Here is a 138818-nt window from a genome sequence, read left to right as displayed (position 1 = left end):
CAGGAAAGCAGGTATTCTCAATGTTGTTGTTCCTGTGCATAGGCTGCCGAGGGAAGTTGAAGAGCAGCAACAGCTTTCAGGGCTGTCACCTTCGTTCTGGGAGAAACAGCCTGACGTTTGCTATTTCAGAAAGAGGCTCTGCCGAGAACGAGAGCGATGAGAAGTTACATCTCTCGGAAAGCAGGCATCCGCAGTGCTGTTGTTCCTATGCATAGGCTGCTGAGGGAAGTTGAAGATCAGCAACAGCTTTCAGGGCTGGCACCTTCGTCCTGGGAGAAACAGCCCGACGTTTGCTATTTCAGAAAGAGGCTCTGCCGAGAACGAGAGCGATGAGAAGTTACGTCTCTGGGAAAGCAGGTATCCGCAGTGCTGTTATTCCTGTGCATAAGCTGCCGAGGGAAGGTGAAGAGAAGCAACAGCTTTCAGGGGTGGCACCTTCGGTCTGGGAGAAACAGCCCGACGTTTGCTATTTCAGAAAGAGGCTCTGCCGAGAACGAGAGCGATGAGATGTTACATCTCTCGGAAAGCAGGCATCCGCAGTGCTGTTGTTCCTATGCATAGGCTGCCGAGGGAAGTTGAAGATCAGCAACAGCTTTCAGGGCTGTCACCTTCGTCCTGGGAGAAACTGCAATACGTTTGCTATTTCAGAAAGAGGCTCTGCCGAGAACGAGAGCGATGAGAAGTTACGTCTCTGGGAAAGCAGGCATCCGCAGTGCTGTTGCTCCTATTCATAGGCTGCCGAGGGAAGGTGAAGATCAGCAACAGCTTTCAGGGCTGGCACCTTCGTCCTGGGAGAAACAGCCCGACGTTTGCTATTTCAGAAAGAGGCTCTGCCGAGAACGAGAGCGATGAGAAGTTACGTCTCTGGGAAAGCAGGTATCCGCAGTGCTGTTGTTCCTATGCATAGGCTGTGGAGGGAAGGTGAAGAGCAGCAACGGCTTTCAGGGCTGGCACCTTCGTCCTGGGAGAAACAGCCCGACGTTTGCTATTTCAGAAAGAGGCTCTGCCGAGAACGAGAGCGATGAGAAGTTACGTCTCTGGGAAAGCAGGTATCCGCAGTGCTGTTGTTCCTATGCATAGGCTGTGGAGGGAAGGTGAAGAGCAGCAACGGCTTTCAGGGCTGGCACCTTCGTTCTGGGAGAAACAGCCCGAAGTTTGCTATTTCAGAAAGAGGCTCTGCCGAGAACGAGAGCGATGAGAAGTTACGTCTCTGGGAAAGCAGGTATCCGCAGTGCTGTTATTCCTGTGCATAGGCTGCCGAGGGAAGGTGAAGAGAAGCAACAGCTTTCAGGGGTGGCCACTTCGTCCTGGGAGAAACAGCCCGACGTTTGCTATTTCAGAAACAGGCTCTGCCGAGAACGAGAGCGATGAGAATTTACGGCTCTCGGAAAGCAGGTATCCGCAGTGCTGTTGTTCCTATGCATAGGCTGTGGAGGGAAGGTGAAGAGCAGCAACGGCTTTCAGGGCTGGCACCTTCGTCCTGGGAGAAACAGCCCGACGTTTGCTATTTCAGAAACAGGCTCTGCCGAGAACGAGAGCGATGAGAATTTACGTCTCCAGGAAAGCAGGTATTCTCAATGTTGTTGTTCCTGTGCATAGGCTGCCGAGGGAAGTTGAAGAGCAGCAACAGCTTTCAGGGCTGTCACCTTCGTTCTGGGAGAAACAGCCTGACGTTTGCTATTTCAGAAAGAGGCTCTGCCGAGAACGAGAGCGATGAGAAGTTACATCTCTCGGAAAGCAGGCATCCGCAGTGCTGTTGTTCCTATGCATAGGCTGCTGAGGGAAGTTGAAGATCAGCAACAGCTTTCAGGGCTGGCACCTTCGTCCTGGGAGAAACAGCCCGACGTTTGCTATTTCAGAAAGAGGCTCTGCCGAGAACGAGAGCGATGAGAAGTTACGTCTCTGGGAAAGCAGGTATCCGCAGTGCTGTTATTCCTGTGCATAAGCTGCCGAGGGAAGGTGAAGAGAAGCAACAGCTTTCAGGGGTGGCACCTTCGGTCTGGGAGAAACAGCCCGACGTTTGCTATTTCAGAAAGAGGCTCTGCCGAGAACGAGAGCGATGAGATGTTACATCTCTCGGAAAGCAGGCATCCGCAGTGCTGTTGTTCCTATGCATAGGCTGCCGAGGGAAGTTGAAGATCAGCAACAGCTTTCAGGGCTGTCACCTTCGTCCTGGGAGAAACTGCAATACGTTTGCTATTTCAGAAAGAGGCTCTGCCGAGAACGAGAGCGATGAGAAGTTACGTCTCTGGGAAAGCAGGCATCCGCAGTGCTGTTGCTCCTATTCATAGGCTGCCGAGGGAAGGTGAAGATCAGCAACAGCTTTCAGGGCTGGCACCTTCGTTCTGGGAGAAACAGCCTGACGTTTGCTATTTCAGAAAGAGGCTCTGCCGAGAACGTGAGCGATGAGAAGTTACATCTCTCGGAAAGCAGGTATCCGCAGTGCTGTTGTTCCTATGCATAGGCTGCCGAGGGAAGGTGAAGAGCAGCAAGAGCTTTCAGGGCTGGCACCTTCGGTCTGGGAGAAACAGCCCGACGTTTGCTATTTCAGAAAGAGGCTCTGCCGAGAACGAGAGCGATGAGAAGTTACGTCTCTGGGAAAGCAGGTATCCGCAGTGCTGTTGTTCCTATGCATAGGCTGTGGAGGGAAGGTGAAGAGCAGCAACGGCTTTCAGGGCTGGCACCTTCGTCCTGGGAGAAACAGCCCGACGTTTGCTATTTCAGAAAGAGGCTCTGCCGAGAACGAGAGCGATGAGAAGTTACGTCTCTGGGAAAGCAGGTATCCGCAGTGCTGTTGTTCCTATGCATAGGCTGTGGAGGGAAGGTGAAGAGCAGCAACGGCTTTCAGGGCTGGCACCTTCGTTCTGGGAGAAACAGCCCGAAGTTTGCTATTTCAGAAAGAGGCTCTGCCGAGAACGAGAGCGATGAGAAGTTACGTCTCTGGGAAAGCAGGTATCCGCAGTGCTGTTATTCCTGTGCATAGGCTGCCGAGGGAAGGTGAAGAGAAGCAACAGCTTTCAGGGGTGGCCACTTCGTCCTGGGAGAAACAGCCCGACGTTTGCTATTTCAGAAAGAGGCTCTGCCGAGAACGAGAGCGATGAGAATTTTTGCGGCTCTCGGAAAGCAGGTATCCGCAGTGCTGTTGTTCCTATGCATAGGCTGTGGAGGGAAGGTGAAGAGCAGCAACGGCTTTCAGGGCTGGCACCTTCGTCCTGGGAGAAACAGCCCGACGTTTGCTATTTCAGAAAGAGGCTCTGCCGAGAACGAGAGCGATGAGAAGTTACGTCTCTGGGAAAGCAGGTATCCCCAGTGCTGTTGTTCCTATGCATAGGCTGCCGAGGGAAGGTGAAGATCAGCAACAGCTTTCAGGGCTGGCACATTCGTCCTGGGAGAAACAGCCCGACGTATGCTATTTCAGAAACAGGCTCTGCCGAGAACGAGAGCGATGAGAAGTTACGTCTCTGGGAAAGCAGGTATCCACAGTGCTGTTGTCTCGTTGCATAGGCTGCTGAGGGAAGGTGAAGAGCAGCAACGGCTTTCAGGGCTGGCACCTTCATCCTGGGAGAAACAGCCCGACGTTTGCTATTTCAGAAAGAGGCTCTGCCGAGAACGAGAGCGATGAGAATTTACGTCTCTGGGAAAGCAGGCATCCGCAGTGCTGTTGTTCCTGTGCATAGGCTGCCGAAGGAAGGTGAAGAGCAGCAACAGCTTTCAGGGGTGGCACCTTCGTCCTGGGAGAAACAGCCCGACGTTTGCTATTTCAGAAAGAGGCTCTGCCGAGAACGAGAGCGATGAGTAGTTACGTCTCCAGGAAAGCAGGTATTCTCAATGTTGTTGTTCCTGTGCATAGGCTGCCGAGGGAAGTTGAAGAGCAGCAACAGCTTTCAGGGCTGTCACCTTCGTCCTGGGAGAAACAGCCCGACGTTTGCTATTTCAGAAAGAGGCTCTGCCGAGAACGAGAGCGATGAGAAGTTACGTCTCTGGGAAAGCAGGCATCCGCAGTGCTGTTGCTCCTATTCATAGGCTGCCGAGGGAAGGTGAAGAGCAGCAACAGCTTTCAGGGCTGGCACCTTCGTTCTGGGAGAAACAGCTCGACGTTTGCTATTTCAGAAAGAGGCTCTGCCGAGAACGTGAGCGATGAGAAGTTACATCTCTCGGAAAGCAGGTATCCGCAGTGCTGTTGTTCCTATGCATAGGCTGCCGAGGGAAGGTGAAGAGCAGCAACAGCTTTCAGGGCTGGCACCTTCGGTCTGGGAGAAACAGCCCGACGTTTGCTATTTCAGAAAGAGGCTCTGCCGAGAACGAGAGCGATGAGAAGTTACATCTCTCGGAAAGCAGGCATCCGCAGTGCTGTTGTTCCTATGCATAGGCTGCCGAGGGAAGGTGAAGAGCAGCAACAGCTTTCAGGGGTGGCACCTTCGTCCTGGGAGAAACAGCCCGACGTTTGCTATTTCAGAAAGAGGCTCTGCCGAGAACGAGAGCGATGAGAAGTTACGTCTCTGGGAAAGCAGGTATCCGCAGTGCTGTTGTTCCTATGCATAGGCTGTGGAGGGAAGGTGAAGAGCAGCAACGGCTTTCAGGGCTGGCACCTTCGTTCTGGGAGAAACAGCCCGACGTTTGCTATTTCAGAAAGAGGCTCTGCCGAGAACGAGAGCGATGAGAAGTTACGTCTCTGGGAAAGCAGGTATCCGCAGTGCTGTTATTCCTGTGCATAGGCTGCCGAGGGAAGGTGAAGAGAAGCAACAGCTTTCAGGGGTGGCCACTTCGTCCTGGGAGAAACAGCCCGACGTTTGCTATTTCAGAAAGAGGCTCTGCCGAGAACGAGAGCGATGAGAATTTTTGCGGCTCTCGGAAAGCAGGTATCCGCAGTGCTGTTGTTCCTATGCATAGGCTGTGGAGGGAAGGTGAAGAGCAGCAACGGCTTTCAGGGCTGGCACCTTCGTCCTGGGAGAAACAGCCCGACGTTTGCTATTTCAGAAAGAGGCTCTGCCGAGAACGAGAGCGATGAGAATTTACGGCTCTGGGAAAGCAGGTATCCGCAGTGCTGTTGTTCCTATGCATAGGCTGTGGAGGGAAGGTGAAGAGCAGCAACGGCTTTCAGGGCTGGCACCTTCGTTCTGGGAGAAACAGCCCGACGTTTGCTATTTCAGAAAGAGGCTCTGCCGAGAACGAGAGCGATGAGAAGTTACGTCTCTGGGAAAGCAGGTATCCGCAGTGCTGTTGTTCCTATGCATAGGCTGTGGAGGGAAGGTGAAGAGCAGCAACAGCTTTCAGGGCTGGCACCTTCGTCCTGGGAGAAACAGCCCGACGTTTGCTATTTCAGAAACAGGCTCTGCCGAGAACGAGAGCGATGAGAAGTTACGTCTCTCGGAAAGCAAGTATCCGCAGTGTTGTTGTTCCTATGCATAGGCTGTGGAGGGAAGGTGAAGAGCAGCAACGGCTTTCAGGGCTGGCACCTTCATCCTGGGAGAAACAGCCCGACGTTTGCTATTTCAGAAAGAGGCTCTGCCGAGAACGAGAGCGATGAGAAGTTACGTCTCTGGGAAAGCAGGCATCCGCAGTGCTGTTGTTCCTATGCATAGGCTGCCGAGGGAAGGTGAAGAGCAGCAACGGCTTTCAGGGCTGGCACCTTCGTTCTGGGAGAAACAGCCCGACGTTTGCTATTTCAGAAAGAGGCTCTGCCGAGAACGAGAGCGATGAGAAGTTACGTCTCTGGGAAAGGAGGTATCCGCAGTGCTGTTGTTCCTATGCATAGGCTGCCGAGGGAAGGTGAAGAGCAGCAACAGCTTTCAGGGCTGGCACCTTCGTTCTGGGAGAAACAGCCCGACGTTTGCTATTTCAGAAACAGGCTCTGCCGAGAACGAGAGCGATGAGAAGTTACGTCTCTGGGAAAGCAGGTATCCCCAGTGCTGTTGTTCCTATGCATAGGCTGCCGAGGGAAGGTGAAGATCAGCAACAGCTTTCCGGGCTGTCACCTTCGGTCTGGGAGAAACAGCCCGACGTTTGCTATTTCAGAAAGAGGCTCTGCCGAGAACGAGAGCGATGAAAAGTTACATCTCCAGGAAAGCAGGTATCTCCAGAGCTGTTGTTCCTGTGCATAGGCTGCCGAGGGAAGGTGAAGAGCAGCAACGGCTTTCAGGGCTGGCACCTTCGTCCTGGGAGAAACAGCCCGACGTTAGTAATTTCAGAAAGAGGCTTTTCCGAGAGCGAGATCGATGAGAATTTACGGCTCTGGGAAAGCAGGTATCCGCAGTGCTGTTGTTCCTATGCATAGGCTGTGGAGGGAAGGTGAAGAGCAGCAACGGCTTTCAGGGCTGGCACCTTCGTTCTGGGAGAAACAGCCCGACGTTTGCTATTTCAGAAAGAGGCTCTGCCGAGAACGAGAGCGATGAGAAGTTACGTCTCTGGGAAAGCAGGTATCCCCAGTGCTGTTGTTCCTATGCATAGGCTGCCGAGGGAAGGTGAAGAGCAGCAACAGCTTTCAGGGCTGGCACCTTTGTCCTGGGAGAAACAGCCCGACGTATGCTATTTCAGAAACAGGCTCTGCCGAGAACGAGAGCGATGAGAAGTTACGTCTCTGGGAAAGCAGGTATCCGCAGTGCTGTTGCTCCTAGTCATAGGCTGCCGAGGGAAGGTGAAGATCAGCAAGAGCTTTCAGGGCTGGCACCTTCGTTCTGGGAGAAACAGCCCGACGTTTGCTATTTCAGAAAGAGGCTCTGCCGAGAACGAGAGCGATGAGAAGTTACGTCTCTCGGAAAGCAGGTGTCCGCAGTGCTGTTGTTCCTATGCATAGGCTGCCGAGGGAAGGTGAAGAGCAGCAACAGCTTTCAGGGCTGGCACATTCGTCCTGGGAGAAACAGCCCGACGTTTGCTATTTCAGAAAGAGGCTCTGCCGAGAACGAGAGCGATGAGAATTTACGGCTCTGGGAAAGCAGGTATCCGCAGTGCTGTTGTTCTTATGCATAGGCTGTGGAGGGAAGGTGAAGAGCAGAAACGGCTTTCAGGGCTGGCACCTTCATCCTGGGAGAAACAGCCCGACGTTTGCTATTTCAGAAAGAGGCTCTGCCGAGAACGAGAGCGATGAGAAGTTACGTCTCTGGGAAAGCAGGCATCCGCAGTGCTGTTGTTCCTATGCATAGGCTGCCGAGGGAAGGTGAAGAGCAGCAACAGCTTTCAGGGCTGGCACATTCATCCTGGGAGAAACAGCCCGACGTTTGCTACTTCAGAAACAGGCTCTGCCAAGAACAAGAGCGATGAGAATTTACGGCTCTGGGAAAGCAGGTATCCCCAGTGCTGTTGTTTCGTTGCATAGGCTGCCGAGGGAAGGTGAAGAGCAGCAACGGCTTTCAGGGCTGGCACCTTCGTTCTGGGAGAAACAGCCCGACGTTTGCTATTTCAGAAAGAGGCTCTGCCGAGAACGAGAGCGATGAGAAGTTACGTCTCTGGGAAAGGAGGTATCCGCAGTGCTGTTGTTCCTATGCATAGGCTGCCGAGGGAAGGTGAAGAGCAGCAACAGCTTTCAGGGCTGGCACCTTCGTTCTGGGAGAAACAGCCCGACGTTTGCTATTTCAGAAACAGGCTCTGCCGAGAACGAGAGCGATGAGAAGTTACGTCTCTGGGAAAGCAGGTATCCCCAGTGCTGTTGTTCCTATGCATAGGCTGCCGAGGGAAGGTGAAGATCAGCAACAGCTTTCCGGGCTGTCACCTTCGGTCTGGGAGAAACAGCCCGACGTTTGCTATTTCAGAAAGAGGCTCTGCCGAGAACGAGAGCGATGAAAAGTTACATCTCCAGGAAAGCAGGTATCTCCAGAGCTGTTGTTCCTGTGCATAGGCTGCCGAGGGAAGGTGAAGAGCAGCAACGGCTTTCAGGGCTGGCACCTTCGTCCTGGGAGAAACAGCCCGACGTTAGTAATTTCAGAAAGAGGCTTTTCCGAGAGCGAGATCGATGAGAATTTACGGCTCTGGGAAAGCAGGTATCCGCAGTGCTGTTGTTCCTATGCATAGGCTGTGGAGGGAAGGTGAAGAGCAGCAACGGCTTTCAGGGCTGGCACCTTCGTTCTGGGAGAAACAGCCCGACGTTTGCTATTTCAGAAAGAGGCTCTGCCGAGAACGAGAGCGATGAGAAGTTACGTCTCTGGGAAAGCAGGTATCCCCAGTGCTGTTGTTCCTATGCATAGGCTGCCGAGGGAAGGTGAAGAGCAGCAACAGCTTTCAGGGCTGGCACCTTCGTTCTGGGAGAAACAGCCCGACGTTTGCTATTTCAGAAAGAGGCTCTGCCGAGAACGAGAGCGATGAGAAGTTACATCTCTCGGAAAGCAGGTATCCGCAGTGCTGTTGCTCCTAGTCATAGGCTGCCGAGGGAAGGTGAAGAGCAGCAACAGCTTTCAGGGCTGGCACCTTCGGTCTGGGAGAAACAGCCCGACGTTTGCTATTTCAGAAAGAGGCTCTGCCGAGAACGAGAGCGATGAGAATTTACGTCTCCAGGAAAGCAGGTATCCCCAGAGCTGTTGTTCCTATGCATAGGCTGCCGAGGGAAGGTGAAGAGCAGCAACGGCTTTCAGGGCTGGCACCTTCATCCTGGGAGAAACAGCCCGACAATTGCTATTTCAGAAAGAGGCTCTGCCGAGAACGAGAGCGATGAGAAGTTACGTCTTTGGGGAAGCAGGTATCCCCAGTGTTGTTGTTCCTATGCATAGGCTGCCGAGGGAAGTTGAAGACCAGCAACAGCTTTCAGGGCTGCCACCTTCGTCCTGGGAGAAACTGCAAGACGTTTGCTATTTCAGAAAGAGGCTCTGCCGAGAACGAGAGCGATGAGAAGTTACGTCTCCAGGAAAGCAGGTATTCTCAATGTTGTTGTTCCTGTGCATAGGCTGCCGAGGGAAGGTGAAGAGCAGCAACAGCTTTCAGGGCTGGCACCTTCGTCCTGGGAGAAACAGCCTGACGTTTGCTATTTCAGAAAGAGGCTCTGCCGAGAACGAGAGCGATGAGAAGTTACGTCTCTGGGAAAGCAAGTATCCGCAGTGTTGTTGTTTCGTTGCATAGGCTGTGGAGGGAAGGTGAAGATCAGCAACGGCTTTCAGGGCTGGCACATTCGTCCTGGGAGAAACAGCCCGACGTTTGCTATTTCAGAAAGAGGCTCTGCCGAGAACGAGAGCGATGAGAAGTTACGTCTCTGGGAAAGCAGGTATCCCCAGTGCTGTTGTTCCTATGCATAGGCTGCCGAGGGAAGGTGAAGAGCAGCAACAGCTTTCAGGGCTGGCACCTTAGTCCTGGGAGAAACAGCCCGACGTTTGCTATTTCAGAAACAGGCTCTGCCGAGAACGAGAGCGATGAGAAGTTACGTCTCCAGGAAAGCAGGTATTCTCAATGTTGTTGTTCCTGTGCATAGGCTGCCGAGGGAAGGTGAAGAGCAGCAACAGCTTTCAGGGCTGTCACCTTCGTTCTGGGAGAAACAGCCCGACGTTTGCTATTTCAGAAAGAGGCTCTGCCGAGAAAGAGAGCGATGAGAAGTTACATCTCTGGGAAAGCAGGTATCCCCAGTGCTGTTGTTCCTGTGCATAGGCTGCCGAAGGAAGGTGAAGAGCAGCAACAGCTTTCAGGGCTGGCACCTTCGTCCTGGGAGAAACAGCCCGACGTTTGCTATTTCAGAAAGAGGCTCGCCGAGAACGAGAGCGGTGAGACCTTACGTCTCTGGGAAAGCAGGTATCTCCAGAGCTGTTGTTCCTGTGCATAGGCTGCCGAAGGAAGGTGAAGAGCAGCAACGGCTTTCAGGGCTGGCACCTTCGTCCTGGGAGAAACAGCCTGACGTTAGCAATTTCAGAAAGAGGCTCTTCCGAGAGCGAGAGCGATGAGAATTTACGGCTCTGGGAAAGCAGGTATCCGCAGTGCTGTTGTTCCTATGCATAGGCTGTGGAGGGAAGGTGAAGAGCAGCAACGGCTTTCAGGGCTGTCACCTTCGTTCTGGGAGAAACAGCCCGACGTTTGCTATTTCAGAAAGAGGCTCTGCCGAGAACGAGAGCGATGAGAAGTTACGTCTCTGGGAAAGCAGGTATCCCCAGTGTTGTTGTTTCGTTGCATAGGCTGCCGAGGGAAGGTGAAGAGCAGCAACAGCTTTCAGGGGTGGCACCTTCGTCCTGGGAGAAACTGCAATACGTTTGCTATTTCAGAAAGAGGCTCTGCCGAGAACGTGAGCGATGAGAAGTTACATCTCTCGGAAAGCAGGTATCCGCAGTGCTGTTGTTCCTATGCATAGGCTGCCGAGGGAAGGTGAAGAGCAGCAACAGCTTTCAGGGCTGGCACCTTCGGTCTGGGAGAAACAGCCCGACGTTTGCTATTTCAGAAAGAGGCTCTGCCGAGAACGAGAGAGATGAGAAGTTACATCTCTCGGAAAGCAGGCATCCGCAGTGCTGTTGTTCCTATGCATAGGCTGCCGAGGGAAGGTGAAGAGCAGCAACAGCTTTCAGGGCTGGCACCTTCGTCCTGGGAGAAACAGCCCGACGTTTGCTATTTCAGAAAGAGGCTCTGCCGAGAACGAGAGCGATGAGAAGTTACGTCTCTGGGAAAGCAGGTATCCGCAGTGCTGTTGTTCCTATGCATAGGCTGTGGAGGGAAGGTGAAGAGCAGCAACGGCTTTCAGGGCTGGCACCTTCGTTCTGGGAGAAACAGCCCGACGTTTGCTATTTCAGAAAGAGGCTCTGCCGAGAACGAGAGCGATGAGAATTTTTGCGGCTCTCGGAAAGCAGGTATCCGCAGTGCTGTTGTTCCTATGCATAGGCTGTGGAGGGAAGGTGAAGAGCAGCAACGGCTTTCAGGGCTGGCACCTTCGTCCTGGGAGAAACAGCCCGACGTTAGTAATTTCAGAAAGAGGCTTTTCCGAGAGCGAGATCGATGAGAATTTACGGCTCTGGGAAAGCAGGTATCCGCAGTGCTGTTGTTCCTATGCATAGGCTGTGGAGGGAAGGTGAAGAGCAGCAACGGCTTTCAGGGCTGGCACCTTCGTTCTGGGAGAAACAGCCCGACGTTTGCTATTTCAGAAAGAGGCTCTGCCGAGAACGAGAGCGATGAGAAGTTACGTCTCTGGGAAAGCAGGTATCCCCAGTGCTGTTGTTCCTATGCATAGGCTGCCGAGGGAAGGTGAAGAGCAGCAACAGCTTTCAGGGCTGGCACCTTTGTCCTGGGAGAAACAGCCCGACGTATGCTATTTCAGAAACAGGCTCTGCCGAGAACGAGAGCGATGAGAAGTTACGTCTCTGGGAAAGCAGGTATCCGCAGTGCTGTTGCTCCTAGTCATAGGCTGCCGAGGGAAGGTGAAGATCAGCAACAGCTTTCAGGGCTGGCACCTTCGTTCTGGGAGAAACAGCCCGACGTTTGCTATTTCAGAAAGAGGCTCTGCCGAGAACGAGAGCGATGAGAAGTTACATCTCTCGGAAAGCAGGTGTCCGCAGTGCTGTTGTTCCTATGCATAGGCTGCCGAGGGAAGGTGAAGAGCAGCAACAGCTTTCAGGGCTGGCACATTCGTCCTGGGAGAAACAGCCCGACGTTTGCTATTTCAGAAAGAGGCTCTGCCGAGAACGAGAGCGATGAGAATTTACGGCTCTGGGAAAGCAGGTATCCGCAGTGCTGTTGTTCCTGTGCATAGGCTGCCGAAGGAAGGTGAAGAGCAGCAACGGCTTTCAGGGCTGGCACCTTCGTCCTGGGAGAAACAGCCCGACGTTTGCGATTTCAGAAATAGGCTCTGCTTAGAACGAGAGCGATGAGAATTTACGGCTCTGGGAAAGCAGGTATCCGCAGTGCTGTTGTTCCTATGCATAGGCTGTGGAGGGAAGGTGAAGAGCAGCAACGGCTTTCAGGGCTGGCACCTTCATCCTGGGAGAAACAGCCCGACGTTTGCTATTTCAGAAAGAGGCTCTGCCGAGAACGAGAGCGATGAGAAGTTACGTCTCTGGGAAAGCAGGCATCCGCAGTGCTGTTGTTCCTATGCATAGGCTGCCGAGGGAAGGTGAAGAGCAGCAACAGCTTTCAGGGCTGGCACATTCATCCTGGGAGAAACAGCCCGACGTTTGCTACTTCAGAAACAGGCTCTGCCAAGAACAAGAGCGATGAGAATTTACGGCTCTGGGAAAGCAGGTATCCCCAGTGCTGTTGTTTCGTTGCATAGGCTGCCGAGGGAAGGTGAAGAGCAGCAACGTCTTTCAGGGCTGGCACCTTCGTTCTGGGAGAAACAGCCCGACGTTTGCTATTTCAGAAAGAGGCTCTGCCGAGAACGAGAGCGATGAGAAGTTACGTCTCTGGGAAAGCAGGTATCCCCAGTGTTGTTGTTTCGTTGCATAGGCTGCCGAGGGAAGGTGAAGAGCAGCAACAGCTTTCAGGGCTGTCACCTTCGTTCTGGGAGAAACAGCCCGACGTTTGCTATTTCAGAAAGAGGCTCTGCCGAGAACGAGAGTGATGAGAAGTTTCGTCTCCAGGAAAGCAGGTATTCTCAATGTTGTTGTTCCTGTGCATAGGCTGCCGAGGGAAGGTGAAGAGCAGCAACAGCTTTCAGGGCTGTCACCTTCGTCCTGGGAGAAACAGCCCGACGTTTGCTATTTCAGAAAGAGGCTCTGCCGAGAACGAGAGCGATGAGAAGTTACGTCTCTGGGAAAGCAGGCATCCGCAGTGCTGTTGCTCCTATTCATAGGCTGCCGAGGGAAGGTGAAGATCAGCAACAGCTTTCAGGGCTGGCACCTTCGTTCTGGGAGAAACAGCTCGACGTTTGCTATTTCAGAAAGAGGCTCTGCCGAGAACGTGAGCGATGAGAAGTTACATCTCTCGGAAAGCAGGTATCCGCAGTGCTGTTGTTCCTATGCATAGGCTGCCGAGGGAAGGTGAAGAGCAGCAACAGCTTTCAGGGCTGGCACCTTCGGTCTGGGAGAAACAGCCCGACGTTTGCTATTTCAGAAAGAGGCTCTGCCGAGAACGAGAGCGATGAGAAGTTACATCTCTCGGAAAGCAGGCATCCGCAGTGCTGTTGTTCCTATGCATAGGCTGTGGAGGGAAGGTGAAGAGCAGCAACGGCTTTCAGGGCTGGCACCTTCGTTCTGGGAGAAACAGCCCGACGTTTGCTATTTCAGAAAGAGGCTCTGCCGAGAACGAGAGCGATGAGAAGTTACGTCTCTGGGAAAGCAGGTATCCCCAGTGCTGTTGTTCCTATGCATAGGCTGCCGAGGGAAGGTGAAGATCAGCAACAGCTTTCAGGGCTGGCACATTCGTCCTGGGAGAAACAGCCCGACGTATGCTATTTCAGAAACAGGCTCTGCCGAGAACGAGAGCGATGAGAATTTTTGCGGCTCTCGGAAAGCAGGTATCCACAGTGCTGTTGTTTCGTTGCATAGGCTGCCGAGGGAAGGTGAAGAGCAGCAACGGCTTTCAGGGCTGGCACCTTCATCCTGGGAGAAACAGCCCGACGTTTGCTATTTCAGAAAGAGGCTCTGCCGAGAACGAGAGCGATGAGAAGTTACGTCTCTGGGAAAGCAGGCATCCGCAGTGCTGTTGTTCCTATGCATAGGCTGTGGAGGGAAGGTGAAGATCAGCAACGGCTTTCAGGGCTGGCACCTTCGTTCTGGGAGAAACAGCCCGACGTTTGCTATTTCAGAAAGAGGCTCTGCCGAGAACGAGAGCGATGAGAAGTTACGTCTCTGGGAAAGGAGGTATCCGCAGTGCTGTTGTTCCTATGCATAGGCTGCCGAGGGAAGGTGAAGAGCAGCAACAGCTTTCAGGGCTGGCACCTTCGTTCTGGGAGAAACAGCCCGACGTTTGCTATTTCAGAAACAGGCTCTGCCGAGAACGAGAGCGATGAGAAGTTACGTCTCTGGGAAAGCAGGTATCCCCAGTGCTGTTTTTCCTATGCATAGGCTGCCGAGGGAAGGTGAAGATCAGCAACAGCTTTCCGGGCTGTCACCTTCGGTCTGGGAGAAACAGCCCGACGTTTGCTATTTCAGAAAGAGGCTCTGCCGAGAACGAGAGCGATGAAAAGTTACATCTCCAGGAAAGCAGGTATCTCCAGAGCTGTTGTTCCTGTGCATAGGCTGCCGAGGGAAGGTGAAGAGCAGCAACGGCTTTCAGGGCTGGCACCTTCGTCCTGGGAGAAACAGCCCGACGTTAGTAATTTCAGAAAGAGGCTTTTCCGAGAGCGAGATCGATGAGAATTTACGGCTCTGGGAAAGCAGGTATCCGCAGTGCTGTTGTTCCTATGCATAGGCTGTGGAGGGAAGGTGAAGAGCAGCAACGGCTTTCAGGGCTGGCACCTTCGTTCTGGGAGAAACAGCCCGACGTTTGCTATTTCAGAAAGAGGCTCTGCCGAGAACGAGAGCGATGAGAAGTCACGTCTCTGGGAAAGCAGGTATCCGCAGTGCTGTTATTCCTGTGCATAGGCTGCCGAGGGAAGGTGAAGAGCAGCAACAGCTTTCAGGGGTGGCACCTTCGTCCTGGGAGAAACAGCCCGACGTTTGCTATTTCAGAAAGAGGCTCTGCCGAGAACGAGAGCGATGAGAAATTACGTCTCCAGGAAAGCAGGTATTCTCAATGTTGTTGTTCCTGTGCATAGGCTGCCGAGGGAAGTTGAAGAGCAGCAACAGCTTTCAGGGCTGGCACCTTCGGTCTGGGAGAAACAGCCCGACGTTTGCTATTTCAGAAAGAGGCTCTGCCGAGAACGAGAGCGATGAGAAGTTACGTCTCTGGGAAAGCAGGCATCCGCAGTGCTGTTGCTCCTATTCATAGGCTGCCGAGGGAAGGTGAAGATCAGCAACAGCTTTCAGGGCTGGCACCTTCGTTCTGGGAGAAACAGCTCGACGTTTGCTATTTCAGAAAGAGGCTCTGCCGAGAACGTGAGCGATGAGAAGTTACATCTCTCGGAAAGCAGGTATCCGCAGTGCTGTTGTTCCTATGCATAGGCTGCCGAGGGAAGGTGAAGAGCAGCAACAGCTTTCAGGGCTGGCACCTTCGGTCTGGGAGAAACAGCCCGACGTTTGCTATTTCAGAAAGAGGCTCTGCCGAGAACGAGAGCGATGAGAAGTTACATCTCTCGGAAAGCAGGCATCCGCAGTGCTGTTGTTCCTATGCATAGGCTGCCGAGGGAAGTTGAAGATCAGCAACAGCTTTCAGGGCTGGCACCTTCGTCCTGGGAGAAACAGCCCGACGTTTGCTATTTCAGAAAGAGGCTCTGCCGAGAACGAGAGCGATGAGAAGTTACGTCTCTGGGAAAGCAGGTATCCGCAGTGCTGTTATACCTGTGCATAGGCTGCCGAGGGAAGGTGAAGAGAAGCAACAGCTTTCAGGGGTGGCCACTTCGTCCTGGGAGAAACAGCCCGACGTTTGCTATTTCAGAAAGAGGCTCTGCCGAGAACGAGAGCGATGAGAATTTACGGCTCTCGGAAAGCAGGTATCCGCAGTGCTGTTGTTCCTATGCATAGGCTGTGGAGGGAAGGTGAAGAGCAGCAACGGCTTTCAGGGCTGGCACCTTCGTCCTGGGAGAAACAGCCCGACGTTTGCTATTTCAGAAAGAGGCTCTGCCGAGAACGAGAGCGATGAGAAGTTACGTCTCTGGGAAAGCAGGTATCCGCAGTGCTGTTGTTCCTATGCATAGGCTGTGGAGGGAAGGTGAAGAGCAGCAACGGCTTTCAGGGCTGGCACCTTCGTTCTGGGAGAAACAGCCCGACGTTTGCTATTTCAGAAAGAGGCTCTGCCGAGAACGAGAGCGATGAGAAGTTACGTCTCTGGGAAAGCAGGTATCCCCAGTGCTGTTGTTCCTATGCATAGGCTGCCGAGGGAAGGTGAAGATCAGGAACAGCTTTCCGGGCTGTCACCTTCGGTCTGGGAGAAACAGCCCGACGTTTGCTATTTCAGAAAGAGGCTCTGCCGAGAACGAGAGCGATGAGAATTTACGGCTCTGGGAAAGGAGGTATCCGCAGTGCTGTTGTTCCTATGCATAGGCTGTGGAGGGAAGGTGAAGAGCAGCAACGGCTTTCAGGGCTGTCACCTTCGTCCTGGGAGAAACAGCCCGACGTTTGCTATTTCAGAAAGAGGCTCTGCCGAGAACGAGAGCGATGAGAAGTTACGTCTCTGGGAAAGCAGGTATCCCCAGTGCTGTTGTTCCTATGCATATGCTGCCGAGGGAAGGTGAAGATCAGCAACAGCTTTCCGGGCTGTCACCTTCGTTCTGGGAGAAACAGCCCGACGTTTGCTATTTCAGAAAGAGGCTCTGCCGAGAACGAGAGCGATGAAAAGTTACATCTCCAGGAAAGCAGGTATCTCCAGAGCTGTTGTTCCTGTGCATAGGCTGCCGAGGGAAGGTGAAGAGCAGCAACGGCTTTCAGGGCTGGCACCTTCGTCCTGGGAGAAACAGCCCGACGTTTGCTATTTCAGAAAGAGGCTCTGCCGAGAACGAGAGCGATGAGAAGTTACGTCTCTGGGAAAGCAGGTATCCGCAGTGCTGTTGTTCCTATGCATAGGCTGCCGAGGGAAGGTGAAGAGCAGCAACAGCTTTCAGGGCTGTCACCTTCGTCCTGGGAGAAACAGTCCGACGTTTGCTATTTCAGAAAGAGGCTCTGCCGAGAACGAGAGCGATGAGAAGTTACGTCTCTGGGAAAGCAGGCATCCGCAGTGCTGTTGCTCCTAGTCATAGGCTGCCGAGGGAAAGTGAAGATCAGCAACAGCTTTCAGGGGTGGCACCTTCGGTCTGGGAGAAACAGCCCGACGTTTGCTATTTCAGAAAGAGGCTCTGCCGAGAACGAGAGCGATGAGAAGTTACGTCTCCAGGAAAGCAGGTATTCTCAATGTTGTTGTTCCTGTGCATAGGCTGCCGAGGGAAGTTGAAGAGCAGCAACAGCTTTCAGGGCTGTCACCTTCGTCCTGGGAGAAACAGCCCGACGTTTGCTATTTCAGAAAGAGGCTCTGCCGAGAACGAGAGCGATGAGAAGTTACGTCTCTGGGAAAGCAGGCATCCGCAGTGCTGTTGCTCCTATTCATAGGCTGCCGAGGGAAGGTGAAGATCAGCAACAGCTTTCAGGGCTGGCACCTTCGTTCTGGGAGAAACAGCCCGACGTTTGCTATTTCAGAAAGAGGCTCTGCCGAGAACGAGAGCGATGAGAAGTTACGTCTCTGGGAAAGGAGGTATCCGCAGTGCTGTTGTTCCTATGCATAGGCTGCCGAGGGAAGGTGAAGAGCAGCAACAGCTTTCAGGGCTGGCACCTTCGTTCTGGGAGAAACAGCCCGACGTTTGCTATTTCAGAAACAGGCTCTGCCGAGAACGAGAGCGATGAGAAGTTACGTCTCTGGGAAAGCAGGTATCCCCAGTGCTGTTTTTCCTATGCATAGGCTGCCGAGGGAAGGTGAAGATCAGCAACAGCTTTCCGGGCTGTCACCTTCGGTCTGGGAGAAACAGCCCGACGTTTGCTATTTCAGAAAGAGGCTCTGCCGAGAACGAGAGCGATGAAAAGTTACATCTCCAGGAAAGCAGGTATCTCCAGAGCTGTTGTTCCTGTGCATAGGCTGCCGAGGGAAGGTGAAGAGCAGCAACGGCTTTCAGGGCTGGCACCTTCGTCCTGGGAGAAACAGCCCGACGTTAGTAATTTCAGAAAGAGGCTTTTCCGAGAGCGAGATCGATGAGAATTTACGGCTCTGGGAAAGCAGGTATCCGCAGTGCTGTTGTTCCTATGCATAGGCTGTGGAGGGAAGGTGAAGAGCAGCAACGGCTTTCAGGGCTGGCACCTTCGTTCTGGGAGAAACAGCCCGACGTTTGCTATTTCAGAAAGAGGCTCTGCCGAGAACGAGAGCGATGAGAAGTCACGTCTCTGGGAAAGCAGGTATCCGCAGTGCTGTTATTCCTGTGCATAGGCTGCCGAGGGAAGGTGAAGAGCAGCAACAGCTTTCAGGGGTGGCACCTTCGTTCTGGGAGAAACAGCCCGACGTTTGCTATTTCAGAAAGAGGCTCTGCCGAGAACGAGAGCGATGAGAAATTACGTCTCCAGGAAAGCAGGTATTCTCAATGTTGTTGTTCCTGTGCATAGGCTGCCGAGGGAAGTTGAAGAGCAGCAACAGCTTTCAGGGCTGGCACCTTCGGTCTGGGAGAAACAGCCCGACGTTTGCTATTTCAGAAAGAGGCTCTGCCGAGAACGAGAGCGATGAGAAGTTACGTCTCTGGGAAAGCAGGCATCCGCAGTGCTGTTGCTCCTATTCATAGGCTGCCGAGGGAAGGTGAAGATCAGCAACAGCTTTCAGGGCTGGCACCTTCGTTCTGGGAGAAACAGCTCGACGTTTGCTATTTCAGAAAGAGGCTCTGCCGAGAACGTGAGCGATGAGAAGTTACATCTCTGGGAAAGCAGGTATCCGCAGTGCTGTTGTTCCTATGCATAGGCTGCCGAGGGAAGGTGAAGAGCAGCAACAGCTTTCAGGGCTGGCACCTTCGGTCTGGGAGAAACAGCCCGACGTTTGCTATTTCAGAAAGAGGCTCTGCCGAGAACGAGAGCGATGAGAAGTTACATCTCTCGGAAAGCAGGCATCCGCAGTGCTGTTGTTCCTATGCATAGGCTGCCGAGGGAAGTTGAAGATCAGCAACAGCTTTCAGGGCTGACACCTTCGTCCTGGGAGAAACAGCCCGACGTTTGCTATTTCAGAAAGAGGCTCTGCCGAGAACGAGAGCGATGAGAAGTTACGTCTCTGGGAAAGCAGGTATCCGCAGTGCTGTTATACCTGTGCATAGGCTGCCGAGGGAAGGTGAAGAGAAGCAACAGCTTTCAGGGGTGGCCACTTCGTCCTGGGAGAAACAGCCCGACGTTTGCTATTTCAGAAAGAGGCTCTGCCGAGAACGAGAGCGATGAGAATTTACGGCTCTCGGAAAGCAGGTATCCGCAGTGCTGTTGTTCCTATGCATAGGCTGTGGAGGGAAGGTGAAGAGCAGCAACGGCTTTCAGGGCTGGCACCTTCGTCCTGGGAGAAACAGCCCGACGTTTGCTATTTCAGAAAGAGGCTCTGCCGAGAACGAGAGCGATGAGAAGTTACGTCTCTGGGAAAGCAGGTATCCGCAGTGCTGTTGTTCCTATGCATAGGCTGTGGAGGGAAGGTGAAGAGCAGCAACGGCTTTCAGGGCTGGCACCTTCGTTCTGGGAGAAACAGCCCGACGTTTGCTATTTCAGAAACAGGCTCTGCCGAGAACGAGAGCGATGAGAAGTTACGTCTCTGGGAAAGCAGGTATCCCCAGTGCTGTTGTTCCTATGCATAGGCTGCCGAGGGAAGGTGAAGATCAGGAACAGCTTTCCGGGCTGTCACCTTCGGTCTGGGAGAAACAGCCCGACGTTTGCTATTTCAGAAAGAGGCTCTGCCGAGAACGAGAGCGATGAGAATTTACGGCTCTGGGAAAGGAGGTATCCGCAGTGCTGTTGTTCCTATGCATAGGCTGTGGAGGGAAGGTGAAGAGCAGCAACGGCTTTCAGGGCTGGCACCTTCGTTCTGGGAGAAACAGCCCGACGTTTGCTATTTCAGAAAGAGGCTCTGCCGAGAACGAGAGCGATGAGAAGTTACGTCTCTGGGAAAGCAGGTATCCCCAGTGCTGTTGTTCCTATGCATATGCTGCCGAGGGAAGGTGAAGATCAGCAACAGCTTTCCGGGCTGTCACCTTCGGTCTGGGAGAAACAGCCCGACGTTTGCTATTTCAGAAAGAGGCTCTGCCGAGAACGAGAGCGATGAAAAGTTACATCTCCAGGAAAGCAGGTATCTCCAGAGCTGTTGTTCCTGTGCATAGGCTGCCGAGGGAAGGTGAAGAGCAGCAACGGCTTTCAGGGCTGGCACCTTCGTCCTGGGAGAAACAGCCCGACGTTTGCTATTTCAGAAAGAGGCTCTTCCGAGAGCGAGATCGATGAGAATTTACGGCTCTGGGAAAGCAAGTATCCGCAGTGCTGTTGTTCCTATGCATAGGCTGTGGAGGGAAGGTGAAGAGCAGCAACGGCTTTCAGGGCTGGCACCTTCGTTCTGGGAGAAACAGCCCGACGTTTGCTATTTCAGAAAGAGGCTCTGCCGAGAACGAGAGCGATGAGAAGTTACGTCTCTGGGAAAGCAGGTATCCGCAGTGCTGTTGTTCCTATGCATAGGCTGCCGAGGGAAGGTGAAGAGCAGCAACAGCTTTCAGGGCTGTCACCTTCGTCCTGGGAGAAACAGTCCGACGTATGCTATTTCAGAAAGAGGCTCTGCCGAGAACGAGAGCGATGAGAAGTTACGTCTCTGGGAAAGCAGGCATCCGCAGTGCTGTTGCTCCTAGTCATAGGCTGCCGAGGGAAAGTGAAGATCAGCAACAGCTTTCAGGGGTGGCACCTTCGGTCTGGGAGAAACAGCCCGACGTTTGCTATTTCAGAAAGAGGCTCTGCCGAGAACGAGAGCGATGAGAAGTTACGTCTCCAGGAAAGCAGGTATTCTCAATGTTGTTGTTCCTGTGCATAGGCTGCCGAGGGAAGTTGAAGAGCAGCAACAGCTTTCAGGGCTGTCACCTTCGTCCTGGGAGAAACAGCCCGACGTTTGCTATTTCAGAAAGAGGCTCTGCCGAGAACGAGAGCGATGAGAAGTTACGTCTCTGGGAAAGCAGGCATCCGCAGTGCTGTTGCTCCTATTCATAGGCTGCCGAGGGAAGGTGAAGATCAGCAACAGCTTTCAGGGCTGGCACCTTCGTTCTGGGAGAAACAGCTCGACGTTTGCTATTTCAGAAAGAGGCTCTGCCGAGAACGTGAGCGATGAGAAGTTACATCTCTCGGAAAGCAGGTATCCGCAGTGCTGTTGTTCCTATGCATAGGCTGCCGAGGGAAGGTGAAGAGCAGCAACAGCTTTCAGGGCTGGCACCTTCGGTCTGGGAGAAACAGCCCGACGTTTGCTATTTCAGAAAGAGGCTCTGCCGAGAACGAGAGCGATGAGAAGTTACATCTCTCGGAAAGCAGGCATCCGCAGTGCTGTTGTTCCTATGCATAGGCTGCCGAGGGAAGTTGAAGATCAGCAACAGCTTTCAGGGCTGGCACCTTCGTCCTGGGAGAAACAGCCCGACGTTTGCTATTTCAGAAAGAGGCTCTGCCGAGAACGAGAGCGATGAGAAGTTACGTCTCTGGGAAAGCAGGTATCCGCAGTGCTGTTATACCTGTGCATAGGCTGCCGAGGGAAGGTGAAGAGAAGCAACAGCTTTCAGGGGTGGCCACTTCGTCCTGGGAGAAACAGCCCGACGTTTGCTATTTCAGAAAGAGGCTCTGCCGAGAACGAGAGCGATGAGAATTTACGGCTCTCGGAAAGCAGGTATCCGCAGTGCTGTTGTTCCTATGCATAGGCTGTGGAGGGAAGGTGAAGAGCAGCAACGGCTTTCAGGGCTGGCACCTTCGTCCTGGGAGAAACAGCCCGACGTTTGCTATTTCAGAAAGAGGCTCTGCCGAGAACGAGAGCGATGAGAAGTTACGTCTCTGGGAAAGCAGGTATCCGCAGTGCTGTTGTTCCTATGCATAGGCTGTGGAGGGAAGGTGAAGAGCAGCAACGGCTTTCAGGGCTGGCACCTTCGTTCTGGGAGAAACAGCCCGACGTTTGCTATTTCAGAAAGAGGCTCTGCCGAGAACGAGAGCGATGAGAAGTTACGTCTCTGGGAAAGCAGGTATCCCCAGTGCTGTTGTTCCTATGCATAGGCTGCCGAGGGAAGGTGAAGATCAGGAACAGCTTTCCGGGCTGTCACCTTCGGTCTGGGAGAAACAGCCCGACGTTTGCTATTTCAGAAAGAGGCTCTGCCGAGAACGAGAGCGATGAGAATTTACGGCTCTGGGAAAGGAGGTATCCGCAGTGCTGTTGTTCCTATGCATAGGCTGTGGAGGGAAGGTGAAGAGCAGCAACGGCTTTCAGGGCTGACACCTTCGTTCTGGGAGAAACAGCCCGACGTTTGCTATTTCAGAAAGAGGCTCTGCCGAGAACGAGAGCGATGAGAAGTTACGTCTCTGGGAAAGCAGGTATCCCCAGTGCTGTTGTTCCTATGCATATGCTGCCGAGGGAAGGTGAAGATCAGCAACAGCTTTCCGGGCTGTCACCTTCGTTCTGGGAGAAACAGCCCGACGTTTGCTATTTCAGAAAGAGGCTCTGCCGAGAACGAGAGCGATGAAAAGTTACATCTCCAGGAAAGCAGGTATCTCCAGAGCTGTTGTTCCTGTGCATAGGCTGCCGAGGGAAGGTGAAGAGCAGCAACGGCTTTCAGGGCTGGCACCTTCGTCCTGGGAGAAACAGCCCGACGTTTGCTATTTCAGAAAGAGGCTCTTCCGAGAGCGAGATCGATGAGAATTTACGGCTCTGGGAAAGCAGGTATCCGCAGTGCTGTTGTTCCTATGCATAGGCTGTGGAGGGAAGGTGAAGAGCAGCAACGGCTTTCAGGGCTGGCACCTTCGTTCTGGGAGAAACAGCCCGACGTTTGCTATTTCAGAAAGAGGCTCTGCCGAGAACGAGAGCGATGAGAAGTTACGTCTCTGGGAAAGCAGGTATCCGCAGTGCTGTTGTTCCTATGCATAGGCTGCCGAGGGAAGGTGAAGAGCAGCAACAGCTTTCAGGGCTGTCACCTTCGTCCTGGGAGAAACAGTCCGACGTATGCTATTTCAGAAAGAGGCTCTGCCGAGAACGAGAGCGATGAGAAGTTACGTCTCTGGGAAAGCAGGCATCCGCAGTGCTGTTGCTCCTAGTCATAGGCTGCCGAGGGAAAGTGAAGATCAGCAACAGCTTTCAGGGGTGGCACCTTCGGTCTGGGAGAAACAGCCCGACGTTTGCTATTTCAGAAAGAGGCTCTGCCGAGAACGAGAGCGATGAGAAGTTACGTCTCCAGGAAAGCAGGTATTCTCAATGTTGTTGTTCCTGTGCATAGGCTGCCGAGGGAAGTTGAAGAGCAGCAACAGCTTTCAGGGCTGTCACCTTCGTCCTGGGAGAAACAGCCCGACGTTTGCTATTTCAGAAAGAGGCTCTGCCGAGAACGAGAGCGATGAGAAGTTACGTCTCTGGGAAAGCAGGCATCCGCAGTGCTGTTGCTCCTATTCATAGGCTGCCGAGGGAAGGTGAAGATCAGCAACAGCTTTCAGGGCTGGCACCTTCGTTCTGGGAGAAACAGCCCGACGTTTGCTATTTCAGAAAGAGGCTCTGCCGAGAACGAGAGCGATGAGAAGTTACGTCTCTGGGAAAGGAGGTATCCGCAGTGCTGTTGTTCCTATGCATAGGCTGCCGAGGGAAGGTGAAGAGCAGCAACAGCTTTCAGGGCTGGCACCTTCGTTCTGGGAGAAACAGCCCGACGTTTGCTATTTCAGAAACAGGCTCTGCCGAGAACGAGAGCGATGAGAAGTTACGTCTCTGGGAAAGCAGGTATCCCCAGTGCTGTTTTTCCTATGCATAGGCTGCCGAGGGAAGGTGAAGATCAGCAACAGCTTTCCGGGCTGTCACCTTCGGTCTGGGAGAAACAGCCCGACGTTTGCTATTTCAGAAAGAGGCTCTGCCGAGAACGAGAGCGATGAAAAGTTACATCTCCAGGAAAGCAGGTATCTCCAGAGCTGTTGTTCCTGTGCATAGGCTGCCGAGGGAAGGTGAAGAGCAGCAACGGCTTTCAGGGCTGGCACCTTCGTCCTGGGAGAAACAGCCCGACGTTAGTAATTTCAGAAAGAGGCTTTTCCGAGAGCGAGATCGATGAGAATTTACGGCTCTGGGAAAGCAGGTATCCGCAGTGCTGTTGTTCCTATGCATAGGCTGTGGAGGGAAGGTGAAGAGCAGCAACGGCTTTCAGGGCTGGCACCTTCGTTCTGGGAGAAACAGCCCGACGTTTGCTATTTCAGAAAGAGGCTCTGCCGAGAACGAGAGCGATGAGAAGTCACGTCTCTGGGAAAGCAGGTATCCGCAGTGCTGTTATTCCTGTGCATAGGCTGCCGAGGGAAGGTGAAGAGCAGCAACAGCTTTCAGGGGTGGCACCTTCGTTCTGGGAGAAACAGCCCGACGTTTGCTATTTCAGAAAGAGGCTCTGCCGAGAACGAGAGCGATGAGAAATTACGTCTCCAGGAAAGCAGGTATTCTCAATGTTGTTGTTCCTGTGCATAGGCTGCCGAGGGAAGTTGAAGAGCAGCAACAGCTTTCAGGGCTGGCACCTTCGGTCTGGGAGAAACAGCCCGACGTTTGCTATTTCAGAAAGAGGCTCTGCCGAGAACGAGAGCGATGAGAAGTTACGTCTCTGGGAAAGCAGGCATCCGCAGTGCTGTTGCTCCTATTCATAGGCTGCCGAGGGAAGGTGAAGATCAGCAACAGCTTTCAGGGCTGGCACCTTCGTTCTGGGAGAAACAGCTCGACGTTTGCTATTTCAGAAAGAGGCTCTGCCGAGAACGTGAGCGATGAGAAGTTACATCTCTGGGAAAGCAGGTATCCGCAGTGCTGTTGTTCCTATGCATAGGCTGCCGAGGGAAGGTGAAGAGCAGCAACAGCTTTCAGGGCTGGCACCTTCGGTCTGGGAGAAACAGCCCGACGTTTGCTATTTCAGAAAGAGGCTCTGCCGAGAACGAGAGCGATGAGAAGTTACATCTCTCGGAAAGCAGGCATCCGCAGTGCTGTTGTTCCTATGCATAGGCTGCCGAGGGAAGTTGAAGATCAGCAACAGCTTTCAGGGCTGACACCTTCGTCCTGGGAGAAACAGCCCGACGTTTGCTATTTCAGAAAGAGGCTCTGCCGAGAACGAGAGCGATGAGAAGTTACGTCTCTGGGAAAGCAGGTATCCGCAGTGCTGTTATACCTGTGCATAGGCTGCCGAGGGAAGGTGAAGAGAAGCAACAGCTTTCAGGGGTGGCCACTTCGTCCTGGGAGAAACAGCCCGACGTTTGCTATTTCAGAAAGAGGCTCTGCCGAGAACGAGAGCGATGAGAATTTACGGCTCTCGGAAAGCAGGTATCCGCAGTGCTGTTGTTCCTATGCATAGGCTGTGGAGGGAAGGTGAAGAGCAGCAACGGCTTTCAGGGCTGGCACCTTCGTCCTGGGAGAAACAGCCCGACGTTTGCTATTTCAGAAAGAGGCTCTGCCGAGAACGAGAGCGATGAGAAGTTACGTCTCTGGGAAAGCAGGTATCCGCAGTGCTGTTGTTCCTATGCATAGGCTGTGGAGGGAAGGTGAAGAGCAGCAACGGCTTTCAGGGCTGGCACCTTCGTTCTGGGAGAAACAGCCCGACGTTTGCTATTTCAGAAACAGGCTCTGCCGAGAACGAGAGCGATGAGAAGTTACGTCTCTGGGAAAGCAGGTATCCCCAGTGCTGTTGTTCCTATGCATAGGCTGCCGAGGGAAGGTGAAGATCAGGAACAGCTTTCCGGGCTGTCACCTTCGGTCTGGGAGAAACAGCCCGACGTTTGCTATTTCAGAAAGAGGCTCTGCCGAGAACGAGAGCGATGAGAATTTACGGCTCTGGGAAAGGAGGTATCCGCAGTGCTGTTGTTCCTATGCATAGGCTGTGGAGGGAAGGTGAAGAGCAGCAACGGCTTTCAGGGCTGGCACCTTCGTTCTGGGAGAAACAGCCCGACGTTTGCTATTTCAGAAAGAGGCTCTGCCGAGAACGAGAGCGATGAGAAGTTACGTCTCTGGGAAAGCAGGTATCCCCAGTGCTGTTGTTCCTATGCATATGCTGCCGAGGGAAGGTGAAGATCAGCAACAGCTTTCCGGGCTGTCACCTTCGGTCTGGGAGAAACAGCCCGACGTTTGCTATTTCAGAAAGAGGCTCTGCCGAGAACGAGAGCGATGAAAAGTTACATCTCCAGGAAAGCAGGTATCTCCAGAGCTGTTGTTCCTGTGCATAGGCTGCCGAGGGAAGGTGAAGAGCAGCAACGGCTTTCAGGGCTGGCACCTTCGTCCTGGGAGAAACAGCCCGACGTTTGCTATTTCAGAAAGAGGCTCTTCCGAGAGCGAGATCGATGAGAATTTACGGCTCTGGGAAAGCAGGTATCCGCAGTGCTGTTGTTCCTATGCATAGGCTGTGGAGGGAAGGTGAAGAGCAGCAACGGCTTTCAGGGCTGGCACCTTCGTTCTGGGAGAAACAGCCCGACGTTTGCTATTTCAGAAAGAGGCTCTGCCGAGAACGAGAGCGATGAGAAGTTACGTCTCTGGGAAAGCAGGTATCCGCAGTGCTGTTGTTCCTATGCATAGGCTGCCGAGGGAAGGTGAAGAGCAGCAACAGCTTTCAGGGCTGTCACCTTCGTCCTGGGAGAAACAGTCCGACGTATGCTATTTCAGAAAGAGGCTCTGCCGAGAACGAGAGCGATGAGAAGTTACGTCTCTGGGAAAGCAGGCATCCGCAGTGCTGTTGCTCCTGTGCATAGGCTGCCGAGGGAAAGTGAAGATCAGCAACAGCTTTCAGGGGTGGCACCTTCGGTCTGGGAGAAACAGCCCGACGTTTGCTATTTCAGAAAGAGGCTCTGCCGAGAACGAGAGCGATGAGAAGTTACGTCTCCAGGAAAGCAGGTATTCTCAATGTTGTTGTTCCTGTGCATAGGCTGCCGAGGGAAGTTGAAGAGCAGCAACAGCTTTCCGGGGTGGCACCTTCGTCCTGGGAGAAACAGCCCGACGTTTGCTATTTCAGAAAGAGGCTCTGCCGAGAACGAGAGCGATGAGAAGTTACGTCTCTGGGAAAGCAGGCATCCGCAGTGCTGTTGCTCCTATTCATAGGCTGCCGAGGGAAGGTGAAGAGCAGCAACAGCTTTCAGGGCTGGCACCTTCGTTCTGGGAGAAACAGCTCGACGTTTGCTATTTCAGAAAGAGGCTCTGCCGAGAACGTGAGCGATGAGAAGTTACATCTCTCGGAAAGCAGGTATCCGCAGTGCTGTTGTTCCTATGCATAGGCTGCCGAGGGAAGGTGAAGAGCAGCAACAGCTTTCAGGGCTGGCACCTTCGGTCTGGGAGAAACAGCCCGACGTTTGCTATTTCAGAAAGAGGCTCTGCCGAGAACGAGAGCGATGAGAAGTTACATCTCTCGGAAAGCAGGCATCCGCAGTGCTGTTGTTCCTATGCATAGGCTGCCGAGGGAAGTTGAAGATCAGCAAGAGCTTTCAGGGCTGGCACCTTCGTTCTGGGAGAAACAGCCCGACGTTTGCTATTTCAGAAAGAGGCTCTGCCGAGAACGAGAGCGATGAGAATTTACGGCTCTCGGAAAGCAGGTATCCGCAGTGCTGTTGTTCCTATGCATAGGCTGTGGAGGGAAGGTGAAGAGCAGCAACGGCTTTCAGGGCTGGCACCTTCGTCCTGGGAGAAACAGCCCGACGTTTGCTATTTCAGAAAGAGGCTCTGCCGAGAACGAGAGCGATGAGAATTTACGGCTCTGGGAAAGCAGGTATCCGCAGTGCTGTTGTTCCTATGCATAGGCTGTGCAGGGAAGGTGAAGAGCAGCAACGGCTTTCAGGGCTGGCACCTTCGTTCTGGGAGAAACAGCCCGACGTTTGCTATTTCAGAAAGAGGCTCTGCCGAGAACGAGAGCGATGAGAAGTTACGTCTCTGGGAAAGCAGGCATCCGCAGTGCTGTTGCTCCTATTCATAGGCTGCCGAGGGAAGGTGAAGATCAGCAACAGCTTTCAGGGCTGGCACCTTCGTTCTGGGAGAAACAGCCTGACGTTTGCTATTTCAGAAAGAGGCTCTGCCGAGAACGTGAGCGATGAGAAGTTACATCTCTCGGAAAGCAGGTATCCGCAGTGCTGTTGTTCCTATGCATAGGCTGCCGAGGGAAGGTGAAGAGCAGCAACAGCTTTCAGGGGTGGCACCTTCGTCCTGGGAGAAACAGCCCGACGTTTGCTATTTCAGAAAGAGGCTCTGCCGAGAACGAGAGCGATGAGAAGTTACATCTCTCGGAAAGCAGGCATCCGCAGTGCTGTTGTTCCTATGCATAGGCTGCCGAGGGAAGTTGAAGATCAGCAACAGCTTTCAGGGCTGGCACCTTCGTCCTGGGAGAAACAGCCCGACTTTTGCTATTTCAGAAAGAGGCTCTGCCGAGAACGTGAGCGATGAGAAGTTACGTCTCTGGGAAAGCAGGTATCCGCAGTGCTGTTGTTCCTATGCATAGGCTGTGGAGGGAAGGTGAAGAGCAGCAACGGCTTTCAGGGCTGGCACCTTCGTTCTGGGAGAAACAGCCCGACGTTTGCTATTTCAGAAAGAGGCTCTGCCGAGAACGAGAGCGATGAGAAGTCACGTCTCTGGGAAAGCAGGTATCCGCAGTGCTGTTATTCCTGTGCATAGGCTGCCGAGGGAAGGTGAAGAGCAGCAACAGCTTTCAGGGGTGGCACCTTCGTCCTGGGAGAAACAGCCCGACGTTTGCTATTTCAGAAAGAGGCTCTGCCGAGAACGAGAGCGATGAGAAATTACGTCTCCAGGAAAGCAGGTATTCTCAATGTTGTTGTTCCTGTGCATAGGCTGCCGAGGGAAGTTGAAGAGCAGCAACAGCTTTCAGGGCTGGCACCTTCGGTCTGGGAGAAACAGCCCGACGTTTGCTATTTCAGAAAGAGGCTCTGCCGAGAACGAGAGCGATGAGAAGTTACGTCTCTGGGAAAGCAGGCATCCGCAGTGCTGTTGCTCCTATTCATAGGCTGCCGAGGGAAGGTGAAGATCAGCAACAGCTTTCAGGGCTGGCACCTTCGTTCTGGGAGGAAACAGCTCGACGTTTGCTATTTCAGAAAGAGGCTCTGCCGAGAACGTGAGCGATGAGAAGTTACATCTCTCGGAAAGCAGGTATCCGCAGTGCTGTTGTTCCTATGCATAGGCTGCCGAGGGAAGGTGAAGAGCAGCAACAGCTTTCAGGGCTGGCACCTTCGGTCTGGGAGAAACAGCCCGACGTTTGCTATTTCAGAAAGAGGCTCTGCCGAGAACGAGAGCGATGAGAAGTTACATCTCTCGGAAAGCAGGCATCCGCAGTGCTGTTGTTCCTATGCATAGGCTGCCGAGGGAAGTTGAAGATCAGCAACAGCTTTCAGGGCTGGCACCTTCGTCCTGGGAGAAACAGCCCGACGTTTGCTATTTCAGAAAGAGGCTCTGCCGAGAACGAGAGCGATGAGAATTTACGGCTCTCGGAAAGCAGGTATCCGCAGTGCTGTTGTTCCTATGCATAGGCTGTGGAGGGAAGGTGAAGAGCAGCAACGGCTTTCAGGGCTGGCACCTTCGTCCTGGGAGAAACAGCCCGACGTTTGCTATTTCAGAAAGAGGCTCTGCCGAGAACGAGAGCGATGAGAATTTACGGCTCTGGGAAAGCAGGTATCCGCAGTGCTGTTGTTCCTATGCATAGGCTGTGCAGGGAAGGTGAAGAGCAGCAACGGCTTTCAGGGCTGGCACCTTCGTTCTGGGAGAAACAGCCCGACGTTTGCTATTTCAGAAAGAGGCTCTGCCGAGAACGAGAGCGATGAGAAGTTACATCTCTCGGAAAGCAGGTATCCGCAGTGCTGTTGTTCCTATGCATAGGCTGCCGAGGGAAGGTGAAGAGCAGCAACAGCTTTCAGGGCTGGCACCTTCGTTCTGGAAGAAACAGCCTGACGTTTGCTATTTCAGAAAGAGGCTCTGCCGAGAACGTGAGCGATGAGAAGTTACATCTCTCGGAAAGCAGGTATCCGCAGTGCTGTTGTTCCTATGCATAGGCTGCCGAGGGAAGGTGAAGAGCAGCAACAGCTTTCAGGGGTGGCACCTTCGTCCTGGGAGAAACAGCCCGACGTTTGCTATTTCAGAAAGAGGCTCTGCCGAGAACGAGAGCGATGAGAAGTTACATCTCTCGGAAAGCAGGCATCCGCAGTGCTGTTGTTCCTATGCATAGGCTGCCGAGGGAAGTTGAAGATCAGCAACAGCTTTCAGGGCTGGCACCTTCGTCCTGGGAGAAACAGCCCGACTTTTGCTATTTCAGAAAGAGGCTCTGCCGAGAACGTGAGCGATGAGAAGTTACGTCTCTGGGAAAGCAGGTATCCGCAGTGCTGTTGTTCCTATGCATAGGCTGTGGAGGGAAGGTGAAGAGCAGCAACGGCTTTCAGGGCTGGCACCTTCGTTCTGGGAGAAACAGCCCGACGTTTGCTATTTCAGAAAGAGGCTCTGCCGAGAACGAGAGCGATGAGAAGTCACGTCTCTGGGAAAGCAGGTATCCGCAGTGCTGTTATTCCTGTGCATAGGCTGCCGAGGGAAGGTGAAGAGCAGCAACAGCTTTCAGGGGTGGCACCTTCGTCCTGGGAGAAACAGCCCGACGTTTGCTATTTCAGAAAGAGGCTCTGCCGAGAACGAGAGCGATGAGAAATTACGTCTCCAGGAAAGCAGGTATTCTCAATGTTGTTGTTCCTGTGCATAGGCTGCCGAGGGAAGTTGAAGAGCAGCAACAGCTTTCAGGGCTGGCACCTTCGGTCTGGGAGAAACAGCCCGACGTTTGCTATTTCAGAAACAGGCTCTGCCGAGAACGAGAGCGATGAGAAGTTACGTCTCTGGGAAAGCAGGCATCCGCAGTGCTGTTGCTCCTATTCATAGGCTGCCGAGGGAAGGTGAAGATCAGCAACAGCTTTCAGGGCTGGCACCTTCGTTCTGGGAGAAACAGCTCGACGTTTGCTATTTCAGAAAGAGGCTCTGCCGAGAACGTGAGCGATGAGAAGTTACATCTCTCGGAAAGCAGGTATCCGCAGTGCTGTTGTTCCTATGCATAGGCTGCCGAGGGAAGGTGAAGAGCAGCAACAGCTTTCAGGGCTGGCACCTTCGGTCTGGGAGAAACAGCCCGACGTTTGCTATTTCAGAAAGAGGCTCTGCCGAGAACGAGAGCGATGAGAAGTTACATCTCTCGGAAAGCAGGCATCCGCAGTGCTGTTGTTCCTATGCATAGGCTGCCGAGGGAAGTTGAAGATCAGCAACAGCTTTCAGGGCTGGCACCTTCGTCCTGGGAGAAACAGCCCGACGTTTGCTATTTCAGAAAGAGGCTCTGCCGAGAACGAGAGCGATGAGAAGTTACGGCTCTCGGAAAGCAGGTATCCGCAGTGCTGTTGTTCCTATGCATAGGCTGTGGAGGGAAGGTGAAGAGCAGCAACGGCTTTCAGGGCTGGCACCTTCGTCCTGGGAGAAACAGCCCGACGTTTGCTATTTCAGAAAGAGGCTCTGCCGAGAACGAGAGCGATGAGAAGTTACGTCTCTGGGAAAGCAGGTATCCGCAGTGCTGTTGTTCCTATGCATAGGCTGTGGAGGGAAGGTGAAGAGCAGCAACGGCTTTCCGGGCTGGCACCTTCGTTCTGGGAGAAACAGCCCGACGTTTGCTATTTCAGAAACAGGCTCTGCCGAGAACGAGAGCGATGAGAAGTTACGTCTCTGGGAAAGCAGGTATCCCCAGTGCTGTTGTTCCTATGCATAGGCTGCCGAGGGAAGGTGAAGATCAGGAACAGCTTTCCGGGCTGTCACCTTCGGTCTGGGAGAAACAGCCCGACGTTTGCTATTTCAGAAAGAGGCTCTGCCGAGAACGAGAGCGATGAGAATTTACGGCTCTGGGAAAGGAGGTATCCGCAGTGCTGTTGTTCCTATGCATAGGCTGTGGAGGGAAGGTGAAGAGCAGCAACGGCTTTCAGGGCTGGCACCTTCGTTCTGGGAGAAACAGCCCGACGTTTGCTATTTCAGAAAGAGGCTCTGCCGAGAACGAGAGCGATGAGAAGTTACGTCTCTGGGAAAGCAGGTATCCCCAGTGCTGTTGTTCCTATGCATATGCTGCCGAGGGAAGGTGAAGATCAGCAACAGCTTTCCGGGCTGTCACCTTCGGTCTGGGAGAAACAGCCCGACGTTTGCTATTTCAGAAAGAGGCTCTGCCGAGAACGAGAGCGATGAAAAGTTACATCTCCAGGAAAGCAGGTATCTCCAGAGCTGTTGTTCCTGTGCATAGGCTGCCGAGGGAAGGTGAAGAGCAGCAACGGCTTTCAGGGCTGGCACCTTCGTCCTGGGAGAAACAGCCCGACGTTTGCTATTTCAGAAAGAGGCTCTTCCGAGAGCGAGATCGATGAGAATTTACGGCTCTGGGAAAGCAGGTATCCGCAGTGCTGTTGTTCCTATGCATAGGCTGTGGAGGGAAGGTGAAGAGCAGCAACGGCTTTCAGGGCTGGCACCTTCGTCCTGGGAGAAACAGCCCGACGTTTGCGATTTCAGAAATAGGCTCTGCCGAGAACGAGAGCGATGAGAATTTACGGCTCTGGGAAAGCAGGTATCCGCAGTGCTGTTGTTCCTATGCATAGGCTGTGGAGGGAAGGTGAAGAGCAGCAACGGCTTTCAGGGCTGGCACCTTCATCCTGGGAGAAACAGCCCGACGTTTGCTATTTCAGAAACAGGCTCTGCCGAGAACGAGAGCGATGAGAAGTTACGTCTCTGGGAAAGCAGGCATCCGCAGTGCTGTTGTTCCTATGCATAGGCTGCCGAGGGAAGGTGAAGAGCAGCAACAGCTTTCAGGGCTGGCACATTCGTCCTGGGAGAAACAGCCCGACGTTTGCTACTTCAGAAACAGGCTCTGCCAAGAACGAGAGCGATGAGAATTTACGTCTCTGGGAAAGCAGGTATCCCCAGTGCTGTTGTTCCTATGCATAGGCTGCCGAGGGAAGGTGAAGAGCAGCAACGGCTTTCAGGGCTGGCACCTTCGTTCTGGGAGAAACAGCCCGATGTTTGCTATTTCAGAAACAGGCTCTGCCGAGAACGAGAGCGATGAGAAGTTACGTCTCTGGGAAAGCAGGTATCCCCAGTGTTGTTGTTTCGTTGCATAGGCTGCCGAGGGAAGGTGAAGAGCAGCAACAGCTTTCAGGGCTGGCACCTTCGTCCTGGGAGAAACAACCCGACGTTTGCTATTTCAGAAACAGGCTCTGGCGAGAACGAGAGCGATGAGAATTTACGTCTCCAGGAAAGCAGGTATTCTCAATGTTGTTGTTCCTGTGCATAGGCTGCCGAGGGAAGGTGAAGAGCAGCAACAGCTTTCAGGGCTGTCACCTTCGTTCTGGGAGAAACAGCCCGACGTTTGCTATTTCAGAAAGAGCCTCTGCCGAGAACGAGAGCGATGAGAAGTTACGTCTCTGGGAAAGCAGGTATCCGCAGTGCTGTTGTTCCTATGCATAGGCTGCCGAGGGAAGGTGAAGAGCAGCAACAGCTTTCAGGGCTGGCACCTTCGTTCTGGGAGAAACAGCTCGACGTTTGCTATTTCAGAAAGAGGCTCTGCCGAGAACGTGAGCGATGAGAAGTTACATCTCTCGGAAAGCAGGTATCCGCAGTGCTGTTGTTCCTATGCATAGGCTGCCGAGGGAAGGTGAAGAGCAGCAACAGCTTTCAGGGCTGGCACCTTCGGTCTGGGAGAAACAGCCCGACGTTTGCTATTTCAGAAAGAGGCTCTGCCGAGAACGAGAGCGATGAGAAGTTACATCTCTCGGAAAGCAGGCATCCGCAGTGCTGTTGTTCCTATGCATAGGCTGCCGAGGGAAGTTGAAGATCAGCAAGAGCTTTCAGGGCTGGCACCTTCGTTCTGGGAGAAACAGCCCGACGTTTGCTATTTCAGAAAGAGGCTCTGCCGAGAACGAGAGCGATGAGAATTTACGGCTCTCGGAAAGCAGGTATCCGCAGTGCTGTTGTTCCTATGCATAGGCTGTGGAGGGAAGGTGAAGAGCAGCAACGGCTTTCAGGGCTGGCACCTTCGTCCTGGGAGAAACAGCCCGACGTTTGCTATTTCAGAAAGAGGCTCTGCCGAGAACGAGAGCGATGAGAATTTACGGCTCTGGGAAAGCAGGTATCCGCAGTGCTGTTGTTCCTATGCATAGGCTGTGCAGGGAAGGTGAAGAGCAGCAACGGCTTTCAGGGCTGGCACCTTCGTTCTGGGAGAAACAGCCCGACGTTTGCTATTTCAGAAAGAGGCTCTGCCGAGAACGAGAGCGATGAGAAGTTACGTCTCTGGGAAAGCAGGCATCCGCAGTGCTGTTGCTCCTATTCATAGGCTGCCGAGGGAAGGTGAAGATCAGCAACAGCTTTCAGGGCTGGCACCTTCGTTCTGGGAGAAACAGCCTGACGTTTGCTATTTCAGAAAGAGGCTCTGCCGAGAACGTGAGCGATGAGAAGTTACATCTCTCGGAAAGCAGGTATCCGCAGTGCTGTTGTTCCTATGCATAGGCTGCCGAGGGAAGGTGAAGAGCAGCAACAGCTTTCAGGGGTGGCACCTTCGTCCTGGGAGAAACAGCCCGACGTTTGCTATTTCAGAAAGAGGCTCTGCCGAGAACGAGAGCGATGAGAAGTTACATCTCTCGGAAAGCAGGCATCCGCAGTGCTGTTGTTCCTATGCATAGGCTGCCGAGGGAAGTTGAAGATCAGCAACAGCTTTCAGGGCTGGCACCTTCGTCCTGGGAGAAACAGCCCGACTTTTGCTATTTCAGAAAGAGGCTCTGCCGAGAACGTGAGCGATGAGAAGTTACGTCTCTGGGAAAGCAGGTATCCGCAGTGCTGTTGTTCCTATGCATAGGCTGTGGAGGGAAGGTGAAGAGCAGCAACGGCTTTCAGGGCTGGCACCTTCGTTCTGGGAGAAACAGCCCGACGTTTGCTATTTCAGAAAGAGGCTCTGCCGAGAACGAGAGCGATGAGAAGTCACGTCTCTGGGAAAGCAGGTATCCGCAGTGCTGTTATTCCTGTGCATAGGCTGCCGAGGGAAGGTGAAGAGCAGCAACAGCTTTCAGGGGTGGCACCTTCGTCCTGGGAGAAACAGCCCGACGTTTGCTATTTCAGAAAGAGGCTCTGCCGAGAACGAGAGCGATGAGAAATTACGTCTCCAGGAAAGCAGGTATTCTCAATGTTGTTGTTCCTGTGCATAGGCTGCCGAGGGAAGTTGAAGAGCAGCAACAGCTTTCAGGGCTGGCACCTTCGGTCTGGGAGAAACAGCCCGACGTTTGCTATTTCAGAAAGAGGCTCTGCCGAGAACGAGAGCGATGAGAAGTTACGTCTCTGGGAAAGCAGGCATCCGCAGTGCTGTTGCTCCTATTCATAGGCTGCCGAGGGAAGGTGAAGATCAGCAACAGCTTTCAGGGCTGGCACCTTCGTTCTGGGAGGAAACAGCTCGACGTTTGCTATTTCAGAAAGAGGCTCTGCCGAGAACGTGAGCGATGAGAAGTTACATCTCTCGGAAAGCAGGTATCCGCAGTGCTGTTGTTCCTATGCATAGGCTGCCGAGGGAAGGTGAAGAGCAGCAACAGCTTTCAGGGCTGGCACCTTCGGTCTGGGAGAAACAGCCCGACGTTTGCTATTTCAGAAAGAGGCTCTGCCGAGAACGAGAGCGATGAAAAGTTACATCTCCAGGAAAGCAGGTATCTCCAGAGCTGTTGTTCCTGTGCATAGGCTGCCGAGGGAAGGTGAAGAGCAGCAACGGCTTTCAGGGCTGGCACCTTCGTCCTGGGAGAAACAGCCCGACGTTAGTAATTTCAGAAAGAGGCTTTTCCGAGAGCGAGATCGATGAGAATTTACGGCTCTGGGAAAGCAGGTATCCGCAGTGCTGTTGTTCCTATGCATAGGCTGTGGAGGGAAGGTGAAGAGCAGCAACGGCTTTCAGGGCTGGCACCTTCGTTCTGGGAGAAACAGCCCGACGTTTGCTATTTCAGAAAGAGGCTCTGCCGAGAACGAGAGCGATGAGAAGTTACGTCTCTGGGAAAGCAGGTATCCCCAGTGCTGTTGTTCCTATGCATAGGCTGCCGAGGGAAGGTGAAGAGCAGCAACAGCTTTCAGGGCTGGCACCTTTGTCCTGGGAGAAACAGCCCGACGTATGCTATTTCAGAAACAGGCTCTGCCGAGAACGAGAGCGATGAGAAGTTACGTCTCTGGGAAAGCAGGTATCCGCAGTGCTGTTGCTCCTAGTCATAGGCTGCCGAGGGAAGGTGAAGATCAGCAACAGCTTTCAGGGCTGGCACCTTCGTTCTGGGAGAAACAGCCCGACGTTTGCTATTTCAGAAAGAGGCTCTGCCGAGAACGAGAGCGATGAGAAGTTACATCTCTCGGAAAGCAGGTGTCCGCAGTGCTGTTGTTCCTATGCATAGGCTGCCGAGGGAAGGTGAAGAGCAGCAACAGCTTTCAGGGCTGGCACATTCGTCCTGGGAGAAACAGCCCGACGTTTGCTATTTCAGAAAGAGGCTCTGCCGAGAACGAGAGCGATGAGAATTTACGGCTCTGGGAAAGCAGGTATCCGCAGTGCTGTTGTTCTTATGCATAGGCTGTGGAGGGAAGGTGAAGAGCAGCAACGGCTTTCAGGGCTGGCACCTTCGTCCTGGGAGAAACAGCCCGACGTTTGCGATTTCAGAAATAGGCTCTGCTTAGAACGAGAGCGATGAGAATTTACGGCTCTGGGAAAGCAGGTATCCGCAGTGCTGTTGTTCCTATGCATAGGCTGTGGAGGGAAGGTGAAGAGCAGCAACGGCTTTCAGGGCTGGCACCTTCATCCTGGGAGAAACAGCCCGACGTTTGCTATTTCAGAAAGAGGCTCTGCCGAGAACGAGAGCGATGAGAAGTTACGTCTCTGGGAAAGCAGGCATCCGCAGTGCTGTTGTTCCTATGCATAGGCTGCCGAGGGAAGGTGAAGAGCAGCAACAGCTTTCAGGGCTGGCACATTCATCCTGGGAGAAACAGCCCGACGTTTGCTACTTCAGAAACAGGCTCTGCCAAGAACAAGAGCGATGAGAATTTACGGCTCTGGGAAAGCAGGTATCCCCAGTGCTGTTGTTTCGTTGCATAGGCTGCCGAGGGAAGGTGAAGAGCAGCAACGTCTTTCAGGGCTGGCACCTTCGTTCTGGGAGAAACAGCCCGACGTTTGCTATTTCAGAAAGAGGCTCTGCCGAGAACGAGAGCGATGAGAAGTTACGTCTCTGGGAAAGCAGGTATCCCCAGTGTTGTTGTTTCGTTGCATAGGCTGCCGAGGGAAGGTGAAGAGCAGCAACAGCTTTCAGGGCTGTCACCTTCGTTCTGGGAGAAACAGCCCGACGTTTGCTATTTCAGAAAGAGGCTCTGCCGAGAACGAGAGTGATGAGAAGTTTCGTCTCCAGGAAAGCAGGTATTCTCAATGTTGTTGTTCCTGTGCATAGGCTGCCGAGGGAAGGTGAAGAGCAGCAACAGCTTTCAGGGCTGTCACCTTCGTCCTGGGAGAAACAGCCCGACGTTTGCTATTTCAGAAAGAGGCTCTGCCGAGAACGAGAGCGATGAGAAGTTACGTCTCTGGGAAAGCAGGCATCCGCAGTGCTGTTGCTCCTATTCATAGGCTGCCGAGGGAAGGTGAAGATCAGCAACAGCTTTCAGGGCTGGCACCTTCGTTCTGGGAGAAACAGCTCGACGTTTGCTATTTCAGAAAGAGGCTCTGCCGAGAACGTGAGCGATGAGAAGTTACATCTCTCGGAAAGCAGGTATCCGCAGTGCTGTTGTTCCTATGCATAGGCTGCCGAGGGAAGGTGAAGAGCAGCAACAGCTTTCAGGGCTGGCACCTTCGGTCTGGGAGAAACAGCCCGACGTTTGCTATTTCAGAAAGAGGCTCTGCCGAGAACGAGAGCGATGAGAAGTTACATCTCTCGGAAAGCAGGCATCCGCAGTGCTGTTGTTCCTATGCATAGGCTGTGGAGGGAAGGTGAAGAGCAGCAACGGCTTTCAGGGCTGGCACCTTCGTTCTGGGAGAAACAGCCCGACGTTTGCTATTTCAGAAAGAGGCTCTGCCGAGAACGAGAGCGATGAGAAGTTACGTCTCTGGGAAAGCAGGTATCCCCAGTGCTGTTGTTCCTATGCATAGGCTGCCGAGGGAAGGTGAAGATCAGCAACAGCTTTCAGGGCTGGCACATTCGTCCTGGGAGAAACAGCCCGACGTATGCTATTTCAGAAACAGGCTCTGCCGAGAACGAGAGCGATGAGAATTTTTGCGGCTCTCGGAAAGCAGGTATCCACAGTGCTGTTGTTTCGTTGCATAGGCTGCCGAGGGAAGGTGAAGAGCAGCAACGGCTTTCAGGGCTGGCACCTTCATCCTGGGAGAAACAGCCCGACGTTTGCTATTTCAGAAAGAGGCTCTGCCGAGAACGAGAGCGATGAGAAGTTACGTCTCTGGGAAAGCAGGCATCCGCAGTGCTGTTGTTCCTATGCATAGGCTGTGGAGGGAAGGTGAAGATCAGCAACGGCTTTCAGGGCTGGCACCTTCGTTCTGGGAGAAACAGCCCGACGTTTGCTATTTCAGAAAGAGGCTCTGCCGAGAACGAGAGCGATGAGAAGTTACGTCTCTGGGAAAGGAGGTATCCGCAGTGCTGTTGTTCCTATGCATAGGCTGCCGAGGGAAGGTGAAGAGCAGCAACAGCTTTCAGGGCTGGCACCTTCGTTCTGGGAGAAACAGCCCGACGTTTGCTATTTCAGAAACAGGCTCTGCCGAGAACGAGAGCGATGAGAAGTTACGTCTCTGGGAAAGCAGGTATCCCCAGTGCTGTTTTTCCTATGCATAGGCTGCCGAGGGAAGGTGAAGATCAGCAACAGCTTTCCGGGCTGTCACCTTCGGTCTGGGAGAAACAGCCCGACGTTTGCTATTTCAGAAAGAGGCTCTGCCGAGAACGAGAGCGATGAAAAGTTACATCTCCAGGAAAGCAGGTATCTCCAGAGCTGTTGTTCCTGTGCATAGGCTGCCGAGGGAAGGTGAAGAGCAGCAACGGCTTTCAGGGCTGGCACCTTCGTCCTGGGAGAAACAGCCCGACGTTAGTAATTTCAGAAAGAGGCTTTTCCGAGAGCGAGATCGATGAGAATTTACGGCTCTGGGAAAGCAGGTATCCGCAGTGCTGTTGTTCCTATGCATAGGCTGTGGAGGGAAGGTGAAGAGCAGCAACGGCTTTCAGGGCTGGCACCTTCGTTCTGGGAGAAACAGCCCGACGTTTGCTATTTCAGAAAGAGGCTCTGCCGAGAACGAGAGCGATGAGAAGTCACGTCTCTGGGAAAGCAGGTATCCGCAGTGCTGTTATTCCTGTGCATAGGCTGCCGAGGGAAGGTGAAGAGCAGCAACAGCTTTCAGGGGTGGCACCTTCGTCCTGGGAGAAACAGCCCGACGTTTGCTATTTCAGAAAGAGGCTCTGCCGAGAACGAGAGCGATGAGAAATTACGTCTCCAGGAAAGCAGGTATTCTCAATGTTGTTGTTCCTGTGCATAGGCTGCCGAGGGAAGTTGAAGAGCAGCAACAGCTTTCAGGGCTGGCACCTTCGGTCTGGGAGAAACAGCCCGACGTTTGCTATTTCAGAAAGAGGCTCTGCCGAGAACGAGAGCGATGAGAAGTTACGTCTCTGGGAAAGCAGGCATCCGCAGTGCTGTTGCTCCTATTCATAGGCTGCCGAGGGAAGGTGAAGATCAGCAACAGCTTTCAGGGCTGGCACCTTCGTTCTGGGAGAAACAGCTCGACGTTTGCTATTTCAGAAAGAGGCTCTGCCGAGAACGTGAGCGATGAGAAGTTACATCTCTCGGAAAGCAGGTATCCGCAGTGCTGTTGTTCCTATGCATAGGCTGCCGAGGGAAGGTGAAGAGCAGCAACAGCTTTCAGGGCTGGCACCTTCGGTCTGGGAGAAACAGCCCGACGTTTGCTATTTCAGAAAGAGGCTCTGCCGAGAACGAGAGCGATGAGAAGTTACATCTCTCGGAAAGCAGGCATCCGCAGTGCTGTTGTTCCTATGCATAGGCTGCCGAGGGAAGTTGAAGATCAGCAACAGCTTTCAGGGCTGGCACCTTCGTCCTGGGAGAAACAGCCCGACGTTTGCTATTTCAGAAAGAGGCTCTGCCGAGAACGAGAGCGATGAGAAGTTACGTCTCTGGGAAAGCAGGTATCCGCAGTGCTGTTATACCTGTGCATAGGCTGCCGAGGGAAGGTGAAGAGAAGCAACAGCTTTCAGGGGTGGCCACTTCGTCCTGGGAGAAACAGCCCGACGTTTGCTATTTCAGAAAGAGGCTCTGCCGAGAACGAGAGCGATGAGAATTTACGGCTCTCGGAAAGCAGGTATCCGCAGTGCTGTTGTTCCTATGCATAGTCTGTGGAGGGAAGGTGAAGAGCAGCAACGGCTTTCAGGGCTGGCACCTTCGTCCTGGGAGAAACAGCCCGACGTTTGCTATTTCAGAAAGAGGCTCTGCCGAGAACGAGAGCGATGAGAAGTTACGTCTCTGGGAAAGCAGGTATCCGCAGTGCTGTTGTTCCTATGCATAGGCTGTGGAGGGAAGGTGAAGAGCAGCAACGGCTTTCAGGGCTGGCACCTTCGTTCTGGGAGAAACAGCCCGACGTTTGCTATTTCAGAAAGAGGCTCTGCCGAGAACGAGAGCGATGAGAAGTTACGTCTCTGGGAAAGCAGGTATCCCCAGTGCTGTTGTTCCTATGCATAGGCTGCCGAGGGAAGGTGAAGATCAGGAACAGCTTTCCGGGCTGTCACCTTCGGTCTGGGAGAAACAGCCCGACGTTTGCTATTTCAGAAAGAGGCTCTGCCGAGAACGAGAGCGATGAGAATTTACGGCTCTGGGAAAGGAGGTATCCGCAGTGCTGTTGTTCCTATGCATAGGCTGTGGAGGGAAGGTGAAGAGCAGCAACGGCTTTCAGGGCTGTCACCTTCGTCCTGGGAGAAACAGCCCGACGTTTGCTATTTCAGAAAGAGGCTCTGCCGAGAACGAGAGCGATGAGAAGTTACGTCTCTGGGAAAGCAGGTATCCCCAGTGCTGTTGTTCCTATGCATATGCTGCCGAGGGAAGGTGAAGATCAGCAACAGCTTTCCGGGCTGTCACCTTCGTTCTGGGAGAAACAGCCCGACGTTTGCTATTTCAGAAAGAGGCTCTGCCGAGAACGAGAGCGATGAAAAGTTACATCTCCAGGAAAGCAGGTATCTCCAGAGCTGTTGTTCCTGTGCATAGGCTGCCGAGGGAAGGTGAAGAGCAGCAACGGCTTTCAGGGCTGGCACCTTCGTCCTGGGAGAAACAGCCCGACGTTTGCTATTTCAGAAAGAGGCTCTTCCGAGAGCGAGATCGATGAGAATTTACGGCTCTGGGAAAGCAGGTATCCGCAGTGCTGTTGTTCCTATGCATAGGCTGTGGAGGGAAGGTGAAGAGCAGCAACGGCTTTCAGGGCTGGCACCTTCGTTCTGGGAGAAACAGCCCGACGTTTGCTATTTCAGAAAGAGGCTCTGCCGAGAACGAGAGCGATGAGAAGTTACGTCTCTGGGAAAGCAGGTATCCGCAGTGCTGTTGTTCCTATGCATAGGCTGCCGAGGGAAGGTGAAGAGCAGCAACAGCTTTCAGGGCTGTCACCTTCGTCCTGGGAGAAACAGTCCGACGTTTGCTATTTCAGAAAGAGGCTCTGCCGAGAACGAGAGCGATGAGAAGTTACGTCTCTGGGAAAGCAGGCATCCGCAGTGCTGTTGCTCCTAGTCATAGGCTGCCGAGGGAAAGTGAAGATCAGCAACAGCTTTCAGGGGTGGCACCTTCGGTCTGGGAGAAACAGCCCGACGTTTGCTATTTCAGAAAGAGGCTCTGCCGAGAACGAGAGCGATGAGAAGTTACGTCTCCAGGAAAGCAGGTATTCTCAATGTTGTTGTTCCTGTGCATAGGCTGCCGAGGGAAGTTGAAGAGCAGCAACAGCTTTCAGGGCTGTCACCTTCGTCCTGGGAGAAACAGCCCGACGTTTGCTATTTCAGAAAGAGGCTCTGCCGAGAACGAGAGCGATGAGAAGTTACGTCTCTGGGAAAGCAGGCATCCGCAGTGCTGTTGCTCCTATTCATAGGCTGCCGAGGGAAGGTGAAGATCAGCAACAGCTTTCAGGGCTGGCACCTTCGTTCTGGGAGAAACAGCCCGACGTTTGCTATTTCAGAAAGAGGCTCTGCCGAGAACGAGAGCGATGAGAAGTTACGTCTCTGGGAAAGGAGGTATCCGCAGTGCTGTTGTTCCTATGCATAGGCTGCCGAGGGAAGGTGAAGAGCAGCAACAGCTTTCAGGGCTGGCACCTTCGTTCTGGGAGAAACAGCCCGACGTTTGCTATTTCAGAAACAGGCTCTGCCGAGAACGAGAGCGATGAGAAGTTACGTCTCTGGGAAAGCAGGTATCCCCAGTGCTGTTTTTCCTATGCATAGGCTGCCGAGGGAAGGTGAAGATCAGCAACAGCTTTCCGGGCTGTCACCTTCGGTCTGGGAGAAACAGCCCGACGTTTGCTATTTCAGAAAGAGGCTCTGCCGAGAACGAGAGCGATGAAAAGTTACATCTCCAGGAAAGCAGGTATCTCCAGAGCTGTTGTTCCTGTGCATAGGCTGCCGAGGGAAGGTGAAGAGCAGCAACGGCTTTCAGGGCTGGCACCTTCGTCCTGGGAGAAACAGCCCGACGTTAGTAATTTCAGAAAGAGGCTTTTCCGAGAGCGAGATCGATGAGAATTTACGGCTCTGGGAAAGCAGGTATCCGCAGTGCTGTTGTTCCTATGCATAGGCTGTGGAGGGAAGGTGAAGAGCAGCAACGGCTTTCAGGGCTGGCACCTTCGTTCTGGGAGAAACAGCCCGACGTTTGCTATTTCAGAAAGAGGCTCTGCCGAGAACGAGAGCGATGAGAAGTCACGTCTCTGGGAAAGCAGGTATCCGCAGTGCTGTTATTCCTGTGCATAGGCTGCCGAGGGAAGGTGAAGAGCAGCAACAGCTTTCAGGGGTGGCACCTTCGTTCTGGGAGAAACAGCCCGACGTTTGCTATTTCAGAAAGAGGCTCTGCCGAGAACGAGAGCGATGAGAAATTACGTCTCCAGGAAAGCAGGTATTCTCAATGTTGTTGTTCCTGTGCATAGGCTGCCGAGGGAAGTTGAAGAGCAGCAACAGCTTTCAGGGCTGGCACCTTCGGTCTGGGAGAAACAGCCCGACGTTTGCTATTTCAGAAAGAGGCTCTGCCGAGAACGAGAGCGATGAGAAGTTACGTCTCTGGGAAAGCAGGCATCCGCAGTGCTGTTGCTCCTATTCATAGGCTGCCGAGGGAAGGTGAAGATCAGCAACAGCTTTCAGGGCTGGCACCTTCGTTCTGGGAGAAACAGCTCGACGTTTGCTATTTCAGAAAGAGGCTCTGCCGAGAACGTGAGCGATGAGAAGTTACATCTCTGGGAAAGCAGGTATCCGCAGTGCTGTTGTTCCTATGCATAGGCTGCCGAGGGAAGGTGAAGAGCAGCAACAGCTTTCAGGGCTGGCACCTTCGGTCTGGGAGAAACAGCCCGACGTTTGCTATTTCAGAAAGAGGCTCTGCCGAGAACGAGAGCGATGAGAAGTTACATCTCTCGGAAAGCAGGCATCCGCAGTGCTGTTGTTCCTATGCATAGGCTGCCGAGGGAAGTTGAAGATCAGCAACAGCTTTCAGGGCTGACACCTTCGTCCTGGGAGAAACAGCCCGACGTTTGCTATTTCAGAAAGAGGCTCTGCCGAGAACGAGAGCGATGAGAAGTTACGTCTCTGGGAAAGCAGGTATCCGCAGTGCTGTTATACCTGTGCATAGGCTGCCGAGGGAAGGTGAAGAGAAGCAACAGCTTTCAGGGGTGGCCACTTCGTCCTGGGAGAAACAGCCCGACGTTTGCTATTTCAGAAAGAGGCTCTGCCGAGAACGAGAGCGATGAGAATTTACGGCTCTCGGAAAGCAGGTATCCGCAGTGCTGTTGTTCCTATGCATAGGCTGTGGAGGGAAGGTGAAGAGCAGCAACGGCTTTCAGGGCTGGCACCTTCGTCCTGGGAGAAACAGCCCGACGTTTGCTATTTCAGAAAGAGGCTCTGCCGAGAACGAGAGCGATGAGAAGTTACGTCTCTGGGAAAGCAGGTATCCGCAGTGCTGTTGTTCCTATGCATAGGCTGTGGAGGGAAGGTGAAGAGCAGCAACGGCTTTCAGGGCTGGCACCTTCGTTCTGGGAGAAACAGCCCGACGTTTGCTATTTCAGAAACAGGCTCTGCCGAGAACGAGAGCGATGAGAAGTTACGTCTCTGGGAAAGCAGGTATCCCCAGTGCTGTTGTTCCTATGCATAGGCTGCCGAGGGAAGGTGAAGATCAGGAACAGCTTTCCGGGCTGTCACCTTCGGTCTGGGAGAAACAGCCCGACGTTTGCTATTTCAGAAAGAGGCTCTGCCGAGAACGAGAGCGATGAGAATTTACGGCTCTGGGAAAGGAGGTATCCGCAGTGCTGTTGTTCCTATGCATAGGCTGTGGAGGGAAGGTGAAGAGCAGCAACGGCTTTCAGGGCTGGCACCTTCGTTCTGGGAGAAACAGCCCGACGTTTGCTATTTCAGAAAGAGGCTCTGCCGAGAACGAGAGCGATGAGAAGTTACGTCTCTGGGAAAGCAGGTATCCCCAGTGCTGTTGTTCCTATGCATATGCTGCCGAGGGAAGGTGAAGATCAGCAACAGCTTTCCGGGCTGTCACCTTCGGTCTGGGAGAAACAGCCCGACGTTTGCTATTTCAGAAAGAGGCTCTGCCGAGAACGAGAGCGATGAAAAGTTACATCTCCAGGAAAGCAGGTATCTCCAGAGCTGTTGTTCCTGTGCATAGGCTGCCGAGGGAAGGTGAAGAGCAGCAACGGCTTTCAGGGCTGGCACCTTCGTCCTGGGAGAAACAGCCCGACGTTTGCTATTTCAGAAAGAGGCTCTTCCGAGAGCGAGATCGATGAGAATTTACGGCTCTGGGAAAGCAAGTATCCGCAGTGCTGTTGTTCCTATGCATAGGCTGTGGAGGGAAGGTGAAGAGCAGCAACGGCTTTCAGGGCTGGCACCTTCGTTCTGGGAGAAACAGCCCGACGTTTGCTATTTCAGAAAGAGGCTCTGCCGAGAACGAGAGCGATGAGAAGTTACGTCTCTGGGAAAGCAGGTATCCGCAGTGCTGTTGTTCCTATGCATAGGCTGCCGAGGGAAGGTGAAGAGCAGCAACAGCTTTCAGGGCTGTCACCTTCGTCCTGGGAGAAACAGTCCGACGTATGCTATTTCAGAAAGAGGCTCTGCCGAGAACGAGAGCGATGAGAAGTTACGTCTCTGGGAAAGCAGGCATCCGCAGTGCTGTTGCTCCTAGTCATAGGCTGCCGAGGGAAAGTGAAGATCAGCAACAGCTTTCAGGGGTGGCACCTTCGGTCTGGGAGAAACAGCCCGACGTTTGCTATTTCAGAAAGAGGCTCTGCCGAGAACGAGAGCGATGAGAAGTTACGTCTCCAGGAAAGCAGGTATTCTCAATGTTGTTGTTCCTGTGCATAGGCTGCCGAGGGAAGTTGAAGAGCAGCAACAGCTTTCAGGGCTGTCACCTTCGTCCTGGGAGAAACAGCCCGACGTTTGCTATTTCAGAAAGAGGCTCTGCCGAGAACGAGAGCGATGAGAAGTTACGTCTCTGGGAAAGCAGGCATCCGCAGTGCTGTTGCTCCTATTCATAGGCTGCCGAGGGAAGGTGAAGATCAGCAACAGCTTTCAGGGCTGGCACCTTCGTTCTGGGAGAAACAGCTCGACGTTTGCTATTTCAGAAAGAGGCTCTGCCGAGAACGTGAGCGATGAGAAGTTACATCTCTCGGAAAGCAGGTATCCGCAGTGCTGTTGTTCCTATGCATAGGCTGCCGAGGGAAGGTGAAGAGCAGCAACAGCTTTCAGGGCTGGCACCTTCGGTCTGGGAGAAACAGCCCGACGTTTGCTATTTCAGAAAGAGGCTCTGCCGAGAACGAGAGCGATGAGAAGTTACATCTCTCGGAAAGCAGGCATCCGCAGTGCTGTTGTTCCTATGCATAGGCTGCCGAGGGAAGTTGAAGATCAGCAACAGCTTTCAGGGCTGGCACCTTCGTCCTGGGAGAAACAGCCCGACGTTTGCTATTTCAGAAAGAGGCTCTGCCGAGAACGAGAGCGATGAGAAGTTACGTCTCTGGGAAAGCAGGTATCCGCAGTGCTGTTATACCTGTGCATAGGCTGCCGAGGGAAGGTGAAGAGAAGCAACAGCTTTCAGGGGTGGCCACTTCGTCCTGGGAGAAACAGCCCGACGTTTGCTATTTCAGAAAGAGGCTCTGCCGAGAACGAGAGCGATGAGAATTTACGGCTCTCGGAAAGCAGGTATCCGCAGTGCTGTTGTTCCTATGCATAGGCTGTGGAGGGAAGGTGAAGAGCAGCAACGGCTTTCAGGGCTGGCACCTTCGTCCTGGGAGAAACAGCCCGACGTTTGCTATTTCAGAAAGAGGCTCTGCCGAGAACGAGAGCGATGAGAAGTTACGTCTCTGGGAAAGCAGGTATCCGCAGTGCTGTTGTTCCTATGCATAGGCTGTGGAGGGAAGGTGAAGAGCAGCAACGGCTTTCAGGGCTGGCACCTTCGTTCTGGGAGAAACAGCCCGACGTTTGCTATTTCAGAAAGAGGCTCTGCCGAGAACGAGAGCGATGAGAAGTTACGTCTCTGGGAAAGCAGGTATCCCCAGTGCTGTTGTTCCTATGCATAGGCTGCCGAGGGAAGGTGAAGATCAGGAACAGCTTTCCGGGCTGTCACCTTCGGTCTGGGAGAAACAGCCCGACGTTTGCTATTTCAGAAAGAGGCTCTGCCGAGAACGAGAGCGATGAGAATTTACGGCTCTGGGAAAGGAGGTATCCGCAGTGCTGTTGTTCCTATGCATAGGCTGTGGAGGGAAGGTGAAGAGCAGCAACGGCTTTCAGGGCTGACACCTTCGTTCTGGGAGAAACAGCCCGACGTTTGCTATTTCAGAAAGAGGCTCTGCCGAGAACGAGAGCGATGAGAAGTTACGTCTCTGGGAAAGCAGGTATCCCCAGTGCTGTTGTTCCTATGCATATGCTGCCGAGGGAAGGTGAAGATCAGCAACAGCTTTCCGGGCTGTCACCTTCGTTCTGGGAGAAACAGCCCGACGTTTGCTATTTCAGAAAGAGGCTCTGCCGAGAACGAGAGCGATGAAAAGTTACATCTCCAGGAAAGCAGGTATCTCCAGAGCTGTTGTTCCTGTGCATAGGCTGCCGAGGGAAGGTGAAGAGCAGCAACGGCTTTCAGGGCTGGCACCTTCGTCCTGGGAGAAACAGCCCGACGTTTGCTATTTCAGAAAGAGGCTCTTCCGAGAGCGAGATCGATGAGAATTTACGGCTCTGGGAAAGCAGGTATCCGCAGTGCTGTTGTTCCTATGCATAGGCTGTGGAGGGAAGGTGAAGAGCAGCAACGGCTTTCAGGGCTGGCACCTTCGTTCTGGGAGAAACAGCCCGACGTTTGCTATTTCAGAAAGAGGCTCTGCCGAGAACGAGAGCGATGAGAAGTTACGTCTCTGGGAAAGCAGGTATCCGCAGTGCTGTTGTTCCTATGCATAGGCTGCCGAGGGAAGGTGAAGAGCAGCAACAGCTTTCAGGGCTGTCACCTTCGTCCTGGGAGAAACAGTCCGACGTATGCTATTTCAGAAAGAGGCTCTGCCGAGAACGAGAGCGATGAGAAGTTACGTCTCTGGGAAAGCAGGCATCCGCAGTGCTGTTGCTCCTAGTCATAGGCTGCCGAGGGAAAGTGAAGATCAGCAACAGCTTTCAGGGGTGGCACCTTCGGTCTGGGAGAAACAGCCCGACGTTTGCTATTTCAGAAAGAGGCTCTGCCGAGAACGAGAGCGATGAGAAGTTACGTCTCCAGGAAAGCAGGTATTCTCAATGTTGTTGTTCCTGTGCATAGGCTGCCGAGGGAAGTTGAAGAGCAGCAACAGCTTTCAGGGCTGTCACCTTCGTCCTGGGAGAAACAGCCCGACGTTTGCTATTTCAGAAAGAGGCTCTGCCGAGAACGAGAGCGATGAGAAGTTACGTCTCTGGGAAAGCAGGCATCCGCAGTGCTGTTGCTCCTATTCATAGGCTGCCGAGGGAAGGTGAAGATCAGCAACAGCTTTCAGGGCTGGCACCTTCGTTCTGGGAGAAACAGCCCGACGTTTGCTATTTCAGAAAGAGGCTCTGCCGAGAACGAGAGCGATGAGAAGTTACGTCTCTGGGAAAGGAGGTATCCGCAGTGCTGTTGTTCCTATGCATAGGCTGCCGAGGGAAGGTGAAGAGCAGCAACAGCTTTCAGGGCTGGCACCTTCGTTCTGGGAGAAACAGCCCGACGTTTGCTATTTCAGAAACAGGCTCTGCCGAGAACGAGAGCGATGAGAAGTTACGTCTCTGGGAAAGCAGGTATCCCCAGTGCTGTTTTTCCTATGCATAGGCTGCCGAGGGAAGGTGAAGATCAGCAACAGCTTTCCGGGCTGTCACCTTCGGTCTGGGAGAAACAGCCCGACGTTTGCTATTTCAGAAAGAGGCTCTGCCGAGAACGAGAGCGATGAAAAGTTACATCTCCAGGAAAGCAGGTATCTCCAGAGCTGTTGTTCCTGTGCATAGGCTGCCGAGGGAAGGTGAAGAGCAGCAACGGCTTTCAGGGCTGGCACCTTCGTCCTGGGAGAAACAGCCCGACGTTAGTAATTTCAGAAAGAGGCTTTTCCGAGAGCGAGATCGATGAGAATTTACGGCTCTGGGAAAGCAGGTATCCGCAGTGCTGTTGTTCCTATGCATAGGCTGTGGAGGGAAGGTGAAGAGCAGCAACGGCTTTCAGGGCTGGCACCTTCGTTCTGGGAGAAACAGCCCGACGTTTGCTATTTCAGAAAGAGGCTCTGCCGAGAACGAGAGCGATGAGAAGTCACGTCTCTGGGAAAGCAGGTATCCGCAGTGCTGTTATTCCTGTGCATAGGCTGCCGAGGGAAGGTGAAGAGCAGCAACAGCTTTCAGGGGTGGCACCTTCGTTCTGGGAGAAACAGCCCGACGTTTGCTATTTCAGAAAGAGGCTCTGCCGAGAACGAGAGCGATGAGAATTTACGGCTCTCGGAAAGCAGGTATCCGCAGTGCTGTTGTTCCTATGCATAGGCTGTGGAGGGAAGGTGAAGAGCAGCAACGGCTTTCAGGGCTGGCACCTTCGTCCTGGGAGAAACAGCCCGACGTTTGCTATTTCAGAAAGAGGCTCTGCCGAGAACGAGAGCGATGAGAAGTTACGTCTCTGGGAAAGCAGGTATCCGCAGTGCTGTTGTTCCTATGCATAGGCTGTGGAGGGAAGGTGAAGAGCAGCAACGGCTTTCAGGGCTGGCACCTTCGTTCTGGGAGAAACAGCCCGACGTTTGCTATTTCAGAAAGAGGCTCTGCCGAGAACGAGAGCGATGAGAAGTTACGTCTCTGGGAAAGCAGGTATCCCCAGTGCTGTTGTTCCTATGCATAGGCTGCCGAGGGAAGGTGAAGATCAGGAACAGCTTTCCGGGCTGTCACCTTCGGTCTGGGAGAAACAGCCCGACGTTTGCTATTTCAGAAAGAGGCTCTGCCGAGAACGAGAGCGATGAGAATTTACGGCTCTGGGAAAGGAGGTATCCGCAGTGCTGTTGTTCCTATGCATAGGCTGTGGAGGGAAGGTGAAGAGCAGCAACGGCTTTCAGGGCTGACACCTTCGTTCTGGGAGAAACAGCCCGACGTTTGCTATTTCAGAAAGAGGCTCTGCCGAGAACGAGAGCGATGAGAAGTTACGTCTCTGGGAAAGCAGGTATCCCCAGTGCTGTTGTTCCTATGCATATGCTGCCGAGGGAAGGTGAAGATCAGCAACAGCTTTCCGGGCTGTCACCTTCGTTCTGGGAGAAACAGCCCGACGTTTGCTATTTCAGAAAGAGGCTCTGCCGAGAACGAGAGCGATGAAAAGTTACATCTCCAGGAAAGCAGGTATCTCCAGAGCTGTTGTTCCTGTGCATAGGCTGCCGAGGGAAGGTGAAGAGCAGCAACGGCTTTCAGGGCTGGCACCTTCGTCCTGGGAGAAACAGCCCGACGTTTGCTATTTCAGAAAGAGGCTCTTCCGAGAGCGAGATCGATGAGAATTTACGGCTCTGGGAAAGCAGGTATCCGCAGTGCTGTTGTTCCTATGCATAGGCTGTGGAGGGAAGGTGAAGAGCAGCAACGGCTTTCAGGGCTGGCACCTTCGTTCTGGGAGAAACAGCCCGACGTTTGCTATTTCAGAAAGAGGCTCTGCCGAGAACGAGAGCGATGAGAAGTTACGTCTCTGGGAAAGCAGGCATCCGCAGTGCTGTTGTTCCTATGCATAGGCTGCCGAGGGAAGGTGAAGAGCAGCAACAGCTTTCAGGGCTGTCACCTTCGTCCTGGGAGAAACAGCCCGACGTTTGCTATTTCAGAAAGAGGCTCTGCCGAGAACGAGAGCGATGAGAAGTTACGTCTCCAGGAAAGCAGGTATTCTCAATGTTGTTGTTCCTGTGCATAGGCTGCCGAGGGAAGTTGAAGAGCAGCAACAGCTTTCAGGGCTGTCACCTTCGTCCTGGGAGAAACAGCCCGACGTTTGCTATTTCAGAAAGAGGCTCTGCCGAGAACGAGAGCGATGAGAAGTTACGTCTCTGGGAAAGCAGGCATCCGCAGTGCTGTTGCTCCTATTCATAGGCTGCCGAGGGAAGGTGAAGATCAGCAACAGCTTTCAGGGCTGGCACCTTCGTTCTGGGAGAAACAGCCCGACGTTTGCTATTTCAGAAAGAGGCTCTGCCGAGAACGAGAGCGATGAGAAGTTACGTCTCTGGGAAAGGAGGTATCCGCAGTGCTGTTGTTCCTATGCATAGGCTGCCGAGGGAAGGTGAAGAGCAGCAACAGCTTTCAGGGCTGGCACCTTCGTTCTGGGAGAAACAGCCCGACGTTTGCTATTTCAGAAACAGGCTCTGCCGAGAACGAGAGCGATGAGAAGTTACGTCTCTGGGAAAGCAGGTATCCCCAGTGCTGTTTTTCCTATGCATAGGCTGCCGAGGGAAGGTGAAGATCAGCAACAGCTTTCCGGGCTGTCACCTTCGGTCTGGGAGAAACAGCCCGACGTTTGCTATTTCAGAAAGAGGCTCTGCCGAGAACGAGAGCGATGAAAAGTTACATCTCCAGGAAAGCAGGTATCTCCAGAGCTGTTGTTCCTGTGCATAGGCTGCCGAGGGAAGGTGAAGAGCAGCAACGGCTTTCAGGGCTGGCACCTTCGTCCTGGGAGAAACAGCCCGACGTTAGTAATTTCAGAAAGAGGCTTTTCCGAGAGCGAGATCGATGAGAATTTACGGCTCTGGGAAAGCAGGTATCCGCAGTGCTGTTGTTCCTATGCATAGGCTGTGGAGGGAAGGTGAAGAGCAGCAACGGCTTTCAGGGCTGGCACCTTCGTTCTGGGAGAAACAGCCCGACGTTTGCTATTTCAGAAAGAGGCTCTGCCGAGAACGAGAGCGATGAGAAGTCACGTCTCTGGGAAAGCAGGTATCCGCAGTGCTGTTATTCCTGTGCATAGGCTGCCGAGGGAAGGTGAAGAGCAGCAACAGCTTTCAGGGGTGGCACCTTCGTTCTGGGAGAAACAGCCCGACGTTTGCTATTTCAGAAAGAGGCTCTGCCGAGAACGAGAGCGATGAGAAATTACGTCTCCAGGAAAGCAGGTATTCTCAATGTTGTTGTTCCTGTGCATAGGCTGCCGAGGGAAGTTGAAGAGCAGCAACAGCTTTCAGGGCTGGCACCTTCGGTCTGGGAGAAACAGCCCGACGTTTGCTATTTCAGAAAGAGGCTCTGCCGAGAACGAGAGCGATGAGAAGTTACGTCTCTGGGAAAGCAGGCATCCGCAGTGCTGTTGCTCCTATTCATAGGCTGCCGAGGGAAGGTGAAGATCAGCAACAGCTTTCAGGGCTGGCACCTTCGTTCTGGGAGGAAACAGCTCGACGTTTGCTATTTCAGAAAGAGGCTCTGCCGAGAACGTGAGCGATGAGAAGTTACATCTCTGGGAAAGCAGGTATCCGCAGTGCTGTTGTTCCTATGCATAGGCTGCCGAGGGAAGGTGAAGAGCAGCAACAGCTTTCAGGGCTGGCACCTTCGGTCTGGGAGAAACAGCCCGACGTTTGCTATTTCAGAAAGAGGCTCTGCCGAGAACGAGAGCGATGAGAAGTTACATCTCTCGGAAAGCAGGCATCCGCAGTGCTGTTGTTCCTATGCATAGGCTGCCGAGGGAAGTTGAAGATCAGCAACAGCTTTCAGGGCTGACACCTTCGTCCTGGGAGAAACAGCCCGACGTTTGCTATTTCAGAAAGAGGCTCTGCCGAGAACGAGAGCGATGAGAAGTTACGTCTCTGGGAAAGCAGGTATCCGCAGTGCTGTTATACCTGTGCATAGGCTGCCGAGGGAAGGTGAAGAGAAGCAACAGCTTTCAGGGGTGGCCACTTCGTCCTGGGAGAAACAGCCCGACGTTTGCTATTTCAGAAAGAGGCTCTGCCGAGAACGAGAGCGATGAGAATTTACGGCTCTCGGAAAGCAGGTATCCGCAGTGCTGTTGTTCCTATGCATAGGCTGTGGAGGGAAGGTGAAGAGCAGCAACGGCTTTCAGGGCTGGCACCTTCGTCCTGGGAGAAACAGCCCGACGTTTGCTATTTCAGAAAGAGGCTCTGCCGAGAACGAGAGCGATGAGAAGTTACGTCTCTGGGAAAGCAGGTATCCGCAGTGCTGTTGTTCCTATGCATAGGCTGTGGAGGGAAGGTGAAGAGCAGCAACGGCTTTCAGGGCTGGCACCTTCGTTCTGGGAGAAACAGCCCGACGTTTGCTATTTCAGAAACAGGCTCTGCCGAGAACGAGAGCGATGAGAAGTTACGTCTCTGGGAAAGCAGGTATCCCCAGTGCTGTTGTTCCTATGCATAGGCTGCCGAGGGAAGGTGAAGATCAGGAACAGCTTTCCGGGCTGTCACCTTCGGTCTGGGAGAAACAGCCCGACGTTTGCTATTTCAGAAAGAGGCTCTGCCGAGAACGAGAGCGATGAGAATTTACGGCTCTGGGAAAGGAGGTATCCGCAGTGCTGTTGTTCCTATGCATAGGCTGTGGAGGGAAGGTGAAGAGCAGCAACGGCTTTCAGGGCTGGCACCTTCGTTCTGGGAGAAACAGCCCGACGTTTGCTATTTCAGAAAGAGGCTCTGCCGAGAACGAGAGCGATGAGAAGTTACGTCTCTGGGAAAGCAGGTATCCCCAGTGCTGTTGTTCCTATGCATATGCTGCCGAGGGAAGGTGAAGATCAGCAACAGCTTTCCGGGCTGTCACCTTCGGTCTGGGAGAAACAGCCCGACGTTTGCTATTTCAGAAAGAGGCTCTGCCGAGAACGAGAGCGATGAAAAGTTACATCTCCAGGAAAGCAGGTATCTCCAGAGCTGTTGTTCCTGTGCATAGGCTGCCGAGGGAAGGTGAAGAGCAGCAACGGCTTTCAGGGCTGGCACCTTCGTCCTGGGAGAAACAGCCCGACGTTTGCTATTTCAGAAAGAGGCTCTTCCGAGAGCGAGATCGATGAGAATTTACGGCTCTGGGAAAGCAGGTATCCGCAGTGCTGTTGTTCCTATGCATAGGCTGTGGAGGGAAGGTGAAGAGCAGCAACGGCTTTCAGGGCTGGCACCTTCGTTCTGGGAGAAACAGCCCGACGTTTGCTATTTCAGAAAGAGGCTCTGCCGAGAACGAGAGCGATGAGAAGTTACGTCTCTGGGAAAGCAGGTATCCGCAGTGCTGTTGTTCCTATGCATAGGCTGCCGAGGGAAGGTGAAGAGCAGCAACAGCTTTCAGGGCTGTCACCTTCGTCCTGGGAGAAACAGTCCGACGTATGCTATTTCAGAAAGAGGCTCTGCCGAGAACGAGAGCGATGAGAAGTTACGTCTCTGGGAAAGCAGGCATCCGCAGTGCTGTTGCTCCTAGTCATAGGCTGCCGAGGGAAAGTGAAGATCAGCAACAGCTTTCAGGGGTGGCACCTTCGGTCTGGGAGAAACAGCCCGACGTTTGCTATTTCAGAAAGAGGCTCTGCCGAGAACGAGAGCGATGAGAAGTTACGTCTCCAGGAAAGCAGGTATTCTCAATGTTGTTGTTCCTGTGCATAGGCTGCCGAGGGAAGTTGAAGAGCAGCAACAGCTTTCAGGGCTGTCACCTTCGTCCTGGGAGAAACAGCCCGACGTTTGCTATTTCAGAAAGAGGCTCTGCCGAGAACGAGAGCGATGAGAAGTTACGTCTCTGGGAAAGCAGGCATCCGCAGTGCTGTTGCTCCTATTCATAGGCTGCCGAGGGAAGGTGAAGATCAGCAACAGCTTTCAGGGCTGGCACCTTCGTTCTGGGAGAAACAGCTCGACGTTTGCTATTTCAGAAAGAGGCTCTGCCGAGAACGTGAGCGATGAGAAGTTACATCTCTCGGAAAGCAGGTATCCGCAGTGCTGTTGTTCCTATGCATAGGCTGCCGAGGGAAGGTGAAGAGCAGCAACAGCTTTCAGGGCTGGCACCTTCGGTCTGGGAGAAACAGCCCGACGTTTGCTATTTCAGAAAGAGGCTCTGCCGAGAACGAGATCGATGAGAAGTTACATCTCTCGGAAAGCAGGCATCCGCAGTGCTGTTGTTCCTATGCATAGGCTGCCGAGGGAAGGTGAAGAGCAGCAAGAGCTTTCAGGGCTGGCACCTTTGTCCTGGGAGAAACAGCCCGACGTTTGCTATTTCAGAAAGAGGCTCTGCCGAGAACGAGAGCGATGAGAATTTACGGCTCTCGGAAAGCAGGTATCCGCAGTGCTGTTGTTCCTATGCATAGGCTGTGGAGGGAAGGTGAAGAGCAGCAACGGCTTTCAGGGCTGGCACCTTCGTCCTGGGAGAAACAGCCCGACGTTTGCTATTTCAGAAAGAGGCTCTGCCGAGAACGAGAGCGATGAGAAGTTACGTCTCTGGGAAAGCAGGTATCCGCAGTGCTGTTATTCCTGTGCATAAGCTGCCGAGGGAAGGTGAAGAGAAGCAACAGCTTTCAGGGGTGGCACCTTCGGTCTGGGAGAAACAGCCCGACGTTTGCTATTTCAGAAAGAGGCTCTGCCGAGAACGAGAGCGATGAGAAGTTACGTCTCCAGGAAAGCAGGTATTCTCAATGTTGTTGTTCCTGTGCATAGGCTGCCGAGGGAAGTTGAAGAGCAGCAACAGCTTTCCGGGCTGTCACCTTCGTCCTGGGAGAAACAGCCCGACGTTTGCTATTTCAGAAAGAGGCTCTGCCGAGAACGAGAGCGATGAGAAGTTACGTCTCTGGGAAAGCAGGCATCCGCAGTGCTGTTGCTCCTATTCATAGGCTGCCGAGGGAAGGTGAAGAGCAGCAACAGCTTTCAGGGCTGGCACCTTCGTTCTGGGAGAAACAGCTCGACGTTTGCTATTTCAGAAAGAGGCTCTGCCGAGAACGTGAGCGATGAGAAGTTACATCTCTCGGAAAGCAGGTATCCGCAGTGCTGTTGTTCCTATGCATAGGCTGCCGAGGGAAGGTGAAGAGCAGCAACAGCTTTCAGGGCTGGCACCTTCGGTCTGGGAGAAACAGCCCGACGTTTGCTATTTCAGAAAGAGGCTCTGCCGAGAACGAGAGCGATGAGAAGTTACATCTCTCGGAAAGCAGGCATCCGCAGTGCTGTTGTTCCTATGCATAGGCTGCCGAGGGAAGTTGAAGATCAGCAAGAGCTTTCAGGGCTGGCACCTTCGTTCTGGGAGAAACAGCCCGACGTTTGCTATTTCAGAAAGAGGCTCTGCCGAGAACGAGAGCGATGAGAATTTACGGCTCTCGGAAAGCAGGTATCCGCAGTGCTGTTGTTCCTATGCATAGGCTGTGGAGGGAAGGTGAAGAGCAGCAACGGCTTTCAGGGCTGGCACCTTCGTCCTGGGAGAAACAGCCCGACGTTTGCTATTTCAGAAAGAGGCTCTGCCGAGAACGAGAGCGATGAGAATTTACGGCTCTGGGAAAGCAGGTATCCGCAGTGCTGTTGTTCCTATGCATAGGCTGTGCAGGGAAGGTGAAGAGCAGCAACGGCTTTCAGGGCTGGCACCTTCGTTCTGGGAGAAACAGCCCGACGTTTGCTATTTCAGAAAGAGGCTCTGCCGAGAACGAGAGCGATGAGAAGTTACGTCTCTGGGAAAGCAGGCATCCGCAGTGCTGTTGCTCCTATTCATAGGCTGCCGAGGGAAGGTGAAGATCAGCAACAGCTTTCAGGGCTGGCACCTTCGTTCTGGGAGAAACAGCCTGACGTTTGCTATTTCAGAAAGAGGCTCTGCCGAGAACGTGAGCGATGAGAAGTTACATCTCTCGGAAAGCAGGTATCCGCAGTGCTGTTGTTCCTATGCATAGGCTGCCGAGGGAAGGTGAAGAGCAGCAACAGCTTTCAGGGGTGGCACCTTCGTCCTGGGAGAAACAGCCCGACGTTTGCTATTTCAGAAAGAGGCTCTGCCGAGAACGAGAGCGATGAGAAGTTACATCTCTCGGAAAGCAGGCATCCGCAGTGCTGTTGTTCCTATGCATAGGCTGCCGAGGGAAGTTGAAGATCAGCAACAGCTTTCAGGGCTGGCACCTTCGTCCTGGGAGAAACAGCCCGACTTTTGCTATTTCAGAAAGAGGCTCTGCCGAGAACGTGAGCGATGAGAAGTTACGTCTCTGGGAAAGCAGGTATCCGCAGTGCTGTTGTTCCTATGCATAGGCTGTGGAGGGAAGGTGAAGAGCAGCAACGGCTTTCAGGGCTGGCACCTTCGTTCTGGGAGAAACAGCCCGACGTTTGCTATTTCAGAAAGAGGCTCTGCCGAGAACGAGAGCGATGAGAAGTCACGTCTCTGGGAAAGCAGGTATCCGCAGTGCTGTTATTCCTGTGCATAGGCTGCCGAGGGAAGGTGAAGAGCAGCAACAGCTTTCAGGGGTGGCACCTTCGTCCTGGGAGAAACAGCCCGACGTTTGCTATTTCAGAAAGAGGCTCTGCCGAGAACGAGAGCGATGAGAAATTACGTCTCCAGGAAAGCAGGTATTCTCAATGTTGTTGTTCCTGTGCATAGGCTGCCGAGGGAAGTTGAAGAGCAGCAACAGCTTTCAGGGCTGGCACCTTCGGTCTGGGAGAAACAGCCCGACGTTTGCTATTTCAGAAAGAGGCTCTGCCGAGAACGAGAGCGATGAGAAGTTACGTCTCTGGGAAAGCAGGCATCCGCAGTGCTGTTGCTCCTATTCATAGGCTGCCGAGGGAAGGTGAAGATCAGCAACAGCTTTCAGGGCTGGCACCTTCGTTCTGGGAGGAAACAGCTCGACGTTTGCTATTTCAGAAAGAGGCTCTGCCGAGAACGTGAGCGATGAGAAGTTACATCTCTCGGAAAGCAGGTATCCGCAGTGCTGTTGTTCCTATGCATAGGCTGCCGAGGGAAGGTGAAGAGCAGCAACAGCTTTCAGGGCTGGCACCTTCGGTCTGGGAGAAACAGCCCGACGTTTGCTATTTCAGAAAGAGGCTCTGCCGAGAACGAGAGCGATGAGAAGTTACATCTCTCGGAAAGCAGGCATCCGCAGTGCTGTTGTTCCTATGCATAGGCTGCCGAGGGAAGTTGAAGATCAGCAACAGCTTTCAGGGCTGGCACCTTCGTCCTGGGAGAAACAGCCCGACGTTTGCTATTTCAGAAAGAGGCTCTGCCGAGAACGAGAGCGATGAGAATTTACGGCTCTCGGAAAGCAGGTATCCGCAGTGCTGTTGTTCCTATGCATAGGCTGTGGAGGGAAGGTGAAGAGCAGCAACGGCTTTCAGGGCTGGCACCTTCGTCCTGGGAGAAACAGCCCGACGTTTGCTATTTCAGAAAGAGGCTCTGCCGAGAACGAGAGCGATGAGAATTTACGGCTCTGGGAAAGCAGGTATCCGCAGTGCTGTTGTTCCTATGCATAGGCTGTGCAGGGAAGGTGAAGAGCAGCAACGGCTTTCAGGGCTGGCACCTTCGTTCTGGGAGAAACAGCCCGACGTTTGCTATTTCAGAAAGAGGCTCTGCCGAGAACGAGAGCGATGAGAAGTTACATCTCTCGGAAAGCAGGTATCCGCAGTGCTGTTGTTCCTATGCATAGGCTGCCGAGGGAAGGTGAAGAGCAGCAACAGCTTTCAGGGCTGGCACCTTCGTTCTGGAAGAAACAGCCTGACGTTTGCTATTTCAGAAAGAGGCTCTGCCGAGAACGTGAGCGATGAGAAGTTACATCTCTCGGAAAGCAGGTATCCGCAGTGCTGTTGTTCCTATGCATAGGCTGCCGAGGGAAGGTGAAGAGCAGCAACAGCTTTCAGGGGTGGCACCTTCGTCCTGGGAGAAACAGCCCGACGTTTGCTATTTCAGAAAGAGGCTCTGCCGAGAACGAGAGCGATGAGAAGTTACATCTCTCGGAAAGCAGGCATCCGCAGTGCTGTTGTTCCTATGCATAGGCTGCCGAGGGAAGTTGAAGATCAGCAACAGCTTTCAGGGCTGGCACCTTCGTCCTGGGAGAAACAGCCCGACTTTTGCTATTTCAGAAAGAGGCTCTGCCGAGAACGTGAGCGATGAGAAGTTACGTCTCTGGGAAAGCAGGTATCCGCAGTGCTGTTGTTCCTATGCATAGGCTGTGGAGGGAAGGTGAAGAGCAGCAACGGCTTTCAGGGCTGGCACCTTCGTTCTGGGAGAAACAGCCCGACGTTTGCTATTTCAGAAAGAGGCTCTGCCGAGAACGAGAGCGATGAGAAGTCACGTCTCTGGGAAAGCAGGTATCCGCAGTGCTGTTATTCCTGTGCATAGGCTGCCGAGGGAAGGTGAAGAGCAGCAACAGCTTTCAGGGGTGGCACCTTCGTCCTGGGAGAAACAGCCCGACGTTTGCTATTTCAGAAAGAGGCTCTGCCGAGAACGAGAGCGATGAGAAATTACGTCTCCAGGAAAGCAGGTATTCTCAATGTTGTTGTTCCTGTGCATAGGCTGCCGAGGGAAGTTGAAGAGCAGCAACAGCTTTCAGGGCTGGCACCTTCGGTCTGGGAGAAACAGCCCGACGTTTGCTATTTCAGAAACAGGCTCTGCCGAGAACGAGAGCGATGAGAAGTTACGTCTCTGGGAAAGCAGGCATCCGCAGTGCTGTTGCTCCTATTCATAGGCTGCCGAGGGAAGGTGAAGATCAGCAACAGCTTTCAGGGCTGGCACCTTCGTTCTGGGAGAAACAGCTCGACGTTTGCTATTTCAGAAAGAGGCTCTGCCGAGAACGTGAGCGATGAGAAGTTACATCTCTCGGAAAGCAGGTATCCGCAGTGCTGTTGTTCCTATGCATAGGCTGCCGAGGGAAGGTGAAGAGCAGCAACAGCTTTCAGGGCTGGCACCTTCGGTCTGGGAGAAACAGCCCGACGTTTGCTATTTCAGAAAGAGGCTCTGCCGAGAACGAGAGCGATGAGAAGTTACATCTCTCGGAAAGCAGGCATCCGCAGTGCTGTTGTTCCTATGCATAGGCTGCCGAGGGAAGTTGAAGATCAGCAACAGCTTTCAGGGCTGGCACCTTCGTCCTGGGAGAAACAGCCCGACGTTTGCTATTTCAGAAAGAGGCTCTGCCGAGAACGAGAGCGATGAGAAGTTACGGCTCTCGGAAAGCAGGTATCCGCAGTGCTGTTGTTCCTATGCATAGGCTGTGGAGGGAAGGTGAAGAGCAGCAACGGCTTTCAGGGCTGGCACCTTCGTCCTGGGAGAAACAGCCCGACGTTTGCTATTTCAGAAAGAGGCTCTGCCGAGAACGAGAGCGATGAGAAGTTACGTCTCTGGGAAAGCAGGTATCCGCAGTGCTGTTGTTCCTATGCATAGGCTGTGGAGGGAAGGTGAAGAGCAGCAACGGCTTTCAGGGCTGGCACCTTCGTTCTGGGAGAAACAGCCCGACGTTTGCTATTTCAGAAACAGGCTCTGCCGAGAACGAGAGCGATGAGAAGTTACGTCTCTGGGAAAGCAGGTATCCCCAGTGCTGTTGTTCCTATGCATAGGCTGCCGAGGGAAGGTGAAGATCAGGAACAGCTTTCCGGGCTGTCACCTTCGGTCTGGGAGAAACAGCCCGACGTTTGCTATTTCAGAAAGAGGCTCTGCCGAGAACGAGAGCGATGAGAATTTACGGCTCTGGGAAAGGAGGTATCCGCAGTGCTGTTGTTCCTATGCATAGGCTGTGGAGGGAAGGTGAAGAGCAGCAACGGCTTTCAGGGCTGGCACCTTCGTTCTGGGAGAAACAGCCCGACGTTTGCTATTTCAGAAAGAGGCTCTGCCGAGAACGAGAGCGATGAGAAGTTACGTCTCTGGGAAAGCAGGTATCCCCAGTGCTGTTGTTCCTATGCATATGCTGCCGAGGGAAGGTGAAGATCAGCAACAGCTTTCCGGGCTGTCACCTTCGGTCTGGGAGAAACAGCCCGACGTTTGCTATTTCAGAAAGAGGCTCTGCCGAGAACGAGAGCGATGAAAAGTTACATCTCCAGGAAAGCAGGTATCTCCAGAGCTGTTGTTCCTGTGCATAGGCTGCCGAGGGAAGGTGAAGAGCAGCAACGGCTTTCAGGGCTGGCACCTTCGTCCTGGGAGAAACAGCCCGACGTTTGCTATTTCAGAAAGAGGCTCTTCCGAGAGCGAGATCGATGAGAATTTACGGCTCTGGGAAAGCAGGTATCCGCAGTGCTGTTGTTCCTATGCATAGGCTGTGGAGGGAAGGTGAAGAGCAGCAACGGCTTTCAGGGCTGGCACCTTCGTCCTGGGAGAAACAGCCCGACGTTTGCGATTTCAGAAATAGGCTCTGCCGAGAACGAGAGCGATGAGAATTTACGGCTCTGGGAAAGCAGGTATCCGCAGTGCTGTTGTTCCTATGCATAGGCTGTGGAGGGAAGGTGAAGAGCAGCAACGGCTTTCAGGGCTGGCACCTTCATCCTGGGAGAAACAGCCCGACGTTTGCTATTTCAGAAACAGGCTCTGCCGAGAACGAGAGCGATGAGAAGTTACGTCTCTGGGAAAGCAGGCATCCGCAGTGCTGTTGTTCCTATGCATAGGCTGCCGAGGGAAGGTGAAGAGCAGCAACAGCTTTCAGGGCTGGCACATTCGTCCTGGGAGAAACAGCCCGACGTTTGCTACTTCAGAAACAGGCTCTGCCAAGAACGAGAGCGATGAGAATTTACGTCTCTGGGAAAGCAGGTATCCCCAGTGCTGTTGTTCCTATGCATAGGCTGCCGAGGGAAGGTGAAGAGCAGCAACGGCTTTCAGGGCTGGCACCTTCGTTCTGGGAGAAACAGCCCGATGTTTGCTATTTCAGAAACAGGCTCTGCCGAGAACGAGAGCGATGAGAAGTTACGTCTCTGGGAAAGCAGGTATCCCCAGTGTTGTTGTTTCGTTGCATAGGCTGCCGAGGGAAGGTGAAGAGCAGCAACAGCTTTCAGGGCTGGCACCTTCGTCCTGGGAGAAACAACCCGACGTTTGCTATTTCAGAAACAGGCTCTGGCGAGAACGAGAGCGATGAGAATTTACGTCTCCAGGAAAGCAGGTATTCTCAATGTTGTTGTTCCTGTGCATAGGCTGCCGAGGGAAGGTGAAGAGCAGCAACAGCTTTCAGGGCTGTCACCTTCGTTCTGGGAGAAACAGCCCGACGTTTGCTATTTCAGAAAGAGCCTCTGCCGAGAACGAGAGCGATGAGAAGTTACGTCTCTGGGAAAGCAGGTATCCGCAGTGCTGTTGTTCCTATGCATAGGCTGCCGAGGGAAGGTGAAGAGCAGCAACAGCTTTCAGGGCTGGCACCTTCGTTCTGGGAGAAACAGCTCGACGTTTGCTATTTCAGAAAGAGGCTCTGCCGAGAACGTGAGCGATGAGAAGTTACATCTCTCGGAAAGCAGGTATCCGCAGTGCTGTTGTTCCTATGCATAGGCTGCCGAGGGAAGGTGAAGAGCAGCAACAGCTTTCAGGGCTGGCACCTTCGGTCTGGGAGAAACAGCCCGACGTTTGCTATTTCAGAAAGAGGCTCTGCCGAGAACGAGAGCGATGAGAAGTTACATCTCTCGGAAAGCAGGCATCCGCAGTGCTGTTGTTCCTATGCATAGGCTGCCGAGGGAAGTTGAAGATCAGCAAGAGCTTTCAGGGCTGGCACCTTCGTTCTGGGAGAAACAGCCCGACGTTTGCTATTTCAGAAAGAGGCTCTGCCGAGAACGAGAGCGATGAGAATTTACGGCTCTCGGAAAGCAGGTATCCGCAGTGCTGTTGTTCCTATGCATAGGCTGTGGAGGGAAGGTGAAGAGCAGCAACGGCTTTCAGGGCTGGCACCTTCGTCCTGGGAGAAACAGCCCGACGTTTGCTATTTCAGAAAGAGGCTCTGCCGAGAACGAGAGCGATGAGAATTTACGGCTCTGGGAAAGCAGGTATCCGCAGTGCTGTTGTTCCTATGCATAGGCTGTGCAGGGAAGGTGAAGAGCAGCAACGGCTTTCAGGGCTGGCACCTTCGTTCTGGGAGAAACAGCCCGACGTTTGCTATTTCAGAAAGAGGCTCTGCCGAGAACGAGAGCGATGAGAAGTTACGTCTCTGGGAAAGCAGGCATCCGCAGTGCTGTTGCTCCTATTCATAGGCTGCCGAGGGAAGGTGAAGATCAGCAACAGCTTTCAGGGCTGGCACCTTCGTTCTGGGAGAAACAGCCTGACGTTTGCTATTTCAGAAAGAGGCTCTGCCGAGAACGTGAGCGATGAGAAGTTACATCTCTCGGAAAGCAGGTATCCGCAGTGCTGTTGTTCCTATGCATAGGCTGCCGAGGGAAGGTGAAGAGCAGCAACAGCTTTCAGGGGTGGCACCTTCGTCCTGGGAGAAACAGCCCGACGTTTGCTATTTCAGAAAGAGGCTCTGCCGAGAACGAGAGCGATGAGAAGTTACATCTCTCGGAAAGCAGGCATCCGCAGTGCTGTTGTTCCTATGCATAGGCTGCCGAGGGAAGTTGAAGATCAGCAACAGCTTTCAGGGCTGGCACCTTCGTCCTGGGAGAAACAGCCCGACTTTTGCTATTTCAGAAAGAGGCTCTGCCGAGAACGTGAGCGATGAGAAGTTACGTCTCTGGGAAAGCAGGTATCCGCAGTGCTGTTGTTCCTATGCATAGGCTGTGGAGGGAAGGTGAAGAGCAGCAACGGCTTTCAGGGCTGGCACCTTCGTTCTGGGAGAAACAGCCCGACGTTTGCTATTTCAGAAAGAGGCTCTGCCGAGAACGAGAGCGATGAGAAGTCACGTCTCTGGGAAAGCAGGTATCCGCAGTGCTGTTATTCCTGTGCATAGGCTGCCGAGGGAAGGTGAAGAGCAGCAACAGCTTTCAGGGGTGGCACCTTCGTCCTGGGAGAAACAGCCCGACGTTTGCTATTTCAGAAAGAGGCTCTGCCGAGAACGAGAGCGATGAGAAATTACGTCTCCAGGAAAGCAGGTATTCTCAATGTTGTTGTTCCTGTGCATAGGCTGCCGAGGGAAGTTGAAGAGCAGCAACAGCTTTCAGGGCTGGCACCTTCGGTCTGGGAGAAACAGCCCGACGTTTGCTATTTCAGAAAGAGGCTCTGCCGAGAACGAGAGCGATGAGAAGTTACGTCTCTGGGAAAGCAGGCATCCGCAGTGCTGTTGCTCCTATTCATAGGCTGCCGAGGGAAGGTGAAGATCAGCAACAGCTTTCAGGGCTGGCACCTTCGTTCTGGGAGGAAACAGCTCGACGTTTGCTATTTCAGAAAGAGGCTCTGCCGAGAACGTGAGCGATGAGAAGTTACATCTCTCGGAAAGCAGGTATCCGCAGTGCTGTTGTTCCTATGCATAGGCTGCCGAGGGAAGGTGAAGAGCAGCAACAGCTTTCAGGGCTGGCACCTTCGGTCTGGGAGAAACAGCCCGACGTTTGCTATTTCAGAAAGAGGCTCTGCCGAGAACGAGAGCGATGAGAAGTTACATCTCTCGGAAAGCAGGCATCCGCAGTGCTGTTGTTCCTATGCATAGGCTGCCGAGGGAAGTTGAAGATCAGCAACAGCTTTCAGGGCTGGCACCTTCGTCCTGGGAGAAACAGCCCGACGTTTGCTATTTCAGAAAGAGGCTCTGCCGAGAACGAGAGCGATGAGAATTTACGGCTCTCGGAAAGCAGGTATCCGCAGTGCTGTTGTTCCTATGCATAGGCTGTGGAGGGAAGGTGAAGAGCAGCAACGGCTTTCAGGGCTGGCACCTTCGTCCTGGGAGAAACAGCCCGACGTTTGCTATTTCAGAAAGAGGCTCTGCCGAGAACGAGAGCGATGAGAATTTACGGCTCTGGGAAAGCAGGTATCCGCAGTGCTGTTGTTCCTATGCATAGGCTGTGCAGGGAAGGTGAAGAGCAGCAACGGCTTTCAGGGCTGGCACCTTCGTTCTGGGAGAAACAGCCCGACGTTTGCTATTTCAGAAAGAGGCTCTGCCGAGAACGAGAGCGATGAGAAGTTACATCTCTCGGAAAGCAGGTATCCGCAGTGCTGTTGTTCCTATGCATAGGCTGCCGAGGGAAGGTGAAGAGCAGCAACAGCTTTCAGGGCTGGCACCTTCGTTCTGGGAGAAACAGCCTGACGTTTGCTATTTCAGAAAGAGGCTCTGCCGAGAACGTGAGCGATGAGAAGTTACATCTCTCGGAAAGCAGGTATCCGCAGTGCTGTTGTTCCTATGCATAGGCTGCCGAGGGAAGGTGAAGAGCAGCAACAGCTTTCAGGGGTGGCACCTTCGTCCTGGGAGAAACAGCCCGACGTTTGCTATTTCAGAAAGAGGCTCTGCCGAGAACGAGAGCGATGAGAAGTTACATCTCTCGGAAAGCAGGCATCCGCAGTGCTGTTGTTCCTATGCATAGGCTGCCGAGGGAAGTTGAAGATCAGCAACAGCTTTCAGGGCTGGCACCTTCGTCCTGGGAGAAACAGCCCGACTTTTGCTATTTCAGAAAGAGGCTCTGCCGAGAACGTGAGCGATGAGAAGTTACGTCTCTGGGAAAGCAGGTATCCGCAGTGCTGTTGTTCCTATGCATAGGCTGTGGAGGGAAGGTGAAGAGCAGCAACGGCTTTCAGGGCTGGCACCTTCGTTCTGGGAGAAACAGCCCGACGTTTGCTATTTCAGAAAGAGGCTCTGCCGAGAACGAGAGCGATGAGAAGTCACGTCTCTGGGAAAGCAGGTATCCGCAGTGCTGTTATTCCTGTGCATAGGCTGCCGAGGGAAGGTGAAGAGCAGCAACAGCTTTCAGGGGTGGCACCTTCGTCCTGGGAGAAACAGCCCGACGTTTGCTATTTCAGAAAGAGGCTCTGCCGAGAACGAGAGCGATGAGAAATTACGTCTCCAGGAAAGCAGGTATTCTCAATGTTGTTGTTCCTGTGCATAGGCTGCCGAGGGAAGTTGAAGAGCAGCAACAGCTTTCAGGGCTGGCACCTTCGGTCTGGGAGAAACAGCCCGACGTTTGCTATTTCAGAAAGAGGCTCTGCCGAGAACGAGAGCGATGAGAAGTTACGTCTCTGGGAAAGCAGGCATCCGCAGTGCTGTTGCTCCTATTCATAGGCTGCCGAGGGAAGGTGAAGATCAGCAACAGCTTTCAGGGCTGGCACCTTCGTTCTGGGAGAAACAGCTCGACGTTTGCTATTTCAGAAAGAGGCTCTGCCGAGAACGTGAGCGATGAGAAGTTACATCTCTCGGAAAGCAGGTATCCGCAGTGCTGTTGTTCCTATGCATAGGCTGCCGAGGGAAGGTGAAGAGCAGCAACAGCTTTCAGGGCTGGCACCTTCGGTCTGGGAGAAACAGCCCGACGTTTGCTATTTCAGAAAGAGGCTCTGCCGAGAACGAGAGCGATGAGAAGTTACATCTCTCGGAAAGCAGGCATCCGCAGTGCTGTTGTTCCTATGCATAGGCTGCCGAGGGAAGTTGAAGATCAGCAACAGCTTTCAGGGCTGGCACCTTCGTCCTGGGAGAAACAGCCCGACGTTTGCTATTTCAGAAAGAGGCTCTGCCGAGAACGAGAGCGATGAGAATTTACGGCTCTCGGAAAGCAGGTATCCGCAGTGCTGTTGTTCCTATGCATAGGCTGTGGAGGGAAGGTGAAGAGCAGCAACGGCTTTCAGGGCTGGCACCTTCGTCCTGGGAGAAACAGCCCGACGTTTGCTATTTCAGAAAGAGGCTCTGCCGAGAACGAGAGCGATGAGAAGTTACGTCTCTGGGAAAGCAGGTATCCGCAGTGCTGTTGTTCCTATGCATAGGCTGTGGAGGGAAGGTGAAGAGCAGCAACGGCTTTCAGGGCTGGCACCTTCGTTCTGGGAGAAACAGCCCGACGTTTGCTATTTCAGAAACAGGCTCTGCCGAGAACGAGAGCGATGAGAAGTTACGTCTCTGGGAAAGCAGGTATCCCCAGTGCTGTTGTTCCTATGCATAGGCTGCCGAGGGAAGGTGAAGAGCAGCAACAGCTTTCCGGGCTGTCACCTTCGGTCTGGGAGAAACAGCCCGACGTTTGCTATTTCAGAAAGAGGCTCTGCCGAGAACGAGAGCGATGAGAATTTACGGCTCTGGGAAAGGAGGTATCCGCAGTGCTGTTGTTCCTATGCATAGGCTGTGGAGGGAAGGTGAAGAGCAGCAACGGCTTTCAGGGCTGGCACCTTCGTTCTGGGAGAAACAGCCCGACGTTTGCTATTTCAGAAAGAGGCTCTGCCGAGAACGAGAGCGATGAGAAGTTACGTCTCTGGGAAAGCAGGTATCCCCAGTGCTGTTGTTCCTATGCATATGCTGCCGAGGGAAGGTGAAGATCAGCAACAGCTTTCCGGGCTGTCACCTTCGGTCTGGGAGAAACAGCCCGACGTTTGCTATTTCAGAAAGAGGCTCTGCCGAGAACGAGAGCGATGAAAAGTTACATCTCCAGGAAAGCAGGTATCTCCAGAGCTGTTGTTCCTGTGCATAGGCTGCCGAGGGAAGGTGAAGAGCAGCAACGGCTTTCAGGGCTGGCACCTTCGTCCTGGGAGAAACAGCCCGACGTTTGCTATTTCAGAAAGAGGCTCTTCCGAGAGCGAGATCGATGAGAATTTACGGCTCTGGGAAAGCAGGTATCCGCAGTGCTGTTGTTCCTATGCATAGGCTGTGGAGGGAAGGTGAAGAGCAGCAACGGCTTTCAGGGCTGGCACCTTCGTTCTGGGAGAAACAGCCCGACGTTTGCTATTTCAGAAAGAGGCTCTGCCGAGAACGAGAGCGATGAGAATTTACGGCTCTGGGAAAGCAGGTATCCGCAGTGCTGTTGTTCTTATGCATAGGCTGTGGAAGGAAGGTGAAGAGCAGCAACGGCTTTCAGGGCTGGCACCTTCGTTCTGGGAGAAACAGCCCGACGTTTGCTATTTCAGAAACAGGCTCTGCCGAGAACGAGAGCGATGAGAAGTTACGTCTCTGGGAAAGCAGGTATCCGCAGTGCTGTTATTCCTGTGCATAGGCTGCCGAGGGAAGGTGAAGAGAAGCAACAGCTTTCAGGGGTGGCACCTTCTTCCTGGGAGAAACAGCCCGACGTTTGCTATTTCAGAAAGAGGCTCTGCCGAGAACGAGAGCGATGAGAATTTACGGCTCTGGGAAAGCAGGTATCCGCAGTGCTGTTGTTCCTATGCATAGGCTGTGGAGGGAAGGTGAAGAGCAGCAACGGCTTTCAGGGCTGGCACCTTCGTCCTGGGAGAAACAGCCCGACGTTTGCGATTTCAGAAATAGGCTCTGCCGAGAACGAGAGCGATGAGAATTTACGGCTCTGGGAAAGCAGGTATCCGCAGTGCTGTTGTTCCTATGCATAGGCTGTGGAGGGAAGGTGAAGAGCAGCAACGGCTTTCAGGGCTGGCACCTTCGTCCTGGGAGAAACAGCCCGACGTTTGCTATTTCAGAAACAGGCTCTGCCGAGAACGAGAGCGATGAGAAGTTACGTCTCTGGGAAAGCAGGCATCCGCAGTGCTGTTGTTCCTATGCATAGGCTGCCGAGGGAAGGTGAAGAGCAGCAACAGCTTTCAGGGCTGGCACATTCGTCCTGGGAGAAACAGCCCGACGTTTGCTACTTCAGAAACAGGCTCTGCCAAGAACGAGAGCGATGAGAATTTACGTCTCTGGGAAAGCAGGTATCCCCAGTGCTGTTGTTCCTATGCATAGGCTGCCGAGGGAAGGTGAAGAGCAGCAACGGCTTTCAGGGCTGGCACCTTCGTTCTGGGAGAAACAGCCCGATGTTTGCTATTTCAGAAACAGGCTCTGCCGAGAACGAGAGCGATGAGAAGTTACGTCTCTGGGAAAGCAGGTATCCCCAGTGTTGTTGTTTCGTTGCATAGGCTGCCGAGGGAAGGTGAAGAGCAGCAACAGCTTTCAGGGCTGGCACCTTCGTCCTGGGAGAAACAACCCGACGTTTGCTATTTCAGAAACAGGCTCTGGCGAGAACGAGAGCGATGAGAATTTACGTCTCCAGGAAAGCAGGTATTCTCAATGTTGTTGTTCCTGTGCATAGGCTGCCGAGGGAAGGTGAAGAGCAGCAACAGCTTTCAGGGCTGTCACCTTCGTTCTGGGAGAAACAGCCCGACGTTTGCTATTTCAGAAAGAGCCTCTGCCGAGAACGAGAGCGATGAGAAGTTACGTCTCTGGGAAAGCAGGTATCCGCAGTGCTGTTGTTCCTATGCATAGGCTGCCGAGGGAAGGTGAAGAGCAGCAACAGCTTTCAGGGCTGGCACCTTCGGTCTGGGAGAAACAGCCCGACGTTTGCTATTTCAGAAAGAGGCTCTGCCGAGAACGAGAGCGATGAGAAGTTACATCTCTCGGAAAGCAGGCATCCGCAGTGCTGTTGTTCCTATGCATAGGCTGCCGAGGGAAGTTGAAGATCAGCAACAGCTTTCAGGGCTGGCACCTTCGTCCTGGGAGAAACAGCCCGACGCTTGCTATTTCAGAAACAGGCTCTGCCGAGAACGAGAGCGATGAGAAGTTACGGCTCTGGGAAAGCAGGTATCCGCAGTGCTGTTGTTCCTATGCATAGGCTGTGGAGGGAAGGTGAAGAGCAGCAACGGCTTTCAGGGCTGGCACCTTCGTTCTGGGAGAAAGAGCCCGACGTTTGCTATTTCAGAAACAGGCTCTGCTGAGAACGAGAGCGATGAGAAGTTACGGCTCTGGGAAAGCAGGTATCCGCAGTGCTGTTGTTCCTATGCATAGGCTGCCGAGGGAAGGTGAAGAGCAGCAACAGCTTTCAGGGCTGGCACCTTCGTCCTGGGAGAAACAGCCCGACGTTTGCTATTTCAGAAAGAGGCTCTGCCGAGAACGAGAGCGATGAGAAGTTACATCTCTCGGAAAGCAGGTATTCTCAATGTTGTTGTTCCTGTGCATAGGCTGCCGAGGGAAGGTGAAGATCAGCAACAGCTTTCAGGGCTGGCACCTTCGTCCTGGGAGAAACAGCCCGACGTTTGCTATTTCAGAAAGAGGCTCTGCCGAGAACGAGAGCGATGAGAAGTTACCTCTCTGGGAAAGCAGGCATCCGCAGTGCTGTTGTTCCTATGCATAGGCTGTGGAGGGAAGGTGAAGAGCAGCAACGGCTTTCAGGGCTGGCACCTTCGTTCTGGGAGAAACAGCCCGACGTTTGCTATTTCAGAAAGAGGCTCTTCCGAGAGCGAGATCGATGAGAATTTACGGCTCTGGGAAAGCAGGTATCCGCAGTGCTGTTGTTCCTATGCATAGGCTGTGGAGGGAAGGTGAAGAGCAGCAACGGCTTTCAGGGCTGGCACCTTCGTTCTGGGAGAAACAGCCCGACGTTTGCTATTTCAGAAAGAGGCTCTGCCGAGAACGAGAGCGATGAGAATTTACGGCTCTGGGAAAGCAGGTATCCGCAGTGCTGTTGTTCTTATGCATAGGCTGTGGAAGGAAGGTGAAGAGCAGCAACGGCTTTCAGGGCTGGCACCTTCGTTCTGGGAGAAACAGCCCGACGTTTGCTATTTCAGAAACAGGCTCTGCCGAGAACGAGAGCGATGAGAAGTTACGTCTCTGGGAAAGCAGGTATCCGCAGTGCTGTTATTCCTGTGCATAGGCTGCCGAGGGAAGGTGAAGAGAAGCAACAGCTTTCAGGGGTGGCACCTTCTTCCTGGGAGAAACAGCCCGACGTTTGCTATTTCAGAAAGAGGCTCTGCCGAGAACGAGAGCGATGAGAATTTACGGCTCTGGGAAAGCAGGTATCCGCAGTGCTGTTGTTCCTATGCATAGGCTGTGGAGGGAAGGTGAAGAGCAGCAACGGCTTTCAGGGCTGGCACCTTCGTCCTGGGAGAAACAGCCCGACGTTTGCGATTTCAGAAATAGGCTCTGCCGAGAACGAGAGCGATGAGAATTTACGGCTCTGGGAAAGCAGGTATCCGCAGTGCTGTTGTTCCTATGCATAGGCTGTGGAGGGAAGGTGAAGAGCAGCAACGGCTTTCAGGGCTGGCACCTTCATCCTGGGAGAAACAGCCCGACGTTTGCTATTTCAGAAACAGGCTCTGCCGAGAACGAGAGCGATGAGAAGTTACGTCTCTGGGAAAGCAGGCATCCGCAGTGCTGTTGTTCCTATGCATAGGCTGCCGAGGGAAGGTGAAGAGCAGCAACAGCTTTCAGGGCTGGCACATTCGTCCTGGGAGAAACAGCCCGACGTTTGCTACTTCAGAAACAGGCTCTGCCAAGAACGAGAGCGATGAGAATTTACGTCTCTGGGAAAGCAGGTATCCCCAGTGCTGTTGTTCCTATGCATAGGCTGCCGAGGGAAGGTGAAGAGCAGCAACGGCTTTCAGGGCTGGCACCTTCGTTCTGGGAGAAACAGCCCGATGTTTGCTATTTCAGAAACAGGCTCTGCCGAGAACGAGAGCGATGAGAAGTTACGTCTCTGGGAAAGCAGGTATCCCCAGTGTTGTTGTTTCGTTGCATAGGCTGCCGAGGGAAGGTGAAGAGCAGCAACAGCTTTCAGGGCTGGCACCTTCGTCCTGGGAGAAACAACCCGACGTTTGCTATTTCAGAAACAGGCTCTGGCGAGAACGAGAGCGATGAGAATTTACGTCTCCAGGAAAGCAGGTATTCTCAATGTTGTTGTTCCTGTGCATAGGCTGCCGAGGGAAGGTGAAGAGCAGCAACAGCTTTCAGGGCTGTCACCTTCGTTCTGGGAGAAACAGCCCGACGTTTGCTATTTCAGAAAGAGCCTCTGCCGAGAACGAGAGCGATGAGAAGTTACGTCTCTGGGAAAGCAGGTATCCGCAGTGCTGTTGTTCCTATGCATAGGCTGCCGAGGGAAGGTGAAGAGCAGCAACAGCTTTCAGGGCTGGCACCTTCGGTCTGGGAGAAACAGCCCGACGTTTGCTATTTCAGAAAGAGGCTCTGCCGAGAACGAGAGCGATGAGAAGTTACATCTCTCGGAAAGCAGGCATCCGCAGTGCTGTTGTTCCTATGCATAGGCTGCCGAGGGAAGTTGAAGATCAGCAACAGCTTTCAGGGCTGGCACCTTCGTCCTGGGAGAAACAGCCCGACGCTTGCTATTTCAGAAACAGGCTCTGCCGAGAACGAGAGCGATGAGAAGTTACGGCTCTGGGAAAGCAGGTATCCGCAGTGCTGTTGTTCCTATGCATAGGCTGTGGAGGGAAGGTGAAGAGCAGCAACGGCTTTCAGGGCTGGCACCTTCGTTCTGGGAGAAAGAGCCCGACGTTTGCTATTTCAGAAACAGGCTCTGCTGAGAACGAGAGCGATGAGAAGTTACGGCTCTGGGAAAGCAGGTATCCGCAGTGCTGTTGTTCCTATGCATAGGCTGCCGAGGGAAGGTGAAGAGCAGCAACAGCTTTCAGGGCTGGCACCTTCGTCCTGGGAGAAACAGCCCGACGTTTGCTATTTCAGAAAGAGGCTCTGCCGAGAACGAGAGCGATGAGAAGTTACATCTCTCGGAAAGCAGGTATTCTCAATGTTGTTGTTCCTGTGCATAGGCTGCCGAGGGAAGGTGAAGATCAGCAACAGCTTTCAGGGCTGGCACCTTCGTCCTGGGAGAAACAGCCCGACGTTTGCTATTTCAGAAAGAGGCTCTGCCGAGAACGAGAGCGATGAGAAGTTACCTCTCTGGGAAAGCAGGCATCCGCAGTGCTGTTGTTCCTATGCACAGGCTGTGGAGGGAAGGTGAAGAGCAGCAACGGCTTTCAGGGCTGGCACCTTCGTTCTGGGAGAAACAGCCCGACGTTTGCTATTTCAGAAAGAGGCTCTGCCGAGAACGAGAGCGATGAGAAGTTACGTCTCTGGGAAAGCAGGTATCCGCAGTGCTGTTGTTCCTATGCATAGGCTGCCGACGGAAGGTGAAGAGAAGCAACAGCTTTCAGGGCTGGCACCTTCGGTCTGGGAGAAACAGCCCGACGTTTGCTATTTCAGAAACAGGCTCTGCCGAGAACGAGAGCGATGAGAAGTTACGTCTCTGGGAAAGCAGGCATCCGCAGTGCTGTTGTTCCTATGCATAGGCTGCTGAGAAAGGTGAAGAGCAGCAACAGCTTTCAGGGCTGGCACATTCGTCCTGGGAGAAACAGCCCGACGTTTGCTATTTCAGAAAGAGGCTCTGCCGAGAACGAGAGCGATGAGAAGTTACGTCTCTGGGAAAGCAGGCATCCGCAGTGCTGTTGTTCCTATGCATAGGCTGCCGAGGGAAGGTGAAGAGCAGCAACAGCTTTCAGGGCTGGCACCTTCGGTCTGGGAGAAACAGCCCGACGTTTGCTATTTCAGAAAGAGGCTCTGCCGAGAACGAGAGCGATGAGAAGTTACGGCTCTGGGAAAGCAGGTATCCGCAGTGCTGTTGTTCCTATGCATAGGCTGTGGAGGGAAGGTGAAGAGCAGCAACGGCTTTCAGGGCTGGCACCTTCGTTCTGGGAGAAAGAGCCCGACGTTTGCTATTTCAGAAACAGGCTCGGCTGAGAACGAGAGCGATGAGAAGTTACGGCTCTGGGAAAGCAGGTATCCGCAGTGCTGTTGTTCCTATGCATAGGCTGCCGAGGGAAGGTGAAGAGCAGCAACAGCTTTCAGGGCTGGCACCTTCGGTCTGGGAGAAACAGCCCGACGTTTGCTATTTCAGAAACAGGCTCTGCCGAGAACGAGAGCGATGAGAAGTTACGGCTCTGGGAAAGCAGGTATCCGCAGTGCTGTTGTTCCTATGCATAGGCTGCCGAGGGAAGGTGAAGAGCAGCAACAGCTTTCAGGGCTGGCACCTTCGTCCTGGGAGAAACAGCCCGACGTTTGCTATTTCAGAAACAGGCTCTGCCGAGAACGAGAGCGATGAGAAGTTACGTCTCCAGGAAAGCAGGTATTCTCAATGTTGTTGTTCCTGTGCATAGGCTGCCGAGGGAAGTTGAAGAGCAGCAACAGCTTTCCGGGCTGTCACCTTCGTTCTGGGAGAAACAGCCTGACGTTTGCTATTTCAGAAAGAGGCTCTGCCGAGAACGAGAGCGATGAGAAGTTACATCTCTCGGAAAGCAGGTATCCGCAGTGCTGTTGTTCCTATGCATAGGCTGCCGAGGGAAGGTGAAGAGCAGCAACAGCTTTCAGGGCTGGCACCTTCGTCCTGGGAGAAACAGCCCGACGTTTGCTATTTCAGAAAGAGGCTCTGCCGAGAACGAGAGCGATGAGAAGTTACATCTCTCGGAAAGCAGGTATTCTCAATGTTGTTGTTCCTGTGCATAGGCTGCCGAGGGAAGGTGAAGATCAGCAACAGCTTTCAGGGCTGGCACCTTCGTCCTGGGAGAAACAGCCCGACGTTTGCTATTTCAGAAAGAGGCTCTGCCGAGAACGAGAGCGATGAGAATTTACGGCTCTGGGAAAGCAGGTATCCGCAGTGCTGTTGTTCCTATGCATAGGCTGTGGAGGGAAGGTGAAGAGCAGCAACGGCTTTCAGGGCTGGCACCTTCGTTCTGGGAGAAACAGCCCGACGTTTGCTATTTCAGAAAGAGGCTCTGCCGAGAACGAGAGCGATGAGAAGTTACGTCTCTGGGAAAGCAGGTATCCGCAGTGCTGTTGTTCCTATGCATAGGCTGCCGACGGAAGGTGAAGAGAAGCAACAGCTTTCAGGGCTGGCACCTTCGGTCTGGGAGAAACAGCCCGACGTTTGCTATTTCAGAAACAGGCTCTGCCGAGAACGAGAGCGATGAGAAGTTACGTCTCTGGGAAAGCAGGCATCCGCAGTGCTGTTGTTCCTATGCATAGGCTGCTGAGAAAGGTGAAGAGCAGCAACAGCTTTCAGGGCTGGCACATTCGTCCTGGGAGAAACAGCCCGACGTTTGCTATTTCAGAAAGAGGCTCTGCCGAGAACGAGAGCGATGAGAAGTTACGTCTCTGGGAAAGCAGGCATCCGCAGTGCTGTTGTTCCTATGCATAGGCTGCCGAGGGAAGGTGAAGAGCAGCAACAGCTTTCAGGGCTGGCACCTTCGTCCTGGGAGAAACAGCCCGACGTTTGCTACTTCAGAAACAGGCTCTGCCGAGAACGAGAGCGATGAGAAGTTACGTCTCCAGGAAAGCAGGTATTCTCAATGTTGTTGTTCCTGTGCATAGGCTGCCGAGGGAAGTTGAGGAGCAGCAACAGCTTTCAGGGCTGACACAATCGTTCTGGGAGAAACAGCCCGACGTTTGCTATTTCAAAAAGAGGCTCTGCCGAGAATGAGAGCGATGAGAATTTACGGCTCTGGGAAAGCAGGTATCCGCAGTGCTGTTGTTCCTATGCATAGGCTGTGGAGGGAAGGTGAAGAGCAGCAACGGCTTTCAGGGCTGGCACCTTCGTTCTGGGAGAAACAGACCGACGTTTGCTATTTCAGAAACAGGCTCTGCCGAGAACGAGAGCGATGAGAAGTTACGTCTCTGGGAAAGCAGGTATCCGCAGTGCTGTTATTCCTGTGCATAGGCTGCCGAGGGAAGGTGAAGAGAAGCAACAGCTTTCAGGGGTGGCACCTTCGTCCTGGGAGAAACAGCCCGACGTTTGCTATTTCAGAAAGAGGCTCTGTCGAGAACGAGAGCGATGAGAATTTACGGCTCTGGGAAAGCAGGTATCCGCAGTGCTGTTGTTCCTATGCATAGGCTGTGGAGGGAAGGTGAAGAGCAGCAACGGCTTTCAGGGCTGACACCTTCGTCCTGGGAGAAACAGCCCGACGTTTGCGATTTCAGAAATAGGCTCTGCCGAGAACGAGAGCGATGTGAATTTACGGCTCTGGGAAAGCAGGTATCCGCAGTGCTGTTGTTCCTATGCATAGGCTGTGGAGGGAAGGTGAAGAGCAGCAACGGCTTTCAGGGCTGGCACCTTCATCCTGGGAGAAACAGCCCGACGTTTGCTATTTCAGAAACAGGCTCTGCCGAGAACGAGAGCGATGAGAAGTTACGTCTCTGGGAAAGCAGGCATCCGCAGTGCTGTTGTTCCTATGCATAGGCTGTGGAGGGAACGTGAAGAGCAGCAACGGCTTTCAGGGCTGGCACCTTCGTTCTGGGAGAAACAGCCCGACGTTTGCTATTTCAGAAAGAGGCTCTGCCGAGAACGAGAGCGATGAGAAGTTACGTCTCTGGGAAAGCAGGTATCCGCAGTGCTGTTGTTCCTATGCATAGGCTGCCGACGGAAGGTGAAGAGCAGCAACAGCTTTCAGGGCTGGCACCTTCGTTCTGGGAGAAACAGCCCGACGTTTGCTATTTCAGAAACAGGCTCTGCCGAGAACGAGAGCGATGAGAAGTTACGTCTCCAGGAAAGCAGGTATTCTCAATGTTGTTGTTCCTGTGCATAGGCTGCCGAGGGAAGTTGAAGAGCAGCAACAGCTTTCAGGGCTGTCACCTTCGTTCTGGGAGAAACAGCCTGACGTTTGCTATTTCAGAAAGAGGCTCTGCCGAGAACGAGAGCGATGAGAAGTTACGTCTCTGGGAAAGCAGGTATCCGCAGTGCTGTTGTTCCTATGCATAGGCTGCCGAGGGAAGGTGAAGAGCAGCAACAGCTTTCAGGGCTGGCACCTTCGTCCTGGGAGAAACAGCCCGACGTTTGCTATTTCAGAAAGAGGCTCTGCCGAGAACGAGAGCGATGAGAAGTTACATCTCTCGGAAAGCAGGTATTCTCAATGTTGTTGTTCCTGTGCATATGCTGCAGAGGGAAGGTGAAGATCAGCAACAGCTTTCAGGGCTGGCACCTTCGTCCTGGGAGAAACAGCCCGACGTTTGCTATTTCAGAAAGAGGCTCTGCCGAGAACGAGAGCGATGAGTATTTACGGCTCTGGGAAAGCAGGTATCCGCAGTGCTGTTGTTCCTATGCATAGGCTGTGGAGGGAAGGTGAAGAGCAGCAACGGCTTTCAGGGCTGGCACCTTCGTTCTGGGAGAAACAGCCCGACGTTTGCTATTTCAGAAAGAGGCTCTGCCGAGAACGAGAGCGATGAGAAGTTACGTCTCTGGGAAAGCAGGTATCCGCAGTGCTGTTGTTCCTATGCATAGGCTGCCGACGGAAGGTGAAGAGCAGCAACAGCTTTCAGGGCTGGCACATTCGTCCTGGGAGAAACAGCCCGACGTTTGCTATTTCAGAAAGAGGCTCTGCCGAGAACGAGAGCGATGAGAAGTTACGGCTCTGGGAAAGCAGGTATCCGCAGTGCTGTTGTTCCTATGCATAGGCTGTGGAGGGAAGGTGAAGAGCAGCAACGGCTTTCAGGGCTGGCACCTTCGTCCTGGGAGAAACAGCCCGACGTTTGCTATTTCAGAAAGAGGCTCTGCCGAGAACGAGAGCGATGAGAAGTTACGTCTCCGGGAAAGCAGGTATTCTCAATGTTGTTGTTCCTGTGCATAGGCTGCCGAGGGAAGTTGAAGAGCAGCAACAGCTTTCAGGGCTGTCACCTTCGTCCTGGGAGAAACAGCCCGACGTTTGCTATTTCAGAAAGAGGCTCTGCCGAGAACGAGAGCGATGAGAAGTTACCTCTCTGGGAAAGCAGGCATCCGCAGTGCTGTTGCTCCTATTCATAGGCTGCCGAGGGAAGGTGAAGAGCAGCAGCAGCTTTCAGGGCTGGCACCTTCGTTCTGGGAGAAACAGCCCGACGTTTGCTATTTCAGAAAGAGGCTCTGCCGAGAACGTGAGCGATGAGAAGTTACATCTCTCGGAAAGCAGGTATCCGCAGTGCTGTTGTTCCTATGCATAGGCTGCCGAGGGAAGGTGAAGAGCAGCAACAGCTTTCAGGGCTGGCACCTTCGGTCTGGGAGAAACAGCCCGACGTTTGCTATTTCAGAAAGAGGCTCTGCCGAGAACGAGAGCGATGAGAAGTTACATCTCTCGGAAAGCAGGCATCCGCAGTGCTGTTGTTCCTATGCATAGGCTGCCGAGGGAAGTTGAAGATCAGCAACAGCTTTCAGGGCTGGCACCTTCGTCCTGGGAGAAACAGCCCGACGTTTGCTATTTCAGAAAGAGGCTCTGCCGAGAACGAGAGCGATGAGAAGTTACGTCTCTGGGAAAGCAGGTATCCGCAGTGCTGTTGTTCCTATGCATAGGCTGTGGAGGGAAGGTGAAGAGCAGCAACGGCTTTCAGGGCTGGCACCTTCGTTCTGGGAGAAACAGCCCGACGTTTGCTATTTCAGAAAGAGGCTCTGCCGAGAACGAGAGCGATGAGAAGTTACGTCTCTGGGAAAGCAGGTATCCGCAGTGCTGTTATTCCTGTGCATAGGCTGCCGAGGGAAGGTGAAGAGAAGCAACATCTTTCAGGGGTGGCCACTTCGTCCTGGGAGAAACAGCCCGACGTTTGCTATTTCAGAAAGAGGCTCTGCCGAGAACGAGAGCGATGAGAATTTACGGCTCTCGGAAAGCTGGTATCCGCAGTGCTGTTGTTCCTATGCATAGGCTGTGGAGGGAAGGTGAAGAGCAGCAACGGCTTTCAGGGCTGGCACCTTCGTCCTGGGAGAAACAGCCCGACGTTTGCTATTTCAGAAAGAGGCTCTGCCGAGAACGAGAGCGATGAGAATTTACGTCTCTGGGAAAGCAGGTATCCGCAGTGCTGTTGTTCCTATGCATAGGCTGTGGAGGGAAGGTGAAGAGCAGCAACGGCTTTCAGGGCTGGCACCTTCGTTCTGGGAGAAACAGCCCGACGTTTGCTATTTCAGAAAGAGGCTCTGCCGAGAACGAGAGCGATGAGAAGTTACGTCTCTGGGAAAGCAGGTATCCCCAGTACTGTTGTTCCTATGCATAGGCTGCCGACGGAAGGTGAAGAGCAGCAACAGCTTTCAGGGCTGGCACCTTCGGTCTGGGAGAAACAGCCCGACGTTTGCTATTTCAGAAACAGGCTCTGCCGAGAACGAGAGCGATGAGAAGTTACGTCTCCAGGAAAGCAGGTATTCTCAGTGTTGTTGTTCCTGTGCATAGGCTGCCGAGGGAAGTTGAAGAGCAGCAACAGCTTTCAGGGCTGTCACCTTCGTTCTGGGAGAAACAGCCTGACGTTTGCTATTTCAGAAAGAGGCTCTGCCGAGAACGAGAGCGATGAGAAGTTACATCTCTCGGAAAGCAGGTATCCGCAGTGCTGTTGTTCCTATGCATAGTCTGCCGAGGGAAGGTGAAGAGCAGCAACAGCTTTCAGGGCTGGCACCTTCGTCCTGGGAGAAACAGCCCGACGTTTGCTATTTCAGAAAGTGGCTCTGCCGAGAACGAGAGCGATGAGAAGTTACATCTCTCGGAAAGCAGGTATTCTCAATGTTGTTGTTCCTGTGCATATGCTGCAGAGGGAAGGTGAAGATCAGCAACAGCTTTCAGGGCTGGCACCTTCGTCCTGGGAGAAACAGCCCGACGTTTGCTATTTCAGAAAGAGGCTCTGCCGAGAACGAGAGCGATGAGAATTTACGGCTCTGGGAAAGCAGGTATCCGCAGTGCTGTTGTTCCTATGCATAGGCTGTGGAGGGAAGGTGAAGAGCAGCAACGGCTTTCAGGGCTGGCACCTTCGTTCTGGGAGAAACAGCCCGACGTTTGCTATTTCAGAAAGAGGCTCTGCCGAGAACGAGAGCGATGAGAAGTTACGTCTCTGGGAAAGCAGGTATCCGCAGTGCTGTTGTTCCTATGCATAGGCTGCCGACGGAAGGTGAAGAGCAGCAACAGCTTTCAGGGCTGGCACCTTCGGTCTGGGAGAAACAGCCCGACGTTTGCTATTTCAGAAAGAGGCTCTGCCGAGAACGAGAGCGATGAGAAGTTACGTCTCTGGGAAAGCAGGTATCCGCAGTGCTGTTGTTCCTATGCATAGGCTGTGGAGGGAAGGTGAAGAGCAGCAACGGCTTTCAGGGCTGGCACCTTCGTCCTGGGAGAAACAGCCCGACGTTTGCTATTTCAGAAAGAGGCTCTGCCGAGAACGAGAGCGATGAGAAGTTACGTCTCCAGGAAAGCAGGTATTCTCAATGTTGTGGTTCCTGTGCATAGGCTGCCGAGGGAAGTTGAAGAGCAGCAACAGCTTTCAGGGCTGGCACCTTCGTCCTGGGAGAAACAGCCCGACATTTGCTATTTCAGAAAGAGGCTCTGCCGAGAACGAGAGCGATGAGAAGTTACCTCTCTGGGAAAGCAGGCATCCGCAGTGCTGTTGCTCCTATTCATAGGCTGCCGAGGGAAGGTGAAGATCAGCAACAGCTTTCAGGGCTGGCACCTTCGTTCTGGGAGAAACAGCTCGACGTTTGCTATTTCAGAAAGAGGCTCTGCCGAGAACGAGAGCGATGAGAATTTACGGCTCTCGGAAAGCTGGTATCCGCAGTGCTGTTGTTCCTATGCATAGGCTGTGGAGGGAAGGTGAAGAGCAGCAACGGCTTTCAGGGCTGGCACCTTCGTCCTGGGAGAAACAGCCCGACGTTTGCTATTTCAGAAAGAGGCTCTGCCGAGAACGAGAGCGATGAGAATTTACGTCTCTGGGAAAGCAGGTATCCGCAGTGCTGTTGTTCCTATGCATAGGCTGTGGAGGGAAGGTGAAGAGCAGCAACGGCTTTCAGGGCTGGCACCTTCGTTCTGGGAGAAACAGCCCGACGTTTGCTATTTCAGAAAGAGGCTCTGCCGAGAACGAGAGCGATGAGAAGTTACGTCTCTGGGAAAGCAGGTATCCCCAGTACTGTTGTTCCTATGCATAGGCTGCCGACGGAAGGTGAAGAGCAGCAACAGCTTTCAGGGCTGGCACCTTCGGTCTGGGAGAAACAGCCCGACGTTTGCTATTTCAGAAAGAGGCTCTGCCGAGAACGAGAGCGATGAGAAGTTACGTCTCCAGGAAAGCAGGTATTCTCAGTGTTGTTGTTCCTGTGCATAGGCTGCCGAGGGAAGTTGAAGAGCAGCAACAGCTTTCAGGGCTGTCACCTTCGTTCTGGGAGAAACAGCCTGACGTTTGCTATTTCAGAAAGAGGCTCTGCCGAGAACGAGAGCGATGAGAAGTTACATCTCTCGGAAAGCAGGTATCCGCAGTGCTGTTGTTCCTATGCATAGTCTGCCGAGGGAAGGTGAAGAGCAGCAACAGCTTTCAGGGCTGGCACCTTCGTCCTGGGAGAAACAGCCCGACGTTTGCTATTTCAGAAAGTGGCTCTGCCGAGAACGAGAGCGATGAGAAGTTACATCTCTCGGAAAGCAGGTATTCTCAATGTTGTTGTTCCTGTGCATATGCTGCAGAGGGAAGGTGAAGATCAGCAACAGCTTTCAGGGCTGGCACCTTCGTCCTGGGAGAAACAGCCCGACGTTTGCTATTTCAGAAAGTGGCTCTGCCGAGAACGAGAGCGATGAGAAGTTACATCTCTCGGAAAGCAGGCATCCGCAGTGCTGTTGTTCCTATGCATAGGCTGCCGAGGGAAGTTGAAGATCAGCAACAGCTTTCAGGGCTGGCACCTTCGTCCTGGGAGAAACAGCCCGACGTTTGCTATTTCAGAAAGAGGCTCTGCCGAGAACGAGAGCGATGAGAATTTACGGCTCTGGGAAAGCAGGTATCCGCAGTGCTGTTGTTCCTATGCATAGGCTGTGGAGGGAAGGTGAAGAGCAGCAACGGCTTTCAGGGCTGGCACCTTCGTTCTGGGAGAAACAGCCCGACGTTTGCTATTTCAGAAAGAGGCTCTGCCGAGAACAAGAGCGATGAGAAGTTACGTCTCTGGGAAAGGAGGTATCCGCAGTGCTGTTGTTCCTATGCATAGGCTGCCGAGGGAAGGTGAAGAGCAGCAACAGCTTTCAGGGCTGGCACCTTCGTTCTGGGAGAAACAGCCCGACGTTTGCTATTTCAGAAAGAGGCTCTGCCGAGAACGAGATCGATGAGAAGTTACGTCTCTGGGAAAGCAGGTATCCCCAGTGCTGTTGTTCCTATGCATAGGCTGCCGAGGGAAGGTGAAGATCAGCAACAGCTTTCCGGGCTGTCACCTTCGGTCTGGGAGAAACAGCCCGACGTTTGCTATTTCAGAAATAGGCTCTGCCGAGAACGAGAGCGATGAGAATTTACGGCTCTGGGAAAGCAGGTATCCGCAGTGCTGTTGTTCCTATGCATAGGCTGTGGAGGGAAGGTGAAGAGCAGCAACGGCTTTCAGGGCTGGCACCTTCGTTCTGGGAGAAACAGCCCGACGTTTGCTATTTCAGAAAGAGGCTCTGCCGAGAACGAGAGCGATGAGAAGTTACGTCTCTGGGAAAGGAGGTATCCGCAGTGCTGTTGTTCCTATGCATAGGCTGCCGAGGGAAGGTGAAGAGCAGCAACAGCTTTCAGGGCTGGCACCTTCGTTCTGGGAGAAACAGCCCGACGTTTGCTATTTCAGAAAGAGGCTCTGCCGAGAACGAGAGCGATGAGAAGTTACGTCTCTGGGAAAGCAGGTATCCCCAGTGCTGTTGTTCCTATGCATAGGCTGCCGAGGGAAGGTGAAGATCAGCAACAGCTTTCCGGGCTGTCACCTTCGGTCTGGGAGAAACAGCCCGACGTTTGCTATTTCAGAAAGAGGCTCTGCCGAGAACGAGAGCGATGAGAAGTTACGTCTCCAGGAAAGCAGGTATTCTCAATGTTGTGGTTCCTGTGCATAGGCTGCCGAGGGAAGTTGAAGAGCAGCAACAGCTTTCAGGGCTGGCACCTTCGTCCTGGGAGAAACAGCCCGACATTTGCTATTTCAGAAAGAGGCTCTGCCGAGAACGAGAGCGATGAGAAGTTACCTCTCTGGGAAAGCAGGCATCCGCAGTGCTGTTGCTCCTATTCATAGGCTGCCGAGGGAAGGTGAAGATCAGCAACAGCTTTCAGGGCTGGCACCTTCGTTCTGGGAGAAACAGCTCGACGTTTGCTATTTCAGAAAGAGGCTCTGCCGAGAACGAGAGCGATGAGAAGTTACGTCTCTGGGAAAGCAGGTATCCACAGTGCTGTTATTCCTGTGCATAGGCTGCCGAGGGAAGGTGAAGAGAAGCAACAGCTTTCAGGGGTGGCCACTTCGTCCTGGGAGAAACAGCCCGACGTTTGCTATTTCAGAAAGAGGCTCTGCCGAGAACGAGAGCGATGAGAATTTACGGCTCTCGGAAAGCTGGTATCCGCAGTGCTGTTGTTCCTATGCATAGGCTGTGGAGGGAAGGTGAAGAGCAGCAACGGCTTTCAGGGCTGGCACCTTCGTCCTGGGAGAAACAGCCCGACGTTTGCTATTTCAGAAAGAGGCTCTGCCGAGAACGAGAGCGATGAGAATTTACGTCTCTGGGAAAGCAGGTATCCGCAGTGCTGTTGTTCCTATGCATAGGCTGTGGAGGGAAGGTGAAGAGCAGCAACGGCTTTCAGGGCTGGCACCTTCGTTCTGGGAGAAACAGCCCGACGTTTGCTATTTCAGAAAGAGGCTCTGCCGAGAACGAGAGCGATGAGAAGTTACGTCTCTGGGAAAGGAGGTATCCGCAGTGCTGTTGTTCCTATGCATAGGCTGCCGAGGGAAGGTGAAGATCAGGAACAGCTTTCCGGGCTGTCACCTTCGGTCTGGGAGAAACAGCCCGACGTTTGCTATTTCAGAAAGAGGCTCTGCCGAGAACGAGAGCGATGAGAATTTACGGCTCTGGGAAAGGAGGTATCCGCAGTGCTGTTGTTCCTATGCATAGGCTGTGGAGGGAAGGTGAAGAGCAGCAACGGCTTTCAGGGCTGGCACCTTCGTCCTGGGAGAAACAGCCCGACGTTTGCTATTTCAGAAAGAGGCTCTGCCGAGAACGAGAGCGATGAGAATTTACGTCTCTGGGAAAGCAGGTATCCGCAGTGCTGTTGTTCCTATGCATAGGCTGTGGAGGGAAGGTGAAGAGCAGCAACGGCTTTCAGGGCTGGCACCTTCGTTCTGGGAGAAACAGCCCGACGTTTGCTATTTCAGAAACAGGCTCTGCCGAGAACGAGAGCGATGAGAAGTTACGTCTCTGGGAAAGCAGGTATCCCCAGTACTGTTGTTCCTATGCATAGGCTGCCGAGGGAAGGTGAAGATCAGGAACAGCTTTCCGGGCTGTCACCTTCGGTCTGGGAGAAACAGCCCGACGTTTGCTATTTCAGAAAGAGGCTCTGCCGAGAACGAGAGCGATGAGAAGTTACGTCTCTGGGAAAGCAGGTATCCCCAGTGCTGTTGTTCCTATGCATAGGCTGCCGAGGGAAGGTGAAGATCAGCAACAGCTTTCCGGGCTCTCACCTTCGGTCTGGGAGAAACAGCCCGACGTTTGCTATTTCAGAAAGAGGCTCTGCCGAGAACGAGAGCGATGAAAAGTTACATCTCCAGGAAAGCAGGTATCTCCAGAGCTGATGTTCCTGTGCATAGGCTGCCGAGGGAAGGTGAAGAGCAGCAACGGCTTTCAGGGCTGGCACCTTCGTCCTGGGAGGAACAGCCCGACGTTAGTAATTTCAGAAAGAGGCTCTTCCGAGAGCGAGATCGATGAGAATTTACGGCTCTGGGAAAGCAGGTATCCGCAGTGCTGTTGTTCCTATGCATAGGCTGTGGAGGGAAGGTGAAGAGCAGCAACGGCTTTCAGGGCTGGCACCTTCGTTCTGGGAGAAACAGCCCGACGTTTGCTATTTCAGAAAGAGGCTCTGCCGAGAACGAGAGCGATGAGAAGTTACGTCTCTGGGAAAGCAGGTATCCGCAGTGCTGTTGTTCCTATGCATAGGCTGCCGAGGGAAGGTGAAGAGCAGCAACAGCTTTCAGGGCTGGCACCTTTGTCCTGGGAGAAACAGTCCGACGTATGCTATTTCAGAAACAGGCTCTGCCGAGAACGAGAGCGATGAGAAGTTACGTCTCTGGGAAAGCAGGCATCCGCAGTGCTGTTGCTCCTAGTCATAGGCTGCCGAGGGAAGGTGAAGATCAGCAACAGCTTTCAGGGCTGGCACCTTCGTTCTGGGAGAAACAGCTCGACGTTTGCTATTTCAGAAAGAGGCTCTGCCGAGAACGAGAGCGATGAGAAGTTACATCTCTCGGAAAGCAGGTATCCGCAGTGCTGTTGTTCCTATGCATAGGCTGCCGAGGGAAGGTGAAGAGCAGCAACAGCTTTCAGGGCTGGCACCTTCGTTCTGGGAGAAACAGCCCGACGTTTGCTATTTCAGAAAGAGGCTCTGCCGAGAACGAGAGCGATGAGAATTTACGGCTCTGGGAAAGCAGGTATCCGCAGTGCTGTTGTTCTTATGCATAGGCTGTGGAAGGAAGGTGAAGAACAGCAACGGCTTTCAGGGCTGGCACCTTCGTTCTGGGAGAAACAGACCGACGTTTGCTATTTCAGAAACAGGCTCTGCCGAGAACGAGAGCGATGAGAAGTTACGTCTCTGGGAAAGCAGGTATCCGCAGTGCTGTTATTCCTGTGCATAGGCTGCCGAGGGAAGGTGAAGAGAAGCAACAGCTTTCAGGGGTGGCACCTTCTTCCTGGGAGAAACAGCCCGACGTTTGCGATTTCAGAAATAGGCTCTGCCGAGAACGAGAGCGATGAGAATTTACGTCTCTGGGAAAGCAGGTATCCGCAGTGCTGTTGTTCCTATGCATAGGCTGTGGAGGGAAGGTGAAGAGCAGCAACGGCTTTCAGGGCTGGCACCTTCATCCTGGGAGAAACAGCCCGACGTTTGCTATTTCAGAAAGAGGCTCTGCCGAGAACGAGAGCGATGAGAAGTTACGTCTCTGGGAAAGCAGGCATCCGCAGTGCTGTTGTTCCTATGCATAGGCTGCCGAGGGAAGGTGAAGAGCAGCAACAGCTTTCAGGGCTGGCACATTCGTCCTGGGAGAAACAGCCCGACGTTTGCTACTTCAGAAACAGGCTCTGCCAAGAACGAGAGCGATGAGAATTTACGTCTCTGGGAAAGCAGGTATCCGCAGTGCTGTTGTTCCTATGCATAGGCTGCCGAGGGAAGGTGAAGAGCAGCAACGGCTTTCAGGGCTGGCACCTTCGTTCTGGGAGAAACAGCCCGACGTTTGCTATTTCAGAAAGAGGCTCTGCCGAGAACGAGAGCGATGAGAAGTTACGTCTCTGGGAAAGCAGGTATCCCCAGTGTTGTTGTTTCGTTGCATAGGCTGCCGAGGGAAGGTGAAGAGCAGCAACAGCTTTCAGGGCTGGCACCTTCGTCCTGGGAGAAACAACCCGACGTTTGCTATTTCAGAAACAGGCTCTGCCGAGAACGAGAGCGATGAGAATTTACGTCTCCAGGAAAGCAGGTATTCTCAATGTTGTTGTTCCTGTGCATAGGCTGCCGAGGGAAGGTGAAGAGCAGCAACAGCTTTCAGGGCTGTCACCTTCGTTCTGGGAGAAACAGCCCGACGTTTGCTATTTCAGAAAGAGGCTCTGCCGAGAACGAGAGCGATGAGAAGTTACGTCTCTGGGAAAGCAGGCATCCGCAGTGCTGTTGCTCCTATTCATAGGCTGCCGAGGGAAGGTGAAGATCAGCAACAGCTTTCAGGGCTGGCACCTTCGTTCTGGGAGAAACAGCTCGACGTTTGCTATTTCAGAAAGAGGCTCTGCCGAGAACGAGAGCGATGAGAAGTTACATCTCTCGGAAAGCAGGTATCCGCAGTGCTGTTGTTCCTATGCATAGGCTGCCGAGGGAAGGTGAAGAGCAGCAACAGCTTTCAGGGCTGGCACCTTCGGTCTGGGAGAAACAGCCCGACGTTTGCTATTTCAGAAAGAGGCTCTGCCGAGAACGAGAGCGATGAGAAGTTACATCTCTCGGAAAGCAGGCATCCGCAGTGCTGTTGTTCCTATGCATAGGCTGCCGAGGGAAGTTGAAGATCAGCAACAGCTTTCAGGGCTGGCACCTTCGTCCTGGGAGAAACAGCCCGACGCTTGCTATTTCAGAAAGAGGCTCTGCCGAGAACGAGAGCGATGAGAAGTTACGGCTCTGGGAAAGCAGGTATCCGCAGTGCTGTTGTTCCTATGCATAGGCTGTGGAGGGAAGGTGAAGAGCAGCAACGGCTTTCAGGGCTGGCACCTTCGTCCTGGGAGAAACAGCCCGACGTTAGTAATTTCAGAAAGAGGCTCTTCCGAGAGCGAGATCGATGAGAATTTACGGCTCTGGGAAAGCAGGTATCCGCAGTGCTGTTGTTCCTATGCATAGGCTGTGGAGGGAAGGTGAAGAGCAGCAACGGCTTTCAGGGCTGGCACCTTCGTTCTGGGAGAAACAGCCCGACGTTTGCTATTTCAGAAAGAGGCTCTGCCGAGAACGAGAGCGATGAGAAGTTACGTCTCTGGGAAAGCAGGTATCCGCAGTGCTGTTGTTCCTATGCATAGGCTGCCGAGGGAAGGTGAAGAGCAGCAACAGCTTTCAGGGCTGGCACCTTTGTCCTGGGAGAAACAGTCCGACGTATGCTATTTCAGAAACAGGCTCTGCCGAGAACGAGAGCGATGAGAAGTTACGTCTCTGGGAAAGCAGGCATCCGCAGTGCTGTTGCTCCTAGTCATAGGCTGCCGAGGGAAGGTGAAGATCAGCAACAGCTTTCAGGGCTGGCACCTTCGTTCTGGGAGAAACAGCTCGACGTTTGCTATTTCAGAAAGAGGCTCTGCCGAGAACGAGAGCGATGAGAAGTTACATCTCTCGGAAAGCAGGTATCCGCAGTGCTGTTGTTCCTATGCATAGGCTGCCGAGGGAAGGTGAAGAGCAGCAACAGCTTTCAGGGCTGGCACCTTCGTTCTGGGAGAAACAGCCCGACGTTTGCTATTTCAGAAAGAGGCTCTGCCGAGAACGAGAGCGATGAGAATTTACGGCTCTGGGAAAGCAGGTATCCGCAGTGCTGTTGTTCTTATGCATAGGCTGTGGAAGGAAGGTGAAGAACAGCAACGGCTTTCAGGGCTGGCACCTTCGTTCTGGGAGAAACAGACCGACGTTTGCTATTTCAGAAACAGGCTCTGCCGAGAACGAGAGCGATGAGAAGTTACGTCTCTGGGAAAGCAGGTATCCGCAGTGCTGTTATTCCTGTGCATAGGCTGCCGAGGGAAGGTGAAGAGAAGCAACAGCTTTCAGGGGTGGCACCTTCTTCCTGGGAGAAACAGCCCGACGTTTGCTATTTCAGAAAGAGGCTCTGCCGAGAACGAGAGCGATGAGAATTTACGGCTCTCGGAAAGCAGGTATCCGCAGTGCTGTTGTTCCTATGCATAGGCTGCCGAGGGAAGGTGAAGAGCAGCAACGGCTTTCAGGGCTGGCACCTTCGTCCTGGGAGAAACAGCCCGACGTTTGCGATTTCAGAAATAGGCTCTGCCGAGAACGAGAGCGATGAGAATTTACGGCTCTGGGAAAGCAGGTATCCGCAGTGCTGTTGTTCCTATGCATAGGCTGTGGAGGGAAGGTGAAGAGCAGCAACGGCTTTCAGGGCTGGCACCTTCATCCTGGGAGAAACAGCCCGACGTTTGCTATTTCAGAAACAGGCTCTGCCGAGAACGAGAGCGATGAGAAGTTACGTCTCTGGGAAAGCAGGCATCCGCAGTGCTGTTGTTCCTATGCATAGGCTGCCGAGGGAAGGTGAAGAGCAGCAACAGCTTTCAGGGCTGGCACATTCGTCCTGGGAGAAACAGCCCGACGTTTGCTACTTCAGAAACAGGCTCTGCCAAGAACGAGAGCGATGAGAATTTACGTCTCTGGGAAAGCAGGTATCCCCAGTGCTGTTGTTCCTATGCATAGGCTGCCGAGGGAAGGTGAAGAGCAGCAACAGCTTTCAGGGCTGGCACCTTTGTCCTGGGAGAAACAGTCCGACGTATGCTATTTCAGAAACAGGCTCTGCCGAGAACGAGAGCGATGAGAAGTTACCTCTCTGGGAAAGCAGGCATCCGCAGTGCTGTTGCTCCTAGTCATAGGCTGCCGAGGGAAGGTGAAGATCAGCAACAGCTTTCAGGACTGGCACCTTCGTTCTGGGAGAAACAGCTCGACGTTTGCTATTTCAGAAAGAGGCTCTGCCGAGAACGAGAGCGATGAGAAGTTACATCTCTCGGAAAGCAGGTATCCGCAGTGCTGTTGTTCCTATGCATAGGCTGCCGAGGGAAGGTGAAGAGCAGCAACAGCTTTCAGGGCTGGCACCTTCGTTCTGGGAGAAACAGCCCGACGTTTGCTATTTCAGAAAGAGGCTCTGCCGAGAACGAGAGCGATGAGAATTTACGGCTCTGGGAAAGCAGGTATCCGCAGTGCTGTTGTTCTTATGCATAGGCTGTGGAAGGAAGGTGAAGAACAGCAACGGCTTTCAGGGCTGGCACCTTCGTTCTGGGAGAAACAGACCGACGTTTGCTATTTCAGAAACAGGCTCTGCCGAGAACGAGAGCGATGAGAAGTTACGTCTCTGGGAAAGCAGGTATCCGCAGTGCTGTTATTCCTGTGCATAGGCTGCCGAGGGAAGGTGAAGAGAAGCAACAGCTTTCAGGGGTGGCACCTTCTTCCTGGGAGAAACAGCCCGACGTTTGCTATTTCAGAAAGAGGCTCTGCCGAGAACGAGAGCGATGAGAAGTTACGTCTCTGGGAAAGCAGGTATCCGCAGTGCTGTTGTTCCTATGCATAGGCTGCCGAGGGAAGGTGAAGAGCAGCAACGGCTTTCAGGGCTGGCACCTTCGTCCTGGGAGAAACAGCCCGACGTTTGCGATTTCAGAAATAGGCTCTGCCGAGAACGAGAGCGATGAGAATTTACGTCTCTGGGAAAGCAGGTATCCGCAGTGCTGTTGTTCCTATGCATAGGCTGTGGAGGGAAGGTGAAGAGCAGCAACGGCTTTCAGGGCTGGCACCTTCATCCTGGGAGAAACAGCCCGACGTTTGCTATTTCAGAAAGAGGCTCTGCCGAGAACGAGAGCGATGAGAAGTTACGTCTCTGGGAAAGCAGGCATCCGCAGTGCTGTTGTTCCTATGCATAGGCTGCCGAGGGAAGGTGAAGAGCAGCAACAGCTTTCAGGGCTGGCACATTCGTCCTGGGAGAAACAGCCCGACGTTTGCTACTTCAGAAACAGGCTCTGCCAAGAACGAGAGCGATGAGAATTTACGTCTCTGGGAAAGCAGGTATCCGCAGTGCTGTTGTTCCTATGCATAGGCTGCCGAGGGAAGGTGAAGAGCAGCAACGGCTTTCAGGGCTGGCACCTTCGTTCTGGGAGAAACAGCCCGACGTTTGCTATTTCAGAAAGAGGCTCTGCCGAGAACGAGAGCGATGAGAAGTTACGTCTCTGGGAAAGCAGGTATCCCCAGTGTTGTTGTTTCGTTGCATAGGCTGCCGAGGGAAGGTGAAGAGCAGCAACAGCTTTCAGGGCTGGCACCTTCGTCCTGGGAGAAACAACCCGACGTTTGCTATTTCAGAAACAGGCTCTGCCGAGAACGAGAGCGATGAGAATTTACGTCTCCAGGAAAGCAGGTATTCTCAATGTTGTTGTTCCTGTGCATAGGCTGCCGAGGGAAGGTGAAGAGCAGCAACAGCTTTCAGGGCTGTCACCTTCGTTCTGGGAGAAACAGCCCGACGTTTGCTATTTCAGAAAGAGGCTCTGCCGAGAACGAGAGCGATGAGAAGTTACGTCTCTGGGAAAGCAGGCATCCGCAGTGCTGTTGCTCCTATTCATAGGCTGCCGAGGGAAGGTGAAGATCAGCAACAGCTTTCAGGGCTGGCACCTTCGTTCTGGGAGAAACAGCTCGACGTTTGCTATTTCAGAAAGAGGCTCTGCCGAGAACGAGAGCGATGAGAAGTTACATCTCTCGGAAAGCAGGTATCCGCAGTGCTGTTGTTCCTATGCATAGGCTGCCGAGGGAAGGTGAAGAGCAGCAACAGCTTTCCGGGCTGGCACCTTCGGTCTGGGAGAAACAGCCCGACGTTTGCTATTTCAGAAAGAGGCTCTGCCGAGAACGAGAGCGATGAGAAGTTACATCTCTCGGAAAGCAGGCATCCGCAGTGCTGTTGTTCCTATGCATAGGCTGCCGAGGGAAGTTGAAGATCAGCAACAGCTTTCAGGGCTGGCACCTTCGTCCTGGGAGAAACAGCCCGACGCTTGCTATTTCAGAAAGAGGCTCTGCCGAGAACGAGAGCGATGAGAAGTTACGGCTCTGGGAAAGCAGGTATCCGCAGTGCTGTTGTTCCTATGCATAGGCTGTGGAGGGAAGGTGAAGAGCAGCAACGGCTTTCAGGGCTGGCACCTTCGTTCTGGGAGAAACAGCCCGACGTTTGCTATTTCAGAAACAGGATCTGCCGAGAACGAGAGCGATGAGAAGTTACGGCTCTGGGAAAGCAGGTATCCGCAGTGCTGTTGTTCCTATGCATAGGCTGCCGAGGGAAGGTGAAGAGCAGCAACAGCTTTCAGGGCTGGCACCTTCGTCCTGGGAGAAACAGCCCGACGTTTGCTATTTCAGAAACAGGCTCTGCCGAGAACGAGAGCGATGAGAAGTTACGTCTCCAGGAAAGCAGGTATTCTCAATGTTGTTGTTCCTGTGCATAGGCTGCCGAGGGAAGTTGAAGAGCAGCAACAGCTTTCAGGGCTGTCACCTTCGTTCTGGGAGAAACAGCCTGACGTTTGCTATTTCAGAAAGAGGCTCTGCCGAGAACGAGAGCGATGAGAAGTTAAATCTCTCGGAAAGCAGGTATCCGCAGTGCTGTTGTTCCTATGCATAGGCTGCCGAGGGAAGGTGAAGAGCAGCAACAGCTTTCAGGGCTGGCACCTTCGTCCTGGGAGAAACAGCCCGACGTTTGCTATTTCAGAAAGAGGCTCTGCCGAGAACGAGAGCGATGAGAAGTTACATCTCTCGGAAAGCAGGTATTCTCAATGTTGTTGTTCCTGTGCATAGGCTGCCGAGGGAAGGTGAAGATCAGCAACAGCTTTCAGGGCTGGCATCTTCGTCCTGGGAGAAACAGCCCGACGTTTGCTATTTCAGAAAGAGGCTCTGCCGAGAACGAGAGCGATGAGAATTTACGGCTCTGGGAAAGCAGGTATCCGCAGTGCTGTTGTTCCTATGCATAGGCTGTGGAGGGAAGGTGAAGAGCAGCAACGGCTTTCAGGGCTGGCACCTTCGTTCTGGGAGAAACAGCCCGACGTTTGCTATTTCAGAAAGAGGCTCTGCCGAGAACGAGAGCGATGAGAAGTTACGTCTCTGGGAAAGCAGGTATCCGTAGTGCTGTTGTTCCTATGCATAGGCTGCCGAGGGAAGGTGAAGAGAAGCAACAGCTTTCAGGGCTGGCACCTTCGGTCTGGGAGAAACAGCCCGACGTTTGCTATTTCAGAAACAGGCTCTGCCGAGAACGAGAGCGATGAGAAGTTACGTCTCTGGGAAAGCAGGCATCCGCAGTGCTGTTGTTCCTATGCATAGGCTGCTGAGAAAGGTGAAGAGCAGCAACAGCTTTCAGGGCTGGCACATTCGTCCTGGGAGAAACAGCCCGACGTTTGCTATTTCAGAAAGAGGCTCTGCCGAGAACGAGAGCGATGAGAAGTTACGTCTCTGGGAAAGCAGGCATCCGCAGTGCTGTTGTTCCTATGCATAGGCTGCCGAGGGAAGGTGAAGAGCAGCAACAGCTTTCAGGGCTGGCACCTTCGTCCTGGGAGAAACAGCCCGACGTTTGCTACTTCAGAAACAGGCTCTGCCGAGAACGAGAGCGATGAGAAGTTACGTCTCCAGGAAAGCAGGTATTCTCAATGTTGTTGTTCCTGTGCATAGGCTGCCGAGGGAAGTTGAGGAGCAGCAACAGCTTTCAGGGCTGGCACAATCGTTCTGGGAGAAACAGCCCGACGTTTGCTATTTCAGAAAGAGGCTCTGCCGAGAACGAGAGCGATGAGAAGTTACATCTCTGGGAAAGCAGGTATCCGCAGTGCTGTTATTCCTGTGCATAGGCTGCCGAGGGAAGGTGAAGAGAAGCAACAGCTTTCAGGGCTGGCACCTTCGTCCTGGGAGAAACAGCCCGACGTTTGCTATTTCAGAAAGAGGCTCTGCCGAGAACGAGAGCGATGAGAAGTTACGGCTCTCGGAAAGCAGGTATCCGCAGTGCTGTTGTTCCTATGCATAGGCTGTGGAGGGAAGGTGAAGAGCAGCAACGGCTTTCAGGGCTGGCACCTTCGTCCTGGGAGAAACAGCCCGACGTTTGCTATTTCAAAAAGAGGCTCTGCCGAGAACGAGAGCGATGAGAATTTACGGGTCTGGGAAAGCAGGTATCCGCAGTGCTGTTGTTCCTATGCATAGGCTGTGGAGGGAAGGTGAAGAGCAGCAACGGCTTTCAGGGCTGGCACCTTCGTTCTGGGAGAAACAGCCCGACGTTTGCTATTTCAGAAAGAGGCTCTGCCGAGAACGAGAGCGATGAGAAGTTACGTCTCTGGGAAAGCAGGTATCCGCAGTGCTGTTATTCCTGTGCATAGGCTGCCGAGGGAAGGTGAAGAGAAGCAACAGCTTTCAGGGGTGGCACCTTCGTCCTGGGAGAAACAGCCCGACGTTTGCTATTTCAGAAAGAGGCTCTGCCGAGAACGAGAGCGATGAGAATTTACGGCTCTGGGAAAGCAGGTATCCGCAGTGCTGTTGTTCCTATGCATAGGCTGTGGAGGGAAGGTGAAGAGCAGCAACGGCTTTCAGGGCTGACACCTTCGACCTGGGAGAAACAGCCCGACGTTTGCGATTTCAGAAATAGGCTCTGCCGAGAACGAGAGCGATGAGAATTTACGGCTCTGGGAAAGCAGGTATCCGCAGTGCTGTTGTTCCTATGCATAGGCTGCCGAGGGAAGGTGAAGAGCAGCAACAGCTTTCAGGGCTGGCACATTCGTCCTGGGAGAAACAGCCCGACGTTTGCTACTTCAGAAACAGGCTCTGCCAAGAACGAGAGCGATGAGAATTTACGGCTCTGGGAAAGCAGGTATCCCCAGTGCTGTTGTTCCTATGCATAGGCTGCCGAGGGAAGGTGAAGAGCAGCAACGGCTTTCAGGGCTGGCACCTTCGTTCTGGGAGAAACAGCCCGACGTTTGCTATTTCAGAAAGAGGCTCTGCCGAGAACGAGAGCGATGAGAAGTTACGTCTCTGGGAAAGCAGGTATCCCCAGTGTTGTTGTTTCGTTGCATAGGCTGCCGAGGGAAGGTGAAGAGCAGCAACAGCTTTCAGGGCTGGCACCTTCGTCCTGGGAGAAACAACCCGACGTTTGCTATTTCAGAAACAGGCTCTGCCGAGAACGAGAGCGATGAGAATTTACGTCTCCAGGAAAGCAGGTATTCTCAATGTTGTTGTTCCTGTGCATAGGCTGCCGAGGGAAGTTGAAGAGCAGCAACAGCTTTCAGGGCTGTCACCTTCGTTCTGGGAGAAACAGCCCGACGTTTGCTATTTCAGAAACATGCTCTGCCGAGAACGAGAGCGATGAGAAGTTACGTCTCTGGGAAAGCAGGCATCCGCAGTGCTGTTGCTCCTATTCATAGGCTGCCGAGGGAAGGTGAAGATCAGCAACAGCTTTCAGGGCTGGCACCTTCGTTCTGGGAGAAACAGCTCGACGTTTGCTATTTCAGAAAGAGGCTCTGCCGAGAACGAGAGCGATGAGAAGTTACATCTCTCGGAAAGCAGGCATCCGCAGTGCTGTTGTTCCTATGCAGAGGCTGCCGAGGGAAGTTGAAGATCAGCAACAGCTTTCAGGGCTGGCACCTTCGTCCTGGGAGAAACAGCCCGACGCTTGCTATTTCAGAAAGAGGCTCTGCCGAGAACGAGAGCGATGAGAATTTACGGCTCTGGGAAAGCAGGTATCCGCAGTGCTGTTGTTCCTATGCATAGGCTGTGGAGGGAAGGTGAAGAGCAGCAACGGCTTTCAGGGCTGGCACCTTCGTTCTGGGAGAAACAGCCCGACGTTTGCTATTTCAGAAAGAGGCTCTGCCGAGAACGAGAGCGATGAGAAGTTACGTCTCTGGGAAAGCAGGTATCCGCAGTGCTGTTATTCCTGTGCATAGGCTGCCGAGGGAAGGTGAAGAGAAGCAACAGCTTTCAGGGCTGGCACCTTCGTCCTGGGAGAAACAGCCCGACGTTTGCTATTTCAGAAAGAGGCTCTGCCGAGAACGAGAGCGATGAGAAGTTACGGCTCTCGGAAAGCAGGTATCCGCAGTGCTGTTGTTCCTATGCATAGGCTGTGGAGGGAAGGTGAAGAGCAGCAACGGCTTTCAGGGCTGGCACCTTCGTTCTGGAGAAACAGCCCGACGTTTGCTATTTCAGAAACAGGCTCTGCCGAGAACGAGAGCGATGAGAAGTTACGTCTCTGGGAAAGCAGGTATCCGCAGTGCTGTTATTCCTGTGCATAGGCTGCCGAGGGAAGGTGAAGAGAAGCAACAGCTTTCAGGGCTGGCACCTTCGTCCTGGGAGAAACAGCCCGACGTTTGCTATTTCAGAAAGAGGCTCTGCCGAGAATGAGAGCGATGAGAAGTTACGGCTCTCGGAAAGCAGGTATCCGCAGTGCTGTTGTTCCTATGCATAGGCTGCCGAGGGAAGGTGAAGATCAGCAACAGCTTTCAGGGCTGGCACCTTCGTCCTGGGAGAAACAGCCCGACGTTTGCTATTTCAGAAAGAGGCTCTGCCGAGAACGAGAGCGATGAGAAGTTACATCTCTCGGAAAGCAGGTATTCTCAATGTTGTTGTTCCTGTGCATAGGCTGCAGAGGGAAGGTGAAGATCAGCAACAGCTTTCAGGGCTGGCACCTTCGTCCTGGGAGAAACAGCCCGACGTTTGCTATTTCAGAAAGAGGCTCTGCCGAGAACGAGAGCGATGAGAATTTACGGCTCTGGGAAAGCAGGTATCCGCAGTGCTGTTGTTCCTATGCATAGGCTGTGGAGGGAAGGTGAAGAGCAGCAACGGCTTTCAGGGCTGGCACCTTCGTTCTGGGAGAAACAGCCCGACGTTTGCTATTTCAGAAAGAGGCTCTGCCGAGAACGAGAGCGATGAGAAGTTACGTCTCTGGGAAAGCAGGTATCCGCAGTGCTGTTGTTCCTATGCATAGGCTGCCGACGGAAGGTGAAGAGCAGCAACAGCTTTCAGGGCTGGCACCTTCGGTCTGGGAGAAACAGCCCGACGTTTGCTATTTCAGAAACAGGCTCTGCCGAGAACGAGAGCGATGAGAAGTTACGTCTCCAGGAAAGCAGGTATTCTCAATGTTGTTGTTCCTGTGCATAGGCTGCCGAGGGAAGTTGAAGAGCAGCAACAGCTTTCAGGGCTGGCACCTTCGTCCTGGGAGAAACAGCCCGACGTTTGCTATTTCAGAAAGAGGCTCTGCCGAGAACGAGAGCGATGAGAAGTTACATCTCTCGGAAAGCAGGTATTCTCAATGTTGTTGTTCCTGTGCATATGCTGCAGAGGGAAGGTGAAGATCAGCAACAGCTTTCAGGGCTGGCACCTTCGTCCTGGGAGAAACAGCCCGACGTTTGCTATTTCAGAAAGAGGCTCTGCCGAGAACGAGAGCGATGAGAATTTACGGCTCTGGGAAAGCAGGTATCCGCAGTGCTGTTGTTCCTATGCATAGGCTGTGGAGGGAAGGTGAAGAGCAGCAACGGCTTTCAGGGCTGGCACCTTCGTTCTGGGAGAAACAGCCCGACGTTTGCTATTTCAGAAAGAGGCTCTGCCAAGAACGAGAGCGATGAGAAGTTACGTCTCTGGGAAAGCAGGTATCCGCAGTGCTGTTGTTCCTATGCATAGGCTGCCGACGGAAGGTGAAGAGCAGCAACAGCTTTCCGGGCTGTCACCTTCGGTCTGGGAGAAACAGCCCGACGTTTGCTATTTCAGAAACAGGCTCTGCCGAGAACGAGAGCGATGAGAAGTTACGTCTCTGGGAAAGCAGGCATCCGCAGTGCTGTTGTTCCTATGCATAGGCTGCTGAGAAAGGTGAAGAGCAGCAACAGCTTTCAGGGCTGGCACATTCGTCCTGGGAGAAACAGCCCGACGTTTGCTATTTCAGAAAGAGGCTCTGCCGAGAACGAGAGCGATGAGAAGTTACATCTCTGGGAAAGCAGGCATCCGCAGTGCTGTTATTCCTGTGCATAGGCTGCCGAGGGAAGGTGAAGAGAAGCAACAGCTTTCAGGGCTGGCACCTTCGTCCTGGGAGAAACAGCCCGACGTTTGCTATTTCAGAAAGAGGCTCTGCCGAGAACGAGAGCGATGAGAAGTTACGGCTCTGGGAAAGCAGGTATCCGCAGTGCTGTTGTTCCTATGCATAGGCTGTGGAGGGAAGGTGAAGAGCAGCAACGGCTTTCAGGGCTGGCACCTTCGTCCTGGGAGAAACAGCCCGACGTTTGCTATTTCAGAAAGAGGCTCTGCCGAGAACGAGAGCGATGAGAATTTACGGCTCTGGGAAAGCAGGTATCCGCAGTGCTGTTGTTCCTATGCATACGCTGTGGAGGGAAGGTGAAGAGCAGCAACAGCTTTCAGGGCTGGCACCTTCGTCCTGGGAGAAACAGCCCGACGTTTGCTATTTCAGAAACAGGCTCTGCCGAGAACGAGAGCGATGAGAAGTTACGTCTCCAGGAAAGCAGGTATTCTCAATGTTGTTGTTCCTGTGCATAGGCTGCCGAGGGAAGTTGAAGAGCAGCAACAGCTTTCAGGGCTGTCACCTTCGTTCTGGGAGAAACAGCCTGACGTTTGCTATTTCAGAAAGAGGCTCTGCCGAGAACGAGAGCGATGAGAAGTTACATCTCTCGGAAAGCAGGTATCCGCAGTGCTGTTGTTCCTATGCATAGGCTGCCGAGGGAAGGTGAAGAGCAGCAACAGCTTTCAGGGCTGGCACCTTCGTCCTGGGAGAAACAGCCCGACGTTTGCTATTTCAGAAAGAGGCTCTGCCGAGAACGAGAGCGATGAGAAGTTACATCTCTCGGAAAGCAGGTATTCTCAATGTTGTTGTTCCTGTGCATAGGCTGCCGAGGGAAGGTGAAGATCAGCAACAGCTTTCAGGGCTGGCATCTTCGTCCTGGGAGAAACAGCCCGACGTTTGCTATTTCAGAAAGAGGCTCTGCCGAGAACGAGAGCGATGAGAATTTACGGGTCTGGGAAAGCAGGTATCCGCAGTGCTGTTGTTCCTATGCATAGGCTGTGGAGGGAAGGTGAAGAGCAGCAACGGCTTTCAGGGCTGGCACCTTCGTTCTGGGAGAAACAGCCCGACGTTTGCTATTTCAGAAAGAGGCTCTGCCGAGAACGAGAGCGATGAGAAGTTACGTCTCTGGGAAAGCAGGTATCCGCAGTGCTGTTGTTCCTATGCATAGGCTGCCGAGGGAAGGTGAAGAGAAGCAACAGCTTTCAGGGGTGGCACCTTCGTCCTGGGAGAAACAGCCCGACGTTTGCTATTTCAGAAAGAGGCTCTGCCGAGAACGAGAGCGATGAGAAGTTACGTCTCTGGGAAAGCAGGCATCCGCAGTGCTGTTGTTCCTATGCATAGGCTGCCGAGGGAAGGTGAAGAGCAGCAACAGCTTTCAGGGCTGGCACAATCGTTCTGGGAGAAACAGCCCGACGTTTGCTATTTCAGAAAGAGGCTCTGCCGAGAACGAGAGCGATGAGAAGTTACATCTCTGGGAAAGCAGGTATCCGCAGTGCTGTTATTCCTGTGCATAGGCTGCCGAGGGAAGGTGAAGAGAAGCAACAGCTTTCAGGGCTGGCACCTTCGTCCTGGGAGAAACAGCCCGACGTTTGCTATTTCAGAAAGAGGCTCTGCCGAGAACGAGAGCGATGAGAAGTTACGGCTCTCGGAAAGCAGGTATCCGCAGTGCTGTTGTTCCTATGCATAGGCTGTGGAGGGAAGGTGAAGAGCAGCAACGGCTTTCAGGGCTGGCACCTTCGTTCTGGGAGAAACAGCCCGACGTTTGCTATTTCAAAAAGAGGCTCTGCCGAGAACGAGAGCGATGAGAATTTACGGGTCTGGGAAAGCAGGTATCCGCAGTGCTGTTGTTCCTATGCATAGGCTGTGGAGGGAAGGTGAAGAGCAGCAACGGCTTTCAGGGCTGGCACCTTCGTTCTGGGAGAAACAGCCCGACGTTTGCTATTTCAGAAAGAGGCTCTGCCGAGAACGAGAGCGATGAGAAGTTACGTCTCTGGGAAAGCAGGTATCCGCAGTGCTGTTATTCCTGTGCATAGGCTGCCGAGGGAAGGTGAAGAGAAGCAACAGCTTTCAGGGGTGGCACCTTCGTCCTGGGAGAAACAGCCCGACGTTTGCTATTTCAGAAAGAGGCTCTGCCGAGAACGAGAGCGATGAGAATTTACGGCTCCAGGAAAGCAGGTATTCTCAATGTTGTTGTTCCTGTGCATAGGCTGCCGAGGGAAGTTGAAGAGCAGCAACAGCTTTCAGGGCTGTCACCTTCGTTCTGGGAGAAACAGCCTGACGTTTGCTATTTCAGAAAGAGGCTCTGCCGAGAACGAGAGCGATGAGAAGTTACATCTCTCGGAAAGCAGGTATCCGCAGTGCTGTTGTTCCTATGCATAGGCTGCCGAGGGAAGGTGAAGAGCAGCAACAGCTTTCAGGGCTGGCACCTTCGTCCTGGGAGAAACAGCCCGACGTTTGCTATTTCAGAAAGAGGCTCTGCCGAGAACGAGAGCGATGAGAAGTTACATCTCTCGGAAAGCAGGTATTCTCAATGTTGTTGTTCCTGTGCATAGGCTGCCGAGGGAAGGTGAAGATCAGCAACAGCTTTCAGGGCTGGCATCTTCGTCCTGGGAGAAACAGCCCGACGTTTGCTATTTCAAAAGAGGCTCTGCCGAGAACGAGAGCGATGAGAATTTACGGCTCTGGGAAAGCAGGTATCCGCAGTGCTGTTGTTCCTATGCATAGGCTGTGGAGGGAAGGTGAAGAGCAGCAACGGCTTTCAGGGCTGGCACCTTCGTTCTGGGAGAAACAGCCCGACGTTTGCTATTTCAGAAAGAGGCTCTGCCGAGAACGAGAGCGATGAGAAGTTACGTCTCTGGGAAAGCAGGTATCCGTAGTGCTGTTGTTCCTATGCATAGGCTGCCGAGGGAAGGTGAAGAGAAGCAACAGCTTTCAGGGCTGGCACCTTCGGTCTGGGAGAAACAGCCCGACGCTTGCTATTTCAGAAACAGGCTCTGCCGAGAACGAGAGCGATGAGAAGTTACGTCTCTGGGAAAGCAGGCATCCGCAGTGCTGTTGTTCCTATGCATAGGCTGCTGAGAAAGGTGAAGAGCAGCAACAGCTTTCAGGGCTGGCACATTCGTCCTGGGAGAAACAGCCCGACGTTTGCTATTTCAGAAAGAGGCTCTGCCGAGAACGAGAGCGATGAGAAGTTACGTCTCTGGGAAAGCAGGCATCCGCAGTGCTGTTGTTCCTATGCATAGGCTGCCGAGGGAAGGTGAAGAGCAGCAACAGCTTTCAGGGCTGGCACCTTCGTCCTGGGAGAAACAGCCCGACGTTTGCTACTTCAGAAACAGGCTCTGCCGAGAACGAGAGCGATGAGAATTTACGTCTCCAGGAAAGCAGGTATTCTCAATGTTGTTGTTCCTGTGCATAGGCTGCCGAGGGAAGTTGAGGAGCAGCAACAGCTTTCAGGGCTGGCACAATCGTTCTGGGAGAAACAGCCCGACGTTTGCTATTTCAGAAACAGGCTCTGCCGAGAACGAGAGCGATGAGAAGTTACATCTCTGGGAAAGCAGGTATCCGCAGTGCTGTTATTCCTGTGCATAGGCTGCCGAGGGAAGGTGAAGAGAAGCAACAGCTTTCAGGGCTGGCACCTTCGTCCTGGGAGAAACAGCCCGACGTTTGCTATTTCAGAAAGAGGCTCTGCCGAGAACGAGAGCGATGAGAAGTTACGGCTCTCGGAAAGCAGGTATCCGCAGTGCTGTTGTTCCTATGCATAGGCTGTGGAGGGAAGGTGAAGAGCAGCAACGGCTTTCAGGGCTGGCACATTCGTCCTGGGAGAAACAGCCCGACGTTTGCTATTTCAAAAAGAGGCTCTGCCGAGAACGAGAGCGATGAGAATTTACGGGTCTGGGAAAGCAGGTATCCGCAGTGCTGTTGTTCCTATGCATAGGCTGTGGAGGGAAGGTGAAGAGCAGCAACGGCTTTCAGGGCTGGCACCTTCGTTCTGGGAGAAACAGCCCGACGTTTGCTATTTCAGAAAGAGGCTCTGCCGAGAACGAGAGCGATGAGAAGTTACGTCTCTGGGAAAGCAGGTATCCGCAGTGCTGTTATTCCTGTGCATAGGCTGCCGAGGGAAGGTGAAGAGAAGCAACAGCTTTCAGGGGTGGCACCTTCGTCCTGGGAGAAACAGCCCGACGTTTGCTATTTCAGAAAGAGGCTCTGCCGAGAACGAGAGCGATGAGAATTTACGGCTCTGGGAAAGCAGGTATCCGCAGTGCTGTTGTTCCTATGCATAGGCTGTGGAGGGAAGGTGAAGAGCAGCAACGGCTTTCAGGGCTGACACCTTCGACCTTGGAGAAACAGCCCGACGTTTGCGATTTCAGAAATAGGCTCTGCCGAGAACGAGAGCGATGAGAATTTACGGTTCTGGGAAAGCAGGTATCCGCAGTGCTGTTGTTCCTATGCATAGGCTGTGGAGGGAAGGTGAAGATCAGCAACAGCTTTCAGGGCTGGCACATTCGTCCTGGGAGAAACAGCCCGACGTTTGCTACTTCAGAAACAGGCTCTGCCAAGAACGAGAGCGATGAGAATTTACGGCTCTGGGAAAGCAGGTATCCCCAGTGCTGTTGTTCCTATGCATAGGCTGCCGAGGGAAGGTGAAGAGCAGCAACGGCTTTCAGGGCTGGCACCTTCGTTCTGGGAGAAACAGCCCGACGTTTGCTATTTCAGAAAGAGGCTCTGCCGAGAACGAGAGCGATGAGAAGTTACGTCTCTGGGAAAGCAGGTATCCCCAGTGTTGTTGTTTCGTTGCATAGGCTGCCGAGGGAAGGTGAAGAGCAGCAACAGCTTTCAGGGCTGGCACCTTCGTCCTGGGAGAAACAACCCGACGTTTGCTATTTCAGAAACAGGCTCTGCCGAGAACGAGAGCGATGAGAATTTACGTCTCCAGGAAAGCAGGTATTCTCAATGTTGTTGTTCCTGTGCATAGGCTGCCGAGGGAAGTTGAAGAGCAGCAACAGCTTTCAGGGTTGTCACCTTCGTTCTGGGAGAAACAGCCCGACGTTTGCTATTTCAGAAACATGCTCTGCCGAGAACGAGAGCGATGAGAAGTTACGTCTCTGGGAAAGCAGGCATCCGCAGTGCTGTTGCTCCTATTCATAGGCTGCCGAGGGAAGGTGAAGATCAGCAACAGCTTTCAGGGCTGGCACCTTCGTTCTGGGAGAAACAGCTCGACGTTTGCTATTTCAGAAAGAGGCTCTGCCGAGAACGAGAGCGATGAGAAGTTACATCTCTCGGAAAGCAGGCATCCGCAGTGCTGTTGTTCCTATGCAGAGGCTGCCGAGGGAAGTTGAAGATCAGCAACAGCTTTCAGGGCTGGCACCTTCGTCCTGGGAGAAACAGCCCGACGCTTGCTATTTCAGAAAGAGGCTCTGCCGAGAACGAGAGCGATGAGAATTTACGGCTCTGGGAAAGCAGGTATCCGCAGTGCTGTTGTTCCTATGCATAGGCTGTGGAGGGAAGGTGAAGAGCAGCAACGGCTTTCAGGGCTGGCACCTTCGTTCTGGGAGAAACAGCCCGACGTTTGCTATTTCAGAAAGAGGCTCTGCCGAGAACGAGAGCGATGAGAAGTTACGTCTCTGGGAAAGCAGGTATCCGCAGTGCTGTTATTCCTGTGCATAGGCTGCCGAGGGAAGGTGAAGAGAAGCAACAGCTTTCAGGGCTGGCACCTTCGTCCTGGGAGAAACAGCCCGACGTTTGCTATTTCAGAAAGAGGCTCTGCCGAGAACGAGAGCGATGAGAAGTTACGGCTCTCGGAAAGCAGGTATCCGCAGTGCTGTTGTTCCTATGCATAGGCTGTGGAGGGAAGGTGAAGAGCAGCAACGGCTTTCAGGGCTGGCACCTTCGTTCTGGAGAAACAGCCCGACGTTTGCTATTTCAGAAACAGGCTCTGCCGAGAACGAGAGCGATGAGAAGTTACGTCTCTGGGAAAGCAGGTATCCGCAGTGCTGTTATTCCTGTGCATAGGCTGCCGAGGGAAGGTGAAGAGAAGCAACAGCTTTCAGGGCTGGCACCTTCGTCCTGGGAGAAACAGCCCGACGTTTGCTATTTCAGAAAGAGGCTCTGCCGAGAATGAGAGCGATGAGAAGTTACGGCTCTCGGAAAGCAGGTATCCGCAGTGCTGTTGTTCCTATGCATAGGCTGCCGAGGGAAGGTGAAGAGCAGCAACAGCTTTCAGGGCTGGCACCTTCGTCCTGGGAGAAACAGCCCGACGTTTGCTATTTCAGAAACAGGCTCTGCCGAGAACGAGAGCGATGAGAAGTTACGTCTCTGGGAAAGCAGGTATTCTCAATGTTGTTGTTCCTGTGCATAGGCTGCCGAGGGAAGTTGAAGAGCAGCAACAGCTTTCAGGGCTGTCACCTTCGTTCTGGGAGAAACAGCCCGACGTTTGCTATTTCAGAAAGAGGCTCTGCCGAGAACGAGAGCGATGAGAAGTTACATCTCTCGGAAAGCAGGTATGCGCAGTGCTGTTGTTCCTATGCATAGGCTGCCGAGGGAAGGTGAAGATCAGCAACAGCTTTCAGGGCTGGCACCTTCGTCCTGGGAGAAACAGCCCGACGTTTGCTATTTCAGAAAGAGGCTCTGCCGAGAACGAGAGCGATGAGAAGTTACATCTCTCGGAAAGCAGGTATTCTCAATGTTGTTGTTCCTGTGCATAGGCTGCAGAGGGAAGGTGAAGATCAGCAACAGCTTTCAGGGCTGGCACCTTCGTCCTGGGAGAAACAGCCCGACGTTTGCTATTTCAGAAAGAGGCTCTGCCGAGAACGAGAGCGATGAGAATTTACGGCTCTGGGAAAGCAGGTATCCGCAGTGCTGTTGTTCCTATGCATAGGCTGTGGAGGGAAGGTGAAGAGCAGCAACGGCTTTCAGGGCTGGCACCTTCGTTCTGGGAGAAACAGCCCGACGTTTGCTATTTCAGAAAGAGGCTCTGCCGAGAACGAGAGCGATGAGAAGTTACGTCTCTGGGAAAGCAGGTATCCGCAGTGCTGTTGTTCCTATGCATAGGCTGCCGACGGAAGGTGAAGAGCAGCAACAGCTTTCAGGGCTGGCACCTTCGGTCTGGGAGAAACAGCCCGACGTTTGATATTTCAGAAACAGGCTCTGCCGAGAACGAGAGCGATGAGAAGTTACGTCTCCAGGAAAGCAGGTATTCTCAATGTTGTTGTTCCTGTGCATAGGCTGCCGAGGGAAGGTGAAGAGCAGCAACAGCTTTCAGGGCTGGCACCTTCGTCCTGGGAGAAACAGCCCGACGTTTGCTATTTCAGAAAGAGGCTCTGCCGAGAACGAGAGCGATGAGAAGTTACATCTCTCGAAAGCAGGTATTCTCAATGTTGTTGTTCCTGTGCATATGCTGCAGAGGGAAGGTGAAGATCAGCAACAGCTTTCAGGGCTGGCACCTTCGTCCTGGGAGAAACAGCCCGACGTTTGCTATTTCAGAAAGAGGCTCTGCCGAGAACGAGAGCGATGAGAATTTACGGCTCTGGGAAAGCAGGTATCCGCAGTGCTGTTGTTCCTATGCATAGGCTGTGGAGGGAAGGTGAAGAGCAGCAACGGCTTTCAGGGCTGGCACCTTCGTTCTGGGAGAAACAGCCCGACGTTTGCTATTTCAGAAAGAGGCTCTGCCGAGAACGAGAGCGATGAGAAGTTACGTCTCTGGGAAAGCAGGTATCCGCAGTGCTGTTGTTCCTATGCATAGGCTGCCGACGGAAGGTGAAGAGCAGCAACAGCTTTCCGGGCTGTCACCTTCGGTCTGGGAGAAACAGCCCGACGTTTGCTATTTCAGAAACAGGCTCTGCCGAGAACGAGAGCGATGAGAAGTTACGTCTCTGGGAAAGCAGGCATCCGCAGTGCTGTTGTTCCTATGCATAGGCTGCTGAGAAAGGTGAAGAGCAGCAACAGCTTTCAGGGCTGGCACATTCGTCCTGGGAGAAACAGCCCGACGTTTGCTATTTCAGAAAGAGGCTCTGCCGAGAACGAGAGCGATGAGAAGTTACATCTCTGGGAAAGCAGGCATCCGCAGTGCTGTTATTCCTGTGCATAGGCTGCCGAGGGAAGGTGAAGAGAAGCAACAGCTTTCAGGGCTGGCACCTTCGTCCTGGGAGAAACAGCCCGACGTTTGCTATTTCAGAAAGAGGCTCTGCCGAGAACGAGAGCGATGAGAAGTTACGTCTCTGGGAAAGCAGGTATCCGCAGTGCTGTTGTTCCTATGCATAGGCTGTGGAGGGAAGGTGAAGAGCAGCAACGGCTTTCAGGGCTGGCACCTTCGTCCTGGGAGAAACAGCCCGACGTTTGCTATTTCAGAAAGAGGCTCTGCCGAGAACGAGAGCGATGAGAATTTACGGCTCTGGGAAAGCAGGTATCCGCAGTGCTGTTGTTCCTATGCATACGCTGTGGAGGGAAGGTGAAGAGCAGCAACGGCTTTCAGGGCTGGCACCTTCATCCTGGGAGAAACAGCCCGACGTTTGCTATTTCAGAAACAGGCTCTGCCGAGAACGAGAGCGATGAGAAGTTACGTCTCTGGGAAAGCAGGCATCCGCAGTGCTGTTGTTCCTATGCATAGGCTGCCGAGGGAAGGTGAAGAGCAGCAACAGCTTTCAGGGCTGGCACATTCGTCCTGGGAGAAACAGCCCGACGTTTGCTACTTCAGAAACAGGCTCTGCCAAGAACGAGAGCGATGAGAAGTTACGTCTCTGGGAAAGCAGGTATCCCCAGTGCTGTTGTTCCTATGCATAGGCTGCCGAGGGAAGGTGAAGATCAGCAACAGCTTTCAGGGCTGGCACCTTCGTTCTGGGAGAAACAGCTCGACGTTTGCTATTTCAGAAAGAGGCTCTGCCGAGAACGAGAGCGATGAGAAGTTACGTCTCTGGGAAAGCAGGTATCCGCAGTGCTGTTGTTCCTATGCATAGGCTGTGGAGGGAAGGTGAAGAGCAGCAACGGCTTTCAGGGCTGGCACCTTCGTCCTGGGAGAAACAGCCCGACGTTTGCTATTTCAGAAAGAGGCTCTGCCGAGAACGAGAGCGATGAGAAGTTACGTCTCTGGGAAAGCAGGCATCCGCAGTGCTGTTGTTCCTATGCATAGGCTGCCGAGGGAAGGTGAAGAGCAGCAACAGCTTTCAGGGCTGGCACATTCGTCCTGGGAGAAACAGCCCGACGTTTGCTACTTCAGAATCAGGCTCTGCCAAGAACGAGAGCGATGAGAATTTACGTCTCTGGGAAAGCAGGTATCCCCAGTGCTGTTGTTCCTATGCATAGGCTGCCGAGGGAAGGTGAAGATCAGCAACAGCTTTCAGGGCTGGCACCTTCGTTCTGGGAGAAACAGCTCGACGTTTGCTATTTCAGAAAGAGGCTCTGCCGAGAACGAGAGCGATGAGAAGTTACATCTCTCGGAAAGCAGGTATCCGCAGTGCTGTTGTTCCTATGCATAGGCTGCCGAGGGAAGGTGAAGAGCAGCAACAGCTTTCAGGGCTGGCACCTTCGGTCTGGGAGAAACAGCCCGACGTTTGCTATTTCAGAAAGAGGCTCTGCCGAGAACGAGAGCGATGAGAAGTTACATCTCTCGGAAAGCAGGCATCCGCAGTGCTGTTGTTCCTATGCATAGGCTGCCGAGGGAAGTTGAAGATCAGCAACAGCTTTCAGGGCTGGCACCTTCGTCCTGGGAGAAACAGCCCGACGCTTGCTATTTCAGAAAGAGGCTCTGCCGAGAACGAGAGCGATGAGAAGTTACGTCTCCAGGAAAGCAGGTATTCTCAATGTTGTTGTTCCTGTGCATTGGCTGCCGAAGGAAGGTGAAGAGCAGCAGCAGCTTTCAGGGCTGGCACCTTCGTCCTGGGAGAAACAGCCCGACGTTTGCTATTTCAGAAACAGGCTCTGCCAAGAACAAGAGCGATGAGAAGTTACATCTCTCGGAAAGCAGGTATTCTCAATGTTGTTGTTCCTGTGCATAGGCTGCAGAGGGAAGGTGAAGATCAGCAACGGCTTTCAGGGCTGGCACCTTCGTCCTGGGAGAAACAGCCCGACGTTCGCTATTTCAGAAAGAGGCTCTGCCGAGAACGAGAGCGATGAGAATTTACGTCTCTGGGAAAGCAGGTATCCGCAGTGCTGTTGTTCCTATGCATAGGCTGTGGAGGGAAGGTGAAGAGCAGCAACGGCTTTCAGGGCTGGCACCTTCGTTCTGGGAGAAACAGCCCGACGTTTGCTATTTCAGAAAGAGGCTCTGCCGAGAACGAGAGCGATGAGAAGTTACGTCTCTGGGAAAGCAGGCATCCGCAGTGCTGTTATTCCTGTGCATAGGCTGCCGAGGGAAGGTGAAGAGCAGCAACGGCTTTCAGGGCTGGCACCTTCGTCCTGGGAGTAAAAGACCGACGTTTGCTATTTCAGAAAGAGGCTCTGCCGAGAACGAGAGCGATGAGAAGTTACGTCTCTGGGAAAGCAGGTATCCGCAGTGTTGTTGTTTCGTTGCATAGGCTGCCGAGGGAAGGTGAAGAGCAGCAACGGCTTTCAGGGCTGGCACCTTCATCCTGGGAGAAACAGCCCGACGTTTGCTATTTCAGAAAGAGGCTCTGCCGAGAACGAGAGCGATGAGAAGTTACATCTCTCGGAAAGCAGGCATCCGCAGTGCTGTTGTTCCTGTGCATTGGCTGCCGAAGGAAGGTGAAGAGCAGCAGCAGCTTTCAGGGCTGGCACCTTCGTCCTGGGAGAAACAGCCCGACGTTTGCTACTTCAGAAACAGGCTCTGCCAAGAACGAGAGCGATGAGAATTTACGTCTCTGGGAAAGCAGGTATCCGCAGTGCTGTTGTTCCTATGCATAGTCTGTGGAGGGAAGGTGAAGAGCAGCAACGGCTTTCAGGGCTGGCACCTTCGTCCTGGGAGAAACAGCCCGACGTTTGCTATTTCAGAAACAGGCTCTGCCAAGAACAAGAGCCATGAGAAGTTACATCTCTCGGAAAGCAGGTATCCCCAGAGCTGCTGTTCCTGTGCATAGGCTACCGAAGGAAGGTGAAGAGCAGCAGCTTTCAGGGCTGGCACCTTCGTCCTGGGAGAAACAGCCCGACGTTTGCTATTTCAGAAACAGGCTCTGCCGAGAACGAGAGCGATGAGAAGTTACATCTCTCGGAAAGCAGGTATCCGCAGTGCTGTTGTTCCTATGCATAGGCTGCCGAGGGAAGGTGAAGAGCAGCAACAGCTTTCAGGGCTGGCACCTTCGTCCTGGGAGAAACAGCCCGACGTTTGCTATTTCAGAAAGAGGCTCTGCCGAGAACGAGAGCGATGAGAAGTTACATCTCTCGGAAAGCAGGCATCCGCAGTGCTGTTGTTCCTATGCATAGGCTGCCGAGGGAAGTTGAAGATCAGCAACAGCTTTCAGGGCTGGCACCTTCGTCCTGGGAGAAACAGCCCGACGTTTGCTATTTCAGAAAGAGGCTCTGCCGAGAACGAGAGCGATGAGAATTTACGGCTCTGGGAAAGCAGGTATCCGCAGTGCTGTTGTTCCTATGCATAGGCTGTGGAGGGAAGGTGAAGAGCAGCAACGGCTTTCAGGGCTGGCACAATCGTTCTGGGAGACAAAGCCCGACGTTTGCTATTTCAGAAAGAGGCTCTGCCGAGAACGAGAGCGATGAGAAGTTATGTCTCTGGGAAAGCAGGCATCCGCAGTGCTGTTGTTCCTATGCATAGGCTGCCGAGGGAAGTTGAAGATCAGCAACAGCTTTCAGGGATGGCACATTCGTCCTGGGAGAAACAGACCGACGTTTGCTACTTCAGAAACAGGCTCTGCCAAGAACGAGAGCGATGAGAATTTACGGCTCTGGGAACTCATGTATCCGCAGTGTTGTTGTTCCTATGCATAGGCTGTGGAGGGAAGGTGAAGAGCAGCAACGGCGTTCAGGGCTGGCACCTTCGTTCTGGGAGAAACAGCCCGACGTTTGCTATTTCAGAAAGAGGCTCTGCCGAGAACGAGAGCGATGAGAAGTTACGTCTCTGGGAAAGCAGGTATCCCCAGTGCTGTTGTTCCTATGCATAGGCTGCCGAGGGAAGGTGAAGAGCAGCAACAGCTTTCCGGGCTGTCACCTTCGGTCTGGGAGAAACAGCCTGACGTTTGCTATTTCAGAAAGAGGCTCTGCCGAGAACGAGAGCGATGAGAAGTTACATCTCCAGGAAAGCAGGTATCTCCAGAGCTGTTGTTCCTGTGCTTAGGCTGCCGAGGGAAGGTGAAGAGCAGCAACGGCTTTCAGGGCTGGCACCTTCGTCCTGGGAGAAACAGCCCGACGTTTGCTATTTCAGAAACAGGCTCTGCCAAGAACAAGAGCCATGAGAAGTTACATCTCTCGGAAAGCAGGTATCCACAGAGCTGCTGTTCCTGTGCATAGGCTACCGAAGGAAGGTGAAGAGCAGCAGCTTTCAGGGCTGGCACCTTCGTCCTGGGAGAAACAGCCTGACGTTTGCTATTTCAGAAAGAGGCTCTGCCGAGAACGAGAGCGATGAGAAGTTACGTCTCTGGGAAAGCAGGTATCCGCAGTGCTGTTGTTCCTATGCATAGGCTGCCGAGGGAAGGTGAAGATCAGCAACAGCTTTCAGGGCTGGCACATTCGTCCTGGGAGAAACAGCCCGACGTTTGCTACTTCAGAAACAGGCTCTGCCGAGAACGAGAGCGATGAGAATTTACGGCTCTGGGAAAGCAGGTATCCGCAGTGCTGTTGTTCCTATGCATAGGCTGTGGAGGGAAGGTGAAGAGCAGCAACGGCTTTCAGGGCTGGCACCTTCATTCTGGGAGAAACAGCCCGACGTTTGCTATTTCAGAAAGAGGCTCTGCCGAGAATGAGAGCGATGAGAAGTTACGTCTCTGGGAAAGCAGGTATCCCCAGTGCTGTTGTTCCTATGCATAGGCTGCCGAGGGAAGGTGAAGAGCAGCAACAGCTTTCCGGGCTGTCACCTTCGGTCTGGGAGAAACAGCCCGACGTTTGCTATTTCAGAAACAGGCTCTGCCGAGAACGAGAGCGATGAGAAGTTACGTCTCTGGGAAAGCAGGTATCCGCAGTGCTGTTTTTCCTATGCATAGGCTGCCGACGGAAGGTGAAGAGCAGCAACGGCTTTCAGGGCTGGCACCTTCGTCCTGGGAGAAACAGCCCGACGTTTGCTATTTCAGAAAGAGGCTCTGCCGAGAACGAGAGCGATGAGAAGTTACGTCTCCAGGAAAGCAGGCATCCGCAGTGCTGTTGTTCCTATGCATAGGCTGCCGAGGGAAGTTGAAGATCAGCAACAGCTTTCAGGGCTGGCACCTTCGTCCTGGGAGAAACAGCCCGACGTTTGCTATTTCAGAAAGAGGCTCTGCCGAGAACGAGAGCGATGAGAATTTACGGCTCTGGGAAAGCAGGCATCCGCAGTGCTGTTGTTCCTATGCATAGGCTGTGGAGGGAAGGTGAAGAGCAGCAACGGCTTTCAGGGCTGGCACATTCGTCCTGGGAGAAACAGCCCGACGTTTGCTATTTCAGAAAGAGGCTCTGCCGAGAACGAGAGCGATGAGAATTTACGGCTCTGGGAAAGCAGGTATCCGCAGTGCTGTTGTTCCTATGCATAGGCTGTGGAGGGAAGGTGAAGAGCAGCAACGGCTTTCAGGGCTGGCACCTTCGTTCTGGGAGAAACAGCCCGACGTTTGCTATTTCAGAAACAGGCTCTGCCGAGAACGAGAGCGATGAGAAGTTACGTCTCTGGGAAAGCAGGTATCCCCAGTGCTGTTGTTTCGTTGCATAGGCTGCCGAGGGAAGGTGAAGAGCAGCAACGGCTTTCAGGGCTGGCACCTTCATCCTGGGAGAAACAGCCCGATGTTTGCTATTTCAGAAACAGGCTCTGCCGAGAACGAGAGCGATGAGAAGTTACGTCTCTGGGAAAGCAGGCATCCGCAGTGCTGTTGTTCCTGTGCATAGGCTGTGGAGGGAAGGTGAAGATCAGCAACAGCTTTCAGGGCTGGCACCTTCGTCCTGGGAGAAACAGCCCGACGTTTGATATTTCAGAAAGAGGCTCTGCCGAGAACGAGAGCGATGAGAATTTACGGCTCTGGGAAAGCAGGTATCCGCAGTGCTGTTGTTCCTATGCATAGGCTGTGGAGGGAAGGTGAAGAGCAGCAACGGCTTTCAGGGCTGGCACAATCGTTCTGGGAGACAAAGCCCGACGTTTGCTATTTCAGAAAGAGGCTCTGCCGAGAACGAGAGCGATGAGAAGTTACGTCTCTGGGAAAGCAGGTATCCGCAGTGCTGTTATTCCTGTGCATAGGCTGCCGAGGGAAGGTGAAGAGAAGCAACAGCTTTCAGGGGTGGCCACTTCGTCCTGGGAGAAACAGCCCGACGTTTGCTATTTCAGAAAGAGGCTCTGCCGAGAACGAGAGCGATGAGAATTTACGGCTCTCGGAAAGCAGGTATCCGCAGTGCTGTTGTTCCTATGCATAGTCTGTGGAGGGAAGGTGAAGAGCAGCAACAGCTTTCAGGGCTGGCACCTTCATCCTGGGAGAAACAGCCCGACGTTTGCTATTTCAGAAAGAGGCTCTGCCGAGAACGAGAGCGATGAGAAGTTATGTCTCTGGGAAAGCAGGCATCCGCAGTGCTGTTGTTCCTATGCATAGGCTGCCGAGGGAAGTTGAAGATCAGCAACAGCTTTCAGGGATGGCACATTCGTCCTGGGAGAAACAGACCGACGTTTGCTACTTCAGAAACAGGCTCTGCCAAGAACGAGAGCGATGAGAATTTACGGCTCTGGGAACTCATGTATCCGCAGTGTTGTTGTTCCTATGCATAGGCTGTGGAGGGAAGGTGAAGAGCAGCAACGGCGTTCAGGGCTGGCACCTTCGTTCTGGGAGAAACAGCCCGACGTTTGCTATTTCAGAAAGAGGCTCTGCCGAGAACGAGAGCGATGAGAAGTTACGTCTCTGGGAAAGCAGGTATCCCCAGTGCTGTTGTTCCTATGCATAGGCTGCCGAGGGAAGGTGAAGAGCAGCAACAGCTTTCCGGGCTGTCACCTTCGGTCTGGGAGAAACAGCCTGACGTTTGCTATTTCAGAAAGAGGCTCTGCCGAGAACGAGAGCGATGAGAAGTTACATCTCCAGGAAAGCAGGTATCTCCAGAGCTGTTGTTCCTGTGCTTAGGCTGCCGAGGGAAGGTGAAGAGCAGCAACGGCTTTCAGGGCTGGCACCTTCGTCCTGGGAGAAACAGCCCGACGTTTGCTATTTCAGAAACAGGCTCTGCCAAGAACAAGAGCCATGAGAAGTTACATCTCTCGGAAAGCAGGTATCCCCAGAGCTGCTGTTCCTGTGCATAGGCTACCGAAGGAAGGTGAAGAGCAGCAGCTTTCAGGGCTGGCACCTTCGTCCTGGGAGAAACAGCCTGACGTTTGCTATTTCAGAAAGAGGCTCTGCCGAGAACGAGAGCGATGAGAAGTTACGTCTCTGGGAAAGCAGGTATCCGCAGTGCTGTTGTTCCTATGCATAGGCTGCCGAGGGAAGGTGAAGATCAGCAACAGCTTTCAGGGCTGGCACATTCGTCCTGGGAGAAACAGCCCGACGTTTGCTACTTCAGAAACAGGCTCTGCCGAGAACGAGAGCGATGAGAATTTACGGCTCTGGGAAAGCAGGTATCCGCAGTGCTGTTGTTCCTATGCATAGGCTGTGGAGGGAAGGTGAAGAGCAGCAATGGCTTTCAGGGCTGGCACCTTCGTTCTGGGAGAAACAGCCCGACGTTTGCTATTTCAGAAAGAGGCTCTGCCGAGAACGAGAGCGATGAGAAGTTACGTCTCTGGGAAAGCAGGTATCCCCAGTGCTGTTGTTCCTATGCATAGGCTGCCGAGGGAAGGTGAAGAGCAGCAACAGCTTTCCGGGCTGTCACCTTCGGTCTGGGAGAAACAGCCCGACGTTTGCTATTTCAGAAACAGGCTCTGCCGAGAACGAGAGCGATGAGAAGTTACGTCTCTGGGAAAGCAGGTATCCGCAGTGCTGTTTTTCCTATGCATAGGCTGCCGAGGGAAGGTGAAGAGCAGCAACGGCTTTCAGGGCTGGCACCTTCGTCCTGGGAGAAACAGCCCGACGTTTGCTATTTCAGAAACAGGCTCTGCCGAGAACGAGAGCGATGAGAAGTTACGTCTCCAGGAAAGCAGGCATCCGCAGTGCTGTTGTTCCTATGCATAGGCTGCCGAGGGAAGTTGAAGATCAGCAACAGCTTTCAGGGCTGGCACCTTCGTCCTGGGAGAAACAGCCCGACGTTTGCTATTTCAGAAAGAGGCTCTGCCGAGAACGAGAGCGATGAGAATTTACGGCTCTGGGAAAGCAGGTATCCGCAGTGCTATTGTTCCTATGCATAGGCTGTGGAGGGAAGGTGAAGAGCAGCAACGGCTTTCAGGGCTGGCACCTTCGTTCTGGGAGAAACAGCCCGACGTTTGCTATTTCAGAAAGAGGCTCTGCCGAGAACGAGAGCGATGAGAAGTTACGTCTCTGGGAAAGCAGGTATCCGCAGTGCTGTTATTCCTGTGCATAGGCTGCCGAGGGAAGGTGAAGAGAAGCAACAGCTTTCAGGGGTGGCCACTTCGTCCTGGGAGAAACAGCCCGACGTTTGCTATTTCAGAAAGAGGCTCTGCCGAGAACGAGAGCGATGAGAATTTACGGCTCTCGGAAAGCAGGTATCCGCAGTGCTGTTGTTCCTATGCATAGTCTGTGGAGGGAAGGTGAAGAGCAGCAACAGCTTTCAGGGCTGGCACCTTCATCCTGGGAGAAACAGCCCGACGTTTGCTATTTCAGAAAGAGGCTCTGCCGAGAACGAGAGCGATGAGAAGTTACGTCTCTGGGAAAGCAGGTATCCGCAGTGCTGTTATTCCTGTGCATAGGCTGCCGAGGGAAGGTGAAGAGAAGCAACAGCTTTCAGGGCTGGCACCTTCGTCCTGGGAGAAACAGCCCGACGTTTGCTATTTCAGAAACAGGCTCTGCCGAGAACGAGAGCGATGAGAAGTTACGTCTCCAGGAAAGCAGGCATCCGCAGTGCTGTTGTTCCTATGCATAGGCTGCCGAGGGAAGGTGAAGATCAGCAACAGCTTTCAGGGCTGGCACCTTCGTCCTGGGAGAAACAGCCCGACGTTTGCTATTTCAGAAAGAGGCTCTGCCGAGAACGAGAGCGATGAGAATTTACGGCTCTGGGAAAGCAGGTATCCGCAGTGCTATTGTTCCTATGCATAGGCTGTGGAGGGAAGGTGAAGAGCAGCAACGGCTTTCAGGGCTGGCACCTTCGTTCTGGGAGAAACAGCCCGACGTTTGCTATTTCAGAAAGAGGCTCTGCCGAGAACGAGAGCGATGAGAAGTTACGTCTCTGGGAAAGCAGGTATCCGCAGTGCTGTTATTCCTGTGCATAGGCTGCCGAGGGAAGGTGAAGAGAAGCAACAGCTTTCAGGGCTGGCACCTTCGTCCTGGGAGAAACAGCCCGACGTTTGCTATTTCAGAAAGAGGCTCTGCCGAGAACGAGAGCGATGAGAAGTTACGTCTCTGGGAAAGCAGGTATCCCCAGTGCTGTTGTTTCGTTGCATAGGCTGCCGAGGGAAGGTGAAGAGCAGCAACGGCTTTCAGGGCTGGCACCTTCATCCTGGGAGAAACAGCCCGATGTTTGCTATTTCAGAAACAGGCTCTGCCGAGAACGAGAGCGATGAGAAGTTACGTCTCTGGGAAAGCAGGTATCCGCAGTGCTGTTATTCCTGTGCATAGGCTGCCGAGGGAAGGTGAAGAGAAGCAACAGCTTTCAGGGCTGGCACCTTCGTCCTGGGAGAAACAGCCCGACGTTTGCTATTTCAGAAACAGGCTCTGCCGAGAACGAGAGCGATGAGAAGTTACGTCTCTGGGAAAGCAGGTATCCCCAGTGCTGTTGTTTCGTTGCATAGGCTGCCGAGGGAAGGTGAAGAGCAGCAACGGCTTTCAGGGCTGGCACCTTCATCCTGGGAGAAACAGCCCGATGTTTGCTATTTCAGAAAGAGGCTCTGCCGAGAACGAGAGCGATGAGAAGTTACGTCTCTGGGAAAGCAGGTATCCGCAGTGCTGTTATTCCTGTGCATAGGCTGCCGAGGGAAGGTGAAGAGAAGCAACAGCTTTCAGGGCTGGCACCTTCGTCCTGGGAGAAACAGCCCGACGTTTGCTATTTCAGAAAGAGGCTCTGCCGAGAACGAGAGCGATGAGAATTTACGGCTCTGGGAAAGCAGGCATCCGCAGTGCTGTTGTTCCTATGCATAGGCTGTGGAGGGAAGGTGAAGAGCAGCAACGGCTTTCAGGGCTGGCACATTCGTCCTGGGAGAAACAGCCCGACGTTTGCTATTTCAGAAAGAGGCTCTGCCGAGAACGAGAGCGATGAGAATTTACGGCTCTGGGAAAGCAGGTATCCGCAGTGCTGTTGTTCCTATGCATAGGCTGTGGAGGGAAGGTGAAGAGCAGCAACGGCTTTCAGGGCTGGCACCTTCGTTCTGGGAGAAACAGCCCGACGTTTGCTATTTCAGAAACAGGCTCTGCCGAGAACGAGAGCGATGAGAAGTTACGTCTCTGGGAAAGCAGGTATCCCCAGTGCTGTTGTTTCGTTGCATAGGCTGCCGAGGGAAGGTGAAGAGCAGCAACGGCTTTCAGGGCTGGCACCTTCATCCTGGGAGAAACAGCCCGATGTTTGCTATTTCAGAAACAGGCTCTGCCGAGAACGAGAGCGATGAGAAGTTACGTCTCTGGGAAAGCAGGTATCCCCAGTGCAGTTGTTCCTGTGCATAGGCTGTGGAGGGAAGGTGAAGATCAGCAACAGCTTTCAGGGCTGGCACATTCGTCCTGGGAGAAACAGCCCGACGTATGCTATTTCAGAAACAGGCTCTGCCGAGAACGAGAGCGATGAGAAGTTATTTCTCTGGGACAGCAGGTATCCGCAGTGTTGTTGTTTCGTTGCATAGGCTGTGGAGGGAAGGTGAAGAGCAGCAACGGCTTTCAGGGCTGGCACCTTCGTTCTGGGAGAAACAGCCCGACGTTTGCTATTTCAGAAAGAGGCTCTGCCGAGAACGAGAGCGATGAGAAGTTACGTCTCTGGGAAAGCAGGTATCCGCAGTGCTGTTATTCCTGTGCATAGGCTGCCGAGGGAAGGTGAAGAGAAGCAACAGCTTTCAGGGCTGGCACCTTCGTCCTGGGAGAAACAGCCCGACGTTTGCTATTTCAGAAAGAGGCTCTGCCGAGAACGAGAGCGATGAGAATTTACGGCTCTGGGAAAGCAGGTATCCGCAGTGCTATTGTTCCTATGCATAGGCTGTGGAGGGAAGGTGAAGAGCAGCAACGGCTTTCAGGGCTGGCACCTTCGTTCTGGGAGAAACAGCCTGACGTTTGCTATTTCAGAAAGAGGCTCTGCCGAGAACGAGAGCGATGAGAAGTTACGTCTCTGGGAAAGCAGGTATCCGCAGTGCTGTTATTCCTGTGCATAGGCTGCCGAGGGAAGGTGAAGAGAAGCAACAGCTTTCAGGGCTGGCACCTTCGTCCTGGGAGAAACAGCCCGACGTTTGCTATTTCAGAAAGAGGCTCTGCCGAGAACGAGAGCGATGAGAATTTACGGCTCTGGGAAAGCAGGCATCCGCAGTGCTGTTGTTCCTATGCATAGGCTGTGGAGGGAAGGTGAAGAGCAGCAACGGCTTTCAGGGCTGGCACATTCGTCCTGGGAGAAACAGCCCGACGTTTGCTATTTCAGAAAGAGGCTCTGCCAAGAACGAGAGCGATGAGAATTTACGGCTCTGGGAAAGCAGGTATCCGCAGTGCTGTTGTTCCTATGCATAGGCTGTGGAGGGAAGGTGAAGAGCAGCAACGGCTTTCAGGGCTGGCACCTTCGTTCTGGGAGAAACAGCCCGACGTTTGCTATTTCAGAAACAGGCTCTGCCGAGAACGAGAGCGATGAGAAGTTACGTCTCTGGGAAAGCAGGTATCCCCAGTGCTGTTGTTTCGTTGCATAGGCTGCCGAGGGAAGGTGAAGAGCAGCAACGGCTTTCAGGGCTGGCACCTTCATCCTGGGAGAAACAGCCCGATGTTTGCTATTTCAGAAACAGGCTCTGCCGAGAACGAGAGCGATGAGAATTTACGTCTCTGGGAAAGCAGGCATCCGCAGTGCTGTTGTTCCTGTGCATAGGCTGTGGAGGGAAGGTGAAGATCAGCAACAGCTTTCAGGGCTGGCACATTCGTCCTGGGAGAAACAGCCCGACGTATGCTATTTCAGAAACAGGCTCTGCCGAGAACGAGAGCGATGAGAAGTTATTTCTCTGGGACAGCAGGTATCCGCAGTGTTGTTGTTTCGTTGCATAGGCTGCCGAGGGAAGGTGAAGAGCAGCAACGGCTTTCAGGGCTGGCACCTTCATCCTGGGAGAAACAGCCCGACGTTTGCTATTTCAGAAACAGGCTCTGCCAAGAACGAGAGCGATGAGAATTTACGGCTCTGGGAACTCATGTATCCGCAGTGTTGTTGTTCCTATGCATAGGCTGTGGAGGGAAGGTGAAGAGCAGCAACGGCGTTCAGGGCTGGCACCTTCGTTCTGGGAGAAACAGCCCGACGTTTGCTATTTCAGAAAGAGGCTCTGCCGAGAACGAGAGCGATGAGAAGTTACGTCTCTGGGAAAGCAGGTATCCCCAGTGCTGTTGTTCCTATGCATAGGCTGCCGAGGGAAGGTGAAGAGCAGCAACATCTTTCCGGGCTGTCACCTTCGGTCTGGGAGAAACAGCCTGACGTTTGCTATTTCAGAAAGAGGCTCTGCCGAGAACGAGAGCGATGAGAAGTTACATCTCCAGGAAAGCAGGTATCTCCAGAGCTGTTGTTCCTGTGCTTAGGCTGCCGAGGGAAGGTGAAGAGCAGCAACGGCTTTCAGGGCTGGCACCTTCGTCCTGGGAGAAACAGCCCGACGTTTGCTATTTCAGAAACAGGCTCTGCCAAGAACAAGAGCCATGAGAAGTTACATCTCTCGGAAAGCAGGTATCCCCAGAGCTGCTGTTCCTGTGCATAGGCTACCGAAGGAAGGTGAAGAGCAGCAGCTTTCAGGGCTGGCACCTTCGTCCTGGGAGAAACAGCCTGACGTTTGCTATTTCAGAAAGAGGCTCTGCCGAGAACGAGAGCGATGAGAATTTACGTCTCTGGGAAAGCAGGTATCCGCAGTGCTGTTGTTCCTATGCATAGCCTGCCGAGGGAAGGTGAAGATCAGCAACAGCTTTCAGGGCTGGCACATTCGTCCTGGGAAAACAGCCCGACGTTTGCTACTTCAGAAACAGGCTCTGCCGAGAACGAGAGCGATGAGAATTTACGGCTCTGGGAAAGCAGGTATCCGCAGTGCTGTTGTTCCTATGCATAGGCTGTGGAGGGAAGGTGAAGAGCAGCAACGGCTTTCAGGGCTGGCACCTTCGTTCTGGGAGAAACAGCCCGACGTTTGCTATTTCAGAAAGAGGCTCTGCCGAGAATGAGAGCGATGAGAAGTTACGTCTCTGGGAAAGCAGGTATCCGCAGTGCTGTTATTCCTGTGCATAGGCTGCCGAGGGAAGGTGAAGAGAAGCAACAGCTTTCAGGGCTGGCACCTTCGTCCTGGGAGAAACAGCCCGACGTTTGCTATTTCAGAAAGAGGCTCTGCCGAGAACGAGAGCGATGAGAATTTACGGCTCTGGGAAAGCAGGCATCCGCAGTGCTGTTGTTCCTATGCATAGGCTGTGGAGGGAAGGTGAAGAGCAGCAACGGCTTTCAGGGCTGGCACATTCGTCCTGGGAGAAACAGCCCGACGTTTGCTATTTCAGAAAGAGGCTCTGCCAAGAACGAGAGCGATGAGAATTTACGGCTCTGGGAAAGCAGGTATCCGCAGTGCTGTTGTTCCTATGCATAGGCTGTGGAGGGAAGGTGAAGAGCAGCAACGGCTTTCAGGGCTGGCACCTTCGTTCTGGGAGAAACAGCCCGACGTTTGCTATTTCAGAAACAGGCTCTGCCGAGAACGAGAGCGATGAGAAGTTACGTCTCTGGGAAAGCAGGTATCCCCAGTGCTGTTGTTTCGTTGCATAGGCTGCCGAGGGAAGGTGAAGAGCAGCAACGGCTTTCAGGGCTGGCACCTTCATCCTGGGAGAAACAGCCCGATGTTTGCTATTTCAGAAACAGGCTCTGCCGAGAACGAGAGCGATGAGAAGTTACGTCTCTGGGAAAGCAGGCATCCGCAGTGCTGTTGTTCCTGTGCATAGGCTGTGGAGGGAAGGTGAAGATCAGCAACAGCTTTCAGGGCTGGCACATTCGTCCTGGGAGAAACAGCCCGACGTATGCTATTTCAGAAACAGGCTCTGCCGAGAACGAGAGCGATGAGAAGTTATTTCTCTGGGACAGCAGGTATCCGCAGTGTTGTTGTTTCGTTGCATAGGCTGCCGAGGGAAGGTGAAGAGCAGCAACGGCTTTCAGGGCTGGCACCTTCATCCTGGGAGAAACAGCCCGACGTTTGCTATTTCAGAAACAGGCTCTGCCAAGAACGAGAGCGATGAGAATTTACGGCTCTGGGAACTCATGTATCCGCAGTGTTGTTGTTCCTATGCATAGGCTGTGGAGGGAAGGTGAAGAGCAGCAACGGCGTTCAGGGCTGGCACCTTCGTTCTGGGAGAAACAGCCCGACGTTTGCTATTTCAGAAAGAGGCTCTGCCGAGAACGAGAGCGATGAGAAGTTACGTCTCTGGGAAAGCAGGTATCCCCAGTGCTGTTGTTCCTATGCATAGGCTGCCGAGGGAAGGTGAAGAGCAGCAACAGCTTTCCGGGCTGTCACCTTCGGTCTGGGAGAAACAGCCTGACGTTTGCTATTTCAGAAAGAGGCTCTGCCGAGAACGAGAGCGATGAGAAGTTACATCTCCAGGAAAGCAGGTATCTCCAGAGCTGTTGTTCCTGTGCTTAGGCTGCCGAGGGAAGGTGAAGAGCAGCAACGGCTTTCAGGGCTGGCACCTTCGTCCTGGGAGAAACAGCCCGACGTTTGCTATTTCAGAAACAGGCTCTGCCAAGAACAAGAGCCATGAGAAGTTACATCTCTCGGAAAGCAGGTATCCCCAGAGCTGCTGTTCCTGTGCATAGGCTACCGAAGGAAGGTGAAGAGCAGCAGCTTTCAGGGCTGGCACCTTCGTCCTGGGAGAAACAGCCTGACGTTTGCTATTTCAGAAAGAGGCTCTGCCGAGAACGAGAGCGATGAGAATTTACGTCTCTGGGAAAGCAGGTATCCGCAGTGCTGTTGTTCCTATGCATAGCCTGCCGAGGGAAGGTGAAGATCAGCAACAGCTTTCAGGGCTGGCACATTCGTCCTGGGAAAACAGCCCGACGTTTGCTACTTCAGAAACAGGCTCTGCCGAGAACGAGAGCGATGAGAATTTACGGCTCTGGGAAAGCAGGTATCCGCAGTGCTGTTGTTCCTATGCATAGGCTGTGGAGGGAAGGTGAAGAGCAGCAACGGCTTTCAGGGCTGGCACCTTCGTTCTGGGAGAAACAGCCCGACGTTTGCTATTTCAGAAAGAGGCTCTGCCGAGAATGAGAGCGATGAGAAGTTACGTCTCTGGGAAAGCAGGTATCCCCAGTGCTGTTGTTCCTATGCATAGGCTGCCGAGGGAAGGTGAAGAGCAGCAACAGCTTTCCGGGCTGTCACCTTCGGTCTGGGAGAAACAGCCCGACGTTTGCTATTTCAGAAACAGGCTCTGCCGAGAACGAGAGCGATGAGAAGTTACGTCTCTGGGAAAGCAGGTATCCGCAGTGCTGTTTTTCCTATGCATAGGCTGCCGAGGGAAGGTGAAGAGCAGCAACAGCTTTCAGGGCTGGCACCTTCATCCTGGGAGAAACAGCCCGACGTTTGCTATTTCAGAAAGAGGCTCTGCCGAGAACGAGAGCGATGAGAAGTTACGTCTCTGGGAAAGCAGGTATCCGCAGTGCTGTTTTTCCTATGCATATGCTGCCGAGGGAAGGTCAAGAGCAGCAACGGCTTTCAGGGCTGGCACCTTCGTCCTGGGAGAAACAGCCCGACGTTTGCTATTTCAGAAACAGGCTCTGCCGAGAACGAGAGCGATGAGAAGTTACGTCTCCAGGAAAGCAGGCATCCGCAGTGCTGTTGTTCCTATGCATAGGCTGCCGAGGGAAGTTGAAGATCAGCAACAGCTTTCAGGGCTGGCACCTTCGTCCTGGGAGAAACAGCCCGACGTTTGCTATTTCAGAAAGAGGCTCTGCCGAGAACGAGAACGATGAGAATTTACGGCTCTGGGAAAGCAGGTATCCGCAGTGCTATTGTTCCTATGCATAGGCTGTGGAGGGAAGGTGAAGAGCAGCAACGGCTTTCAGGGCTGGCACCTTCGTTCTGGGAGAAACAGCCCGACGTTTGCTATTTCAGAAAGAGGCTCTGCCGAGAACGAGAGCGATGAGAAGTTACGTCTCTGGGAAAGCAGGTATCCGCAGTGCTGTTATTCCTGTGCATAGGCTGCCGAGGGAAGGTGAAGAGAAGCAACAGCTTTCAGGGCTGGCACCTTCGTCCTGGGAGAAACAGCCCGACGTTTGCTATTTCAGAAAGAGGCTCTGCCGAGAACGAGAGCGATGAGAATTTACGGCTCTGGGAAAGCAGGCATCCGCAGTGCTGTTGTTCCTATGCATAGGCTGTGGAGGGAAGGTGAAGAGCAGCAACGGCTTTCAGGGCTGGCACATTCGTCCTGGGAGAAACAGCCCGACGTTTGCTATTTCAGAAAGAGGCTCTGCCGAGAACGAGAGCGATGAGAATTTACGGCTCTGGGAAAGCAGGTATCCGCAGTGCTGTTGTTCCTATGCATAGGCTGTGGAGGGAAGGTGAAGAGCAGCAACGGCTTTCAGGGCTGGCACCTTCGTTCTGGGAGAAACAGCCCGACGTTTGCTATTTCAGAAACAGGCTCTGCCGAGAACGAGAGCGATGAGAAGTTACGTCTCTGGGAAAGCAGGTATCCCCAGTGCTGTTGTTTCGTTGCATAGGCTGCCGAGGGAAGGTGAAGAGCAGCAACGGCTTTCAGGGCTGGCACCTTCATCCTGGGAGAAACAGCCCGATGTTTGCTATTTCAGAAACAGGCTCTGCCGAGAACGAGAGCGATGAGAAGTTACGTCTCTGGGAAAGCAGGCATCCGCAGTGCTGTTGTTCCTGTGCATAGGCTGTGGAGGGAAGGTGAAGATCAGCAACAGCTTTCAGGGCTGGCACATTCGTCCTGGGAGAAACAGCCCGACGTATGCTATTTCAGAAACAGGCTCTGCCGAGAACGAGAGCGATGAGAAGTTATTTCTCTGGGACAGCAGGTATCCGCAGTGTTGTTGTTTCGTTGCATAGGCTGCCGAGGGAAGGTGAAGAGCAGCAACGGCTTTCAGGGCTGGCACCTTCATCCTGGGAGAAACAGCCCGACGTTTGCTATTTCAGAAACAGGCTCTGCCGAGAACGAGAGCGATGAGAAGTTACGTCTCTGGGAAAGCAGGCATCCGCAGTGCTGTTGTTCCTGTGCATTGGCTGCCGAAGGAAGGTGAAGAGCAGCAGCAGCTTTCAGGGATGGCACCTTCGTCCTGGGAGAAAGAGCCCGACGTTTGCTACTTCAGAAACAGGCTCTGCCAAGAACGAGAGCGATGAGAATTTACGGCTCTGGGAAAGCAGGTATCCGCAGTGCTGTTGTTCCTATGCATAGGCTGTGGAGGGAAGGTGAAGAGCAGCAACGGCTTTCAGGGCTGGCACCTTCGTCCTGGGAGAAACAGCCCGACGTTTGCTATTTCAGAAAGAGGCTCTGCCGAGAACGAGAGCGATGAGAATTTACGGCTCTGGGAAAGCAGGTATCCGCAGTGCTATTGTTCCTATGCATAGGCTGTGGAGGGAAGGTGAAGAGCAGCAACGGCTTTCAGGGCTGGCACCTTCGTTCTGGGAGAAACAGCCCGACGTTTGCTATTTCAGAAAGAGGCTCTGCCGAGAACGAGAGCGATGAGAAGTTACGTCTCTGGGAAAGCAGGTATCCGCAGTGCTGTTATTCCTGTGCATAGGCTGCCGAGGGAAGGTGAAGAGAAGCAACAGCTTTCAGGGCTGGCACCTTCGTCCTGGGAGAAACAGCCCGACGTTTGCTATTTCAGAAAGAGGCTCTGCCGAGAACGAGAGCGATGAGAATTTACGGCTCTGGGAAAGCAGGCATCCGCAGTGCTGTTGTTCCTATGCATAGGCTGTGGAGGGAAGGTGAAGAGCAGCAACGGCTTTCAGGGCTGGCACATTCGTCCTGGGAGAAACAGCCCGACGTTTGCTATTTCAGAAAGAGGCTCTGCCAAGAACGAGAGCGATGAGAATTTACGGCTCTGGGAAAGCAGGTATCCGCAGTGCTGTTGTTCCTATGCATAGGCTGTGGAGGGAAGGTGAAGAGCAGCAACGGCTTTCAGGGCTGGCACCTTCGTTCTGGGAGAAACAGCCCGACGTTTGCTATTTCAGAAAGAGGCTCTGCCGAGAACGAGAGCGATGAGAAGTTACGTCTCTGGGAAAGCAGGTATCCCCAGTGCTGTTGTTTCGTTGCATAGGCTGCCGAGGGAAGGTGAAGAGCAGCAACGGCTTTCAGGGCTGGCACCTTCATCCTGGGAGAAACAGCCCGATGTTTGCTATTTCAGAAACAGGCTCTGCCGAGAACGAGAGCGATGAGAAGTTACGTCTCTGGGAAAGCAGGCATCCGCAGTGCTGTTGTTCCTGTGCATAGGCTGTGGAGGGAAGGTGAAGATCAGCAACAGCTTTCAGGGCTGGCACATTCGTCCTGGGAGAAACAGCCCGACGTATGCTATTTCAGAAACAGGCTCTGCCGAGAACGAGAGCGATGAGAAGTTATTTCTCTGGGACAGCAGGTATCCGCAGTGTTGTTGTTTCGTTGCATAGGCTGCCGAGGGAAGGTGAAGAGCAGCAACGGCTTTCAGGGCTGGCACCTTCATCCTGGGAGAAACAGCCCGACGTTTGCTATTTCAGAAACAGGCTCTGCCGAGAACGAGAGCGATGAGAAGTTACGTCTCTGGGAAAGCAGGCATCCGCAGTGCTGTTGTTCCTGTGCATTGGCTGCCGAAGGAAGGTGAAGAGCAGCAGCAGCTTTCAGGGCTGGCACCTTCGTCCTGGGAGAAAGAGCCCGACGTTTGCTACTTCAGAAACAGGCTCTGCCAAGAACGAGAGCGATGAGAATTTACGGCTCTGGGAAAGCAGGTATCCGCAGTGCTGTTGTTCCTATGCATAGGCTGTGGAGGGAAGGTGAAGAGCAGCAACGGCTTTCAGGGCTGGCACCTTCGTTCTGGGAGAAACAGCCCGACGTTTGCTATTTCAGAAAGAGGCTCTGCCGAGAACGAGAGCGATGAGAAGTTACGTCTCTGGGAAAGCAGGTATCCGCAGTGCTGTTATTCCTGTGCATAGGCTGCCGAGGGAAGGTGAAGAGAAGCAACAGCTTTCAGGGCTGGCACCTTCGTCCTGGGAGAAACAGCCCGACGTTTGCTATTTCAGAAAGAGGCTCTGCCGAGAACGAGAGCGATGAGAATTTACGGCTCTGGGAAAGCAGGCATCCGCAGTGCTGTTGTTCCTATGCATAGGCTGTGGAGGGAAGGTGAAGAGCAGCAACGGCTTTCAGGGCTGGCACATTCGTCCTGGGAGAAACAGCCCGACGTTTGCTATTTCAGAAAGAGGCTCTGCCGAGAACGAGAGCGATGAGAATTTACGGCTCTGGGAAAGCAGGTATCCGCAGTGCTGTTGTTCCTATGCATAGGCTGTGGAGGGAAGGTGAAGAGCAGCAACGGCTTTCAGGGCTGGCACCTTCGTTCTGGGAGAAACAGCCCGACGTTTGCTATTTCAGAAACAGGCTCTGCCGAGAACGAGAGCGATGAGAAGTTACGTCTCTGGGAAAGCAGGTATCCCCAGTGCTGTTGTTTCGTTGCATAGGCTGCCGAGGGAAGGTGAAGAGCAGCAACGGCTTTCAGGGCTGGCACCTTCATCCTGGGAGAAACAGCCCGATGTTTGCTATTTCAGAAACAGGCTCTGCCGAGAACGAGAGCGATGAGAAGTTACGTCTCTGGGAAAGCAGGCATCCGCAGTGCTGTTGTTCCTGTGCATAGGCTGTGGAGGGAAGGTGAAGATCAGCAACAGCTTTCAGGGCTGGCACATTCGTCCTGGGAGAAACAGCCCGACGTATGGTATTTCAGAAACAGGCTCTGCCGAGAACGAGAGCGATGAGAAGTTATTTCTCTGGGACAGCAGGTATCCGCAGTGTTGTTGTTTCGTTGCATAGGCTGCCGAGGGAAGGTGAAGAGCAGCAACGGCTTTCAGGGCTGGCACCTTCATCCTGGGAGAAACAGCCCGACGTTTGCTATTTCAGAAACAGGCTCTGCCGAGAACGAGAGCGATGAGAAGTTACGTCTCTGGGAAAGCAGGCATCCGCAGTGCTGTTGTTCCTGTGCATTGGCTGCCGAAGGAAGGTGAAGAGCAGCAGCAGCTTTCAGGGCTGGCACCTTCGTCCTGGGAGAAAGAGCCCGACGTTTGCTACTTCAGAAACAGGCTCTGCCAAGAACGAGAGCGATGAGAATTTACGGCTCTGGGAAAGCAGGTATCCCCAGTGCTGTTGTTCCTATGCATAGGCTGTGGAGGGAAGGTGAAGAGCAGCAACGGCTTTCAGGGCTGGCACCTTCGTTCTGGGAGAAACAGCCCGACGTTTGCTATTTCAGAAAGAGGCTCTGCCGAGAACGAGAGCGATGAGAAGTTACGTCTCTGGGAAAGCAGGTATCCCCAGTGCTGTTGTTCCTATGCATAGGCTGTGGAGGGAAGGTGAAGATCAGCAACAGCTTTCAGGGCTGGCACCTTCGTCCTGGGAGAAACAGCCCGACGTATGCTATTTCAGAAACAGGCTCTGCCGAGAACGAGAGCGATGAGAAGTTACGTCTCTGGGAAAGCAGGTATCCGCAGTGTTGTTGTTTCGTTGCATAGGCTGCCGAGGGAAGGTGAAGAGCAGCAACGGCTTTCAGGGCTGGCACCTTCATCCTGGGAGAAACAGCCCGATGTTTGCTATTTCAGAAACAGGCTCTGCCGAGAACGAGAGCGATGAGAAGTTACGTCTCTGGGAAAGCAGGCATCCGCAGTGCTGTTGTTCCTGTGCATAGGCTGTGGAGGGAAGGTGAAGATCAGCAACAGCTTTCAGGGCTGGCACATTCGTCCTGGGAGAAACAGCCCGACGTATGCTATTTCAGAAACAGGCTCTGCCGAGAACGAGAGCGATGAGAAGTTATTTCTCTGGGACAGCAGGTATCCGCAGTGTTGTTGTTTCGTTGCATAGGCTGCCGAGGGAAGGTGAAGAGCAGCAACGGCTTTCAGGGCTGGCACCTTCATCCTGGGAGAAACAGCCCGACGTTTGCTATTTCAGAAACAGGCTCTGCCGAGAACGAGAGCGATGAGAAGTTACGTCTCTGGGAAAGCAGGCATCCGCAGTGCTGTTGTTCCTGTGCATTGGCTGCCGAAGGAAGGTGAAGAGCAGCAGCAGCTTTCAGGGCTGGCACCTTCGTCCTGGGAGAAAGAGCCCGACGTTTGCTACTTCAGAAACAGGCTCTGCCAAGAACGAGAGCGATGAGAATTTACGGCTCTGGGAAAGCAGGTATCCCCAGTGCTGTTGTTCCTATGCATAGGCTGTGGAGGGAAGGTGAAGAGCAGCAACGGCTTTCAGGGCTGGCACCTTCGTTCTGGGAGAAACAGCCCGACGTTTGCTATTTCAGAAAGAGGCTCTGCCGAGAACGAGAGCGATGAGAAGTTACGTCTCTGGGAAAGCAGGTATCCCCAGTGCTGTTGTTCCTATGCATAGGCTGTGGAGGGAAGGTGAAGATCAGCAACAGCTTTCAGGGCTGGCACCTTCGTCCTGGGAGAAACAGCCCGACGTATGCTATTTCAGAAACAGGCTCTGCCGAGAACGAGAGCGATGAGAAGTTACGTCTCTGGGAAAGCAGGTATCCGCAGTGTTGTTGTTTCGTTGCATAGGCTGCCGAGGGAAGGTGAAGAGCAGCAATGGCTTTCAGGGCTGGCACCTTCATCCTGGGAGAAACAGCCCGACGTTTGCTATTTCAGAAACAGGCTCTGCCGAGAACGAGAGCGATGAGAAGTTACGTCTCTGGGAAAGCAGGCATCCGCAGTGCTGTTGTTCCTGTGCATAGGCTGTGGAGGGAAGGTGAAGATCAGCAACAGCTTTCAGGGCTGGCACATTCGTCCTGGGAGAAACAGCCCGACGTATGCTATTTCAGAAACAGGCTCTGCCGAGAACGAGAGCGATGAGAAGTTATTTCTCTGGGACAGCAGGTATCCGCAGTGTTGTTGTTTCGTTGCATAGGCTGCCGAGGGAAGGTGAAGAGCAGCAACGGCTTTCAGGGCTGGCACCTTCATCCTGGGAGAAACAGCCCGACGTTTGCTATTTCAGAAACAGGCTCTGCCGAGAACGAGAGCGATGAGAAGTTACGTCTCTGGGAAAGCAGGCATCCGCAGTGCTGTTGTTCCTGTGCATTGGCTGCCGAAGGAAGGTGAAGAGCAGCAGCAGCTTTCAGGGCTGGCACCTTCGTCCTGGGAGAAAGAGCCCGACGTTTGCTACTTCAGAAACAGGCTCTGCCAAGAACGAGAGCGATGAGAATTTACGGCTCTGGGAAAGCAGGTATCCGCAGTGCTGTTGTTCCTATGCATAGGCTGTGGAGGGAAGGTGAAGAGCAGCAACGGCTTTCAGGGCTGGCACCTTCGTTCTGGGAGAAACAGCCCGACGTTTGCTATTTCAGAAAGAGGCTCTGCCGAGAACGAGAGCGATGAGAAGTTACGTCTCTGGGAAAGCAGGTATCCCCAGTGCTGTTGTTCCTATGCATAGGCTGTGGAGGGAAGGTGAAGATCAGCAACAGCTTTCAGGGCTGGCACATTCGTCCTGGGAGAAACAGCCCGACGTATGCTATTTCAGAAACAGGCTCTGCCGAGAACGAGAGCGATGAGAAGTTACGTCTCTGGGAAAGCAGGTATCCCCAGTGTTGTTGTTTCGTTGCATAGGCTGCCGAGGGAAGGTGAAGAGCAGCAACGGCTTTCAGGGCTGGCACCTTCATCCTGGGAGAAACAGCCCGACGTTTGCTACTTCAGAAACAGGCTCTGCCAAGAACGAGAGCGATGAGAATTTACGGCTCTGGGAAAGCAGGTATCCGCAGTGCTGTTATTCCTATGCATAGGCTGCCGAGGGAAGGTGAAGAGCAGCAACGGCTTTCAGGGCTGCCACCTTCGTTCTGGGAGAAACAGCCCGACGTTTGCTATTTCAGAAAGAGGCTCTTCCGAGAGCGAGAGCGATGAGAATTTACGGCTCTGGGAAAGCAGGTATCCGCAGTGCTGTTGTTCCTATGCATAGGCTGTGGAGGGAAGGTGAAGAGCAGCAACGGCTTTCAGGGCTGGCACCTTCGTTCTGGGAGAAACAGCCCGACGTTTGCTATTTCAGAAAGAGGCTCTGCCGAGAACGAGAGCGATGAGAAGTTACATCTCTGGGAAAGCAGGCATCCGCAGTGCTGTTTTTCCTATGCATAGGCTGCCGAGGGAAGGTGAAGATCAGCAACAGCTTTCAGGGCTGGCACCTTCGTCCTGGGAGAAACAGCCCGACGTTTGCTATTTCAGAAAGAGGCTCTGCCGAGAACGAGAGCGATGAGAAGTTACGTCTCTGGGAAAGCAGGTATCCGCAGTGTTGTTGTTCCTATGCATAGGCTGCCGAGGGAAGGTGAAGAGCAGCAACGGCTTTCAGGGCTGGCACCTTCATCCTGGGAGAAACAGCCCGACGTTTGCTATTTCAGAAAGAGGCTCTGCCGAGAACGAGAGCGATGAGAAGTTACGTCTCTGGGAAAGCAGGCATCCGCAGTGCTGTTGTTCCTATGCATAGGCTGCCGAGGGAAGGTGAAGAGCAGCAACAGCTTTCAGGGCGGGCACATTCGTCCTGGGAGAAACAGCCCGACGTTTGCTATTTCAGAAACAGGCTCTGCCGAGAACGAGAGCGATGAGAAGTTACGTCTCTGGGAAAGCAGGTATCCCCAGTGCTGTTGTTTCGTTGCATAGGCTGCCGAGGGAAGGTGAAGAGCAGCAACGGCTTTCAGGGCTGGCACCTTCATCCTGGGAGAAACAGCACGATGTTTGCTATTTCAGAAACAGGCTCTGCCGAGAACGAGAGCGATGAGAAGTTACGTCTCTGGGAAAGCAGGCATCCGCAGTGCTGTTGTTCCTGTGCATAGGCTGTGGAGGGAAGGTGAAGATCAGCAACAGCTTTCAGGGCTGGCACATTCGTCCTGGGAGAAACAGCCCGACGTATGCTATTTCAGAAACAGGCTCTGCCGAGAACGAGAGCGATGAGAAGTTATTTCTCTGGGACAGCAGGTATCCGCAGTGTTGTTGTTTCGTTGCATAGGCTGCCGAGGGAAGGTGAAGAGCAGCAACGGCTTTCAGGGCTGGCACCTTCATCCTGGGAGAAACAGCCCGACGTTTGCTATTTCAGAAACAGGCTCTGCCGAGAACGAGAGCGATGAGAAGTTACGTCTCTGGGAAAGCAGGCATCCGCAGTGCTGTTGTTCCTGTGCATTGGCTGCCGAGGGAAGGTGAAGAGCAGCAGCAGCTTTCAGGGCTGGCACCTTCGTCCTGGGAGAAAGAGCCCGACGTTTGCTACTTCAGAAACAGGCTCTGCCAAGAACGAGAGCGATGAGAATTTACGGCTCTGGGAAAGCAGGTATCCCCAGTGCTGTTGTTCCTATGCATAGGCTGTGGAGGGAAGGTGAAGAGCAGCAACGGCTTTCAGGGCTGGCACCTTCGTTCTGGGAGAAACAGCCCGACGTTTGCTATTTGAGAAAGAGGCTCTGCCGAGAACGAGAGCGATGAGAAGTTACGTCTCTGGGAAAGCAGGTATCCCCAGTGCTGTTGTTCCTATGCATAGGCTGTGGAGGGAAGGTGAAGATCAGCAACAGCTTTCAGGGCTGGCACCTTCGTTCTGGGAGAAACAGCCCGACGTTTGCTATTTCAGAAAGAGGCTCTGCCGAGAACGAGAGCGATGAGAAGTTACATCTCTGGGAAAGCAGGCATCCGCAGTGCTGTTTTTCCTATGCATAGGCTGCCGAGGGAAGGTGAAGATCAGCAACAGCTTTCAGGGCTGGCACCTTCGTCCTGGGAGAAACAGCCCGACGTTTGCTATTTCAGAAAGAGGCTCTGCCGAGAACGAGAGCGATGAGAAGTTACGTCTCTGGGAAAGCAGGCATCCGCAGTGCTGTTGTTCCTATGCATAGGCTGCCGAGGGAAGGTGAAGAGCAGCAACAGCTTTCAGGGCGGGCACATTCGTCCTGGGAGAAACAGCCCGACGTTTGCTATTTCAGAAACAGGCTCTGCCGAGAACGAGAGCGATGAGAAGTTACGTCTCTGGGAAAGCAGGTATCCCCAGTGCTGTTGTTTCGTTGCATAGGCTGCCGAGGGAAGGTGAAGAGCAGCAACGGCTTTCAGGGCTGGCACCTTCATCCTGGGAGAAACAGCCCGATGTTTGCTATTTCAGAAACAGGCTCTGCCGAGAACGAGAGCGATGAGAAGTTACGTCTCTGGGAAAGCAGGCATCCGCAGTGCTGTTGTTCCTGTGCATAGGCTGTGGAGGGAAGGTGAAGATCAGCAACAGCTTTCAGGGCTGGCACATTCGTCCTGGGAGAAACAGCCCGACGTATGCTATTTCAGAAACAGGCTCTGCCGAGAACGAGAGCGATGAGAAGTTATTTCTCTGGGACAGCAGGTATCCGCAGTGTTGTTGTTTCGTTGCATAGGCTGCCGAGGGAAGGTGAAGAGCAGCAACGGCTTTCAGGGCTGGCACCTTCATCCTGGGAGAAACAGCCCGACGTTTGCTATTTCAGAAACAGGCTCTGCCGAGAACGAGAGCGATGAGAAGTTACGTCTCTGGGAAAGCAGGCATCCGCAGTGCTGTTGTTCCTGTGCATTGGCTGCCGAAGGAAGGTGAAGAGCAGCAGCAGCTTTCAGGGCTGGCACCTTCGTCCTGGGAGAAAGAGCCCGACGTTTGCTACTTCAGAAACAGGCTCTGCCAAGAACGAGAGCGATGAGAATTTACGGCTCTGGGAAAGCAGGTATCCCCAGTGCTGTTGTTCCTATGCATAGGCTGTGGAGGGAAGGTGAAGAGCAGCAACGGCTTTCAGGGCTGGCACCTTCGTTCTGGGAGAAACAGCCCGACGTTTGCTATTTCAGAAAGAGGCTCTGCCGAGAACGAGAGCGATGAGAAGTTACGTCTCTGGGAAAGCAGGTATCCCCAGTGCTGTTGTTCCTATGCATAGGCTGTGGAGGGAAGGTGAAGATCAGCAACAGCTTTCAGGGCTGGCACCTTCGTCCTGGGAGAAACAGCCCGACGTATGCTATTTCAGAAACAGGCTCTGCCGAGAACGAGAGCGATGAGAAGTTACGTCTCTGGGAAAGCAGGTATCCGCAGTGTTGTTGTTTCGTTGCATAGGCTGCCGAGGGAAGGTGAAGAGCAGCAACGGCTTTCAGGGCTGGCACCTTCATCCTGGGAGAAACAGCCTGATGTTTGCTATTTCAGAAACAGGCTCTGCCGAGAACGAGAGCGATGAGAAGTTACGTCTCTGGGAAAGCAGGCATCCGCAGTGCTGTTGTTCCTGTGCATAGGCTGTGGAGGGAAGGTGAAGATCAGCAACAGCTTTCAGGGCTGGCACATTCGTCCTGGGAGAAACAGCCCGACGTATGCTATTTCAGAAACAGGCTCTGCCGAGAACGAGAGCGATGAGAAGTTATTTCTCTGGGACAGCAGGTATCCGCAGTGTTGTTGTTTCGTTGCATAGGCTGCCGAGGGAAGGTGAAGAGCAGCAACGGCTTTCAGGGCTGGCACCTTCATCCTGGGAGAAACAGCCCGACGTTTGCTATTTCAGAAACAGGCTCTGCCGAGAACGAGAGCGATGAGAAGTTACGTCTCTGGGAAAGCAGGCATCCGCAGTGCTGTTGTTCCTGTGCATTGGCTGCCGAAGGAAGGTGAAGAGCAGCAGCAGCTTTCAGGGCTGGCACCTTCGTCCTGGGAGAAAGAGCCCGACGTTTGCTACTTCAGAAACAGGCTCTGCCGAGAACGAGAGCGATGAGAATTTACGGCTCTGGGAAAGCAGGTATCCGCAGTGCTGTTGTTCCTATGCATAGGCTGTGGAGGGAAGGTGAAGAGCAGCAACGGCTTTCAGGGCTGGCACCTTCGTTCTGGGAGAAACAGCCCGACGTTTGCTATTTCAGAAAGAGGCTCTGCCGAGAACGAGAGCGATGAGAAGTTACGTCTCTGGGAAAGCAGGTATCCCCAGTGCTGTTGTTCCTATGCATAGGCTGTGGAGGGAAGGTGAAGATCAGCAACAGCTTTCAGGGCTGGCACATTCGTCCTGGGAGAAACAGCCCGACGTTTGCTATTTCAGAAAGAGGCTCTGCCGAGAACGAGAGCGATGAGAAGTTACGTCTCTGGGAAAGCAGGTATCCCCAGTGTTGTTGTTTCGTTGCATAGGCTGCCGAGGGAAGGTGAAGAGCAGCAACGGCTTTCAGGGCTGGCACCTTCATCCTGGGAGAAACAGCCCGACGTTTGCTACTTCAGAAACAGGCTCTGCCAAGAACGAGAGCGATGAGAATTTACGGCTCTGGGAAAGCAGGTATCCGCAGTGCTGTTATTCCTATGCATAGGCTGCCGAGGGAAGGTGAAGAGCAGCAACGGCTTTCAGGGCTGCCACCTTCGTTCTGGGAGAAACAGCCCGACGTTTGCTATTTCAGAAAGAGGCTCTTCCGAGAGCGAGAGCGATGAGAATTTACGGCTCTGGGAAAGCAGGTATCCGCAGTGCTGTTGTTCCTATGCATAGGCTGTGGAGGGAAGGTGAAGAGCAGCAACGGCTTTCAGGGCTGGCACCTTCGTTCTGGGAGAAACAGCCCGACGTTTGCTATTTCAGAAAGAGGCTCTGCCGAGAACGAGAGCGATGAGAAGTTACATCTCTGGGAAAGCAGGCATCCGCAGTGCTGTTTTTCCTATGCATAGGCTGCCGAGGGAAGGTGAAGAGCAGCAACAGCTTTCAGGGCTGGCACCTTCGTCCTGGGAGAAACAGCCCGACGTTTGCTATTTCAGAAAGAGGCTCTGCCGAGAACGAGAGCGATGAGAAGTTACGTCTCTGGGAAAGCAGGTATCCGCAGTGTTGTTGTTCCTATGCATAGGCTGCCGAGGGAAGGTGAAGAGCAGCAACGGCTTTCAGGGCTGGCACCTTCATCCTGGGAGAAACAGCCCGACGTTTGCTATTTCAGAAACAGGCTCTGCCGAGAACGAGAGCGATGAGAAGTTACGTCTCTGGGAAAGCAGGCATCCGCAGTGCTGTTGTTCCTATGCATAGGCTGCCGAGGGAAGGTGAAGAGCAGCAACAGCTTTCAGGGCGGGCACATTCGTCCTGGGAGAAACAGCCCGACGTTTGCTACTTCAGAAACAGGCTCTGCCAAGAACGAGAGCGATGAGAAGTTACGGCTCTGGGAAAGCAGGTATCCCCAGTGCTGCTGTTCCTATGCATAGGCTGCCGAGGGAAGGTGAAGAGCAGCAACGGCTTTCAGGGCTGGCACCTTCGTTCTGGGAGAAACAGCCCGACGTTTGCTATTTCAGAAAGAGGCTCTGCCGAGAACGAGAGCGATGAGAAGATACGTCTCTGGGAAAGCAGTTATCCCCAGTGTTGTTGTTTCGTTGCATAGGCTGCCGAGGGAAGGTGAAGAGCAGCAACAGCTTTCAGGGCTGGCACCTTCGTCCTGGGAGAAACAGCCCGACGTTTGCTATTTCAGAAACAGGCTCTGCCGAGAACGAGAGCGATGAGAAGTTACGTCTCCAGGAAAGCAGGCATCCGCAGTGCTGTTGTTCCTATGCATAGGCTGCCGAGGGAAGTTGAAGATCAGCAACAGCTTTCAGGGCTGGCACCTCCGTCCTGGGAGAAACAGCCCGACGTTTGCTATTTCAGAAAGAGGCTCTGCCGAGAACGAGAGCGATGAGAAGTTACGTCTCTGGGAAAGCAGGTATCCGCAGTGCTGTTATTCCTGTGCATAGGCTGCCGAGGGAAGGTGAAGAGAAGCAACAGCTTTCAGGGCTGGCACCTTCGTCCTGGGAGAAACAGCCCGACGTTTGCTATTTGAGAAAGAGGCTCTGCCGAGAACGAGAGCGATGAGAATTTACGGCTCTGGGAAAGCAGGTATCCGCAGTGCTGTTGTTCCTATGCATAGGCTGTGGAGGGAAGGTGAAGAGCAGCAACGGCTTTCAGGGCTGGCACATTCGTCCTGGGAGAAACAGCCCGACGTTTGCTATTTCAGAAAGAGGCTCTGCCGAGAATGAGAGCGATGAGAATTTACGGCTCTGGGAAAGCAGGTATCCGCAGTGCTGTTATTCCTGTGCATAGGCTGCCGAGGGAAGGTGAAGAGCAGCAACGGCTTTCAGGGCTGGCACCTTCGTTCTGGGAGAAACAGCCCGACGTTTGCTATTTCAGAAACAGGCTCTGCCGAGAACGAGAGCGATGAGAAGTTACGTCTCTGGGAAAGCAGGTATCCCCAGTGCTGTTGTTTCGTTGCATAGGCTGCCGAGGGAAGGTGAAGAGCAGCAACGGCTTTCAGGGCTGGCACCTTCATCCTGGGAGAAACAGCCCGATGTTTGCTAGTTCAGAAACAGGCTATGCCGAGAACGAGAGCGATGAGAAGTTACGTCTCTGGGAAAGCAGGCATCGCAGTGCTGTTGTTCCTGTGCATAGGCTGTGGAGGGAAGGTGAAGATCAGCAACAGCTTTCAGGGCTGGCACATTCGTCCTGGGAGAAACAGCCCGACGTATGCTATTTCAGAAAAAGGCTCTGCCGAGAACGAGAGCGATGAGAAGTTATTTCTCTGGGACAGCAGGTATCCGCAGTGCTGTTGTTCCTATGCATAGGCTGTGGAGGGAAGGTGAAGAGCAGCAACGGCTTTCAGGGCTGGCACATTCATCCTGGGAGAAACAGCCCGACGTTTGCTACTTCAGAAACAGGCTCTGCCAAGAACGAGAGCGATGAGAATTTACGGCTCTGGGAAAGCAGGTATCCGCAGTGCTGTTATTCCTGTGCATAGGCTGCCGAGGGAAGTTGAAGAGCAGCAACGGCTTTCAGGGCTGCCACCTTCGTCCTGGGAGAAAAAGACCGACGTTTGCTATTTCAGAAAGAGGCTCTGCCGAGAACGAGAGCGATGAGAAGTTACGTCTCTGGGAAAGCAGGTATCCGCAGTGCTGTTATTCCTGTGCATAGGCTGCCGAGGGAAGGTGAAGAGCAGCAACAGCTTTCAGGGCTGGCACCTTCGTCCTGGGAGAAACAGCCCGACGTTTGCTATTTGAGAAAGAGGCTCTGCCGAGAACGAGAGCGATGAGAATTTACGTCTCTGGGAAAGCAGGTATCCGCAGTGCTATTGTTCCTATGCATAGTCTGTGGAGGGAAGGTGAAGAGCAGCAACGGCTTTCAGGGCTGGCACCTTCGTCCTGGGAGAAACAGCCCGACGTTTGCTATTTCAGAAACAGGCTCTGCCAAGAACAAGAGCCATGAGAACTTACGTCTCTCGGAAAGCAGGTATCCCCAGAGCTGCTGTTCCTGTGCATAGGCTACCGAAGGAAGGTGAAGAGCAGCAGCTTTCAGGGCTGGCACCTTCGTCCTGGGAGAAACAGCCCGACGTTTGCTATTTCAGAAACAGGCTCTGCCAAGAACAAGAGCCATGAGAAGTTACATCTCTCGGAAAGCAGGTATCCCCAGAGCTGCTGTTCCTGGGCATAGGCTACCGAAGGAAGGTGAAGAGCAGCAGCTTTCAGGGCTGGCACCTTCGTCCTGGGAGAAACAGCCCGACGTTTGCTATTTGAGAAAGAGGCTCTGCCGAGAACGAGAGCGATGAGAATTTACGGCTCTGGGAAAGCAGGTATCCGCAGTGCTGTTGTTCCTATGCATAGGCTGTGGAGGGAAGGTGAAGAGCAGCAACGGCTTTCAGGGCTGGCACCTTCGTTCTGGGAGAAACAGCCCGACGTTTGCTATTTCAGAAAGAGGCTCTGCCGAGAACGAGAGCGATGAGAAGTTACGTCTCTGGGAAAGCAGGTATCCCCAGTGCTGTTGTTCCTATGCATAGGCTGTGGAGGGAAGGTGAAGATCAGCAACAGCTTTCAGGGCTGGCACCTTCGTCCTGGGAGAAACAGCCCGACGTTTGCTATTTCAGAAACAGGCTCTGCCGAGAACGAGAGCGATGAGAAGTTACGTCTCCAGGAAAGCAGGCATCCGCAGTGCTGTTGTTCCTATGCATAGGCTGCCGAGGGAAGTTGAAGATCAGCAACAGCTTTCAGGGCTGGCACCTTCGTCCTGGGAGAAACAGCCCGACGTTTGCTATTTCAGAAAGAGGCTCTGCCGAGAACGAGAGCGATGAGAATTTACGGCGCTGGGAAAGCAGGTGTCCGCAGTGCTGTTGTTCCTATGCATAGGCTGTGGAGGGAAGGTGAAGAGCAGCAACGGCTTTCAGGGCTGGCACCTTCGTTCTGGGAGAAACAGCCCGACGTTTGCTATTTCAGAAAGAGGCTCTGCCGAGAACGAGAGCGATGAGAAGTTACGTCTCTGGGAAAGCAGGTATCCGCAGTGCTGTTATTCCTGTGCATAGGCTGCCGAGGGAAGGTGAAGAGAAGCAACAGCTTTCAGGGCTGGCACCTTCGTCCTGGGAGAAACAGCCCGACGTTTGCTATTTCAGAAAGAGGCTCTGCCGAGAACGAGAGCGATGAGAATTTACGGCTCTGGGAAAGCAGGCATCCGCAGTGCTGTTGTTCCTGTGCATAGGCTGCCGAGGGAAGGTGAAGAGCAGCAACAGCTTTCAGGGCTGGCACCTTCGTCCTGGGAGAAAATGCCCGACGTTTGTAATTTCAGAAAGAGGCTCTTCCAAGAACGAGACAGGTGAGACCTTACGTCTCTGGGAAAGCAGGTATCCCCAGTGTTGTTGTTTCGTTGCATAGGCTGCCGAGGGAAGGTGAAGATCAGCAACAGCTTTCAGGGCTGGCACCTTCATCCTGGGAGAAACAGCCCGACGTTTGCTATTTCAGAAACAGGCTCTTCCGAGAGCGAGAGCGATGAGAAGTTACGTCTCTGGGAAAGCAGGTATCTCCAGTGCTGTTGTTCCTATGCATAGGCTGCCGAGGGAAGGTGAAGAGCAGCAACAGCTTTCAGGGCTGGCACCTTCGTCCTGGGAGAAACTGCCCGACGTTTGTAATTTCAGAAAGAGGCTCTGCCGAGAACGAGAGCGATGAGAAGTTACGTCTCTGGGAAAGCAGGTATCCCCAGTGCTGTTGTTCCTGTGCATAGGCTGCCGAGGGAAGGTGAAGACCAGCAACAGCTTTCAGGGCTGGCACCTTTATTCGGGGCGAAACAGCCTGACGTTTGCTATTTCAGAAACAGGCTCTGCTGAGAACGAGAGCGATGAGAAGTTACGTCTCTGGGAAAGCAGGTATCCCCAGTGCTGTTGTTCCTGTGCATAGGCTGCCGAGGGAAGGTGAAGAGCAGCAACAGCTTTCAGGGCTGGCATCTTCATCCTGGGAGAAACAGCCCGACGTTTGTAATTTCAGAAAGAGGCTCTGCCAAGAACGAGAGCGATGAGAAGTTACGTCTCTGGGAAAGCAGGTATCCCCAGTGCTGTTGTTCCTGTGCATAGGCTGCCGAGGGAAGGTGAAGAGCAGCAACAACAGCTCTCAGGGCTTGCACCTTCTTTCTGGGAGAAACAGCCCGACGTTTGTAATTTAAGAAAGAGGCTCTTCCAATAACGAGAGCGGTGAGACCTTACGTCTCTGGGAAAGCAGGTATCCCCAGTGTTGTTGTTTCGTTGCATAGGCTGCCGAGAGAAGGTGAAGAGCAGCAACGGCTTTCAGGGCTGGCACCTTCATCCTGGGAGAAACAGCCCGACGTTTGCTATTTCAGAAAGAGGCTCTGCCGAGAACGAGAGCGATGAGAAGTTACGTCTCTGGGAAAGCAGGCATCCGCAGTGCTGTTGTTCCTATGCATAGGCTGCCGAGGGAAGGTGAAGAGCAGCAACAGCTTTCAGGGCGGGCACATTCGTCCTGGGAGAAACAGCCCGACGTTTGCTACTTCAGAAACAGGCTCTGCCAAGAACGAGAGCGATGAGAAGTTACGGCTCTGGGAAAGCAGGTATCCCCAGTGTTGTTGTTCCTATGCATAGGCTGCCGAGGGAAGGTGAAGAGCAGCAACGGCTTTCAGGGCTGGCACCTTCGTTCTGGGAGAAACAGCCCGACGTTTGCTATTTCAGAAAGAGGCTCTGCCGAGAACGAGAGCGATGAGAAGATACGTCTCTGGGAAAGCAGTTATCCCCAGTGTTGTTGTTTCGTTGCATAGGCTGCCGAGGGAAGGTGAAGAGCAGCAACAGCTTTCAGGGCTGGCACCTTCGTCCTGGGAGAAACAGCCCGACGTTTGCTATTTCAGAAACAGGCTCTGCCGAGAACGAGAGCGATGAGAAGTTACGTCTCCAGGAAAGCAGGCATCCGCAGTGCTGTTGTTCCTATGCATAGGCTGCCGAGGGAAGTTGAAGATCAGCAACAGCTTTCAGGGCTGGCACCTCCGTCCTGGGAGAAACAGCCCGACGTTTGCTATTTCAGAAAGAGGCTCTGCCGAGAACGAGAGCGATGAGAAGTTACGTCTCTGGGAAAGCAGGTATCCGCAGTGCTGTTATTCCTGTGCATAGGCTGCCGAGGGAAGGTGAAGAGAAGCAACAGCTTTCAGGGCTGGCACCTTCGTCCTGGGAGAAACAGCCCGACGTTTGCTATTTGAGAAAGAGGCTCTGCCGAGAACGAGAGCGATGAGAATTTACGGCTCTGGGAAAGCAGGTATCCGCAGTGCTGTTGTTCCTATGCATAGGCTGTGGAGGGAAGGTGAAGAGCAGCAACGGCTTTCAGGGCTGGCACATTCGTCCTGGGAGAAACAGCCCGACGTTTGCTATTTCAGAAAGAGGCTCTGCCGAGAATGAGAGCGATGAGAATTTACGGCTCTGGGAAAGCAGGTATCCGCAGTGCTGTTATTCCTGTGCATAGGCTGCCGAGGGAAGGTGAAGAGCAGCAACGGCTTTCAGGGCTGGCACCTTCGTTCTGGGAGAAACAGCCCGACGTTTGCTATTTCAGGAACAGGCTCTGCCGAGAACGAGAGCGATGAGAAGTTACGTCTCTGGGAAAGCAGGTATCCCCAGTGCTGTTGTTTCGTTGCATAGGCTGCCGAGGGAAGGTGAAGAGCAGCAACGGCTTTCAGGGCTGGCACCTTCATCCTGGGAGAAACAGCCCGATGTTTGCTAGTTCAGAAACAGGCTATGCCGAGAACGAGAGCGATGAGAAGTTACGTCTCTGGGAAAGCAGGCATCCGCAGTGCTGTTGTTCCTGTGCATAGGCTGTGGAGGGAAGGTGAAGATCAGCAACAGCTTTCAGGGCTGGCACATTCGTCCTGGGAGAAACAGCCCGACGTATGCTATTTCAGAAAAAGGCTCTGCCGAGAACGAGAGCGATGAGAAGTTATTTCTCTGGGACAGCAGGTATCCGCAGTGTTGTTGTTCCTATGCATAGGCTGCCGAGGGAAGGTGAAGAGCAGCAACGGCTTTCAGGGCTGGCAC

This window comes from Harpia harpyja, chromosome Z, assembly GCF_026419915.1.
Source record: "Harpia harpyja isolate bHarHar1 chromosome Z, bHarHar1 primary haplotype, whole genome shotgun sequence".
NCBI lineage: Eukaryota > Metazoa > Chordata > Aves > Accipitriformes > Accipitridae > Harpia > Harpia harpyja.
The sequence above is the reverse complement of the archived record's forward strand: the minus strand, read 5'-3'. Positions refer to the sequence as shown.